This window comes from Esox lucius, chromosome 11 (assembly GCF_011004845.1).
Source record: "Esox lucius isolate fEsoLuc1 chromosome 11, fEsoLuc1.pri, whole genome shotgun sequence".
Classification (NCBI taxonomy): domain Eukaryota; kingdom Metazoa; phylum Chordata; class Actinopteri; order Esociformes; family Esocidae; genus Esox; species Esox lucius.
The window spans coordinates 40675505-40790462 of NC_047579.1; the positions used below are offsets into that span (position 1 = coordinate 40675505).

A 114958-nucleotide genomic window follows, 5' to 3' on the forward strand; every position below is an offset into this window, starting at 1 on the left:
ACAAAATACCCCTATATTGAAAATACATTATATTTGGACTTTGGCCACAGACACAACTGAAAGGTACTCTCAGTTAACACCCCATTTAAAAAAATAAAATAATTAATATGTTAATTGCAATTTAAAATAGGGTTCTCTGGTTGGTTAAGAACGCCTTATTTAGCAGACACCCTTGTTCAGAGCTACTTGCCATAATGGTGCCCCATTGGAATCAAACCCACAACCCTGATATTGCCAGAGCCATGCTCTTCCATTTTAGCCACACTGGCTGTTGGGTGTAATGAACACATCCCAGTTAACCGTTGTTAGCGAACTATCCAACAAGGTGACAATATTTTCTATGAAGCTATCTGATCATTGACATCTCTACCAAAGGAAGGTGACCCCTGACCATGTCTTAAGAAGAGGTCTTCTTCCCCTCATCCCATCCCTCCTCCTCCTCGGTGTCTCCACTAGCTGATCTCACATTGCCTTGAGTGGCCTGATAATCAGCTGAGTGCTGCTGACTGATTCCCCCTCCAACGTCCGCCCCTCCCCATTCGCTGCCTTCTCCTTTCTTTGCCTGAGGCTCCTACTGCCCGCCTCCCCCTTACACACACACACACACACACCAGGGGTGAATCACCAGGACCTGCTTCAGAATGCTACATTCTCCCTCATACCAAACGTCTGCGTTAGAGTGTGTGCCTGTATCTTTACCTCAGCCTGTCTCTCTCTACCCTCTCCCTCTCCTCTCAGCCTGTCTCTCCTACCTCAGCCTGTCTAGCTCCTCTCTCCACCCCGCCTCTTTCCCTCTCCCCTAGCTCGTCCTCAGACACACATTCCCTCTCATTCCCTCCCACTGTTCTCCCTCTGTCACTCTCGCCTCCCTCTCTCAATCTCTCCGCCCTCCTGTCGATCCCCTCTTGGCTGTCCTTGGCTCCGGCTCCGTTCAGTGCAGGAGGAAGCAGCCAGCCAGTGTTTGACGGTGGATACGTACAGTTCTGCCTCTGCTGCAGCCGTTCCCCAGGATACGCAGTCGGCCAGCCGTTCCCCGGGATACGCAGTCGGCCAGCCGTTCCCCGGGATACGCAGTTGGCCAGCCGTGCTCCCGGGGGGGGGGGTGGGTGGGAGACCAGGGGATGGTTGCCAGTGTGCCATGAAGTCTGAGAGCCGACCTGGAGGGACTTCGTTTTAAAGGTGAGCTGCCCTCCCCGCCCGCTGTTTACCGCGCCGTTGTCGTGTCAGTGGGGGTTTTCTCGACTTTTTCCTCTCCTTCGTCCCTCTTTTTGAATCTTCCCCTCGGTCTCTCTGTTTTCTCCTTTCGTGTACACTCTCCATCTGTCTTCCGTCCTCTCTCTGTCTCACTCTATCTCTCTGTCTCTCTCCCCTTTTGCCTCTGTGTCTCTTTCTTATTTCATCTCTCCCCTGTCTCTCCTTACAATGCCTCTTTTGGGAACAATCAGTGCATCAGTGTGTGTTTGTCTGGTCCAGAGGTCTCACTCTGACTGAGGCAATCCCCACCCTGACTGACTCATGAGCTTATTGGATATTCAGCTGCACTGCCCCATGTTGTCCTGTCTAGGTTCAGCTACTATATACACGGTCTTCCTTTTTGATAATGTACCGAACCTCCTGAAGTACGTTGCGGCAATATTCCCAAAGTGCGTTATTTCCCTGTAATGTTTAAGGTTGTATTTCATTGTAATGTGTAGGAACTTCAAACATTCTGCATGTTTGTTAATGTCTTCCTTCTACTGTGTTATTTTCTGTCCTGCCTCTCCCATTCCCTTCTTCTTTCTAGATCTTTCTCATTACCTCTCCCCTACCTCTGCCTGTTCCTAAATTGCGTTTTCTTTCGTCCCGTCTTTATGTCTCGTCCTCCTCTCTCTCTCTCTCTCTCTCTCTCTTTCTCTCTCTCGTTTCCTCGTGAGGCTGTGTCTGTCATCTCTGTGGACTGTTGGTATCACTCCTAACACATTCACACTGATGAGGCATGGCGTCAAACGCCTCTCATCATGAAACACTGCTGCTAATGAGGAAAATTAGAAACCCAAAGACCTCATTGACCTTTGTCATTGTAGTCTGAAACGTGTCTGATTTCCTTTCCCTGTTGAATTATCTGGAACTACGATTCATGTTTAAATGTATTGCCTTTTACAGAGTATTCCACCGATCGGTAAACAGCATTGTAAACATATGGACACAGCTGGGTCATATGGACCTGTAGCTGGGTAGTGGTATTGTGGAGTTTGTCCAATGGTACATGATGTTGTCTGGGACTGAGCTCATGTTATAGGCCATGTCCCTCCAACTGCCTGGCCCTGACTCTGAGCCCCTAGAGCTGTCTCTTTCTATAGGAACTGATCAGTGAGCCCCTCCCTTCATCCATTCGTCCATCATCCCTTCAATGTCTGACCCCCGTTGACCCCCCAACCCCCATCATGGCACTGGTTGAACGGCTACATCACACCTCTGGGATGCTGCCTGTTCTAGTTATCTCTATATCACACTGGGTTAGAGGGAGCTTGCGAGTGTGTGTGTGCGTGGGTGTGTGTGCGTATGCACAGTGTGTGTTGGTGTCTGTTTCTGTCGTATTATTGATCATCTCTATGTTCTACGTGTCTGTCTTGTTAGTTTTTATTGTCATTGTTTAGTATTTGTGTCTGTCTGCCTGTGTCGGTCTGTCTGCCTGTGTCTGTGTGTTTCTGTCTGTCTGTCTGTATGTGTCTATCTACAGTATGTGTGTGTCTCATCCTCGTCCCTGCAGGTTGACACAGCATGCTGCCTCCATACTCATCCTAGTCCCTGCAGGTTGACACTGTAATCTGCCTCCATTCTCATCCTCGTCCCAGCAGGTTGACACAGTATACTGCCTCCATGCTCATCCTCTCCGCTCTCTAGTTTTATGTCCCTGTAACTCATGCTTGACGCGCTTGGTCTTGGAACCAGAGTGTGAACACGTGTCCTGTGTCCTGAGTGTGTGAGGGTATTTATGTATTATGTGACAACCTGTTTCCTGACCACACATCATGTATGTGAGGGTGTTTATGTCGTATCTATGTGACAACCTGTTTCCTGACTACACCTCATACATGTGAGGGTATTTATGTATTATGTGACAACATGTTTCATGTCTACACCTCATATCTGAGGGTACAGTGGGGAGAACAAGTATTTGATACACTGCCAATTTTGCAGGTTTTCCCACATGCAAAGCATGTAGAGGTCTGTAATTTTTATCATAGGTACTCTTCAACTGTGAGTGACGGAATCTATAACAAAAATCCAGAAAATCACATTGATTTTTAAGTAATGAATTCGCAGGATTTTAATTCACGACGGCGTAGTGTGTTACTAATGGTTTTCTTTGAGACTGTGGTCCCAGCTCTCTTCAGGTCATTGACCAGGTCCTGCCGTGTAGTTCTGGGCTGATCCCTCACCTTCCTCATGAAGGCAACAGATCTTGCCTTTAGCAAAATTTGATTTGGGGCCCCCCTCTCCTCTAGTGGTTTGGGGCTCACTAGCAATCTGGGCCCTCCCAGCCGTCTGGGGCCCTAAGTGACCGCCTATGTTGCTTATGCCTAGGGCCGGCCCTGGTTTTCTGAAATGTTCCTGAGCAGTGATTTCCACTACAGAATCATGTCTGGTTTTAATGCAGTGCCGCCTGAGGGCCCAAAGATCACGGCCACCCAATACTGGTTTTCGCTCTTGTCCCTAGCGTATAGAGATTACTCCAGACTCTGAATCTTTTAATGATATTGTGTACCGTCGATTTTGTTTTTTGCAATTCTTTGCAATTTTACATTGCAATTCATTATTCTTGAATTGTGGCACTATTTGACCACACAGTCTTTCACAGAATGATGAAACCTTCCCCAACCTCACTTCTGACAGGCCCGTCCTCTCTGGAATGCTCTTTTAATACCCAATCATGTTACTGACCTGTTGCCAATTGACCTAATTAGTTGTGTGATATTTCGCCAGGTTAAGTTTTTTAGCATTACACATTTCCAGTCTTTTGGTGCCTCTGTCCCAGTTTCTTTTAAATGTGTTGCTGGCGTCAAATTCAAAGTGAGTGTGTTTTCCAAGAAACAATAACATTTCTCAGTTTAAACATTGGATATGTTGACTTTGTACTATTTCCTATTGAATATATGGTTTAAATTATTTGCACATCATTGCATTCTGTTTTTCTTTACATTTTATACAGTGTCCAAAATCTACAGATTTGTAGAATTATATGTATTTATCAATCTGCATGCAATACGCCACAATGACAAAGCAAAAACAAGTCGTTAGAAATTTGTGCCAATTTATTGAAAATGAAAAAAATACATTGTAGGTATTGTTAATGTTGTAAATGACAATTGTAGTTTGAAATGGCTGATTTTCAATGGAATACCTACATAGGTGTACAGAGGCCCATTATTAGGAACCATCACTCCTTTGCTCCAGTGTCACGTTGCGTTTGTACAATACTAGGTATGTCTTAGAGGTGTTCCTCAATAGACACACCTTGATATATTTATCCCATTCTGTATACAGTACATTCCCCTTCCCCCCCACCCCCATATTGATGCTGGTGTTTTCATTCTGCATTTTGTTGGCTTTTACTGGCACACACACACACGCACACACACACACGGATACATCTAACTGCCGTCTGACATTAACCTACCAAACAAGGGAGACATTAATATACACATATCTGTAGTGGCATGTGCAAAAGCACAATCTGTATATGCATGGAAGCGCCTATGCAAAGGCACACACACATACACACACACACTCACACACACACACACACACACACACACACACACACACACACACACACACACACCCTCCTGAGAGGTACCAATGCCGAGGCACCTCCAGGCCTGGTCCATATGGAGGGCAGTTCTGCCGTGCCAGGCTACTGGGTCATGGGCAGAAGACAGCAGATGGGCCCCCTCTCTGGGGCCTTGTGCCGGCTCACCTCCCGTTCCCTCCCTGGGCCCAGGAGCTGGTGCTGTCAGCATGCAGAGAGTGACTCCTCCATCTCCGAAACCCGCCGGAGATTAAGGCTGAGTCCCGTCATTGCTATTAAATGGCCTCCTTTCCCCATCTCATTCTGGTCTGATGATCGTCACTTCAGAATGACTGGCTGTGTTGCGTGGCTATGAAATGGTGTCCTGTCCAAGGCTCTACTACTACATTGGAGGAAGCAAGTGTCTCTGCCTTAACGGCTGTGTGCAGTCCATCCAACGGGAAAGTAACTGACACTCTGAAGAGTTAGGATCTTCCATTCTTGATGACCCTGCACTTTTGGATAATCATTTCATATGAAATTGTGCAGCCTTTGTTATTCATAAAACAAAGTGTCTTGAGTTGGATTTCCCTTGAGGTGAATTCTGGTGAAAGTTTTATTTCTGTTGAAAGAGCCACGGGCTGAATTCAAACCCACGTTGCATTAACACTTAGGCCTAGAAGACAGCAGCGGGTTTGACCACTGGACCTCTCTAGGCCATGTCAATGTGAAAGTCGAGGACAAAACCAATGGCCAGATATTAGTTAACACATACCAAAAAAAGGCCAGTGTTCTCACAGACAGCAGTGAACTACTTTTTAATGCCTGGCACACTTGATGTAGCTATTGTCACTAGTAGGTTCTTCAAACAGAGAGCCACCATACATTACAGTTGCCTGGATACAGATATGATAAGATCTCTAGGCCTAGGGGATACGTCCCAGTGTGTCGATTGAAGTTCACAGATAAGGGACCAGTGGGCATGAGAGGAGATGATTCAACTTTGGAGGCTCTTTACTCATAACAATTTTAAACCAACCTTATTTTCACTCAATTCTGTTTTTGGGGTTGGCTGTATTATATATTTCAAAGCAGGCACGGTTACTTGAATCGACCATGTGTCTGTAAAGGGTGGTATCCTGGGTGTGTGTACAGTGTGGTATATCCTGGAGGTGTGTGTAACATGTGGTATATCCTGGGTGTGTAAAGTGTGGTATATCCTTGGTGTGTGTGTAAAGTGTGGTATATCCTGGGTGTGTAAAGTGTGGTATATCCTGGGTGTGTGTGTAAAGTGTTGTATGTCCTGGGTGTGTGTGTAAAGTGTGGAATATCCTGGGTGTGTGTGTAAAGTGTGGTATATCCTAGGTGTGTGTGTGAATTGTGGTATATCATGTGTGGACGTCAGTCCCTTGGTAAACAGCGGCCAAATAGTTATGGGATATTAGAATCCCTCTAGTCATAACCTTGTATTGTTGAACCTGACCCCTCACCCCTGCATTATCTTCAGCTGTATGATATATTCACTGGCTAGCAGGGAAGTGGGTCAGTGGTGGGATGATCAGCTGAGTGTTCCAGATCAATCACCCAGATGACTACGCTCCTGGGCGGATGTGGCCATTAGAGCATGAATATGTGAGTGCCGATGGTTTCGGGGGAGGTGTGTGTGTGTGTGTGTGTGTGTGGGGGGGGGGGGTTGTGGAAGGCTGGCTGATAACAGAATTCCTCATGTGACTTTGAGGGATGTCCCAAAGAGAAGGAGCCGTGGAGCAAAGCGGTGGGCGAACGAGGCGGTGAGTCCGGTTACATGGTTAGATGAAGGGCTGCAGGCTGGACAAGGGGCTCGCTGAGCTTGTCAATACACATGAATGTCGCTACTCGTTCACGGCCTCTGTGTCTCTTTGTTTATGGTCTCGGTGTGAATCTGTCTTTTTCGATACTACAGGACCTCATCTAAGATTATGTATCCCTTCTCTCTCTGTTTCTCTCTCTCTCTGTTTCTTTCTGTTCCTCTCTCCCTGTCTCCTCTCTTCGCAGGGCCCAATTGCACCATGTCTGCCCCACAGCTGGACGACACAGACAGTGTTTTTGGTGGGTCTTTGTATTTCTCTCAGAGAATGTGTGTCTGTCTTGCCTAAGTGTTTTATGTGTTCCCTGAATGAAAGGTGGACTGTTTATGTCTTGCTATTTGATTGCATTTTAAATGACGTATGTTTCTCATAAAGGGTGTGGTGTTTGAATGACATAAAGGTTCTATGTGTATGTGTCTTTGGTTTACATAGAATGTATGGTGTTTAAATGACAGAATGTGTATATGTGAATGTGTGTAAGTGTGGGTGGTGTATGTTTGACAAAGTGTGGATGTGTATAGTTGTGTGTTTTAACTGTCGTAATGTGTGTGGTGTTTGATGTGGTGTGTGATGTGATTTTTGATGTGGGGTGTGATGTGGCGTGTGATGTGGTGTTTGATGTGGCGTGTGATGTGGTGTTTGATGTGGCGTGTGATGTGGTGTTTGATGGGATGTTTTATGTGGTGTGTGATGTGATGTTTTATGTGGTGTGTGATGTGATGTTTGATGTGGCTTGTGATGCAGTGTGTGATTTGACATTTGATGTGGCTTTGATGTAGCGTGTTATGTGGTGTTTGATATGGCGTGTGATGTTTGATGTGCTGTGTGATGTGCTGTGTAATGTGATGTTTGATGTGGTATGTGATGTTTGATGTGGCATGTGGTGTTTGATGTGGCGTGTAATGTGATGTTTGATATGGTGTGTGATGTGTGATGTGGCGTGTGATGTGATGTTTGATGTGGTGTGTGATGTGATGTGTGTCAGCTGTATTTTGGTCATAAACCCTGTGATAAAATGGGCCGAAGGAAGCTGACATGTTTTGTGGAATACCTTCTGAGGGGAGATCCGGGGGTCTGATGTGGTTTGGAGTGAGGAATCTCATGTGACTTCTCATGACTGCACTTCTCAGCTGAAAGGACGGTTTAGTCAGGCTAGACACACACACGCCATCAACAAGCACTTCATGTTCTATTTTAAGAAAATCAATTTCTTCATGGGCAATGACTCAGACTCCTGCATCACAGAATAAACCGTGAGCCACAGTGACCAAGACACTTCAGTCAGGGCCTATTAATACTCTGTGTTCACCCTCGGAGGACCAGCTCCCAGGTCACCTCTCTCCCTGAATAAGACACCCCAGCTCTAATGTGGAACATCCTTTGTGTGGACTCAGCCATTTGGGTCTGGGTGATGTCAGGTCCAGTTCCCCAGCGTGACCTCCCCCTCTCAACCCATGGAGCTGCGCCATTGGCTCAGATGCACCGAATGTGTTCGACCGCTCTGAAGAACAAACTACTGAGGCATTATGGGTTCACTTGGCTCGCACTGACACGTGCGTCTCCATACCTGTCACTCGCTAGCCTCGGATGGAAGGTTTTCTCTGAGTGTTTGTGTGTGAGGGAGTTTTTGCGTGTGTGTATGTGTCTTCTTTGGGCATCTGAATGAAAAACAAAATAAGAAGTAATTAACGTAAAATAACTTAGGGGAAATTAAACTACCCAAGAGATCCTGGGCGTAACATTCGGTAACACACTCCTACAACCTGATTAACTCACACTGTCTAATGTCCTCAGCCACCGCCCTGGTGTTCCCCTAAATCACACACCACACCGCTTTGGGGGGGGGGGGGGTTGGGGGGTTGGGGGGTTGGGCGTGGAGCGGCTTGGTTTGGTCAATATGTAATGGTGCCTCTTAGCACAGGGACTAGGTCTAATGGGAGCTCGGGGAATAATGTGCCAAGCCGGGGGTAACAGAATGAAACAGAATGGAGGTGGTGATTCTGGTGTACTCGGCTCACCCTAACCCTCCCCCCGCCGTGCGGCTGTCCGGCATGATATTGTCGACACCGCAAGCAGGAGCCAATGTGGGGGAAATATGAGAGAAGCTCCCCGGTGAAATAGCCTGCCTCCCGTCTGCTGAGGTGGTTGTCTGTGGTTTTTTGAGGGTCGCTGTGCTCCGTGTCCCTTGGCTGGCTCGGTGGAGACGAGCGTGGGCGGAGCCGTGCGGAACAGGCTCCCTCTGCGGCAGGCCGGCCTGTCAGCTATCATTACTGGCTGTGTGCATCCTCATACTGAGCCAGACCCCACTCCAGCGCACGCGGAAACTCGGCTGAACCGCAAACACAACGGCGTATTGATCCGCCACTGCTAGCGTAGCATAGGGGACATGACGTAATGCAAACAACCCACCATGACGCCATTAAACCCCGTAGGTTGAGTGTCTCACATCCACCCAGTCCATGCAGCCGTAAAGTGTTTATATGTATATAAATCTTAAGGTAACAATAACAATTTGCTTATGAACTTTGTGGAACATTTTTTATTTCAGCATGTTTGGCTGTGATGACACCTTTGGTCTTCTGCATACAAGTCTCGATTTACTTCAATAGATATAGCTTTTCAATCTTGTATGGTTTGGGCTCCAGACTATCAGCCAATCAGGTCTGTGTATGTAAAATGTGTTTCCTAAAGCCCACACAATTTACATATTACATTTTAGTAATTTAGCCGACACTCAGATGGAAAATTTAAATTCCCTAACAATTTTGAAGTTACATAATAATTAATGATTAATTACACAAAGTAATTATCTAAAAATGAAATGATTAAAATGACTGCATTGCAGCTATAATACTGCTTTCAATATTTCGATAACACAAGCCCCCCAAAAAAGAAGAAAAATATTTTAGAGGTGTAAGAAACAAACAAAATAGAAAAACAGGCTATAGAAGAAGTTCAAGGAAAGCCTCTATGTATGCTGTTTGCCAGATATGATCACAAAGAGCAGTAGCCCTGCAGGCTGGAGCACAGGGCCGAGCGCTTGGGCAGGACAATGACCTCAAATAACATCCAAAGCCCCACTGCTTCACCTCTTTGTCTCTCAATACGTGGCCCATAATGGGACGGAGGGAGTTGGCGAGAAGGACAGGTGGGGTTTCATCCTTCTCTGTCACTAGGCCCATGACAAATCTATATGTTAAATGTCTCACTGTCCCCGTCTGACCACTGCTGGGCCACAAAGGAGCACAAACACCTAAGAAGGCCAAGTGCCACACTGTTCCCTACGTAGTGGACTACTATGGACTTGGGCCAGTAGGGCTCTTGATTAGAAGTAATGCACTGGTCAGGGTTCCATTTGGGACTGGACCTCACAACCTGACGGGATAAATAACAAGGGATCTGAATGTATCCCTGGCGACTACTGGTAACATCATGTATCATCACTCTCAAACTCAGCCTGTTACGCCAAAGACAGTTTGTCGTGAGCTAGGACAGAGACGGGCAAAACAGCCCTACCGCAGGGCAGTGCAGCCAGAGTCTAGGGGTCGTTGTGTATTGGGATCACGTAGATTGGCTAGAAACAGTGATGGAGGAGAATGGATGTCTCTGGTAATTTAATGTGTCATCCGCTCCGCTACACCTTTAACTCTGGCTTCTCAATACGTGTCGTGCCATTGAAGGTCCTTGCCACTGACACTGAATTAAAAAGAACACTACACAATGCACTGCTGGTCTGTATAGAAATAACATGGTCAGCCCATCAACAATGGAGTAAATGATAGTTTTTCTAAACACACACCTGATTGGTTAGAAATTCAGGTGATACTTCACAGCACTGTTGATAAATCAGAGGTCGGGGAAGGGCAGCTAAAGGTAGGGTACCTGAATATCTAGATACATTTGAAAATGGTTGCCCTCACATTCTAACTCAGAATATCGAAGAACCGTTATAAAACAACACGTGAAATGCTGTTCATTCTAGTAACAATGTTTTTGTGTTCACGCAGAAGACTTTCACATTTGTTTCTATGCAGATAAGACAGAAATATCAATTTTCTTTGAGTCCCACAGAGCTCCTAGATCCTTGGCTGGCTGGATGTATCAACATGATTAAAGACCCATTAGATTGGAGTAAGCAGCCTGGGCAGACTGGGAATAGATAATGCATGCCGAGGAAAATGAGTAGACTTTCAGATTTGTCTTTTTACATTATCTCTTGGTAATCTCTTGGTAATTATCTCCAAAACACTTATGTGGCAGGGTGCAAATGGTCTGACCAGTTACTATCAGATGTTCATGGATAGCAGAAGGCATTTGTGACATCATTTTCCATATCTTTGAGTTTTACAGCATGTAAGTTGTGGGACTAAAATACACTTTTATTGACATCCATCACATTGTCAAATACATGTTTACAATATACAAAACTCTTCTCAAGTCTTAGGCACCTGACATTTGTGTGGCCTTTTTCTTCCAATGAAGGCAATAAAACTGGGTAAGGCAACATTTGTGGGTTTGACTCTGGGATGCTGGCCTTCTAAGCATAGTTCTTCCCCTGTCCAGTGTCTGTGTTATTTTGCCCCTCCTGAACTTTTCTTTTTATTGGTCAGTCTGAGATATGGCTTTTTCTTTCCAACTCTGCCTAGGAGGCAGTGGCGTTTCTAGAAAGTTTTGCATGGGGTGGCAGAAGGGTGGCAAGTTGAAATTCAAGGGTGGCATTTAGGCTGTTGCAATTTGTATATATAATTGCCTGATCGTTATTTGAGCAAGAAGACAATTATTAATGATCTTTTTGGACAATATTTTGATTCCAAAATCTGAGTAAGGGATTTTTACGGATTTTTAGGAACATCTCAACAAATACCATGTAGAATATATCTGTGTCCATCAGTCAGGATGTCTAGTGCATGGGAGCAGAAGATCGTTTAACAGCTCTGCGGGAAGTTATAAGTGCAAATCATTAACAGAAACGTATTTGCTTCTTAGTTTCAGTATGTTTAAACCTAGTTTATAATTGTTTTGCACCAATGCACCATTACGTAATTTTACAACATTATTATTTAATATATTTGTGGCATCAACTCTGATTGACAAAAGAAAAATACACTCAAGTGTGTGTAAAATACTTTTTAAGTCAACATTTCCATCCATATTTACAAATTAGAAAATGCGCATTAAAATGCTTGGATAGAATTTTTTTATTTACAGAGCGTTGAAACAGGTTTTGCTATGTGAAGAAGGCTATTTCAAATAACCAGGCTATAATATTTGCAGAGAAGCCAGAGGTGAAATGTCACGATTCGCCGGAAAATGTAATTATCACTGCTTTGTGTTTTGTGAAGAGCAGTCATTAACAACATTGATTTAGGGCTAGTTTGCCGAACTACCACCAAAGCCTTTCACAACTGCACCGCCCTGGGCGCATTTTGGTTTTCAGCTAAATAAAAGAGGTGAGCCCAATAAGTTCAATGAGGCGAATTGTTGAATTTGCACCAGAACGGTGGCGCACAAAAGCGCAAACCCCACAAATCTGAAGAAGCATCTCCGGATCCATCACGTCTAATTTTAGGCTAACAATATTATTTCTCTCACACATTAACAGTGGCAAACCATTAACGCCTAAAATATAAACAATTAAATTGTTAATCGCAATGATATGTACGACAATGAAGCGTCAACTAAAATGTCATAATCGGGACAGCCCTAGGTGTCATATCAATCGATTGTTAGTTATGTCCACTTTATCTATACAAAACCCGGTACTGAAAACGGACAATGTAATGTCTTGCTAAAAAATATAATACGTTTTGGGTGACTAGATTCAATAGGGTAAAATACAGGACAGTCAGGGATCCCCCGCACACACATCCACCACCTACACACAAAGTAGGGCCTACTATTTTACTGTACATCAAATTGTATTATCAAATACACAAATACAGTCTATAGAGTTTGTACTGAATTAACTGGATTGAAGCAACAAAAGAGCGTTTTACTCAGAACAACACATTACGTGTCTCTCTGGCAAAGATGAACAGTTTCAACTGTAAAAACTATACTATAACAAAATATTGCATATGTGACTAATTAATTAATTTGATTGAAACAACAACAAAAGAGTTTGCACTCCAGATAACATGAACACATTATGCTCTGAAAAATTAACACAGCCTACGTTTCAAGTGTACAACAACAACAACAACAGTAATAACGTAACAGAATAATGCCTACTCACTTTTGCCAATTTGATTCGGGGGTTTGGAGTTCAGTGGCCTGTTGTACTTTTCGCATGAGCCAATCTTTCTCAGAGACCGCTTGTCTTAAATTTGTCATAGAAAGCTGTGCACTTTAATGCAAAATAGAAAAACATTTACTCGCCCAAATAACATTGCCTTCATTGATTGTTGTTACAGCAAGGTGGGATTTCGCACGCACAGGTGCTTGGGCTTGGCAGCTCGTGAGTACTAAAATGTGATTGGATCATAGTCTGTAAAAAAAATAAGGAACTTACAGACTGACGGTGGTGGCAAATCATGACAACCTGTCAAATTCGAATGGGCAGTAGGTTGGACCAATAAAAAAAGGACCAAGAGAACTAAAAACGGACTGAAAAACGGGACGTCTGGTCACTATACGTTCTACACTTTGATGTTTATGTGTTCAAAGTTTGGTAAGAGTCTTTCCAGTTTGCAAAATCTCTATGAGTGTTATGAATGTTAAGTATTGTGTATGTAACTTAAGCATTCAGGGAAAATATACAGTATTTTACTTTGTTTATATTATTCTGCCAAGTGCAGGAGCATAAATCAATGCATTCTGAAACTAAATGCCTTATATTGCTTGAAATACACAAACACTGAATTTACTGTGTATATAGAGTAGCAATTCAATACACTAACAACATTTAAATTAAAACTGTTTATCACATATGACAACACATCCCATTTTGTTGATGTTATAGAGAAGTCCAGAGAATTTAGAATCACTGTAGATAAACCTTAACTTTCTCCACAGATGAAATTAACAATTGAATTATCCATAGCAAGCATTGCTATGGATATCAACATATCAACATTGCCCCTTTGCTAGCTAGCTATATTGAAGATTGCCTTACATTAGCTAGTAGATGATCTTAACTATAAAAAGGGCTGCTGCTAATGCAGGTTTATAATCGTATATTTGGTAAACATGGGCAGAAATATCATATTTTATTACTGCTAGGTTAGTTTAGTGCAATCCTAACTGCTCCGTTGCTTACTAAGAGTATTGTGGACTGACGCCCATTGTTTTCACTCAACAATTTTACAGGGATCATCAAAGATATTGGAATGGGTTACCATAGAGATTAACAACTAAAGTAGAAAAAAATACCATTCAATACAATTAAATATGAATATACTATAGCAGACACTCCTGACAACTGGGGTGGCGAGTGGAGTGGCAAGATTTCTTTTAGGGTGGCACCTGCCACCCCTTGCCATCCCAGTAGTTTTGCCTGTGCTAGGAGGCCAGCATCCCAGAGTCGCCTCTTCACTGTTGACGTTGAGACTGGTGTTTTGTGGGTATTATTTAATGAGGCTGCCAGTTGAGGACCTGTGATGTGTCTGTTTCTCAGTCCAGACACAATGTACTTGTTCAGATGTCCATCGAGGCCTCACACTCCTCTTTCTATTGTGGTTAGAGCTAGTTTGGGCTGATCTTTGAAACGAGCAGCACACAATTTTATACGAGATCTTACATTTCTTGGCAAGTTCTGACAGCCTTCATTTCTCAGAACAATAATAGGCCAACGAGTTTCAGAAGAGAAAAAAAAGTCTGGACATTTTGAGCTTGTAATCACACTCACAATTACTGCTGCTGTAGTATTGAACTAGTCTAAAGGCCAGATTTATTGTTTCTTTAATCTGCACAATCAATCAATCAAATGTATTTATAAAGCCTTTTTTACAACAGCAGTTGTCACAATGTGCTTTTAAAAACACCCAGCCTGAAACCCCAAGGAACAAACAACAACAATGTTGAATTTCCCAACAGTTTTAAGCTGTGCTAACATAACTGCAAAAGGGTTTTCTAATGATCACATAGCCTTTACATTTTTTTTAACCTGGATTAGAAATCATAATGTGCCACTGGAAAAAAGGACTGATGGTTGCTGATAATGGGCCTCTGTACTCCAATCTAAATATTCCATTAAAAAACATCTGTTTCCAGCTACAAAAGTCATTTACAACATTAACAATATCTACACTGTACTTCTTATCAATTTGATGTTATTTTAATGGAAAAAGAGGACATTTCTAAGTGATCCCAAAATTTGAATGGTAGTGTATATAATAAACACCTATTACCCAAATAAATGGCTTCAGTTCAAAGTTCAGGTGCTTCACACATTTGAACAGTACTGTATCTGAACAAATTCTCTCAATGTACAGCAAAAACATACAACAAACTAAACACAAAAAAATTACTGGGGCACCTATACAAGTATAGGATGGAACTAAATGTAAAAATAACAACGCTAACCAACTGGAAGAACAGGCAGCCAATAACACCATAGGATCGGCGGCTATGTCCAGAAATCAGACTAAACCAACCAGCTCTCCGATCTTATAGCATTCAAATACACTTAATCATAACCTCTATAGAAAAATGAAAAAATAGTAAATATGATTTCACACCATACTGCTGGCCTGCCAAGTGGGACAGCAGGGCTAACCACACCCCTGTATTACCAGGACAACATAACTGTCTACTGCTGACCTGGCTTGGGAGACACCAGGTCTAACCACACCCCTGTATTACCAGTACAACATAACTGCAATGACTCCGAATTGGGTTTCTTGCTTAGCTATTTAGGCCTAACTTGTTCAGGACCCAAAATGATGTACGTGCTCTAAAGACTAAATGGCCGCAGTGAGCATCAGAGAAGACACAGCCGATGGAAAAAATCTCCACGCTTGAATTGTATACGTTTATTTATTTTTTTATCCCTGTCTTGGCCGAGCTGTGAGGAGATGTGCGTCGCTGTGCCGGCTGAGAGGAGATTTGAGCATAAGCATGCTAACAGAAAAGCATCAGATTAATCCTGTTGGCGGTTTTATTGCAGCCTGGCTGACAAATGAATCATCACTGGCCTCCGCTCTGAAATAACCACAGCAGCAAGAGCAACTTGCCATGTTGACTCGCTGCAGTCCGGGTCCTCCGTTGTCTCCCTGCAACTACTGACATGCCTCTTCCCGAAGACAAAGTGGTTATGCTTAAGAAAAAACACCCATGGTACCTGGCGGTCCTGCAAATCCGGCCGGGCGAATTGGCGTAGCACTGTCTGGGGTGCCTTTGTGGTTGGTCGTGTTGATTTGGCCATGGTAACGTGCTCTCCTCCGATCACATATACCAGACAATACTTGGTTGAGCGAGCAGTGTCATATGATGCAGTATGACTTGTTGAAACGACCCGCTTTGAATGCTACACTGTTTAGAGTTCAGTGTGTTTGACTAGCCTGATTTTAGTCATAGATTCATTTGTATGACTGTTATTAGTCATATGGCTGGCTATTCATACAGAGTAAATTCTTCTTTAATCCAAAAATACCATTGGCGAGCTCCAAAATGAAGAGTCAAACTCATATTTTAGTAGAAATCAATGAGTGATGACCAGGTCACAGGTCAATGTTAATCCTCCAGAAGCCTGTGCTGTCATAGTCTCAGGAGGATGTCCAGTGTGATGACTGTGGATAGATTATTTGTTATTTATTTGTGGGCTGGTGGCTGAATGGAGGGAGAGGAGATCATTTATGGAAAGGCTGAAGGGTCTTCGATTGAAGTCAATAGGTCAATGGCAAAAAGAACATTCCTCTGGGATGTGAAAGCAGACGCCTGGCTTTTTAGTAGGACACACCAACATCCTGGGAGAACAAGATTGTCCTAATCTCATCTGATATGTCCAACAAATTATAATATTGTCTTGTTTACTATTCAGGTCTGTGTTTTCAATCAATCAATCAATCAAAATTTATTTATAAAGCGCTTTTTACAACAGCAGTTGTCACAAAGTGCTTTACAGAGACACCCGGCCTTAAACCGCAAGGAGCAAACAACAGTAGTGTTGAATTTCAGTGGCTTGTTAAAGTTCTGTAAGTACTGTTCAAATCTGTGAACAGTAGTTGGCTATAGAATGAGAATAGAATCGTTTTATGTGTAATCTTTCCTCAGACTTGAACGAGGCCATCCCTGAGACAGAGCTCCTGGACAACAGCATTCAGAAGGGGCGTGCCCAGCTCTCTGTCAAGTCCAGGAGGCACCGCCCCTCTCGGTCTCGCTTCAGAGACAGCGTCAGTTCCACAGAGGGAGATGACAGTCTGGAGAGAAAGGTGAGTGGCAGGTGTGGGAGCCAATCAATCAGCACCCCACAAGCCTTGTCGTTTCACAGATGCTCTGACCCAGTCATCTGGTCATATCAATGTGGCCCACAAAGTCACTAAGGTCTTTACTCCTGCCCATTTCTCCTGCAACCAACACTTTGACAACAAGAACTGTTTGTTCGCTTACCATCTTATCTACCCAGACCTTGACATGTGCCCTTGTTAGTAGATGATCAACATTATTCGCTTCACTGTGACTGGTCATAATGTTTTTGCTTGTCAGTGTATTTTCACCAATAAAGATGTCTATTCAACGTCTTGTACTAGTTGGGCTGTTTCCATGTTGTGAAACAGTTCAGTTTAGAAAAACTGCAGATCACATATGTTACCGGTTCGGTTTGCATTCCCAGAAATTGTGACGCTCTTCTACACCTCAGCACCAAGGGGGTGTTTGAGTCAGTTATAATTACACTACAGCCAACTGAGGAGGTTTCATGAAAGATTGAAAAATGCTATACTTCACTTATGAACATTGTCCCATTAAAGCTTTTTTGTCCAATTATTACTTGCTATACAGGAGGTGGTATAAAATGTACCCCAAATTGTAACTCAATAAATCTGTTCCATTGTGTGTGTGTGTGTGTGTGTGTGTGTATTTGTCATAGTGTCAGGACAGCCCTCTCCACTCTGCCCGCTCCCCTCTCCACTCAGCCGTGCGAGGAGGCTCCTCGCCATCGCCTGACTCGCTCCTCTCCCTGTCCTCGCCTTGTTCCACCTTACGGAGCCCCGCCTTCTCCTTCGACACCTCCTCCTTACGCCGCTCGCCGGAGGAAGGCGGCACTGGGTCTCCAGCCCCTCGGGGACGGTACCGCCTGCTGACCAATGCCACGTCTCAGGAGGCCCTAGTGACCACGCCCGCCAGTTCGCCCTCCAAGTCCTGTCCAAGTTCGGACTGCTCGCCTGTATACATGCGCCGGGAACGACGCCCGGAAAGCGAGGGTAAGAGAGGCAGCCGCCCGGGCAGACCCAATCCCCTCCCTGAGCATTTAAAAGCCCTGTGCTGCTCTTCTGAGGGAAGATTTTACAGACCGCCGATGCAGTTTGCACACATAAACAGCCATAAAGGGAATTATTGGCTGAGCCATGAATGTGTAGATGCACAACCCCCATGGAACAAGGTTATTTTATACTCCCCACTGGAGAACCCCTTTTTGGTTCCAGGTGGACAATTTACGGTGCCAGATAGAACAGGTCGGTAGAAATGGTTTCACCCGAAACCCTAAAAGTTTTTCCTGGAACTAAAAGTAGTAGTTATTATTCTCTGCTGTTTTCAAGCATTTGATGCTGTATTTGGAGAGAGGCAGTGGTGAAAATTGAAGCTGAGCCTTGGTTCGAACCAGTGCTGCAGCAGTACATCTGCACAGGAGGCAGCTGCTTAGAACGCCGGACTGCACCAGGCCACCAAAAAAACCTTACAATTATTTCCTGGTGACAGCCAAAGAACTATGTAGGTTCTAGGTTGAACATTTTAATTAGGGTGACCAGATTCAAGGTTTCCCCCCGCACACGCACACACACACCTACACACAATGCACAACAAAGTAGGGCCTACTATTTTACTGTACATCAAATTGTATTATCAAATATACAAATACTGGCAATTGTGTTTGTACTGAATGAATTGGATTGATGCAACAAAAGAGTATTTCACTCAGAACAGCACATTATGCCTCTCTCTGGCAAAGATGAACACTTTCAACTGTAAAAGCTGTATTATAACAACATACAACAACACGTGACAAATTAATTCGTTGGTTTGAAACAACAACAGAAAAGTGTTTGCCCCCCAGATAACATGAACACATTATGCTCTAAAAAATAAACACAGCCTACATTTCTGGTGAACACAACAACAACAACTGTAATAACGTAACAGTTATACCTACTCACTTTTGCCAATTATTTTGGGGGGTGTAGAGTCCGGTGGCCTGTTGTACTTTTTGCATGAGCCAATCTTTCTCAAAGTCTGCTTGTCTTTAATGAGTTTGTCATAGAAAGCAGTGCATTTCAATGCAGAATTTCCTCGAACAAATAACATTGCCTTCACGGATGGTTGTTACAACGAGGTGAGATTTGGCGAGCTCAGGTGCTTAGGCTTGGCAGCTTTAAAAATAAGGATACTGTAAGACTGACAGTGGTGGGAAATCATGATACATTCGAATGGGCAGTAGGTCGGACCAATCAAAAAACAGGACCAAGTGGAAATATGGGACAAAACATGATTTTTTCTAAATAAGTCGGGTCTACTGAAAACGAACTGGAATACGGGACTGTCTCAGGAAAACCAGGACGTCACCCTAATTTTAATGTAACACTATACCATATACCATTAAAGCCACACCCAACATGATGCTGGGGGTATTGTATCCCTATATGCATTTGCTTGTTTACTCAGTTACACCCCAATGAACATATTCCTTTTTTTCCAGTGTTGGTTTCAGATGGCAGCAGAGACACCAGTCCGGCTGAGTCTGGCAACCCCGGCCTCATCTTCGACAAGAAGACCAAGAGAAGGTTCCTGGACCTGGGGTGGGTGCTCATCATCATCATCCACACATTTAAATTGTCTGCAATGTAATCAAAGTCAAAGTATTGTATTTGTCAAGTGCGCGGAATAACATGTGGCATTCTGAACAATGACACTTTTGTGACATGGCACATAATGTGTGTCGCTCAGTTGTAGAACTGGTGCTCTCTGACAAATTTAACGCACAGTTGTTTTTTCTCCCGTCTGAAGGGTCACACTGCGACGCTCCTACGTGAGAGTCAGGAAGGAGTCAAACAGACTGTCTATGGGAAGCAGGTGAGTCCAGGGGCGGCCATTCTGGCCCCTGTCACTCTCAGATTCTGTGCAGGAAGGACCATTTTGGCTATTTGACACCAAGTCAGCATACGAGAGGCACCATTTTGGCTCAGTGAGCATATTGAACAACCCATCTCTCTGCACAGGGAGCCATCTGAGAGCCCATCTAGGTCCTCTGGCTCATTCGTGCCTTTCTCCTGGTTCACTGATAGCGCCAGGGGCTCTGTGTCATCCGGGGGAACCCCCCCCTGCTCCCCAAAACTTGTCTCACAGGACTGCAGTCCCCGCAAATCCAACTCCCAGGTAAATCGCATACAGAATAATATTTTATTACTGCTAGCATAACCCACTTAGCATCTTTATCATTATCTGTTATTATCAGGCCAGCGTGTGTTTATGTTTGCATTAGCGCTATGTCTGTCATTGAGATTTCGGACACATACACTCTCACAGTTTAATAACTGACAGAATTATGCTGCTGTTTCTCTTGGAGATACGGCAAATCTTATTTTCTTTCTACAAATCCCTTAAAAGGAATTTTAAAAAGGAGAAAACCTTATCCCATTGGGTCTGAGCTTCAAATGCACATCAAATGAAAGTTAAGTTGGCAGATGAGAGGAGCAGACGCCAGAGATGCAACAGAGAAACACTTCAGTCTAGTGTAGACGAGACCAGCATTGTCAAGTTTAGAATCCTTTATGACTCCCTCCCTCACTTCTCTCTTTCTTCTCTATTTCTTCACTCTCCCTTTTTCTTTTCTCCTCTCTCTTTTCTCTCTCCCCCTTTCTACCACTTTTCTCTTTTTTCTCTCTTCTCTTTCCCTCACTCTACCACTTTTCTCTCTCCCCCTCTCTTGTCTCCTTTCTCTCCCTCTCTCTTCTCTCCTCTCTTCACTCTCTCTGTCTCTAACTTTTCTGTCTCTCCCATATTCTCTCCTCTCTCTCCCTCTTTTTTCCCATCACTTCTCCCTCTCTACCTCTCTTCTATTCTTTCTTCTCTCTCCCTCTGTTCTTTTTTCTCTCTGTATCTGTATCTTCACATCTGCTTGTTCTCTCTCTCTCTCTTTCTCTTATAAACACACACGCAAAACACGCATGCACAGAAACAAGCACATACACACAGCCACACACACATCATTTATCTGGAGTCACCCATAGTTTGACTCAGCTCATGTGCAGAGTCTTAAGGGGATTGAAACCCAATTAAGAAGCAAGACGAGTTTTCCTCTGAGTCTGAGACGGTGCTGCTATTGGACGTTTATCGATGCGTTGGGTTACATTTACACACACAGCCAATCGACAGCCCTTTGTGTGGCACAATGTCAACTGTTTCAAGGAAGCTATCGACGGGTGACTTCTGGAGGCAAAACAATCAGCGTCAATGTTAGAAGCTGTTGGGGGTGATAGATCTGATTTTCCTACATAGCTTGATGCATCCACTATGGGAACAAAGGAATAGCTCCATATACTGAAGAAAGATGAACAGGAAGGAGGATCCTTGTAGTGCTGTGTCTGTTCAATACCTTGGCATTTACAGGCGTATATCTTACACTGGCTTTGAAGCAGCTATTGGCCCTGAGGTATTTCTGATGATAATAGACGACACTTCAGATGCTTGGGGCCAGTGGCCGTTTAGCTGAGAGGCATGCTGAAGTTGGAAGTTTACTATGGAGATTTCCCTAGTAGATTTCTATCAAAATGTTATAAGTAGTGAATCACAAATATATACAGGAAGTCACAAATACATAACGCAACTGTCAATTAAAAATCACTGTCAAGAAATATAGGCGTTTCACAAACACGTTAAAATCCAAAAACAAATAATGAATCATTAACAAAAACAAAGGATGATTAGCAAATAAATGTAAGACCATTTTTAATGTTTGGGAATATTTTTTTGAATGTTGCAGTATTTGTCATCTGCTTTTTACAGGTTTGTGAGTTGCATTACATTTCTGAGTGGCCTTACATATTTGTGAGTTGCGCCATATTTTTGTGAGGGCCACTACATATTTGTGAGTTGCATTAAATTTGTGGGTGGCCTTACATATTTGTGAGTTGCGCCATATTTTTGTGAGGGTAGTGTTGGATATTTGTGAGTCACATTTTATGGATTAGTTGCATACAGACTCCAGATAACAACCTCTTTAGTCCTGGCTATGTTAAGGCTCCAGAACCCCTATATGTTTAAAACCTACTTTCAAAATAACACACCAGGTGAATACTTGTATAAATAAAGTGTTGTGTAATAGGTATTATTTATGTTTAAACATTTTACATTTCAGCATAATTTTAGGCTTTGTGTTGTTGATTTCTACAGCTTACCTGCATTGTGTGTAATTTTAAAACAATCAAGACAAACATTGACTTTTAATATAGTGGATTGAAGTTAGTTGCGGGTGACTTTCAGGTTTTCATCACCCAGTTAGCTTATTGAACATTGCCTGTCTTTCTACTTAGGTCACCTAATAGACAGTATGATCTTAGTATAAATCAGTCATTCTGCTATTATTCTGACATTTCGCATTCATAAAATCAAGTGGTGATCCTAACTCACCGAAGACAGGGAATTTTTACTAGGATGAAATATCAGGAATTGAACAACTGAGTTGAAATGTATTGGGCTAAAGTGTAGGCAAACCTCCGACTTCAACTGTACGTGGGATCCCGGGACATTGTTTAGGGATCCAAACCAGGTATTGTACTGTTCTTCAGTATATTTTATATACAGCACCCTGATTAGGAATTGGGACAGTTGAGCATTATTTTCTTCTTTTGACTTGTTATGGAAATTTCTTGAACTGATGTATTCTTATTGATTAAAGTATTGAGTCCCCATGTTAAGATAAGAAAAGGAATGTCGGTTGTGTGGTGGGAAAGGAGGGATGAGGTGGCGAGGTTAACGTAAATCTTCAGCAGGATGGGGGTAGATGCAGACCAAGGGGTTTTAGGAAGATACACAACAGTGAACATTATGGCAGGAAGGGTAAGTTGGGGGGACAGCCCTCCCTTTGGGTAAAACCTATGTGACATAAGACAGATGTGCAGCATCTTACCACACCCCCTTTCACACTATAAGTACTGATGATTGTCCTGTATTAAGTTAGAGACTCCTCAGATGATTATCCTGTAAGCTTTTGACGCGTCACTTTATTTGCAAATGAACTGTTTATTATTCCAAGAGAATTTTGTCTCTGTACTTTCTCCTTTAAGAGTTCCAATCGATGGAATTACCATCACAGACTCTACTCTAAACGTTTGGATTTTATATTCTCAGCTTTTGTTCTTGGAATACCTGGTATATATACTAATATAAAAAATTAAGAGAACACTGCACCTTTTTCTTTCCTTTCCAAAAAAGTAAAAAAGGAAGGTTTTGAGTGAGGAACAGAAGGGTTACATTAAGAGACCACTGCAAATTGAACGCTTCTCTTCCTCACTCAAAACTTTCCTTTTCAACTTTTTTGGAAAGGAAAGAAAAAGGTGCAGTGGTCTCTTAATTTTTTCCAGAGCTGTATTTGTTTCACCATTGAGAAACAACATCACTGCTGTATTCCCCATATTTCAGGGAACCAAAAGTATTGGGACAATTGGTTAGACACGTTTCTTCAGAAAACTGGTTTAATTTGGACATCATATTAATCTGTTCCAAAATGTTTGATTTACAGTAAAGTAGGGACTATTTATAAAAGGTATACATTTTTGTATTTAGTTGCTGTTATTTCAGTTAGAAGTTTTGTGTTCCTGTCTTTTCCGTTAAGGGTTGGACCCCAGGAAGACTAGCTGATCCTATGACATCAGTTAATAGAGATTCAAATAAAAAACATACAAATTAAATAGGCCCCACCCATTTGCAGTCGTAGGCAGAAATCCCATGATGCGATCGATGCTCTTGATTCACTCACCTTGACGATGTGACCGCGTAGATGCTTTTAGCTAACCGCAACATCAGAGTCACGACAACTAGATTAACGTCTGACATGATCATGGAGAGAGGCACAGCAGAACATATTTCCACTTAGCGGTTAAAAGGTTTCAGCTTCTAATAACGCAAAACCCTCCAACATCCCAGCCTCAACCCTCTGTCTCACAAATATAACCCGGAACACGCATTCTCGCTACCATGTCTCCACTGTTTAACTGACAAACCCGAAAGGTAGACTACGTTTTGTGAGTTTATGATGATGACTCCAGTTATATAAAAGAACCCGCACCAATTTTGGGAGTGTGGAGGCCTTCCGAAAACAGAAGCTCTTCTCCTTACACACTGCTCCACGTTTGGCCATGGGCTACAGGGGACCCCGGTTCTCCTCATAGGGGATGTGGTGCTGTTCAGTCCTCAGTCCTGTAGGCTTCAGGGGAACCCGGTTCTCCTCATAGGGGATGTGGTGCCGTTCTGTCTTCAGTCCTGTAGGCTTCAGGGGAACCCGGTTCTCCTCATAGGGGATGTGATGCCGTTCAGTCCTCAGTCCCGTGGGCTTTAACAGTGATGAGCAGCTGGGCTCCTAATGCACAGCATCCAGGGATGCACTTAGCCATCAGCAGGGAGGCCAGGGCCCTTTGGCCTGCCGAGAGGCCTTAAATCCCTCTCACTACCGTGTGTACGTCCAGCCGGGTTAATGGCTCTGCAGCTCGTCCCAAATGGCGCCCTACACCCTAGCACTGCTTCCGGTCGTAGTGACTGTGCTACATGGACAACAGAGTGCGGTTTGGGAGGCAGCCCTGATTAGCTTGATGTCTGGGTGGAGGGCAGCCTACCATGACTCTGCCTTCCTCCACCCGCTGTGTGGTCGTCATGTGGAGCGTCTTGGGCTTTTCGAAGGGTGTGTGTGTGTGTGTGTGTGTGCGATTGCTTCTGTGTTTGTGTGAATGTGTGTGTGTGTGTGTGAATGTGTCTGTGTGTGTGTTTATAGGGGAATAGTTTGAGAGGGCAATGATGGCATAAAGTTTACTATCTGCATTCTTGTTCTCTTTTTCTTGACACCAAGCCTTTGGTTAATCATATTACTAAATAACAAATTCCCCAGTGGTCATGCTTTATGAAAATATCTCATGTCTGCATATGTGTCCTTGTACTCAAAGCCAAAGTGACGAGGAACAATGCAGTGAAAACACTGCTCATTTATCACAGTTCAATAACGTCTCTCTGTCTCCCTTCCTCCCTCCCTACCTCCCACCCTCCCTACCTCCTCTCCAGGAGTCTGCCCTGAGTGATGAGTTCTCCCCACTCCCCTGCAGCCCCCCCCACTCCTCCAGCGCGACCACGGCCGACTCCTCCTCCCGGGCGTCGCACCCATACCAGACCTTATCCCAGTCATCAGATGAGGTGAGGGGCTTCTAAATGCAGTGGAGGGGTGGTGGTGGGGTGTTGATGGGGCAGGGTGGCGGTTGGGTGGTGATGGGGTAGGGAGGCGGTGGGGTCTTGATGGGGAAGGGTGGTGGTGGTGGGGTGATGATGGGGTAGAGTGGAGGTTGGGTGGTCATGGGGTAGGGTGGTGGCGGGGTGGTGGTGGTGGGGTCTTGATGGAGTAGGGTGGAGGTTGGGTGGTCATGGGGTAGGGTGGAGGTTGGGTGGTCATGGGGTAGGGTGGAGGTTGGGTGGTCATGGGGTAGGCTGGAGGTTGGGTGGTCATGGGGTAGGGTGGAGGTTGGGTGGTGATGGGGTAGGGTGGAGTTTGGGTGGTCATGGGGTGATGATGGGGTAGGGTGGAGGTTGGGTGGTCATGGGGTAGGGTGGAGTTTGGGTGGTCATGGGGTGATGATGGGGTAGGGTGGAGTTTGGGTGGTCATGAGGTAGGGTGGAGGTTGGGTGTTGATGGGGTGATGATGGGGTAGGGTGGAGGTTGGGTGGTCATGGGGTAGGCTGGAGGTTGGGTGGTCATGGGGTAGGGTGGAGTTTGGGTGGTCATGGGGTAGGGTGGAGTTTGGGTGGTGATGGGGTAGGGTGGAGTTTGGGTGGTCATGGGGTGATGATGGGGTAGGGTGGAGGTTGGGTGGTCATGGGGTAGGGTGGAGGTTGGGTGTTGATGGGGTGATGATGGGGTAGGGTGGAGGTTGGGTGGTCATGGGGTAGGCTGGAGGTTGGGTGGTCATGGGGTAGGGTGGAGGTTGGGTGGTCATGGGGTAGGGTGGAGTTTGGGTGGTCATGGGGTAGGGTGGAGGTTGGGTGGTGATGGGGTAGGGTGGAATTTGGGTGGTCATGGGGTGATGATGGGGTAGGGTGGAGGTTGGGTGGTCATGGGGTAGGGTGGAGGTTGGGTGGTGATGGGGTAGGGTGGTGGTGGGGTGTTGATGGGGCAGGGTGGTGGGAATGGTGTATTGATGAGGTAGGAAAACAAGTTTAACAAAGAAAATGAGTAAAATGAAAAGCAGCTAAAGAAAAACATTTCAATAAAAAACTATACAACTCAGAAAGAATGACATGCACAGTGTTAGTTTGTGTGTTAGGGTGTGTGTGTGTGTGTGTCTGTCACCTTGTGTGTACTTAATTTTCCGGACATGAAACAAGTCCTGACTATTCAATGTGTTTTCGTAGTCTTATAGGTTCGGTGTATGGTATGAGGTCATGTGCCCCCCTCTCTGGCCAGATGCTTTGGATCAGAAGTTAACCTCTAAGGACTAGAGGTCCTTAGAGAATAAAAGTTATGTTATTGGGGTTAGGGTTATGTTTAGACGCTCTGAAAAATTTGTTTTTGAATTGAATTGTTCCTGAAAACATGGTGTGTTTGTGTGTGTCCCTGCTTTACTGTTAGATGTTGTTTTATCAGTTTTTTGACAGTTACTTGAAGTGGAGGAGTATTTGTTATTGTCATGGCTTTATGTTGTACTGTGCTTGTCCTGGTTTCTATTCTGGGCTTGTGGACTGTGAACTGCCTTGGTTGCCTGTGTTGTTGGATAATTACAGTGGATATAAAAAGTCTACACACCCCTGTTAAAATGCCAGATTTCTGTGATGTAAAAGAATGAGACATAGATAAATCATGTCAGAACGTTTTCCACTTTTAATGTGACCTATAATGTGAACAATTCAATTGAAAAGCAAACTGAAATCTTTGAGGGAGAAAAATGAAAAACCTTACAATAACCTGGTTGCATAAGTTTGCACACCCTCTTATAATTGGGCTGTGTTCAGAATTAACCAATCACATTCAAAATCATGTTAAATAGAAGTCATTACACACCTGCCATCATTTAAAGTAACTTTGATTAATCACAAATAAAGTTCAGCTGTTCTAGTAGGATTTTCCTGACATTTTCTTAGTTGCATCTCAGAGCAAAAGCCATGGTCCACAGAGAGCTTCCAAAGCATCAGAGGGATCTCATTGTTGAAAGATATCAGTCAGGAGAAGGGTACAAAATAATTTCCAAAGCATTAGATATACCATGGAACACAGTGAAGACAGTCATCATCAAGTGGAGAAAATATTGCACAATAGAGACATTACCAAGAACTGGACATCCCTCCAAAATGTATGAAAAGACGAGAAGAAAACTGGTCAGGGAGGCTTCCAAGAGACCTACAGCAACATTAAAGGAACTGCAGGAATTTCTGGCAAGTACTGGCTGTGTGCTACATGTGGGCTATGGGGTAGGGTGGCAAGACGGAAGCCTTTTCTAACAAAGAAATCATCCAAGCCCGGCTGAAGTTTGCAAAAACAAACATGGGAAAATGTGTTATGGTCTGATGAAACCAAGGTTGTACTTTTTGGCCATAATTCCAAAAGGTATGTTTGGCGCAAAAACAACACTGCACATCACCCAAAGAACACCATACACACAGTGAAGCATGGTGGTGGCAGCATCATGCTTTGGGGCTGTTTTTCTTCAGCTGGAACCAGGGCCTTTGTCAGGGTGGAGGGAGTTATGAACAGTTCCAAATACCAGGCAATTTTGGCACAAAATCTTCATGCGTCCGTTAGAAAGCTGGAGAGGAAGTTCACCTTTCAGCATGACAACGACCCAAAGCACACATCCATATCCACAAAAGCATGGCTTCACCAGAAGAAGATCAATGTTTTGGAATGGCCCAGCCAGAGCCCAGACCTGAATCCAATTGAACATCAGTGGGATGATCTGAAGAGGGCTGTGCACAGGCAATCTGACAGATTTGGAGCGCTTTTGCAAAGAAGAGTGGGCAAATATTGCCACTTCAAGATGTGCGATGCTAATAGACTCCTACCAAAAAGTGTGTTGAGTGATGTAATAAAAGCAAAAGGTACTTCAACAAAGCATTAGTTTAAGGCTGTGCAACCAGGTTATTGTGATTTTTTTTTTCCCTCAAAGATTTCAGTTCGTTTTTCAATTGAATTGTTCACATTATAGGTCAATTAAAGGTGGAAAAAGTTCTCACATGATGTATCTTTGTCTCATTCTTTTACATTGTAAGAACCTGGCATTTTAACAGGGGTGTGTAGACATTTTATATCCACTGTATGTATGTCTTGGCTTTGCTTTGACATTTGGAGTCTGCTATTGTATGAACATGAATGGTTGCAGACTTCAGTGTAAATTTGAACATTATTCTGTCCCAATACTTCTGCTGCTACTGTTATTTCTAATTGGTGAAACCAATATGTATACACATTTTGAATTAATATTTGATTTCAAATCCTAACTTTTGGTATTCAAATCCAAAAAAGGAAAAAATACTTTACTGAGGGCACTGTAACTTATAAAGCCGAGAGTCAGTATGCAGCCGGCTCCTGAAGGGGTGTGTGACGTGTTATCTGATGTCTTCTGCGGTGCAACCTGAAATAACCTGACCTGTTGTAATTGGTCTCGGGTACCCATGGTAACCACTTTTCAAAGAGCTCAGCAAGCAACAATACGTTTGGCTGGGTGTTCCACAACAGATCAAGGACCAAAGACTGTGTGGTTCTGCCATTCCTAATGGCGAGTGGTCTGCTCTGCCAAAGCGCACCCCTCCCTGGCCAGATGCAGTTGGACCTGGCTGCCCAGAGATTAGGGAATCCATTACTTCCGTTGAAGCAGCTTTCTCCGCTGCCACATCTGATTTGGCTACATCTGTGGGAGCCGGACACTGGGGGCCTAAGACAAGCTCACGACATTCTCTCCTCTTTCTGCCTGAAGCCGCCATTACTGAGGCCCGGGGTCGAATCGCTTTCTTTAAAATAATGAGCTACGCTCGACTGATCTCATGTGGTGGAGCCAATGTGATGGTCCTGAAAGTGCAAAAACTGTCCATCTGGCAGCCAAGCCTGGATTTAACCTAGCTGAGTGAGAGGGTGAAAGTCTGTTTTTATGGCCCAGTTGTTGTTAGTGAGATAGGAAGCCTCATTGGGGTCTGGGGTGTTCAGTATTTAGCCGAAATTGCTCGTTTGTAATAATGAAGCTATGTTTGTATATGGTAGGGAACATAGTCCACTTTCTACCATCGTTTTTTCTAAATAATGCAGATTTTAGGTGTTCTCAAAGCAACCGATTCCAATGGGGCATTCCTGCCTGTATGCTAATGTGTTAATTAAATTATAGTTAGTAAAGTGAGACAAAAAGGGGATGATGCAGAAAACAAGGAGCCGAGGAGCGTAACAATGTTCACAGCATTTCAGTCGAAGGACAGACTAAGACACGGAGTGAGATGAAAGAAATGGATGCTGATTTCTCAGCTGGCTGCCCCTCCATCACCCTGAGTTAATTTTAGCAGCGCTTCATTTGTTCTAGTGATTCACCGCCAGCAGAGGACCAACCCTGGAGAGCCCCCCCCCCCCCCCCCCCACTGAGGAGAACCCCTCAGTGCGTGGCAGACAGAGATAGCTAACCTGACAAAACCTGGTTAGCCACCCAGACATCGACCACAGGCGAGGGCTTAGAGCCGTAGTAACGCTGTTTCCGGTTGTTGGTACAGGTGTGAGTGTGTTTGTGTGTTTTCACCGCTAGTGTGTGTTCATGCGTGTGTTCTTTTGTGCTTTACTCCAGGGGGTGTACACTGTACAGAAATAGTGTTGTGATTGAGTCACCACAGCCTGAAGAGCCTTATCAGTGGGTTTAATGAGGCAGAACTTTAGCCTGGGTTTTGCTACACTGAGGCATGGGACTGAGATAAATCGTTGTGTGCTGTGCTAATCATGGCCACCAGGGGACAGATTTATATGCTGAGTCTTGAAAATACTAAATTTGTCCAAACCCTCCATTTCATTTTCCTTCCTTCCCTCCCTCCCCTATTCTTTCCATCCTTCCTTCCTTCCTTCCTTCATTCCTTTCTTTCTTTCTTCCTTCCTTCTTTACTTTCCTTCTTCCTTCCCTCCCTTCCTTTCTTCCTTCCTTCCCACATTCCCTCTCTCCATCCCTCTTTCTTTCCTTCCTTTCTTCTTTACTTTCCTCCTTCCTTCTTTTCCTCCCTCCCTGCCTCCGTCCCTCCCTCCTTCCTTCCTTCCTTCCTTCCTTCCTTCCTTCCTTCCAGCCCACTGATGATCCTCTGTGTCTGGTGTCCTCGTGGAGCAGCCAGCAGGTGTGCCAGTGGCTGAAGGGTCTGAACATGGAGCAGTATATCCCAGAGTTCTCTGCTAGGGAAGTTGACGGGGAACAGCTGCTCCAGATGGATGGGACCAAACTAAAGGTGAGGGGAGGGTTCAGAGGGGAGTGACAAGGGGAGGAGTCAAGAGGAGAGGGGTAAAGTGGAGAGAAGAGGAGTGGAGTAAAGAGAGAATATGCAGAAGAGAGGAAAGGAGAGGAGAGAAGTCAAGAAGAGATGTCTAGCTGACAAGAACAAATGTTTAAAGAGGAAGGAGCAGCCCTGAAAGTGGACGGGAGGAGAACAGATTTGAGGAGAGGGTGGTGAGGATATTTGAAGACAGGGAGCAGACCTGAAAAAAATGAGGGGAGATTTGAGGAGAGGGAGGTGAGTTGGACAAATCCTGAATCAGCCAGAATCACATAATTAGATTTCTCCCCACCATCCAATATATTTTAATTTAATAGTTCAGTCTAATGAACTGAGGGATAATTTAAAACAACACATTTGTAGGTTTCCTTTCTTTCTTCCGCTCCCTTGGGTGGTAGTTATTGTTTAGTCTAAATTACACTATACAGCCTTGGAAATACGACTACACTGCTAAAGTAGGCTAATATTTAGTAGGACACAACATTGCCCTCAAAAAGCTTCAACCGATAGACTTCCTCATGGAATGTACACATGAGCTAGCTCACACTAAACCGCTAAACTCTGTTGTGTTCTGTTTTGGAAAAATAGTAGAATATACCACTAAATTAAATTAATGTACCAACTTCCTAAATACCTACAAATTCAAACCTGCTGTATAAACTTATAGTTAATTCCAGCAGTAGTAAATGTAGGGTATAATGTGTCAGAATGGCGATGGAGGGCGGGACTTCCATATTGATGTGACAGGTGGGCGGGACTTCCATATTGATGTGACAGGTGGGCGGTACATGCAGTTTGTAGGGTGGGACTTCCGTTGTGACATGTGTTAGGGTGGGACTTCCTGTATGACGTGTGTTCAGGCGGGACTTCAGGAGTGACATATGCATGTCCGGTGACTTTGTAATTTATGATTACATTGATGTGTTCGTGTTTGAGGTTTTACAACGCCTGATGAGCAAAACAGACTAGTGTTATAACAGGTGGGTTATGTTTGATGATTAACAAATGGGCCTTAGTGTTCTGGAATGTTAAATTCCCAGGTAGTAAATAAGTAAATAATAAACACGGACACATCAATGTAATCATAAATTACAAAGTCACCGGACATGCATACGTCACTCCTGAAGTCCCGCCAGTGCACACGTCATACAGGAAGTCCCACCCTAACATACGTCATGCAGGAAGTCCCACCTTACAAACTGCATGTCCCGCCCACCTGTCACATCAATATGGAAGTCCCGCCCTCCAGGGTCATAAATCGCCATTCTGACACATTATACCCCACATTTACTACTACCAACTACTCTAGTTACCGTAAGTTAAAGCTACACAAGCCAAAATATTCCTACATACTTGAGGTGTAGTATTTTGGAACCACTTAAGTAATACTTTAATATACTTTAGTACTTTTTGAATAGTATTTAAGTACCATTGAAATAGTAATAAGTAAGTAAATTTAAGGATTTTCAGATGGACCCATTTATTTCATACATCAGTATAACTATAATACAGAATTGGAAACTGTAAACTGCTGGGGGAGGTTTGTGTGTCTGGTTTCTGTTGGGCTTGTGTATATTCCTTGGAAGTTGAAGCCTTGGGCAAATGACCAAACAACAGTGGTATTTTATTCTCAGGGTTTGGGAGTAAACAGCTCTACGGACCGCAGTGCGCTGAAGAGGCGGATCAAAGACATTCACGTAGCAGCGGAGAAGGAACGCAAGGCTCTGGAAAAACTGGAACGGCAGAAAGAAAAGCAGCGCAAGAAGGAGGAAGAGCTGCGGAAGCTAAACGCGAGCTAAACACAATGACGAGACTCAGCTACATTACCAACTCCTGACTAAAACCTGGTGCCTGTACACAATCGCCAATTTTCATAATGTCATTGTAGCATCGATAATAAATAAAAAATTTTGGACTTGCACATGGCCTGTACATCCAGGTCGGATTGCAGGTTTTGGACCCAGTGATAGGTGGGACTGTGTGTCGTCAATCACTGACCCGTGATAAATAACAGAATGAAAGCTCCATGCTCTTCATGTCTAAGGGCTTTCTTTTAGACCAATCAGTGTTTGACGCTACATGATAGTCCCGCCCACAATGGGGTTCAGATGTCCCATTATTCCCGGCTATGAAAAATGTATTCTTCTTGGTCAGTTAGCTTATCTGTAAGGTGGTCCATCCTTGTGAAAGATTCTGGTAATATTTTGTTAACCAATGTATACTGCATTGTTAAGTCCCTCTACACACATTCAACGCATTGACTAAGACATTATACTTTTCCCATAACGGTTGTCTGTTCAAAGATTCATTACGAATCACACACAATCCCAGTGTCCACAGCCAAATCCCCGCTCATGTTAGTATCCAAGAATACTCAGAAATTCGCTATGAGCTTTTATTATTTCACATAGGCACAAGCCAGTACCATTCGGCAACATTCACATGGAGGCATCAACACTCATTGATACTGGACAGGGGTTGGTGTTTAACCTCAAGTAAGATTTACCCAGGTTTGTTCAAATCATTGAATAGAAAAATAGCTGACAGAATATTTCAGAAGATATCTGTATATACTGTATGTTCGTGGTTTACGTGCATGTTTGTAACGTGTGATATACTGTTGGTTTATGTACTTAGTGTGTGTGTGCGTGCGTGTGTGCGTGCGCACGTTGTTTGAGGTAAATGTACGGTGACAGGGCTGGCTGTCCTGAAGGAATTCTTCCAAGGTGGTTCGAGTTAGGACACTTTAAAATGCTGCCAATCTTCTGTTGCCACTCCCAGGTTGCAGCCCTTATCATTATATGCCTTGGGCTTGCTGCTGGACTCCAGCTCGTCAAAACGGGCACATCAATTATTTCGGAAGAACAATGGCCCTGGCGGAGGACTAATGCTCTTCGGAACATAGGCCCAGTTCGTCCAGCTGACTCATGGCGAAGTCTTGGACTGACCCATGGTCAGAGGAACCGGTGGCATGGACTGTAGCCCCGTTCCAATAAGTTTACGCAGCACGTGGCTGTTAGAGCTAATTTCCTGATTTCTGTCCTCCCATGATGCTTGTTCTCTCATGATGCTGTTTCATTTTTTTTCATCTCCTGTGTCAAAATGAAAGTATGTAATAAATATGTTTTAAAATGCAGAATGCATGTTGGCACTTCCAAACTTCTGCTTTGGCTTGTTTCTGGTTCCTTTTGTCTGATATCAGCCTGAGGGTTTAATTGATCAGTTAGTACAACTCATCTGACACATCCAAGTGTGGACATGAAGTTGAACAAACGTGTTGATATTGCCTGAAGATAAAACCCAGTTGATACAGCCTGAAGATAAAACCCAGTTGATACAGCCTGAAGATAAAACCCAGTTGGTACAGCCTAAAGATACAACCCAGTTGATACAGCCTGAAGATACAACCCCACTGATACAGCCTGAAGATACAACCCAGTTGATACAGCCTGAAGATACAACCCCACTGATACAACCTGAAGATACAACCCAGTTGATACAGCCTGAGATACAACCCCACTGATACAACCTGAAGATACAACCCTGTTGATACCGCCTGAAGATACAACCCTGTTAATACAGCCTGAAGATACAACCAAACATTTCCAAAAATGTTGCGACACTGCGTAAAATGCGAATAATAACAATGCAATGATGTGCAAAACATTTATCCATACACTTAATTGAAAATAGTACAAAGATACCATATCAAATGTTGAAACTGAGAAATGTTATTGTTTTTGGATAAATACATGCCTGTTTTGAATTTGATACCAGCAACACATTTCAAAAAGGTTGAGGCAGGGGCATGCTTACCACTGTGTTGCATCAACTCTTCTTTTAACAATACTCTGTAAGTGTTTGGGAACTGAGGAGACCAACTGCTGTAGTTTTGAAAGTGAAATGTTTTCCCATTCTTGCTTGATGTAAGATTGCAGCTGCTCATCAGTTTCTTCTTTGCTGTATTTTTCATTTCATGATGCGCCAAATGTTTTCAATAGGGGACAGGACTGGACTGCAGGCTAGTTTAGCACTCAGACTCTTTTCTTATCAGCCATGCTGTTGTGATACATGCAGAATGTGGTTTGGCTTTGTCCTGCTTAAATGAGCAAGGCCTTCCCTGAAAAAGACATAATCTGGATGGCAGCATATGTTGCTCCAAAACCTGTTATATTGTTCAGCATTAATAGTGCCTTCACACAAGTGCAAGTTACCCATGCCATGTGCACTAATTCACCCCCATACCATCACAGATGCCACCACAGAAGGCTTTTGCACTGTGCACTAATAACAAGCTGCATGGTCCCTCTCCTCTTTAGTCTGGGGGATGCAGCATCCATGATTCCCAAAAATAATTTAAAATGTTGATTTGTCAGACCACAGGACAGTTTTCCACTTCACCTCAGTCCATCTAAAATGGGCTTGGGCCCATAGAAGGGGGCAGCGGTTCTGGATCTTTTTTATGTATGGTTTGTTTGCATAGTAGTGTTTTAACTTGCATTTGTGGATGCAGGGACGTACTGTGTTCACCGTCAAAAGTGTTCCATGCAGTCTTTTCCACTAAAGAATCATGTCTGTTTTTATTGCAGTGATGACTGAGGGCCCGAAGATCATGGCCATCTGATTTCTCAGAAATCTCAGAATCTTTTAATGATATTATGTACCATAGATTATGAGATCCCAAAACTCTTTGCAATTTTACGTTGAGAAACGTTACTCTTAAATTGTTACACTATTTGCCTTCGCAGTCTTTCACAGAGTGGTGAACGTTCCCCATCCTCACTTCTGACAGGCTCATTCTCTCTGGAATGATATTTTAATACCCAATCATGTTACTGACCTGTTGCCAATTGACCTAATTAGTTGTGTGATATTTCACCAGGTTTAGTTTTTCAACATTACACAATTTTCCATCGGTATGTTGCCCCTGTCTCAACTTTTTTTAAATGTGTTGCTGGCACCCAATTCAAAGTGGGCATATATTTTTCAAGAAATAATAAAATGTCTCCGTTTCAACATTTGATATGTCGTCTTTGCTCTATGTTCTATTAAGTATAGGGTTTAAATGATTTGCACGTCATTGCATTCTGTTTTTAATTTACATTTTACACAGAGACTCAACTTTTTTGGAAACAGGGTTATATATAGATATGATTGGGTTTGACTCTTTGGTATTGAGTTAGGTGGTGGATGTGAAGATTGGTTTGAGTCTATAATGTTACGTTAGGTAATGGACGTGAAGCTAGAATTGGGTTTGTAGTTAATGTTGAGTTTTGTGATTATAGTGAAACTATGGTTGAGTTTCTGTCTTCAGATAGTGTTGATTTGGTGGACAAACAACATGAAAGCATGGATCCATCCTGCCTTGTATCAACGTTTCCGGCTGGTGGTGGCGGTGTAATGGTGTGGCACAATTCGGACCCCTTAGTACCAATTCAGCATTGTTTAAACACCACAGCCTATCTGAGTATTGTTGCTGACCGAGTCCATCCCTTTATGACCACAGTGTACCCATCTGCTAATAGCTATTTCCAGCAGGATAACACGCCATGCCACAAAGCTCACATCATCTCAAACAGCTTTCTTGAACATGACAGTGAGTTCACTCTACTCAAATGGCCTCCACAGTCACCAGATCTCAATCCAAAAGAGCATCTTTGTGATGTAGTGGAACAGGAGATTGGCATCATGGATGTGCAGCCGACAAATCTGCAGCAACTGGTGATGCTATAATGTCTTTATGTACCAGAATTTCTGAGGAATGTTTCCAGCACCTTGTTAAATCTATGCCACAAAGAATTAAGGCAGGTCTGAAGACAAAGTGGGTCCCATCCAGTACTAGTAAGGTGTACCTAAATAAGTGGCTGGTGAGTGTAGATGGTAGGCCGGAGTTGAAGCCACACTGTAGCGGAAACAGCAGCTCATATTCCACCACCGTCACCTTATTCTTTCATCCAACTCTTCACAAACAAACTCACAGAAAGTAATGCGTGGTTCATCTGGATTTACTATGGCACTTTATACATATTACGTTACAACGTCAACATTCTGGGTATCTTGGTTTACATAGCATGGAAGAAGGACATTGGGGAATGTTGCATGTTAAAAAGAGGAAGGCTGAAAGGAGGATTCGGAAGCTCCTGTCAATAGTTCATTAAGTCTCACAACCGATAAAGACTCTCACACATTCATATACACACACACACACACACACACACACACAGAACAAGACTAATAGGTCAGAGAGACAATATGTAGACTGAGAGCAGGTAGAATTTGACCAACATTTCTGATCACCACACTGATTTCTTCTCTGTAACCAGCGTGACAGTGGATTTTCCAGTACATTGCCATGTAAACATGAAAGGGATTTTAACATTATCTCTGTAAACACAGAGATGACGTCTAACCAACACATCATGTATCGTGCATATTCACAATGATGAATTGAACCCCCACATTCAAAAGGAGTCCATGTACCACTGATCGCACCTGCTGAAAACCGCACGGAAGAATAATGCATACAGAAGGATTTAACAAGGACCCTGATTATCAAGATCCTCAGAACCAACACCGCACTTGCATCTGAAACATCTGATGTCGGCTGTACAAAGGTCATTCATATATACACAAACTGAAAGGTTCCCCATGTGTCAGTACCAGACCTCACACCCAGAGGCTCTGGAACTGAAGTGGTTCACAACTGGAATTGTTAGAACACTTAGAGTTCACAAGACTATTTGTCAGGGGTCAAAAGTCAACGTGTTGCATTGAAGTGCTACGAGATGTGTTCGTTGGCACAGTAGGGTTAGCATTTACACTATTAACATCTGAGATTAAATATAGTGTCGTGCACTTCCTAAACCCAAATCTTAATCTTAAAATAATTGATCAGATAATGCTTAACAAAATAATATATTCACATTCAGTATTTCTATTGGTTAATAATAATAATATCATGTTCGCGTTTCTACTCATTTTCCGGATGTAATGGACGCAGGTGGACTGGCTTTTGAATGACATTTCAATAACATTTTTTAATTGATGATCCTCACTCAGCTATGAGCAGAAGACACAAGTTAGGAAGCACTGGTATCCTTACCAAAAAACGTTTTATATTTTGAAGGAATTGGGTTGATGATATACTGTATAGGATTCCTTTTAGAATTCCTATACATCATTCCTTTTGAAATAAATGGACTCTAACACAGCCAGTGAAACCTAGAGATGACAAATGTGGAGCCACTGACCGACTGGCCTGCTGGCTGACAGAAATAAATAACAAAACAACAACTTGAATAAATACGATATGAAAAACAATCATTTGATGAACAGATCAACAGGTACTGTACACTTTTTGCGAGGTTGTCAGCCAGGCTTTAACCAGTAGGACAGTCTTTCCCATGAACATCCCAAACAAAGGAATGTTTCAAAGGGTTTTCCTTGTCTCTCCTTCTCCCCCCATCCCTGTCTCAGGCGTCAGGCCAGGCTTAGGACCCCACAGGCCGCACCATGGAGGAAGGGTTCCCGGAGACCAGGGGAGGGCTGAAACGGAGAAGGTCAGGGGTCCTGTGGGAGGATTGGCTGTGGGAGGGAGGAGGGTGGTGTTTGGTGGAGAGGGGTTAGGTCCGCACCCAGCTGAGCGGCACCCAGAAGGTCTCCCGTTCCAGCCGCTCCAGGATGCCCCGTAGTTCTGCGCAGGCACTGGCTGAGTCCTCCTTGATCAGGACCCGGTCAACCATGTGGCCGTACTGCTGGTCCATCTGCTGGGCCGACTGGCGCATCTCCTGCAGGTCCTCATCCTGACAGGGGCACACAGACAGGAGTGAGAATAACAGACAGACAGAGGAGAGTCATTCATTCAGACAAAAAGCTGGGAGTGAGACATTCAGACAGACTAACACAGACGGACAAAGGCAAGCATAAATTCAGTAAGACAAACAGACTGTCATAAATACATACATGAGCGAGACATTCAGACAGACAAACATAAATACATGAAGGAGAGAGAGACCTTCAGAGAGACAGAAAAATATTTTCAGGAGAGGTACATTCAGACAGAGACATAAATACATACAGGACATTCAGACAGACAAACATAAATACCTGAAGGAGAGAGAGACATTCAGACCGACAGACAAATACATTCAGGAGAGGTACATTTAGACAGACAGATATAAATACATACAGGAGAGACATTCAGACAGAGCCATACAGACAAATACACGGATAGACAGGAGAAATTCCTTCATTTAGACAGGCAGAAGGACAGATGAAATACAAAAATGTTAAGAAGGCCACACAAAACACAAGGATGAATAACTGATAAGGGCATATGAGTGGTGGGACAGTACAAAATAGGCGCAGCTCTTCTCCACACAGGCAAGTCTCACCGTCACGCGCCCATGTTCTCCCCCTGCTGGCGAGGTGGCTGCACTACGACGGCGTCTGCTCTCAGGGATGCGCGGCTTGACGAAAATGACATATGGCTTGAACTCAGATGTTCGCAGTGTCTTCAGAGCCTGAAGTGCCCGGAAACAGTCAGACAGAGCAGGACAGAGTCAGACACAATCAGACACAATAAGAAAGTTAGAAACAACAGAACACAGTCAGACACAACAGGACACAATCAGACACAACAGGACACAGACAGACACAACAGAACACAGTCTGACCCAACAGGACACAGTCAGACACAACAGGACACAGGCAGACACAACAGAACACAGACACACACAACAGAACACAGACAGACACAACAGAACAGTCAGACACAACAGAACACAGTCAGACACAACATAACAGTCTGCTCTGGCTGTTACCCAGAACAAACAGGGCTTAGAGAACAGTCAGATAATTGGAGTCAAGTAATCAGAGTAATCTCAACTGTCAAACAATAAATGTAATGTCAACACTCAATAGTCAGATAATCAAAGTAATGTCAATAATCAGTGCTCAGAGCAATAACAATGCTTAATGTTGTGCTCATAAGTTTGCATACCCTGGCAGAAATGGCATTGATTTTGAAAATATGACTGATCATGCAAAGAAAATGTATTTTATTTAAGGATAGCGATCATATGAAGCTATTCATTATCACATAGTTGTTGGGCTCCTTTTAAAATCATAATGATAACAGAAATCACCCAAATGGCCCTTCAATGTTTGGCTATGTTACAGACACACAAGGTGACACACAAAGGTGAAAATGGAAATTAAAGGAGAATTTCCTACACCTGTGGTTATTTAAATTGCAATTAGTTTTTGTATATACATAATCAATGAGTTTATTAGCTCTCACATAGATGCACTGAGCAGGCTAGATACTGAAACATGGGGAGCAGAAAATAACTGTTAAAAGACCTGTGTAACAAGGTAATGGAACTTTATAAAGATGGAAAAGGATATAAAAATATATTCAAACAAAGCCTTGCAAATGCCAGTCAGTACTGTACAATCACTTGATACCAAGCCAAGCTCAGGTAGACCAAGAAAGTTTTCAGCCAAAACTGACAGAAGAATTGTTTGGGATACAAAGAAAAACTCAGGTAACCTCAGGAGAAATACAGGCTGCTCTGGAACAAGACGGTGTGGTTGTTTCAAGGAGCACAATACGACGATACTGGAACAAAAAGCTGCATGGTCGAGTTGCCAAAAATAAGACATTTTGCACCAATGCCACAAAATAGCCTGGTTACAATATGCCCAACAACACCTTGACATGCCTCACAGCTTCTGACACACTATAATTTGTGACGAGTGACACGTCCAAAATAGAGCTTTATGGTCACAACCATAAGCACTATGTTTGGAGTTTGGTCAACAAGGCCTATAGTGAACAGAATACCATCCCCACTGTGAAGCATGGTGGTGGCTCACTGATCTTTTTGGGGGGGGTGTGAGCTCTAAAGGCATGGGGAATCTTGTGAAAATGTATGGCAAGAGGAATGCAGCATGTTATCAGTCAATACTGGCAGACAATTTGCATTCTTCTGCACGCAATCTGCGCATGGGACACTCTTGGACAATCCAGCACGACACTGACCCTAAGCACAAGGCCAAGTTGACCTTCCAGTGGTTACAGCCAAAAAAGGTAAAGGTTCTGGAGTGGCCATCAGTCTCCTGACCTTAATATCATAGAGGTCTCCTGACCTTAATACCCCACTCTGGGGAGATCTCAAACGTGCGGTTCATGCAAGACTACCAAAGACTTTGTATGACCTCGAGGCATTTTTTCCTTTCCTTCTGTAATTAAGTGAATTACAGAAGGATTCAAATTAAGAGGCCACTGCAAATCGAAAGCTTCTGTTCCTCACTCAAAACAGTGAAGACACTGTAAACAATCATAGCAATATGTCATCCTGAGATGTCGGCGAGGCCAAAGGCAACCCGCTCCATTCTAATGTGGCTGCCTACCCAGGGATGACTGGAGGAACGTCAGTGGACCCTCCTCGAAAAGGTTGGGATACTGATTGTGAGTGATGGCTCAGACAATGTTGCTCAATACATTGTGACAGAATGGGATGTTCTAGAAAGGGGGGCAGGATGTGTCCTAGACCGACCTCTGGCTGCACGTCCACTATGCACATCTTGTTCTTGGCCTGTACAGAGCGGATGGCCTCTATGCTGGTACCGTACTGGTTCTCCTTGTACTCCCCGTGCTCTATGAACCTGGAGACACAGGGCATAACTATCAGAACCACACAGGGAATATCTATCAGAACCACACAGGAAACAGCTATCAGAACTACACAGGAAATAGCTATCAGAACCACATAGGACACAGCTGTCAGAAACCCCCCCCAAAAAAATTGCTATCAGAACAGTCCTGTAGACCAGAGTCATGCTGACCAGCCATTACAGTTTAAAAGAGAACTCACTTATTGCTCAGGGTGTCTGTGTCAAATGCCTGTTTGGTGACAAAGTGGTACTCCACCCCCTCTTTCTCATGAGGCTTCTTGGGCCTGGTGGTATCTGCAGACACAGTGATGCGTGTGAGTGTTTGAGGGGCGTGGCAGGTCTTAACTGAGGCGTGATGGGTTGTGAAGGAAGGTGTGACTCACGTGGTACTGCCACCGCATAGCGATGTGGGTTCTCCGCTATCACCTTCTGTTTCAGCTCGTTGATACGAGCCCCGAGGGAACCTTAGTATAAGACCAGAGAAAAGGTCGGTCCGACAGAACAGTCACAGGCGAAAACAATCAACACCAGTACAAAAATCTACCCAGTCAGTGTTATAAAACATATCTGCGTCACCTTCAGTTTATGCCTGCTGAATGGTTACTAATTCAATCTGAGTTCTTGGTGTAATGGAGGCACCGTTTGTCGTGCACTTCAATTAATCAACTGACAGCAATTCACTGCTCTGGGAAGAGTTCACAGGCCTACACAAGGGAAGAACTTCTCTGTTCGCAATATTGGCCACTAGGGGGTCCGTGTCATCACAGGGAATGGCTCAACACTTGCATAGCGTTTCTAAACCTGTCTTACCGATCAGGACCACCAGACGGGGTCTCTCGTTGGGCCGGTGCTGGTAACGGGTCACCTCTTCATAGGTGGCGAAGTCTGGGTCAGTGGGGTCGGGGGTCGCCTCCCCCCCAGGGGATCCTGACCGGTCCTTTCGGCTCAGACGGAAACTCCTCCTCAGACCGGCTTTGGCATGACAGGACGGAGAGGAACCGGGTCAAACTGCCATTTATGAGTCATGATTGATTTGACACACAGTCCTACACATGCTGGTACAAAGACAATAAGAAACGTGTTCTCAAAGGCATTTTAGATTAGTTCCTGTAGCCGTTCTCACTCGGCTCAATAGTAGATCTGACGAACACTTTCAAGGCACACCATGAGTTTCAAGTTTCATACCGGGACACAACTTCAGGCTCTCATGCAAAATCACTGCTGTTAAACCCCATCAGTGTGTGTTAGTTCACTGGCTGTAGTTGATTACCATGAGTGCAACCTCTGATGGCCATGCATTGAAACATTGTGTTCATGACCTGCGGCAGGACCGGAGCTGTCATTAGCCAGTGACGGTTTGGAAAGCCTGACCCGTGCTTATCTCTAAGGCAAAACAGGCTGCTAGTAGCATTGTGACACATGGTCTAGGTCTGCCCTTTTAAAAGCGTCTGGGAGACAAATGTCTGGCACACGCACTTGATATCTGATAAAGGGCTTGGTGGCTCTGCTATACCACAGTGAGAAACACTCTGGGATGTGGGAGACAAGCAGACACACGGATGCCATCACGCCTCTCTGAGCTTAAAGTAGACTTGGCTTCACTCGGTGAACAATGGATAGGAACACAGCAACAGCAAAGGGGGGTGTTTCTTGCCATGTCAAGGTAAATTATCGTTCACAGAATTATAAAAATCATATTTTGATGACTATAGCATTCCTCCCAGTTGGTCCCTCAGGCACATAGAGACTTTTTTTTTATTACAAATAATCCAATATTCAGCTCTGTCTCAGTCAGTAATTAGTGTTATCAGCGTCATACAAATTCATGAATGGAAACATTTCGTACCACCATCGCAAAGCTGCATTGCAAGCGGAAAAACTTCTCCATAAACAGTGACAAGTGGTGTTGTTTACCTCAAAGAACATAACGGTGTTGTATTCCTCAAAATAAAGTTAGAATTTCCGCGATACAATTTTCATTTCAAATAAACGGGTACTTCCTGTGTTTACATGTGAATTTTGTTCACAATTGTATCAATCCACGCGTTCGTTCATAAAGAGTAAGTGTATACACAGTACACACTAGGGGAGGGCTGACAATTGACCAGGGGAGGGCTGACAATTGACCAGGGGAGGACTGACTATTGACCAGGGGAGGGCTGACGATTGACAAGGGGAGGACTGACTATTGACAAGGGGAGGACTGACGATTGACAAGGGGAGGACTGACTATTGACAAGGGGAGGACTGACTATTGACTAGGGGAGGGCTGACGATTGACCAGGGGAGGGCTGACAATTGACCAGGGGAGGGCTGAAGCTTAAACAGGTGATGTTTGACAAGGGGAGAGCGGATACTTGACCAGGGGAGGGGTGACGTTTGACCGGGGGAGGGCTGAAGCTTAAACAGGTGATGTTTGACAAGGGGAGAGCGGATACTTGACCAGGGGAGGGGTGACGTTTGACCGGGGGAGGGCTGAAGCTTAAACAGGTGATGTTTGACAAGGGGAGAGCGGATACTTGACCAGGGGAGGGGTGACGTTTGACCGGGGGAGGGATGAAGCTTAAACAGGTGATGTTTGACAAGGGGAGAGCGGATACTTGACCAGGGGAGGGGTGACGTTTGACCGGGGGAGGGCTGAAGCTTAAACAGGTGATGTTTGACAAGGGGAGAGCGAATACTTGACCAGGGGAGGGGTGACGTTTGACCGGGGGAGGGATGAAGCTTAAACAGGTGATGTTTGACAAGGGGAGAGCGGATACTTGACCAGGGGAGGGGTGACGTTTGACCGGGGGAGGGATGAAGCTTAAACAGGTGATGTTTGACAAGGGGAGAGCGGATACTTGACCAGGGGAGGGGTGACGTTTGACCGGGGGAGGGATGAAGCTTAAACAGGTGATGTTTGACAAGGGGAGAGCGGATACTTGACCAGGGGAGGGGTGACGTTTGACCGGGGGAGGGATGAAGCTTAAACAGGTGATGTTTGACAAGGGGAGAGCGGATACTTGACCAGGGGAGGGGTGACGTTTGACTGGGGGAGGGCTGACGACTGAGGAGGAGGAAGAACAGAGTTTCTGGGGAGGAATGATAATGTTCCTAATATGGATGCTGTACTCATCCCTCGCCCAGAATATCGGAGGCAATGCGTACTTATTACACAGCAACCAGAAGTATTCCTTACAATCTGTCTTGTCTCCACAGGTGAACTGGGTAACTTGATGGAATTGTATTCACCTTTAGTTCTCTTCTAAGTGAACGGGGTCCACGATCGTCTGTATGAAAATGTTTCTCACAAAAAATCTAATGTTTTTCCCACAATATGACTCGAGGAAGGCAGAGGTATTGTCCCAATGATCCACGAGCAGGCAGAACAAAGGATGTCCAAAAGTTCTACGTTTATTTAACAAACGCACCAAATAACACAGCATCATCCTGCACAATAACATTCTTGTTGAGCAGGAAAACGAAATGTTTCCATTCATGAATTTGGACGATGCTAATAACTCTAATTACAAACGGGCACAGAGCTGAACAATGGATTGTTTAAAAAATGACTCTATGCCCCTTCAGGAACATCTGTTGGTAAGTGAAATATCATAGAAATATGAATTTTGGATGAACTATCCCTTTCAATTAACCTTCACAGAATTGGAAGAGTCAAACGAACCTTCACAGAATTGGAAGAGAAATTCACCTTATCAGAACTGGAAGGACAATGGTTTTGTTAATAACATGAGTGTAAAATACAAAGGGGGGGCATGCTGCTTTGACACTGGACTACAGGAGTCAGGAAGGACAGAGCAGCCGGACTCTGGAGATCTGAGTGTCCTGGGACAGGTACACACACACACACACACACATACAAGTTTGTCTTTTTATCACTGTGCTGATCTGAGACCTAACATTAACCCAGAACTCCATGTTTCTTCTCCCATAGCCTTAAACCTAACCTGAACCACAATAACATAACTTTTATATGATTCTGATTATGCTTAACCCTAACTGGTAATACCCAAATTCTAACCCAATTGTAAGCCAGAAATCGTATTTTCCTCCGCGGCAACCGATTTGTCAGGTTTTGCTGTTTTCTATGGGCTTCCCGTCCAGACCTATACACATGGATGTGGATCACACAGCACAAACACTGGCACACCGTCAATCTCCAGGTCCATGACTGCCCGTCCCCCTGCCCGCGGACAACGGGGATACCTGAGGGAACAAGCCGGGAACAGTACCTGAATAAAATTCCCAGGAAAACACCTGGCCACAGGATGGCGCCACTGCTTTACACTTAGGAGAGACTGTAACTGGGCGTTAGAGCTGCACAGTCTCCACACCGGGGTGAGACGAACGGATGAACGTGCCCGGTCGGTTCAGTGTGCAATGCTTCAAACGCTGCGCAGCCCACGTGAGGTTTGGGGGTGTGAGGGTTCGGGGGGTGGGGGGGGGGGGTGAGTGGGGGGTGACCCAGCCGCAGCAACGGGCCGCAGGCAAAGCAGGGAGGAGCTTCCAAGCAAGGCTTACTCATAGGAGCAGAACAGAGCTTACTCATAGGAGCAGAGCAGGGCTTACTCATAGGAGCAGAGCAGGGCTTACTCATAGGAGCAGAGCAGGGATTACTCATAGGAGCAGAGCAGGGCTGCTGGCTGGGTTTGAACTCTGCAGAAGTAACGTGAATTGTTGACTTCAGTGTTCAGACCATATAATATGTTATATATATACACTGTATGTATATATATATATATATATATATATATATATATATGTACGTATAGGGTAACACAGGGGAAGCCCCCCCCGTAAAATAAATGTATAATTGTTGACACAGAAACAGAGTTTGGAAAAAATAGTGTATGTGTTATGGCCACACTTAGGGGTAACAAGCTGTACAGGATAATAGCTGACTACAGTTGACAGGTCATTTGATATTTATTAAAATGTGATTTTTTTTGTGCATTCTTATTTTGCTTAGTTAGTGTGGTAAGACGCCCCCTCCCCTAGGTTAAGACGCACCCTCCCCTGTGTTAAGACGCACCCTCCCCTGGGGTAAGACACCCCCTCCCCTGGGGTAAGATGCCCCCTCCCCTGGCCCCCTACTGTTCCCAACTGAAAATTATGACATACAGTTTTAGAGAATTCAGTTTTGTATTTTACTTTTTCCTTACACTCCTTTATGAACAGTTAAATAAGGTCAGGATTTTACATTGTAAAACTACTCTACAACTCTTTTTAGGTAGGCTTACCACAAAATCAATTTGAAAGAATTAGTTAAAATATGTTGATGATACTGCTGATATTTTTTACTTTCTCAAGTTGAGTGGCAGCCAAAAATTATTTTTGAAAAGAAAAGAAGAAACACATTTTATGTGTTTTTAAAAAAAGTATTAGGGTGGGAGCCCAGAGGATATCCCAATGGGTGACTTACCCCATGTTACCCTATAGAGAAAGTATATATAAGGGATAAACAGAGGTTCATTACATTACCTTACAGCAGAGTAACATAGGGAACGGAGCTGTTTATCCAGCTTATACCACAAAATACAAACAACAACACAAACAAATATTTACCTGTAGAAATTATGTGTATATTTATATTTAAAAGTATATTATATGAACAAATGTTCACATCCTTGATAGCTACTACATTATAAAAATAGAAATGTGTGGTTGTTTAACATAGCTTTATTGAGGTGAATGGACTGTTAAGATGTTCTGGGTAAGAGCTTTCTGCTAAATGAATAAAATGTCAGACTAAAGGAAAATACGAAATGCTGATTGATTTGCTGCCACCCAAGTTCTGTCTAGTGTGGAAAGTTTGCTTTGTTTCTTTTGTCTACCACTCGAGGGCAATGCTTGACTGTCAGTCGTGTCAGGTCACTGTTCTGCTGATCATCATAGCAATTTCTGGGATTTGGGTGAGGGATGCTCAAGGTTATATAGGGGTGAAAGAGGTGAGGGAAGAATCGGGTGGGGAGGAGAGGCCAGTGGGAGGGGAGCAGGCTGCTGAGGAGTAAGGGAAAAGCCTGGATGCAAACTGGATTTACCACAATCGGTAGCTTAAGAGTTAAATAAAATGTATAGTGCTCATTAGCAAGCATTATGGGTAGGATGTCCCAGTGTGACTGTTACCCCAGGGAACTGATCATCCCAAGTTGAGGAAATACTCTGAGGGAGAGACTTAGCAGCCGTGTCTAAATATATACTGTTTTAAGCCTTCGTATTTCGCCCCTCTTCAGCTCTTTCGTGATTACACTAATTAGAAAGATTTGTTATCGACACCTGTAGGAGTGAGAAACTAAGCAATTTCCATCTCCTTCATTAATATTCTTCCATGTCTTTCAACACTAATCATTCATCTCCTTCATTAACAGTATTTCAACTCCTTTAGTACTAGTCTCAACTCTCAAATGATATAGGGGCAGCTCAGTGTCCTGTGAGTAACTAACTTCCCTTCAGAATGTCCTCTACCTCCAACCCTACACCCCGGTAACCTCAGCCAGTTCCCCGCTCAAGACAGCCATTCCATCCCCAAAGCAGCCAGCAGGGGGCAACGTCGCGGCAGAGTGCAGACGTGGCAGGCGACAGGAAGTGGAGGGCATGCAGGCGTCTCTCACCTATGTACTGTCCATTGAAGTAGCCTTCACAGTCACAGTCCTCTGTAGGGGGGCAAGCGAGGGAAAAGAGGGGGTGAGCGGAGGGTAAGACACCTGGAGGAAGGATCGATGGTTTGGGGCTGCGGGCTCTGGAGCTTGGCAGGCCAGGATGGTCAGGCAGCAGGCGGGGTGCAGGTGGAGGGCAGGGCACAGAGGGGGTCAGGCAGCCGGCAGGTCAGGAGAGGGTGGTGTCAGCTGGAGCCCACAGCCACCATGGGGGGTGGGGGCATGACAGACGGACACCTCACGGACACAGCAGGCTCTGGGAGAACAGGGCCACTTCTGGAGGCCGTTGGCTGGAACAGGGAGCCGGGCCTCCCCGGCCCATTCACTCAGGGCTGTCTGACAACGAGTAGCTGACAGCTGTGGTGGCTGTCATACAACAACCGGTGCAATTCACAACTGCAGAACCGCTGATTTCAAAATGAAATTAACAAAATGAATACTCTTCGATAGCGACTCACAAACTCCAGATATGCCACAAAAGTGCTGATGATTATATTCTCAAAGCAGGGATAGAGATTAGAACTATGAAGAGCATAAAAAGATGAGATGAGAGGATGAAATGAGAGGAGGAAAGGCGTGGCTGCCGTTTACAATCTGCAAAGCCGCTCATCTGTCTATCTGTCTTTCTGTCTGTCTGCCTTAGCATTACACACCCTTAAATACTACATGACACTGAATACGATCTCATTATAAAATGCTATGTAATGGCTTCTTATATACATTACACTGACAGCAGGGCAAGAGGATTTAAGCCGGGAGCCGAGCAGCACAGGACCCATGAGGGCTCACCCACCCCCACAGAGCACAGACAAACACACACACACACATAAATGCAAGGTCTGAGCGCTTAGATGGCCTCTACTAGAGTAGGATCCATCCTCCTGTCATATTCTTACTAAGCAGTTTCCAAACACACAAATCAAATGGAAGTCATGAGAAATGACTGTAAGTAATACAATAGTACAGAATATAACGTGTCACCAGATCTCCAAATATCAGACTGTGGCTGACGTTGTGAAGTTGATGGTTGTGAGGAGTTATTTCTTAACATTAGAAACCGTAGAGACAGTAGAAACATTACAACTACTGTTACAATACCCTCATTTCCTGATGATGGGGATGTGGACAGAAAGATACAGAGTGACGGAGAAGAAGACACCGAAACAGAGAGACAGAGCGATGAAGAGGTGAGAGACACATTAAGAGACAGAGGAAAAGATAACGAGAAATTAAGATTGAGAAGAGAGAGACAAAGAGAGAGACAGAGAGACAAAGAGAGAGACAGAGAGAGAGAGACAGGCAGAGGGACAAAGAAAGAGAGACAGAGAGAAATGGAGAGAGAGAAGAAGAGAGAGAGTGAGACAGAGGATATCTTCACTGGTTCACCCACCTTTATCACATCCCTGGTCATCTGATGTAAGCAGTGAAAGAAAGTGAGGGAGGAAGAGGAGAAATCTTCGACAGTTACATTTAACACCAGAGGGACAAGTGACAGTGAAACCGTTTAACCATCGTCTCGCCTCTCAACTCTTGCTCTGACATCCACACACTCTAAAATAGAATTAGTCTAGTGGCCAAATCGATGGAGAAAGAACAAGTCTGCCACTTCAGGCTGGACACGGAGAGAGACAGGAACTGTGGATTTCAAAACTATCTTCGTTCTATGATGTCATCAAAGGGTCGCATCTGTGACCCACATTTAAAATGAGAACCTCTAGAGCTTTACTCAGGGCTGGATAATTAATTAGAGAGGGAAAGAGGGGGGTAGAGGGGGAGGGAAAGACACCCCACAGACGTGGCTCTCCCTGGCCAGGTTGGGCTAGCTGTCATGTTGCTAAGCTCTTGTTGTCTCCCGGGGGCTCAGACCTAATCGGATCTCCTGTGGATTATGGACCACAAAGAGCCACCGCTCGCATAAAACACTCACCTGGCCACTTGTACCCACGCAGACTCGACACGCTTACAGCGCGGAGAACAGAGGCGGCGTGAAGGACAGTGCTACCTACACACCCATTTACTTGACTGGAGCGGCTGTCTGTCTGTCACTACAGATACGCCGTGAGCTCACCGGCCAGATGGAGCAGACATGAAAGAGATTAATTCATGTCTCTGTGATCCCTCACTCCCTCCTACCATCCTTCCACAGTCTCTAAACCCCGTCATGCTATTTTTTCTATTTTTCTTTTCTCCTACCTCGGTCTCCCTACTTCTCCCTCCCGGTCACATTGTCTCTTCCCTCTCTTTCACCCTCTCTCTCTCTCTATTTCCATCCTCTCTCTTTGTCCCTCTCCTTCTCTCTTTATCCCTCCTCACTAATGGCTATTTATAAAAGATGCTCGTGACAGCATTGAATAAACCGTGAACAATACTATTTCTGAGGTAGACAATTACCAGTAAAAAGGTCAGTAAATGGCAACAAAAACCCAGCCATCTGTTAAATGGAAAACCATAATAGGGAAGCACTACTTCAAAGAGGATTCAATTTGATATTGGCTAAAAGAGCCAAAGTGTAGGTATATGTAAAGACACGAGTCAGAAGATCGAGAGGAATATCATGAAACCGAAAGAAAAGCGGTGAAACTTACAGGTAGCCGTTTTAGGGGATCTAGGGTTCGGGAGTGAGCCCACTTTTATCCGGTAGGCCAGCCGCCTGAGAAAATAGAGGGTAGGGAAAAAATATAAAAATGGAGAGATACAGAGAGTAAGGAAAATTAGAGCATGAGGGGCCGACAGGGTGAGCGAGACACAGAAACAGAGAGGGACAGACAGCCAGAAATAGAGAGAAACAGACAGAGAGAGACAGAAAGAGAAACAGATAGACAGAGACAGCACCCATATCATACAAACTGGGTGCTTTGAATCCTGAATCCTGATTGGCTTATGGTATACTGTATAAGACCGTAGACCATGGGAATGACATCACATCTCTTATTACTGCTCTGACTACCTTGGCAACGGGGTTTATAAGAGCATTAATGCATCTCGGCAGTTTGTAATATTTTGCCAGTATCCCACGGCTAAGTACTGTGTCCAGGCACTCCGCACTATATGGGCCATAGACCACACCCCCTTGAGTCTTATTGCCTAAATAACTAGCGCCTCCTACTGGTTGTCAGTTACAGGAGCAGAGTCAGTGAAAAAGATGTGTTTCTTTGTTCAGGCTCCCTCCCCATGTTTGGCCCACCATGATTGTGTGTGTGTGTGTGTGTGTGAGTGTGTGTGGGTGTGTTTCAGTCTCTGCATGTGTGTGTGAGAGTGAGTGTGAGTGTGTGTGTGTGAGTGTATGCGTGAGTGTGTTTCAGTCTCTGCGTGTGTGAGTATGTGGGTGTTTGTGTGTGTGTGAGTGTATGTGTGTGAATGTGTGTGTGTGTGAGTGTGTTTCAGACTTCATGTGTATATGTGAGTGTGTGTTCCGCTCAGCTGGGATGACTGCAGTGGTGGGGGGGCTGTGTCCTGGGGTTGGGGTGTGGTGGTACCCACATGTCTACAAATTCATGATGATAACAACGCACACGTTTCCGTATAGATATCTGCATACAGATCGATAACGCTCTTAAAGCGACTTCATTTAAAACCTGGTCTGAACCCTCAGAGGGAGAATAGGAATATGAAACAGCCCCAGGACAGCTCCTGCAGGGCTGCTACATAGCTGGCTAATGTCCAGTTTCTGACATTCAACTTCACAGTCTGGGACTTCTCCAAATAACAAAGGTTTCAGTCTGGTACCAACAGATTTAACCTAACATTCTGGGCTGGATGTGTAATATGTTTTTATGTGCATAATCTATAAGGAGAATCACTATCAAACCTCAGGTAACCAGGAATGTCTGAATTTGAAAATGATTGTGATGACATGAGACACATAGCAGCCAAAAATCCAAGAATGTATCTTTAGTTCTAATTTCTGTATACTCAACAGAAAGACTTTTGGTTTAACACAACACAGCAGCAACCAGGGACAGAACAGATTCTTCACATTATTGGCTCAGGGATTTGAACTAGCAACATTTTGGTTACTGATCAGATGTTCCAACCACTAGGCTAACATGCTCGCACAGCGTATATGTTTAAACAAGAAACCAGGCAAGCCTAGTTCAGCCGGCCCGCAATAAAAATGTCCCTCCCTGGATTAGAAAAACTGTGTTTTTAACCACGACACCATGGAGCTATACATCATTAGATCATGGTATAGCATTTCAGCATTAGATCATTAACATCACACAGAGTTTAAACATGTCGCTAGACACCATTTAGCATTGTGTTAAACTGACAAATGTTTACCTCCACCACATATAGCATACAGTGAGTATTTGATCCCCTGCTGATGTTTGGCAACTAGTACCTTCAACTCCCTCCACAGAATTTCTATGGGATTAAGGTCTGGAGACTGGCTAGGCCACACCAGGACCTTAATGTGCTTCTTCTTGAGCCACTTCTTTGTTGCCTTGGCTGTGTGTTTTGGGTCATTGTCATGCTGGAATACCCATCCACAACCCATTTTCAATGCCCTGGCTGAGGGAAGGAGGTTCTCATCCGAGATTTGACGGTACATGGCCCCGTCCATCGTCCCTTTGATGCGGGGAAGTTGCCCTGTCCCCTTAGCAGAAAAACACCCCCAAAGCATAATGTTTCCACCTCCATGTTTGACGGTGGGGATGGTGTTCTTGGGGTCTTAGGCAACATTCCTCCTCCTCAAAACACGGCGAGTTGAGCTGATGCCAAAGAGATCGATTTTGGTCTCATCTGACCACAACACTTTCACCCAGTTCTCCTCTGAATCATTCAGATGTTCAATGGCAAACTTCAGACAGGCCTATACATGTGGTTTCTTGAGCAGGGGGACCTTGCGGGCGCTGCAGGATTTCAGTCTTTCACGGCGTAGTGTGTTACCAATTGTTTTCTTGGTGACTCTGGTCCCAACTGCCTTGAGAAAATTGACAAGATCCTCCTGTGTAGTTCTGGGCTGATTGCTCACCATTGTCATGATCATTGCAACACCACGAGGTGAGATCTTGCATGGAGCCCCAGACCAAGGGAGATTGACAGTTCTTTTGTGTTTCTTCCATTTGCGAATAATCGCACCAACTGTTGTCACCTTCACCAAGCTGCTTGGCAATGGTCCTCTAGCCCATTCCAGCCTTGTGTAGGTCTACAATCTTGTACCTGACATCCTTGGACAGCTCTTTGGTCTTGGCCATGGTGGAGAGTTTGGAATCTGATTGATTGATTGCTTCTGTGGACAGGTGTCTTTTATACAGGTAACAAGCTGAGATTAGGAGCACTCCCTTTAAGATCAGCAGGGGCATAACAAATTTTTTCCCCTCACTGTATACAAACTGTGTGGCTTTTTCCACTGGTTGTTTTAACAGCTTATTAGCCATTCATGAATGACATTACTACAATAACTATCAATATAGGTGACAATAACTGACTTTTACATCAAGTGAAAAGACAAGAGTATTGTGTAGCCAGCAAGGTTTTTGTCTTTCCTGAACAAATCCTAATACATAATTCGAAAATCCACCAGAAATAATAAGAGTAAACTGTTTTATTTTAGGCTTCCTATAACGTAGCTACTGAAGGCTGTAGCCAGCAAAGTGTTTGTCTATCCTGAACAATTCTAAGGAATAATGTGTTTTGATTGGGAAAGGAGTCAAACACAGGACCTGTTGTTTTGTAGTCCGCGTCTCCAACCACTACGCTACTTAACAAAGGTCGGTCTGTTGGTCGGTCGGTCAGTCAGTCAGTGACATTTGCTCTTCTAGGCCGGCACCGCTTACGCAGTCCAGCAAAAAACACCATCATAAAAGGTATAGAAAACTCTTCTTGAGCTAAGAGAAAATACATGCCCTTTGACCCCTGAGACTGTAGCCTCACCTCTCCTGGAAGAGTTTGGAGGGGATGAGTCCAGCGCGGAGGTTGCTGTCACCCACCCGTTTTGCCTGCCACCAGGTGGGGTCGTCCTGGGTTACCACCTGCAAGATGTCACCTCGTTTGAAAGGAAGACCCGCCTCCTGGCAGGGCGTGGCCTTGTCCTCTGCTGGGATGTAGTCAAACATGGCCCTCATGTAGACCTGTGAAACCACACACACACACACACAAAACCAAATGACAGAATTAGAAAACGTCGCATAGAATTCAGAATCAGAATTCTCCATGGGTATTGACAATATGTGTCATGTGAACATACCAACTCTGCCCATCTTGGCACACTTTGACTTAATCTGCCATTGACTGTCCAGAAACCATGTGGTCGTAACCCAGGGTCTGTTCTGAGCGTGGCCAGTCTGTCGTGTCTGTACTGAGCGTGGCCAATCTGTGGTGTCTGTACTGAGCGTGGCCAGACTGTGGTGTCTGTACTGAGCGTGGCCAGACTGTGGTGTCTGTACTGAGCGTGGCCAGACTGTGGTGTCTGTACTGAGCGTGGCCAGACTATCTTGTGTCTGTACTCAAGGATGGGCAGTATTTATGGTACATATAATAGTGTGCTACTTTCAGCCTATGTTACGTTTTCATCGGTTGTGCACGAAAATATAATAATACAGTGTTTCAGTGTTGTACAACATTGCATTAGAATGCCACAATATGGTGTAACTTATGAAATGCACACACGTGTGCCTTATTGTCATTAACAACGTTGTGCCGCAGCAGGTTGTCAACCCATCCACAACGGTTTGTGTGTTGTAGCTCACATCACGCTGACCCTGAACATTAAATTGTTGTTACTTTAAAACAAACCTTTGTCTGGGTGATCACAGGGATGTGTGAATATTTGATCTGTTAAATGGTTGCACATGTCAGATTTATCGCATGACTCATTAGGCAGGGATAGATCAAATAGGACAATAGATGGAAGGATTGCAAAGTGATTTCATGCTCCCTTGTAAAATGTTTTTAGAAAACAAAAATACAGTATTTTATTTCAATAGTTTTATTGTGATACTTAAAATTAAGGACACCACAGCGTGCCCAGGCTGGGGTGTCTGTTCTGAGCGTGACCAGACTGTGGTTTCTGTACTGAGCGTGCCCAGACTGCTATCTGTATTGAGCATGCCCAGACTGTGGTGTCTGTGCTGAGTGTTCCCAGACTGTGGTGTCTGTACTGAGCGTGCTCAGACTGTGGTGTCTGTACTGAGCATGCTCAGACTGCTGTCTGTATTGAGCGTGACCAGACTGTGGTGTCCCTCACCTTGCTCTCCTTCAGATGGTCCTCCTCTTTTATAGCTGGGATTATCTTCAGGGTGATGGAGCCTTGAGACTGGGACTGAATCACACACAGACAAACGTGTTGACCACAGCAAACCAACAGTGCTTGTGGAGCCATCAGCATAATGCAATTCACAATTATGGATATGAGGTAGTGTGGTGTATGGCCAGTATACCATGGCTGGACATAGCTCTTAGCTGTGGTATAATGTGAACACATCACAAATGCCTGAGATGCCTGAAATGCTATTATAAACCGGTTATCCAGACAATTAGAACGGTAAGATGTGATGTCATGTCCATGGGATGGATCTCATATATGCTGGCTTTCAGTCAGTAAGCTTGTTTGGGTGTTCGTACCACCCCGCTAAAAGTTTCCCACGGCCTTACCAGAAGCTGACTGATCTCATCAGGTCTCTTGTGGATGATGGAGATGCCGTTGACTTCCCGCAGCTCATCCCCCACATGGACCAGCCCTTCACAGAGAGGGAATGGTGTGAGAAGAAATGACCGGACCCGGAGCGGAGTCCCACATAGCAGGCTATTCACTAAGTGCACTACATCTGACCACTCATCTGAAGAAAGGGTTTGTCAGGGAAATTTCTTACACTGATGGGTTCTTTCTGATTAAAGGACTGAGTCCCCATGTTTAGATAAGTAAAGGAATGTAGGTAGAGTGGGGTCTGGTGTTTGTCTCAGGGAGACATCCTTGAACAGCATCCTTGACCGGCACTAGTGGATTAGTTACTCGTAAATGAATTAATCTGTATAACACTTTTAGGGTCTATCCTTGGGTGTCCAGACATTGTGACTCCTAAAAGGTTGAAAAGGATTACCATGTGAATGTGTTTTATTGACATACATATTACCACTCCCCTTTTTACTCTTCTTTAAATGCTGATGCTTGTCCTGTTTTACTTTAGAGATTATTCATTGTTACTTTGTAACCTGTGTATTCTCTCCTTGCAAGAATAAACTGATTATTGTGCAAATTGAGTTTTCCTCTGTCTTACCTACCATTTTCGTAAATAGTTTGGACTTTAGAAATTGCCTTCACAGGTTCCTAACAGGTTATTTGGCTATTCCTGTGCGCTAACCCTCTGAACAAAAACCTTAATGAAACCTTTCTGTTAAGAGCCTGTAAAGCTGCCTAAATACTGGACTACATAGGGAAAAGGAAGTAGAAAAATAGGATTTAGGAAATAGGAAATCATTCTACTTCACACCCTGCACAGCAACATATAAGTTGAAGGGGTTCTTTGCAGTTATATGAGTTATATCAGTTTAATGGGGTACTATGTCAGTTATATCAGTACTGTTTCAGATATATCAGTACTATATTAGTTATTATCAGTACTATGTCAGTTATATCAGTACTGTATTAGTTATTATTAATACTGTGTCAGTTATATCAGTACTGTATTAGTTATTATTAATACTGTGTCAGTTATATCAGTACTGTATTAGTTATTATTAATACTGTGTCAGTTATATCAGTACTGTATTAGTTATTATTAATACTGTGTCAGTTATATCAGTACTATCTAGACAACAGGGCTTGTGTCAGTATTGCATAAGTTATATCTATACTGTATTAGTTATTATCAGTGTCAGTTATATCAGTACTGTATTAGTTATTATTAATACTGTGTCAGTTATATCAGTACTATCTAGACAACAGGGCTTGTGTCAGTATTGCATAAGTTATATCTATACTGTATTAGTTATTATCAGTGTCAGTTATATCTATACTGTATTAGTTATTATCAGTACTGTGTCAGTTAAACCAGAACTATGTTAGTTATTATCAGAACTGTGTCAGTTATATCAGTACTATTTGATTATATCTTTTCATGTGACAACACTGAAGAAATGACACTTTGCTACAATGTAAAGTAATGAGTGTACAGTTTGTATAACAGTGTAAATTAGCTGTCCCCTCAAAATAACACAACACACAGCTATTAATGTCTAAACCGCTGGCAACATAAGTGAGTACACCCCTAAGTGAAAATGTCCAAATTAGGCCCAAAGTGTCAATATTTTATGTGGCCACCATTAGAAGAGTACTCCAGTGGCAACCTGTGAAGCTTATGGTGAACTCCATGCCCAAGAAGTTTAAGGCAGTGCTGGAAAATAATGGTGGCCACATAAAATATTGACACTTTGGGCCCAATTTGGACATTTTCACCTCAGGGTGTACTTACTTTTGTTGCCAGCGGTTTAGACATTAATAGCTGTGTGTTGTGTTATTTTGAGGGGACTGCAAATTTACACTGTTATACAAGCTGTACACTCACTACTTTACATTGTAGCAAAGTGTCATTTCTTCAGTGATGTCACATGAAAAGATATAATCAAATATTTGCAAAAATGTGAGGGGTGTACTCACTTTTGTGAGACACTGTCTATCTATACTGTATCATTTATTATCAATACTGTGTCAGTAATATCTATACTGTATCAGTTATTATCAGTACTGTGTCAGTAATATCTATACTGTATCAGTTATTATCAGTACTGTGTCAGTAATATCTATACTGTATTAGTTATTATCAGTACTGTGTCAGATATATAAGTACTATATTAGTTATTATCAGTACCATGTCAGTTATATCAGTACTGTATTAGTTATTATCAGTACTGTCCGTTATATCAGTACTGTATTACTTATTATCAGTACTGTCAGTTATATCAGTACTGTATTAGTTATTATCAGTACTGTGTCAGCTATATCTATACTGTATCAGTTATTTGGGGTTTAAGGCCGGATGTCTCTGTAAAGCACTTTGTGACAACTGCTGTTGTAAAAAGGGCTTTATAAAATACATTTGATTAATTGATTGATGGTTATTATCAGTACTGTGTCAGTTATATCCATACTGTATTAGTTATTATCAGTGTCAGTTATATCTATACTGTATTAGTTATTATCAGTACTGTGACAGTTATATCTATGCTGTATTAGTTATTATCAGTACTGTGTCAGTTATATCTATACTGTATTAGTTATTATCAGTACTGTGTCAGTTATATCAGTACTGGATGCTATGTGAGCAGACAGGAACACATCATATAAAAACCCAGACAGAATTCCTCCCCTTTTCTATGATTTGAAGAGCGTTCACATACCCTCGACCAAGCCCACAAGGAAGCCTTGGAAGTTATTCATTCTTATGATACACACCCATTGTATCCAAATATCCCTCATCAGCCACATAATCACACACCAGATGCCCTCGTCAGCCTATGCAGTATTATAAACCAGGTGGTTCGAATCCTGATTGCTGATTTTCTGATAGCTGTGCGTATATGACTTTACATCATGTTTTATGTTCTAACTCATAAGAGTAATAAAGCATATCTGTGATATATTGCCACTGTTCCACTGCTTAGCTCTCTGCACCAGGCACTCCGTGATCTTACCACACCCATTTTACTGTATAAGTACTGATGATTGTTCTGTGTTACTTTAGAGATGCCTCACAGTTTATTTTGTAATACGTGACTCCTCTCTCCTTGCAAGTACATAAAAACTGCTAATTGTGCCAATAGAATTTTGTCTCTATACTTCCTAAAAGAGTTCTACTCGATGGAATTGCCATCACATTTTCAGTGAGTGTGTGTCTGTGTGGTTGACTCACCACATTATGTAAATCCTAATTTGTATCTCTGTCTGCCTGCCTGTCTATCTGCCTGTCTCTCTGTCTGTCTGTCTATTTGTCAGTCTGTCTATTTGTCTGTCTCTCTGTTCGTCAAACTTGTTCTCATCTCTGAGCCATCTCAGTATCATTATAGGAGAAGATTCCCTGCTGTGATTTTCCACATTCACTGACATCCTCCACTATACTTAAGCAATAAGGGGTTGTGGTATATTGCCAGTACCTCACAGCTAAGGGCTGTTCTCTTAGGCAGGATGCATCACGGAGTGCCTGGTGCAGAGAGCTTAGCAGTGGAACAGTGGCAATATATCACAGAGATGCTTTATTACTCTTATGAGTTAGAACATAAAACATGATGTAAAGTCATACCCACAGCTATCAGAAAATCAGCAATCAGGATTCGAACCACCTGGTTTATAATACTGCATAGGCTGACATTTATAATCAGACATCAACTTATGTATGTATAGGTACATCTGGCTGTATTATTGATCAATTCCCAGACACAAGGAGGCAGGATGAATCAGAGTGGGTTTGGATCAGACACAAGGAGGCAGGATGAATCAGAGTGGGTTTGGATCAGACACAAGGAGGCAGGATGAATCAGAGTGGGTTTGGATCAGACACAAGGAGGCAGGATGAATCAGAGTGGGTTTGGATCAGACACAAGGAGGCAGGATGAATCAGAGTGGGTTTGGATCAGACACAAGGAGGCAGGATGAATCAGAGTGGGTTTTGAATCAGATACACGGAAGCAGGATGAATCAGGGTGGGTATGAATTAGACACAAGGAGACAGGATGAATCAGAATGGGTTTGAATCAGACACAAAGAGACATGACAGGAATCACTCACCACTTCGGTCTGCAGCCCCGCCCCTCATGATGCGAGCCACGATCACCGACCCTGTGGACTCATCCCGTCTGATAGTGGCCCCCTGGAATACAACAAGTTCAGAGACTTTCTACATCCATAAACTTTTCATCCTTTATTGCCGTTTCATGTCATCAGTCCACCGAAGCTTCAAGATCAATGTAAATTCACTGATAGTAACAGGTGGTGACTATTTCATGTAAACAAATGTTTGCCACCTCCAATCAAAACCACAAGTACAAAACCTGGTTGCTGCAAGATTATTTGAGTCCGCCAACACTCCGTGTTGTCACTGGGACTCACCAGTGGCTCCTTGTTCTTCACCAATCTGACAATCTTCACGGACTCCTCATCCAGCTCATCCTCGAAGTCGTCAGGCAGTGGGGGAAGCACAGGGTCAAAGTTTTTCTGGGCCACCGTGTCATGAACTGACAGAACTGCCTGATAGGATATGGAGGAGGAAGATTTGTGTCTTTGTTCAACAAGTGCTTCCAGTCATGGGGTTAACTCACAGATATCCAATAAAACAGAGTCACTTGGAACACTCTCTGTGTCTTTGCCTTTATGAGTCCAGTAGAGGACTGACCGCTCCTCAGAGCCAAGTTCCTGTCTAGGTTTCATTCAAGGTTCCTTCCCTTGATGTGTTCTTTAGCTTGGATATCTGTATAATAGTTTGGTGACAGCTGCTGTTTTAAAGAGGGCTTCATTAAAACCACTTTGATTGATTGATTTGTTTACCTTTAGATGGGGTGACGTCAACAGCTGTAGGAGCTCCTTCTCCTCAACACTCATTGGTCCACTCTGCAGCTCCTCTGCGACCTGCCAAACCAAACGCAGTGGCTGGTCACACCATGACCTCTGAACCTGTGTATCCAGCAGTGTCAGCTTGGGACATTTATCACGCAATGTTATCCAGAGCAACAAGTCAGTGAACCACCATGCTCCATCGAGCAACATGGGACTTAAGCAATGGTATAGCATATTGTAATGTAGAAATCAGAGAAACATCGAAATTTAACAGTGTAGAATTTCACAGGTGTCGCCTGAAGCAGCAATCAACAAAATCTACACACACACATTACTACACACAAACACACACACACATGAATACACACACACATACACACAGAAGAGAATACATAGCCAGGAGCCATGGAGTCAGCATTTTTCCTCTTACTAACTGGCATGAGGAGAGTGAGGTGAGGCAGGATGTGGAGTCTCATTAGTGTTTGGATGAGTCAGCACTTTCAGCCACGACTCATTTCCATACTGTCACTCCACGGCTCCTCTCGGCTTGCTCCTCCTTCCGTCCTAACTAACACACCTGGACCGACTTCCCTGGAAGGGGACTTTGGACCCTGGCCGGGTGCATGCTTGTGTGTGCCTGTGGCGGCGCTGCTGAACTTACATCCTCGGCCAGTGAAGCTGCACTGTGAAGGACAGGGGTGGGACTCTGGCGCTCGTACTGCCTCAGCTTCTCGTGGATCTGCAACAGCCAATCGGAAGAGAGGGCAGAGACCTCACACACCAAGATATTGGTGATGAAACATACATACACACACACACACATACAATAATCCTAAGAACAGATCGTAGCCGTGGTATATCGGCCATATACCTCACACACTTACAGTATACTGCATTGCTAAGGGTTCTTACTAAAGTGAGACACACATGAACCCCTATCCTCAACTTGGTCTCATCTGCACCTTCATGAGGTAGCCGAGGCTCTTCTCACTGAAGATGTCTTTGAGAAAGACCATGTCCTCCTTGTGATTGGCATCTGGCCGCAGCTGGGATGTCAGCAGAGCCAGAGTCTCGTGCAGGCCTGCATAGAGGAGGGGGGAGGGAGAACCGGGTCCTCAGAAGGGACAGAGAAAACCTGAGATTCTGCAGAATCTTAATTTGAAACAGTTGTCTACAGCAGGAAGGTAATAGCAACAGGAAACGGGAATTACTATGTTGACTAGAATAACTGGATTTGTTTTTTTTACGAGTTAAAACATCCTGCAGATTCATTTTCTGTAAGATAAAGTAGAAAATGTCTTACTGAAAATCACAAACTTAAAAACATAAACTGGTCACTATAATACACAGCAGATTTGAAATATGCTTTGAAGGAAAGTTCTCCTTGGATTGGTTGATCACATTAAGAGACTGTATGTTTGATGCAGAAAGGCAGCAGCAGCTGAGGATTTTCCTCTCACCTGTGCCTGCGGAGAGGACCGGCATGGCTTCTTTCATGGGTCAGCAAGAAGGCCTGGCCAAAACAAAAGAAAATGGACTATTATGGACTATTATTCACATAGTTCCTTTACGTGTCCTCTTCTTTCACACTTTGTTGTTCATAACGAAGATGTCAGTGGGCTAGGGGTGATTCAGGGGCATAGCAGACAGTTTTAGGTTAGCCTGAAAGTATTGCATGGTGTGTGTGTGTGTGTGTAGCAGATGTGCTTTGATCTGGAGTGTGGTTAATGAGGCCAGTATATCATTCCATCCACACACAGCTTTGCGCATCCTTTGCATTAACTAGCCAAGGCCTCACCTTGATCTGTGTGCGTGTGTTTCTGTGTGTTAACGAGATACTGTAGAGATGTAAGTTACTGTAATGTGATCCACTCTCAATCTGGACACTACTCATGCTGTAAGCACCATGCCCATTGTCTATCTGTCTGTCCACAACCAGCAACACAATCACATCCATAAAACTCCTGTTTCCTGTTAGGCGTGGGAGTATAGCAGCATACTCTTTAAAATGGCCGTTTCAACCAACAATCAGTCCCCATAGAGCTGGCCAGTCTGTTGGCAGGGAGACTTACAATGTGTGTCCTGGATGAAGAAAAATATATTTTCAAAACCAAAAAGTGTCCTTCTAAAAAATATAAAATGCTCAACAGTGATAAAGGCACTGTCCTCCATCCGAAAAATATATTAAAACCTATTGTGGCCTTTCTTCTCAGAATTCTGAGTAGTCACAAAAAATCTAGTCCAAATCTGTTTCCTTCTTCTCCTTAAGCGGTAACCCAGGGATATGGTGTGGTAACCCAGGGATATGGTGTGGTAACCCACAGATATGGTGTGGTAACCCAGGGATATGTTGAGGTAACCCAGGGATATGTTAAGGTAACCCAGGGATAGGTTGAGGTAACCCAGGGATAGGTTGAGGTAACCCAGGGATATGTTGAGGTAACCCAGGAATAGGTTGAGGTAACCCCTGGAAATGGTGAGGAAACCCAGGGACATGATGTGGTAACCCAGGGATATGGTGTGGTAACCCACAGATATGGTGTGGTAACCCAGGGATATGTTGAGGTAACCCAGGGATATGTTAAGGTAACCCAGGGATAGGTTGAGGTAACCCAGGGATAGGTTGAGGTAACCCAGGGATATGTTGAGGTAACCCAGGAATAGGTTGAGGTAACCCCTGGAAATGGTGAGGAAACCCAGGGACATGATGTGGTAACCCAGGGATATGTTGAGGTAACCCAGGGATATGTTGAGGTAACCCAGGGATATGTTAAGGTAACCCAGGGATAGGTTGAGGTAACCCAGGGATAGGTTGAGGTAACCCAGGGATATGGTGTGGTAAACCAGGGATATGGTGTGGTAACCCAGGGATATGTTGAGGTAACCCAGGGATATGTTGAGGTAACCCAGGGATAGGTTGAGGTAAGTGTTAGTTGTGGGAGAGATGGCTGCTCAGCCTGGCTCAGGTGAGGTGCTGGAAATAGAAATGTGTTTTATTTCTGAAACAGGGCTGTCGCTGTTGACCAGCAGAAAACAGTAGATGTTGCCTGCAGGATGATATGTCATGGCACAGTCTACAACAAGAGGACCATCTTGCTGGTGAATTCAGTGTACTCAGCTGGGACCGCAGCGCTTTTCCCCCGACTGTCTGAAAAGGTCTTAACGTAATGGACAGAGAGCAACCTCACACCAGGTCTGGGGATCAATACCCCTGTCACTCCTCTTTATACTCCCCATCCCTCATCAGCCTGCAGGGGCAGGACCTGTGGCGTTTAAACCCCAGACAGTCACTCCGCACCCTGCAGCCTCATAATCTACTGCATGTCCCAAATGGCACTCTGGCAGTGACATATTGTAGACTGTGGGAGTCATAGTGTCAGTATATTGTAGACTATGGGAGTCATAGTGCCAGTAAATTATTGACTGTGGGAGTCATAGTTTCAGTATATTATAGACTGTGGGAGTCATAGTGTCAGTATATTATTGACTGTGGGAGTCATAGTTTCAGTATATTATAAACCACGGGAGTCATAGTGTCAGCATATTGTAGACTATGGGAGTCATAAAGTCAGTGTATTGTAGATGTTGGGAGTCATAGTGTCAATATATTGTAGACTATGGGAGTCATAAAGTCAGTATATTGTAGACTGTGGGAGTCATAATGTCAGTATATTGTAGACTGTGGGAGTCATAATGTCAGTATATTGTAGACTGTGGGAGTCATAGTGTCAGTATATTATTGACTGTGGGAGTCATAATGTCAGTATATTATTGACTGTGGGAGTCATAATGTCAGTATATTGTAGACTGTGGGAGTCATAGTGTCAGTATATTATTGACTGTGGGAGTCATAGTGTCAGTATATTGTAGACTATGGGAGTCATAGTGTCAGTTTATTATTGACTGTGGGAGTCATAGTGTCAGTTTATTATAGACTGCGGGAGTCATAGTGTCAGTGCATTTCCCTCAGCTCTTGGATCTTCCTAATATTTGCAACCAAGGTCTGATCAATCCAATACACAGTAACTGAGACAAACATCTACAGAACTGCTAAAACCATATCCTGAGTAAATGTCATGTTGGCTTCTTAAAGAACGACAGACCATGGATTCACCCTGTTCAGCCTAATTGAAGAACAAACACAGCAAACATCTTGTGGTGATATATATAAAAAATAAAATTACATACTAATTAAAAGCCATGTTTGGGGGAAAATCCCAAATTACTAAGTCAACAATTAATATTGGCAATGAATCGAGATTTCATTCCTCAGGGCAGGAGGTTTAGAACGGGAAAACACATCACTAATCTGTCCCAATTATTATGGTGCTCGGAAATATAAGGACTATGTATAAAAAGTGTTGTCATTCATAAACGGTGACACCACTTTGTACACAAAACCCCTTTAATAAAAGTTCAGAGTCAGTATCTTAAGTTAATAGCAATTGTCTGATTACAAATCCAACATGTCCTAATATAGAAGCAAAATAAGTAAAAATTCTTCACTGTCCCAATAATTCTGGAGGGGCCTGTGTTACCCACTGATCACACTGATCCTCAAAGAATTTGGAAACACAACAAACATGAACAAACTGTTATGTTTGGCAAAATGATGCAATGTTCAATTACAACTGTAACATTTCTGACCTGTTGAAATGGGCAAACAGTGGAGCATAAACAACATGGTTGACATCTATAATGTATCTTTTTACATTCCCTTGAAATGTATACGTTCATTGTTTGAACATTGTGACAACACTGTGACCTAGCTAATGATGTAACATTTAAAATGTCTTTATCTATTTGAAACTTTTGTGTGTACTTAAGAAAAAGGAAGAAAGGAAAGAGAGAGGAAAGGAAAGAGGAGAAGGAAAAGAGGGATAGAGGGAAAGGCAGGAGGTTATGAAGAGAGTGAGATAGGAGAGGAGAGAGTGAGATATGAGAGGAGAGAGTGAGATAGGAGAGGAGAGAGTGAGATAGGAGAGGAGAGAGTGAGATATGAGAGGAGAGATTGAAATATGAGAGGTGAGAGTGAGATAGGAGAGGAGAGAGTGAGATAGGGGAGGAGATAGTGAGATATGAGAGGAGAGAGTGAGATAGGAGAGGAGAGAGTGAGATAGGAGAGGAGAGAGTGAGATAGGAGAGGAGAGAGTGAGATAGGAGAGGAGAGGAGAGAGTGAGACATGAGAGGAGAGAGTGAGATAGGAGAGGAGAGAGTGAAATAGGAGAGGACACGGTTAAAAGAGCAAGAGTTGGAACGCGTCACACTGCCCTCTGGACGCTCCTGAAACAGCCTAATGTGTCCATGTGCTACTGGCCAACTTCAACATCTTTTCAGGCTGAAGTGGAGCTTCCTCTTTTCCTATAGACACTTATATAGTCATCTGGTTGATGTGTTTACTGCTTCATATGGAAGAGCTGCATTAAGCTCTGCATGCACAACAACTAGTGAGGGGGAGAAGACTTCCTGCTGAATACTGGCACAACAACTAGTGAGGGGAGAGGACTTCCTGCTGAATACTGGCACAACAACTAGTGAGGGGGAGAAGACTTCCTGCTGAATACTGGCACAACAACTAGTGAGGGGAGAGGACTTCCTGCTGAATACTGGCACAATAACTAGTGAGGGGAGAGGACTTCCTGTTGAACACTGGCACAATAACTAGTGAGGGGACAGGACTTCCTGTTGAACACTGGCACAATAACTAGTGAGGGGACAGGACTTCCTGTTGAACACTGGCACAATAACTAGTGAAAGGGAGAGGACTTCCTGTTGAACACTGACACAATTACTAGTGAGGGGGAGAGGACTTCCTGCTGAATACTGGCACAATAACTAGTGAGGGGGAGAGGACTTCCTGCTGAACACTGGCATAATAACTAGTGAGGGGGAGAGGACTTCCTGTTGAACAGTGGCATAATAACTAATGAGGGGGAGAGGACTTCCTGTTGAACACTGGCACAATCACTAGTGAGGGGGAGAGGACTTCCTGTTGAACACTGGCACAATAACTAGTGAGGGGGAGAGGACTTCCTGCTGAACGCTGGCATAATAGCTAGTGAGGGGGAGAGGACTTCCTGCTGAACACTGGCACAATAACTAGTGAAAGGGAGAGGACTTCCTGCTTAACACTGGTACAATAACTAGTGAGGGGAAGAGGACTTCCTGTTGAACACTAGCACAATTACTAGTGAGGGGGGTATGACTTCCTGTTGAACACTGGCACGATAACTAGTGAGGGGGAGATTACTTCCTGCTGAACACTGGCACAATAACTAATGAGGGGGAGAGGACTTCCTGTTGAACACTGGCACAATAACTAGTGAGGGGGAGAGGACTTCCTGCTGAACGCAGATACAGCAACACTGTACAATGGTGGTTTAGTAAGACTGTATTCTACTATCAGGTAAGGTGTGTTTCAGATCCTACCCCCCCCCCGACATGCAGCGGAGGTAATTACAGCAGAGGGGAGAATGAGGAGCGGAGGAAAGGACGGGGGAGGGGATTCTTGTTCTGTAGATCTTGTGATAATGTGTCCCTCTATTCCTGGATCGCAACACATAGGGTAGAACGCTTTCACTAACAAGCTGAAGGCAAAACAAAAAGTATGAACGCATGATTTCTTCAAATACACCAGAATGAAAGGAGGAAACAAACTAATTGAAGCCACATGTACTGTCTTGAAAAAGCATAGGAGGATGACTTTCTTGGAAACACAACAAAATGTAGTATGTATACTAAAGGCCACCTTGTGACCAAACCCAGCATTAAACTACACAGCATGGTCATTCTTTAACATGTATTCTGTTGTCTGTGTCTATATTCTATGTCTACATCCTATGTCTACATCCCATATCTGTGTCTATATCCTGTCTATGTCTATATCTATATCCTAAGTATATATCTTATGTCTATGTTTATATCCTATGTATATATCTTATGTCTGTGTCTATATCCTATGTCTGTCTATATCTATATCCCATGTCTGTGTCTAAATTCTGTCTATGTCTATATCTATATCTTATGTATGTGTCTATATCTTGTCTATATCATATGTCTATGTCTTTGTCCTATTGTCTATTGCGGAAATAGGTCAAATTCATTCAAGTTTCTAATTTTGCGATGTACAGATACAGTTGTGCTCAAAAGTTTGCATAACCTTGGAGAATTGGTAATATATGTACTATTTGTAAAGAAAACAATAGTGAGCAGGCAAAACACATGTTTTTTATTTCTTATGGGATTCACATTCAACTGTAGGTCATAAAATAATGGCACAAACAGAAAACAAAACATGGCAACAAAGAAAAGAATGAAATAATACTTTGTATTGCCCCCTTTAGCATCAATGACAGCATGCAGTCTTTTGTAATAGGTGTCTATGAGGCCCTGAATTCCTGCAGGTGGTATAGCTGCCCATTTGTCTTAGCAAAATGCCTCCTGGTCATGCAAAGTCTTTGGTCGTCTTTCATGAACCGCACGTTTGAGATCTCCCCAGAGTGGCTTGATGATATTAAGGTCAGGAGACTGTGATGGCCACTCCAGAACCTTCACCTTTTTCTGCTGTAACCACTGGAAAGTCAACTTGGCCTTGTGCTTAGGGTCATTGTCATGCTGGAAAGGCCAAGAGCGTCCCATGCGCAGCTTACGTACAGAAGAATGCAAATTGTCTGCCAGTATTTTTTGATAACATGCTGCATTCATTTTGCCATACATTTTCACAAGTTTCCCTGTGCCTTTAGAGCTCACACACCTCCAAAACATCAGTGAGCCACTACCATGCTTCACAGTGGGGATGGTGTTCTGTTCTCTATAGGCCTTGTTGACCCCTCTCCAAACATAGCACTTATGGTTGTGACCATAAAGCTCTATTTTGTACTCATGCACACAAATTAAAGTGTGCCAGAAGCTGTAAGGCATGTCAAGGTGTTGTTGGACAAATTGTAACCAGGCTTTTTTGTGGCACTGGCGCAGTGAAGGCTTCTTTCTGGCGACTAATTTTTATTCAAGTATCGTTGTATTGTGCTCCTTGAAACAACCACACCGTCTTGTTCCAGAGCAGCCTGTATTTCTCCTGAGGTTACCTGTGGGTTTCTTTGAATACCGAACTATTCTTTTGGCAGTTTTGGCTGAAATCTTTCTGGTCTACCTGACCTTGGCTTGGTATCGAGATATCCCTAAATTTACCACTTCTTCATAAGTGATTGAACAGTACTGACTGACTTTTGCAAGGCTTTGGATATCTTTTTATATCCTTTTCCATCTTTATAATGTTCCATTACCTTGTTACGCAGGTCTTTTAACAGTTCTTTTCTGCTCCCCATGGCTCAGTATCTAGCCTGCTCAGTGCATCCACGTGAGAGCTAACAAACTCATTGACTATATATACACAGACACTAATTACCATTTAATAAGACACAGGTGTGGGAAATTCTCCTTTAATTACCATTTTCACCTGTGGGTGTCACCTTGTGTGTCTGTAACAAGGCCAAACATTCAAGGGTATGTACCTTTTGAGCAGGGCCATTTAGGTGATTTCTGTTTTCATAATGATTTAAAAAGGAGCCAAACAACTACATGATAATAAATGACTTCATATGATCACTCTCCTTAAATAAAATAGTTTTTTTGCATGATCAGTCATATTTTCAAAATCAATGCGTAAATTTCACAATATCCAGGGTATTATTATAATAAAGTAAGTTCTAAATGTTGTCAAAATGATACAGAAATATGCTGTGTACACATAGTAATACAAATTTATGAATTGTGAAGACACCTGAGGTTAGAACAGGGAAACAAAGACAGCCATGCACACTCACTGAGTCACACACACCAAGTCACACACATTGAGTCACAGTGGCTCTGGCAGGATTCTAATTCATGGCACGCACAAGAACTGCCCACTTGTAGGCTACCTTTAACATCAAGGTTCCCACGCGCGCACAAATGCAGTTAACTCCGTGACTGAGCAAGCAAAAGAGAGATTGATCCATGCTGTTATTGTTTTTTATAGTGCAGAGAAACGTTCAATAAAAGTAGATATTAATCGCCAAAGCAACGGTTAGCAGCATCATGATAAGAACAGTTAAAAAGCTAGTTTAACTGAAGCTAGTAACAACACCTTGCAACAGCAAGACAAAACCAAGCTTCCACAACAAACAATCCGAAAAGCCAGATGAGAAAATGAAATAGCATTCCTACCTATTTGAAGTTCATTCTGCGTATCCCCATTGCATCAAACTATTGCAGAATAGGATAGTTCTCTTTTATTTTCAAAAGCCAGAATTCATATTTTTAGTTTGTTAATTTCTATTCTAATACTGGTCTTGCAATGATCTATAGCCACAAGCTGGTGACTTTAACACCAATCATCGGCCTTTAAATGTCAAACAGCTTGAGTGTTTGTGACAGTTCGTTGGCTTAGGGTAACGTGATTGAGTCTCAAGCACATTATTCAATAAAAACATTAGCCAAAAACAGAATTAGCTGTTTATTTTCAAGATATATATGTAAAAAAATAAATATATTTTTTTAAAAATTATGTACCCACTGTGTACAGGAGTTCAGCTGCCAGCGCCACTGCTGAATCAAACACACTGAGTCACACACACACTGAGTCACACAGGACACAGTGCCAGATAACAGGCAGGCAGAGGATTAGGACCTCCACGTCGTGACCAAGGGATGATAAGGTCATTGATTACTAGTCCTGGGGAAGCCTGAGAGTGGGGGTCTAACCTTCACCTGGTTCAACCTGCCTTCCCCTCTCTGGACACAGTGGGGGTCTAACCTTGGCCTGGTTCGACCTGCCTCCCCCTCTCTGGTAACCGTGGGTGTCTAACCTTGGCCTGGTTCTACCTGCCTCCCCCTCACTCTGGGAACAGCGGGGGTCTTCTAGTCCTTCAGGTGCCACACTGCTCCAGAACAACCCCATTGCCCCCGGCAACAACACACATGCCAGACGACAGTGTAGACTAGAAATTGAGCGGCAACATTCTCATCATTAAATTTGAAACCACATCAAAAAACACTGTCTGTGTATTGTGTATGGTATGGATGAAAGAAGCTGTACCATAGGTGTTTCATCAAATATGGAAACTTTCTAGCGTTGAAACAGAACACAGTGAGGTCTCTCTGGGGGGGGGATTACATGATCACCAGGACAGGTTGCACACAGCCTCACGATGAGATCATCAGAGAAGGAGAGAGAGTGGGAAAGAGAGAGAAGAGAGAGAGAAAGAGAGAGAATATAGAGTGAAAGAGAGAGAAGAGAGAGGGAAAGAGAGAGGGAGCAGGGGAAGGGAAAGAGTTGCTTTAATGAGGTTCTGTTGTGAATTCATTAACTAATGTTCTTTTCCTGAGAGTGCCAAAAAAGTAATTTGAATTGAAATTAAAATACAGACTGAGGGGGAGAAAAAGACTAAAAGAAAGAGTTATCGAGAGAGAGGCAAAGGCAGTGCGGAAGACCCAGAGGAGTGTTACAGTGGGGGCCAGGGCGACGGTGGAGGGACACTGGGGGGAGGGAGAAGTGGGAGGGATATGGGAGAACCAGGAAGTACTCTCAGTTGTAATGGAGTTCAGTGATCTATAGTCACAGGGTGTGTCCTAAATGACACCCTAGTTTTCATACCCAGGCGCCCACAAGTTCCGGACCACCAATGGTTCTCTGTGTGGGGAACAGGGCGCCAGTGTGGATGAACACATTCACTTTTATTGTGTAGGGAGGGACAAGCTAAAGCTCCTGTCAAATATTCATACCAATAAATAAACGGCAAACAGCAATGCACACAAGCTGCAGCTTTATGTATTTCTTAACGCACACGTAGATGTCGAATAAAATAATTTTATTGTTTTCCGAATGACGCTATGTTATTCGGTGCATTTGATAAAGAAAATACTTTAACTTGACTTTATCAAACACCCACATTCAGTACATTTGCATGTAATAACTTGGTTTTAGGCTGGGAGTCTATAGAAGCAGAAGAGACAACTGCAGATGTAGGACGATTTGATTGGTTGGTGGGTTTATCAAATACCCAGATACGTGTATTCATTAAGCATATTCTAATTCTAGCAATAGAATTGGACAAATCCTGCAAAAGGATTCCAAGTCATGAACAACACCAAATGTTATCTAACTCCAACAAACACAAACATGTAAACACTGGCGTCATATTTCCAGTTCCTCTGAGCAATCCTCTTGGTTGATTTCGACATTTCCCCATGCGTCATTTGCATGAGCCTTTGGCTTGCGGCCATTCAGCTTGTCATTTCCACAGGTCAAACTTACAAGGACACACACAGCGAATAACAGACACACTCAGTCCAACTCAGTCCATAAGACTTACAGCCTGACTCAGTCAAAATCAGTCCATAAGACTTACAGCCTAACTCAGTCCAACTCAGTCCATAAGACTTACAGCCTAACTCAGTCCAATTCAGTCCATAAGTCTTACAGCCTAACTCAGTCCAAATCAGTCCATAAGACTTACAGCATAACTCAGTCCAAATCAGTCCATAAGACTTACAGCCCGACTCAGTCCAACTCAGTCCATAAGACTTATAGCCTGACTCAGTCCAAATCAGTCCATAAGACTTATAGCTTGACTCAGTCCAACTCAGTCCATAAGACTTATAGCTTGACTCAGTCCAACTCAGTCCATAAGACTTATAGCTTGACTCAGTCCAACTCAGTCCATAAGACTTATAGCCTGACTCAGTCCAACTCTGTCCATAAGACTTATAGCCTAACTCAGTCCAACTCAGTCCAACTCAGTTCATAAGACTTATAGCCTGACTCAGTCCAACTCTCTCTGAAGCCAGCCGCCGGTTAGGATTTTGGTCCTGTACTTCCTCTTCAGCATCCACTGTTGTCGTGGCATATCAAATAAACGTAAGTAATGGATAGGCAAGTGCTGGCTCAGAGTAAACTTATTAGGACTTTCCTGTAGATTTCATACCTGTCCAGATGATGCTGGCTCAGAATGCAGTTGTGATGATTTTCCTGTTGATTTCCTACCTAAGTACCACTTATCAGAGTACAGTTATCAAACTGAGTCAGAGAGAACCCAGACTGTAATAAGGTACTGTAGAGAAAAGCAGATTTTTGATTTGCTCAGCACGCTCATCTTCATCAAGTGACTACTGTTCTTATGAACTTTCAAAATAATTAATATCTGTCTAGATAATGTGTTGTTAAAATCTGATAATGTATGATTCATGTCTGGTTGGTGAGTGATGAGTGTCTTGTTGGTAGTTGGTTGGTGTCTGGTTAATGGGTGGATAGTGTTCAGTTGATGGGTGATTACTGTTTGGTTAATGTATGCCCAGTGTCAGCATGGTTGGTGATTAGTATCTGGTTGATTGGTTGGTGGGTGGTTAATGTCTGGTTTGTTGGTGATTAGTGTTTGGTTTGTGGGTGGGTGGATAATGTCTGGTTGGTTGGTGCTTAATGTCTGGTTGTTGGGTTTGTGGGTGGTTAATGTCTGGTTGGTTGGTTGGTTGGTGGGTGGTTAATGTCTGGTTGGTTGGTGGTTAGTGTTTGGTTGGTGGGTTGGTGGGTGGTTAATGTCTGGTTGGTTGGTTGTCAGTCTCTGGTTGGTTTGTGGCTGGTTATGTCTGGTTGGTGGGTTATTAGTGTCTGGTTGGTTGGTTGGTGGGTAGTTAATGTCTGGTTGGTTGGTGGTCAGTGTCTGGTTGGTTTGTGACTGGTTGATGTCTGGTTTGTGGGCAGTTAGTGTCTGCGTAATGTATCGCTAATGTCGGTTTGATGGGTGGTTAGTGTCTGATGGTTGGTTGATTAGTGTCTGAGTCAGATGGGTGGGTGATTAGTGTCTGATTAGTGTCTGATGGGTGGATAATTAGTGGCTGATGGCTGAGTGATTAGTGTCTGAGTCAGATGGGTGGGTGATTTGTGTCTGATGGGTGGATGATTAGTGTCTGATGGGTTGGTGATTTGTTTCTGATTGGTGGATGATTAGTGTCTGATGAGTGGGTGATTAGTGTCTGACGGGTGAATGATTAGTGTTTGATAAGTGGGTGATTAATATCTGATGGATGAGTAATTCCCATAATCATGTTATTCACATGAAATACAACTGTAATTTCATTAAAACATTGGCTTATCTGTTTTGTAAAAAAAAAAGCATAACAGTTCTGTCATGGTCGCTTAGATAAGAATGAAATATAAAAATTGAATATAAAAAACAATTAATCTAACTGAAATAATATTTTTGGAATAACCAGAAGCCTAAAAGTCTTACCGTTTTCCCGGTCTCCTGAATGCTGACAACTGTACCCTGTTCTGGTTTGTTATATACCAACAAGTTATCATGTCAGCCCAAGGAAGTGCAGGTTGAAATGTCTAATTCATTATTAAACAGAAGCCTGAACCACATTCTGTTGATGTCACTGGGTTCAAATGACAAGAGAAATATTTAATGTTTAGTTTTGTAGTAATGCAAATAGATTTTTTGACAAAAGGCCAGCTAACACAAAGCAGCATGTGTCTAAAATCGGTTTAAATAGATTTGGAGGATGAAGTGTTCACGGTTCTGGTTGACACTGTCTGTCCCACTTTTCTGGATCAAATGCGTTCTGAGCCTGGATGGGATTTTACGTAATACTATACTATAAATAACATGCTAGCGAGTGAAATTACGGAGCAACTGTCAAGTCTCATGCACCGAATACTCTGTGGCACAATGCCAGTAACAAATGGACCAGAACCCAGAGTCTCAGCCCCACCCCCCCGCCACACAGCAGTCAGAGGCCGGGCGGTGACATGCAGGGCTCTGAAACCCCTCCCCCGAACCCACACACACCTGCCACACTAATCTGCAAACAGCAGACACTGTTCTTATCTGTTATTCTCAGCAGGTAAGTTGACTGGCAACCAATTCTTATTTACCGCAACACCCGGGCACCAATTAGAGTTAACTGCCTGGCAAATAATGGCATCATTGGCTCAGGGATTCGAGCTAACAACCTTTTGGTGACTGATCAGACGCTCTAGCGACTAGGCTACCACGCTAACCTCCAAAATCCGGCCACGCCATCCCCAACCGCCCCAACACCTAGTAACCCCAGGGTGATGAACAGGTTCTCTGTGACAAGCCTGATCGATGGCGATGCCGACGGACTGGGTCTTGTTTAACACCTGGCCTCAGTTTAACACACAGTCACCTCACACCCAGCCCATTAGCTCTGGACAGCACTGTGCCCGAGGGACCAAATGGGTCCTTCATTTCAGACATGGGTCTTAAGGCGGACTCCCCAATCTTCCTCTAATCTTTGTGCGTTCTACAACAGCTGGGACACGGAACTTGGCACAAAGCCTGACTCAAGCGACTTTTATACAGTCACGAACAACGTGTAGACACACGCACGCATGCACACGCACACGCACACACACACAGTGAGATCGTGCTGAGACCATGCATCAGTGGAAGGAATGAGGTCATTGTCATTCGTCATAGGAAGTATGACATCACATCATCACATGTGGAGGAAAACATTCAGTGTTTGACAGCTGACCTGCCAGCATGGTGTCAATAATGGACAGACCACCTCCTCCACTACCCACCAGAACATCCACCCTGTCCTCTCCTCCACCACTCACCAGAACATCCACCCTGTCTTCTCTTCCTCCACCACTCACCAGAACATCCACCCTGTCTTCTCTTCCTCCACCACTCACCAGAACATCCACCCTGTCCTCTCCTCCACCACTCACCAGAACATCCACCCTGTCTTCTCTTCCTCCACCACTCACCAGAACATCCACCCTGTCCTCTCCTCCACCGTGCATAACAAATCGACAGTCCCCTCCTCCACCACTCACCAGAACATCCACCCTGTCCCCTCCTCCACCACTCACCAGAACATCCACCCTGTCCCCTCCTCCACCACGCACCAAAACATCCATCCTGTCAGACAGGCTCACAGGCAGGGAGCTCCCTCACCCTGTCATTTCCTATCTTTCTCTCCATCTGTCCGTTCCTACTTCCTCTGGCTCTGTAGCCTCCTCTGCCAGATGAGATCTCTGTCCCTTTATCTCAGTCACTCTCACCCTCTCTCCCGCCCTCCCCTCATACTTCTCTCTCTGCAGTGCTACGGTGCTCTGTTTTCCCCCTCACATATGTCGCCGGCTGTCCGACACACAGAATACAACCCATCTTCCTTCAGCCGATCGCAGAAACACTGGAGACAGATAATCAGGAGCGGACATGACGGTAGCATCAACACAGACATTTTCCTACCGTTCTCTCTGCAATGGTCTGTCCTCCTCAGTGTGTCTCCCTCCTCAGTGCAGCCACACGGTTTCTTTCACTGCGATTCCTCCTCCGGCGTCGGCACACAGACTCGCCTCTCAAATCTCCCCTCCCCTCATGGTCCTCCCTCCCTTTCTACCCTCCTGCACCTTCCACCCACCACTCTCTCTCTCTCTCTCTCTCTCTCTCCACCTCTCTCTCTCATTATTTCTGTCCATAGCATCAGTGTGCTGGGGCTGTATTCTGCATTGGCTCCGAATACTAGGATCTCTGTTATCTCATAAACTGGGTATACTGTAGGCAGGGCCAGGGAGCCTCAGAGCATCTGCTCTATTCCATTAAACACAAGTGACTTAAGTTTTTCTTCCATCTGTCAGTCTTATTCTCTAGCCGTTCCCTCTCTTTCATTCACAACCAGCCCAGAAGGATGAAAACAGGGAAGAAGCAGAGACGGAGCGAGAGGGAGTGAATGTCTGCTGTCCCCTCCCCCTCTTTCTCGGAGTGCATCTGTGCTGCGGCTGGCTAAGGGGATGGAAGCTACCTAGCCAGCTAGCGGCTGCTGCTCCTTTGTGTGCTAGTGTTTAACTCACTCAGACAGAGACACAGCAGCTGAATGAGGGGCTTCCCCCTTGTATTCACATGGTAATATGAGAGGCCAGGTGTTGTCCCTGTCCCTATATCCATGTGAAGATTTCCCCTGGGTTCTTCTGGGAAACACGTGAACCAACCACACAGAGAAACACACCCGCACGTATAAAGACACCCACAGGTCTCCAAGAAACAAGTGAACTCATATGCACAGCTACGTGTGGACAAAGGATAAAGGTGTGACAGAATGTTGTTTTTCGGTCTTTGCGAAGTACATCTAGTCTGTGTTTATATCAGGAATGACGCAGCTCTTTCAATGTTTCCATACTAACTTTGTTTTGGTTGTTTTTATTATTGAAGGTACATTACCTGGACTTGTTTTACAGTCTGGAACAGTTCAACACACACACGATGCCGCTGTCATGATGTTACGGTAGGATGCATGCGTGGGGAGAACGGTGGATGTTTAATAAAATAACTAGAATGTGACAAATCTAAACCACAAGACAGAACAGGACAACATTACACCGGACGGGACCAAAAAAAGGCAGACCGTATACACTGGGAAAAGAGGAACAGAAGTAGGGGACAGTGATCAGGAACACAGGTGATGGCAATAACAAGAAACAAATGTGCCTGCTCCAAATGAGTGGGGAGAGGGGGTTGGATCTCACACAACCTGGAACAAGTTGTGAGACCTGCTGGTCTCTTAGAGGTCACATGGTTAAATGGACGTCCCCCTTCGTGTCAAGAGGCCTGGTAAATTACAACAGGGGTTGTTGTGGGTCGACGTGGGCAGCCAATCTTTTCACATATAGACCAAATCTTATCCCTGCATTTAAGTCATTTACCAGACTGGAAAAAGGCAACACATACATGAGGATGCTGTTCATGGACTACAGCACAGCATTCAACACTATTGTGCCTGCCAAGCTAGTTCCTAAGATCAGAACCCTGGGACTCAACACCTCCCTCTGCAATTGGGTCCTGGACATCCTTACAGGCAGACCCCAGGAGGTGAGAACAGGCAACCTCACGTCCTCTGCACTGACCCCGAGCATCGGAGTGCCACAGTTCTGTCTAATTAGTCCCCTCCTGTATTCCCTGTTCATGCATGACTGCCTGGCCACACAGCTCTAACACATCCTAAAATGTGTGGATGACACAACCTTCCTGGGTCTCATCTCCAACAATAATTACAGAGAGGAGGTAAAGAACCTGGCTACATGGTGCCAGGACAAAAACCTCTCTTTCAATGCCTGCAAGACTAAGATGATTGTGGACTTCAGGAAGTTGCGGGGGGAGGGGGGGCGCATGTCTGTCAATACTCTCACCAACTTTTATAGGCGCACCATTGAAAGCATCCTATCAGGCTGCATTACTGCCTGGTACGGCAGCTGATCTGCTGCAGACCACAAGACTCACAGTTTTTTCCCTCACGCCATAAGGCTCCTCAACCAGTAACACTGATCCATGATCATACTGATCACACACAAACATTCCAGTTGCTCTGATGTCCTTTCAGGTACTTTTAATGGGCAATATAATATTCCTTTGCATGATGTACCATCCGTAAGCATATTACACTCATATGCTAGTTTTAATTGTTATGTATATTATTACTTTCCATATCTATAATATTCAATACTATTAGAACTGCTGCTAGTGTACAGGGTTATGTATATTGTTGCTTTATTTTTTGTTTGGCTATATTTTTGTTTATATATTTTTCTTCATTATTCTCGCTGTGTTGTTGTCGGGTGTCATAAGAATTTCATTGTACAGGATGACGCCGTGTTGTTCGATGCATTAGACAAATAAACCACGAAACTGAAACAGACGGTCTGATCCAGAGTGACTGACAATAGTGAGCACAGACATTTTAATCCAATTTTGCCCTGGCTTGCCATGGGAATTGAACCCGCAGACCCTGGTGTTGCAAGCACCACGCTCTACTGACTAATCCTCACGGGACCCAGATCACATAGACTGTGTACTCACAGCAACACTCTGTCTTCTCTACACAAACTGCATGGCAGCTGAATTCTCCTGAATCCTGTATGCCTTGCTATATCTATGATTCCCATCAAACAGGTTGGAACCAGTAGGAAGGATGCTGTTCATGTTATGTCGCTTATGGACCGGACCTGTCATGACAGGCTGCCTATAGCTGATAGGAGTGTTATACAATGTCCACAGTCAATCCATTAACAATCTGATTATATCCACTATTCAGATGATGCACTACAAAAACAACAAACACGTGATCAGGCATTACATGCAGACCTGCTACAGTGGGGAGAACAAGTATTTGATACACTGCCGATTTTGCAGGTTTTCCTACTCACAAAGCATGTATAGGTCTGTAATTTCTATCATAGGTACACTTTAACTGTGAGAGACGGAATCTAAAACAAAAATCCAGAAAATAACATAGAATGATTTTTAAATAATTAATTTGCATTTTATTGCATGACAAGTATATTTTATTGCAAGTATTTGATCACATACCAACCAGTATGAATTCCGGCTCTCACAGACCTGTTAGTTTTTCATTACCTGTATTAACTGCACCTGTTTGAACTCATACACCTGTCCACACACTCAATCAAACAGACTCCAACCTCTCCACAATGGCCAAGACCAGAGCGCTGTGTAAGGACATCAGGGATAAAATTGCACAAGGCTGGGATGGGCTACAGGACAATAAGCAAGCAGCTTGGTGAGAAGGTAACAACTGTTGGTGCAATTATTAGAAAATGGAAGAAGTTCAAGATGACGATCAATCTCCCTCGGTCTGGGGCTCCATGCAAGATCTCACCTAGTGGGGCATCAATGATCATGAGGAAGGTGAGGGATTAGCCCAGAACTACACGGCAGGACCTGGTCAATGACTTGAAGAGGGCTGGGTCTTCCAGCATGACAACAACCTGAAACACACAGCCAGGGCAACTAAGGAGTGGCTCCCTTTGGAGGAAGCTGAAAGTTCGTATTGCCCAGCGACAGCCCGAAACCTGAAGGATCTGGAGAAGGTCTGTATGGAGGAGTGGGTCAAAATCCCTGCTGCAGTGTGTGCAAACCTGGTCAAGAACTACAGGAAACATATGATCTCTGTAATTGCAAATAAATGTTTCTGTACCAATTATTAAGTTCTGCTTTTATGATGTATCAAATACTTATGTCATACAATAAAATGCAAATTAATTACTTAAAAATCATACAATGTGATTTTCTGGATTTTTGTTTTAGATTCCGTCACTCACAGTTGAAGAGTACCTATGATAAAAATGACAGACTTCTACACGCTTCTACTGGGCTTGAGTGCCCCCCCACCCTTTCCAAGGACTGGACGACCTACAGGCTCAGATCAAAACAAACAGCAGAACTGAAAAGGCAGAATGTAGACAGAGTACGTCACTGGCAGGCTGAGTAGGGATGCGGGGAAAAAACTTCCTCTGGCATGGAAGTCTGTCCTCCAACAGGCGCTGAATGGCCATTTACAACTGTTTTGCTAAAGAAAATCAAGATGAAACATAATCTAATATGACCGAGGATATTACTGATAATAATTATTTGTTTTCCAGTGATTGTAAAGGGCCTGGGCTTATATTATTTGATATCTGAATGGGAAAGGATTCATAGAGAACATAATGCCCAATCATTCAGTGTATCTCTCTCTGCCTCTCTCTCGCTCTTTCTGTAGTATTCATCAGATTGCTCTCGTTCAGTTGGACAGGAGTCTTAATGCTCTGTTAGCCTAATGCCACTTGGCGCCAGGTTCTCTATTAAGGCAGCCCCCAGTCAACCCCCCCCCCCCCCCCACTGCTCTCTGCTGTAGCTCCTGGCGGACAATTATTTATTTGATCCATACTTTTTTCTCCTATAAAATACAACAATGGAATGAATGGGGTGAATGGAGGATTGACTGATTGAGTGAATGGAAGGTTGAATGATTGGTTGACCACATGGTTGGATGAACAGATGGTAGAATGGTTGGATGAATGGATGAATGGATGAACAGATGGTTGAATGGATGGATGAATGGATGGATGAATGGATGGTTGAATGGATGGATGAATGGTTAGGTAAATGGGTGCTTGAAATGGTTGGGTGAATGGATAGATGGATGAACATATGGTTGAATGCTAGGCTGAATAGATGATTGCCTACCCGGTCGTGGGGGGGCGGGGGGGTAATTAAATTAGTAATTGCAGCATTCGATAGTCTATTGTTACTCGGTCTTACAAACAACTCAATCTCAAAGAATCGTCCGGTCGTCCTCAACTTTATGGACATTGCAGGACAGAATATACAACCCATTGGCTAATTACTGTCGCACTTTGACTGAATGTGACTTCCTGTGTATGGACAAACAGATATTCTGTTGTAAATTAAATATAACAAGCATACACTCACTTTCTACACATGGAGGGACATGGGAAGGGGCGGGCTGAGTTAGGGTTAGGGCACTCAGGATGAAGTGAAGGGAGCTTGGACCAATGAATGCAGTCATCCACAAGTAATAATCATCAACAATCGGTTGGATGAACGGATTTGTCACATGGTTGATCGAAAGGTTTGAGGGACAAACGACTGAATGAGTGACACAAGGGCACACATCCATCGGCTGAATGAGTGACATGAGGACACACATCCATCGGCTGAATGAGTGACACGAGGACACACATCCATCGGCTGAATGAGTGACACGAGGACACACATCCATCGACTGAATGAGTGACACGAGGGCACACATCCATCGGCTGAATGAGTGACACGAGGGCACACATCCATCGGCTGAATGAGTGACACGAGGGCACACATCCATCGGCTGAATGAGTGACACGAGGGCACACATCCATCGGCTGAATGAGTGACACGAGGGCACACATCCATCGACTGAATGAGTGACACGAGGGCACACATCCATCGGCTGAATGAGTGACACGAGGGCACACATCCATCGGCTGAATGAGTGACACGAGGGCACACATCCATCGGCTGAATGAGTGACACGAGGGCACACATCCATCGGCTGAATGAGTGACACGAGGGCACACATCCATCGGCTTGGTGTCTGGGTGTCTGGCTGAGGAGGCCGTTGGAGGATTAGCCAGCTGCCAGCCAAGATCCAAGATTACCGGGAAATGTTTAATGTGTTTAGAGCTGCGGTTGTGCAGGGCTAGGATACATTCATCTAAATGAATTACAGCCAGCCTGCAGCCTGTGTGCACTACACAGAGAAGAGGAGGGAGCGAGAGAGGGAGGGAAAAAGGAGGTAGAGATGTAGAAGAATGAGACAGAAGGAGAGATCCTAACCTTGAAAAGCAATAAAGCAGTTGCGTGCAACCACGGTATAAGAGGGGGAGTGACAGTGGCAGACTGGATAAAATCGTGTAATATAATGTTTAGCCATGCCTGGCTGATGGTGATTAAGAGGAGATGTATTTTTTGCATTTTACATTCTCTACAGCCATCATCATATACAGCAAAAGTCCACGTCTTCCTCCTGTACATTAGAACTCAATCTCACCTCTCCCATGCAGCTGTTAGTGGTGTCTCTGTGCCACCACTGCTATAAACAACAATTGCATGCTGGGATAAAGCTTGCAGTGATTAATCGATCGAACAGCAACTGTTATTTTCTTTATTTGAAATCCTACTGTCTATGTTAGTCAGCACCTTGACCAATCTGGGCTCTGGCTGATGCCTTTTACTAGCCTCCACTACCACTAACAATACAGAAAAGCATTCTGATATCTCAACATAATAAAACACAAATCTCTTCCAATAGTCATCACAACTTAAATTACTTTGCTAATCCTTGTAAGTAATATTGCTTCTAAACCTTTGCAAGAGCCTAGTAAAGCAATGAGGCAAGAGTGGGCATAGTAAAGTAATTATGTGAATACCCAAGCATCACACCTATGTGAACTTGTTGGATATCCCATTCCAAAACCATGGCCTTTAATATGGAGTTGGCTCTTACGCGCTTGGCGGCCTGGCTCTGTGAATTTGCCTGGTCTACCACTTAGTGGCTGGGCTGTTGTTACTCTTAGACGCTCCAGTCGACTGGGGCAGAACAAGTAGGGCAGAAATTTCACAAAATAGTGGCAAAGGTGGCATCCTATGACAATACCATGTTCAAAGTCACTGAGCTCTTATGTATGGCCCATTGTACTGCCTAAGTTTGTCTACAGAGATTTCATTGCTATGTGCTGGATTTTATGCAGCTTTGAGCAATGGGAGTGGCTGAAACACCTGAACTCACTCATTAGTAGTGAATTTGGCCATCTAGTGTACCACAGCTAAGAGCTGTTCATAGACAATACGCATCGTTGGGTGTCTCGAGAACAACAGACACACATTCAACAGATAGGAACTATTTCAAGGAATGAATAACGCAGGATTTGAAGCACCAGGACGCGAGCGGGTGGTTGCTAGGGTACCATGGGACTGATTCAGCTGTGGTCACTAACGGAAAAATCTCCCGGTGATTTTTTAAGGAAGTCTCCGTCCAAGGAAAAACATGGTGTGAAAAACTGAAAGACCACAGTGTGATGTCACTCTGTGGGCGTGATTTCACTCCGTAGGCATGATTAAACGACATTGTTCCACGGCAAACAGGAGGGAGCTACAGTTTGCCTTTCAGAGGAGAGGGGATTTCCTAAGGACAACCGGCGTGCTTGGATGGCTCTTAGCTCAGTGGTTATTGGATTGAGTCACCTTTCGCCATGTTCCAGAAGGTCAGGTTATCTGAATGAGGCAGGCGCAATCCATCGATCTGCTGAATGAGTCTGTAAACTGGGATTGGTCTGTCTGGGCTACGGTGGACCAGGTCTGGCGTCTTGTTTCATGTACAGCTCCAAGTACACACACAAACAACCAACTACACACAGGTCGAGAGTAATAGCCCAGTCTCCTGATCTTGGCCCCTCAGCGTCTCAGTGTCCCCTGGTTCCACTGCCTCAGATGGACACCTCCAGGAGATAGGTTTATTAACAGTAGTCTCAATCTGCCCTTAACAGCATATTTCTACATACATTCCCACAAGTACATTCCCTCAGCAGGCCAGACCTTCCTAGCGTCCCTCCCTCAGCAGGCACAGTTTGGTGATGAGGGCTGTGTCCTAAGTGGCACTTCGTATCCAATGGGGGTCAGGCAGAAGTAGAGCATAATGTAGGACACAGGGTGCTAATTGGGACCGGCCCAAGATGCAGCAGCCGGTGTGATGGAGGACTGCCGCCTGAAAAACGTAAACAATAATTTGACTGTGATGGTAGGGATCACATTAACACTGGGAATACTGTGGCGACCCAATCAGGTTTAAGTGGGGAATGTGTTTTGTTTAGTAACATACATATTGTTAGGTAGCATCTGTAAGTATGAGTCTAATCCCAAACAATATAATGAACAAACAACAACTGTTTGTAGACAACCAAAAACTGAGAATATCCACACAACCTGTTGCACTGCTTGGGTTTCTGGGAAGCACTTGATCCTTGAAAAACAATTGTAGTCCCTTTGTAGGTCTCTAGATCTCCCTTCTCTACATATCCCCTAGTCATTATCTACATATCCCTTCTCTACATATCCCCTAGTCATTATCTACATATCCCTTCTCTACATATCCCCTAGTCATTATCTACATATCCCTTCTCTACATATCCCCTAGTCATTATCTACATATCCCTTCTCTACATATCCCCTAGTCATTATCTACATATCCCTTCTCTACATATCCCCTAGTCATTATCTACATATCCCTTCTCTACATATCCCCTAGTCATTATCTACATATCCCTTCTCTACATATCCCCTAGTTGTTGTCTACATATCCCTTCTCTACATATCTCCTAGTTGTTGTCTACATATCACTTCTCTACATATCTCCTAGTTGTTGTCTACATATCACTTCTCTACATATCTCCTAGTCATTATCTACATATCCCTTCTCTACATATCCCCTAGTTGTTGTCTACATATCACTTCTCTACATATCTCCTAGTCGTTGTCTACATATCACTTCTCTACATATCTCCTAGTCATTATCTACATATCCCTTCTCTACATATCCCCTAGTCGTTGTCTACATATCACTTCTCTACATATCCCCTAGTCATTATCTACATATCCCTTCTCTACATATCCCCTAGTCATTATCTACATATCCCTTCTCTACATATCCCCTAGTTGTTGTCTACATATCCCTTCTCTACATATCCCCTAGTCGTTGTCTACATATCCCTTCTCTACATATCTCCTAGTCATTATCTACATATCCCCTAGTTGTTGTCTACATATCCCTTCTCTACATATCCCCTAGTTGTTGTCTACATATCACTTCTCTACATATCCCCTAGTTGTTGTCTACATATCCCTTCTCTACATATCCCCTAGTTGTTGTCTACATATCCCTTCTCTACATATCTCCTAGTTGTTGTCTACATATCCCTTCTCTACGTATCTCCTAGTTGTTGTCTACATATCCCTTCTCTACATATCTCCTAGTTGTTGTCTACATATCACTTCTCTACATATCCCCTAGTTGTTGTCTACATATCACTTCTCTACATATCTCCTAGTCGTTGTCTACATATCACTTCTCTACATATCTCCTAGTCATTATCTACATATCCCTTTTCTACATATCCCCTAGTCGTTGTCTATATATCCCTTCTCTACATATCCCCTAGTCATTATCTACATATCCCTTCTGTACATATCCCCTAGTCATTGTCTACATATCCCTTCTGTACCTATCCCTTAGTCGTTGTCTACATATCCCTTCTCTACATATCCCCTAGTCATTGTCTACATATCCCCTAGTGATTATCTACATATCCCCTAGTCATTATCTACATATCCCTTCTGTACATATCCCCTAGTCATTGTCTACATATCCCTTCTGTACCTATCCCCTAGTCATTATCTACATATCCCTTCTCTACATATCCCCTAGTCATTATCTACACATCCCCTAGTCATTGTCTACATATCCCCTAGTCATTATCTACATATCCCTTCTGTACATATCCCCTAGTCATTGTCTGCATATCCCTTCTGTACCTATCCCCTAGTCATTGTCTACATATCCCTTCGATACATATCCCCTAGTCGTTGTCTGCATATCCCTTAGTTGCTGTCTACATACTCTGAATTTAGATCTAGGGGAATTGTCTCACTCCAAATGTGTTTACTCAATACAAGCACATCTGTTGTTTTCTTCTGCAAATGTAAAGTGACTTTAGATTAATTGAAATTGCCATATAAATTATCTTTATTATAACTCTTTCCGAAGCGGGTCAGGTGTACCTCGGATGATTTTAGTGGAGATGTATTTCAACCATCAAGTTTGCCTATTCCAACTGCACCTATATTGTATAAAGCCTGTTGGTAAACATTGCTTTACTGTGGATTATCAGCACTAAAAAAGAACGGCCTCTACATGTAAAGTCAGACATTGTAGGGTTTCGTAACATCCTCAGACTTGATTTTCTGTTAGCATAGTAGGTATGTTGCTCTATTAACTCTGCGTGGTTACAGACCCTGTGTTCCTCTCCATAACATCTCCATAATGTCTCCATAACATCTCCATAATGTCTCCATAACCTTTCCATAATGTCTCCGTAACCTCGCCATAATCTTTCCATAATGTCCCCCTAACCTCACCATGTCTCCATAACCTCACCATAATGTCTCCATAACCTCACCATAATGTCTCCATAACCTCACCATAATGTCCCCCTAACCTCACCATAATGTCTCCATAACCTCACCATAATGTCCCCCTAACCTCACCATAATGTCTCCATAACCTCTCCATAATGTCTCCATAACCTCACCATAATGTCTCCAGAACCTCACCATAATGTCTCCATAACCTCACCATAATGTCTCCATAACCTCACCATAATGTCTCCATAACCTCACCATAATGTATTCATGTTCGGTGGATGTGTATTTTTTTGTAGCATTTGCACATAACACTAGGAGTCATGTTGTGTGGTTAAAATAACGTTTTTATTTTCATCAACCTTCCTTCTCTGCAGAAAGACAGTTAATTTACAAAACAATTATATGTACACATTTAGAAAAAAGTGCACCGTTTCACACGCTCACACTAACACACAGAAGACTCGTACAGACACTGGAAATTGGCACATCCAAGACTAAAGCCTGGTAATGAGCGTTTTTGCATAATGTTTTCTGTTTTTTCCGAGGGGTTGAACTGAAACAGGCACGGTTGCAGACACAGACAACTCCAATGGGGGATCTACTTCTACTACACAGTCAGGCGAAGGCCCGTTCCTCGGCTCAGAAGCAGCTACAACACACACCGCATGTCATATTGTAGCTATCCGTCAGCCAATTACGCGGTCGATGACAGGACACGTAGCTACTAGTTGATGTGTGTGACTTCTGAGCAGAGGAATGTGACCGTAGATTCTGGCAATGCTAGAGAAGGTTACAGGTCTCGGTGCCAAAAACTGTTTAAGCGTGGACAATGCCTGTTGTAGGCATCTGCCATTCTGATGCAGTCTACCCGGTAGGACATCATTGGCTGGAATTGTGTCAAACAGGGTAATCGGGAATGATTAGGTTCAATGTCCCACCCACTTGACTACATTAAATGGCAATGTCCCACCCAGCTCCAGACCAGACTAAAAGACGGCAGAGTTACACAATATTTCCCTTTATAAACCCCTGAGTCAGGGAGCCAGCCCCTTGAACCATTCACACAGTTCCCTTCATGACATAATCAATCCTATAGGAACAATCCAGAAAAAAACATTGAATCTCAGTCAAAAAGTGTCCAGGATTCCCCCTCACTCATAAAAATCACATGATAAAAAAATGTAATTTAGTGCAATCAAAAAGGGATGAATCAGAACAAAAGGAGAGTGATGATTGTAAGAGCAGACACAACACAGTGGATAACGTAAAATTGATCTTCAAGTTAACATATAAGTAATCTCTTTGACAACACATACTGAAGCAAAACTACCTACAGGATGGATCACCAAGATCAGGGATGGGCAGACCTGCTGTAGCAAATGGAACAGGGAAAGCTTGAACCTGAACAATGGCGACACCTTCTGGTTATGATAAGCTTGTCTTAGCTCTGCATTCAATAACAGACATAAATAAAACATAGCATGAAATATATTAAAAAAAGACATTGTTCATAATTACTTTCTATGTTGCAGATTAGGATTAAGGTTATAACCAGGAAGGAAACACAATCCTCTTTGGTGAGGTCAGTAAATTAATTGGAATCTAATAAAGTCATTGAAGGTTTGAACTCAGATTTTTCTGAATCCTATAGCTAATTTGAAGACTTGATTTCAGTCAGATATATTTAAAAATAGTAAAGTCATTGCACCATGATGCACTGAAGTTATGGAATATATAAAATAAACATCTACATTATAGGGCATGTTTCACTCTGACTTCATGATTAAAGGTACAGTTTAGCGCAGATTTCAGTCACCAGACTTTCAGAACACTCAACGATCATGGTAGCGATCGTAAATGACACCATCTACGTTTGGCGAAACCTTCCGAGCTCAGCAAATACCACTCCAGAAAAAAACCTAAGAGCTGGGCAAAGAAACGTCTGGGACGAAAGCCCTGAAGGCCCGATTCTGCTGTCGTTGCTGGCATGTAGTCATGACTAAAAGAAACACACATAAGGTGAACACAGTTAAGAACAGAGACGGTGACAGAATTTATGTATACCCAGAGATTCTCAGTGTGACTTCTCAATTTGAGAATTTGCCGGTTGCCTTCTTTCTGTCAACTCAAATACCTTAATTACTGGCAAATCCTCTCAGAGGATGAGTAATGATCTGGGATCAAGTCTGCCCTTCACTCATTATGATTGAAAAAGGCTAAGCAGATCCTAGATCAGTACTTCCACGCTGAGACACTCCATGAATACAGCCCCGATGTGTCTCCTATTCACAGAGGATGTCACAAGGTTCTCTTCTCATCTCCAGGTACAAAGTAGGGGTTCTCATGGCCTTGAACCAAGTAGGAATAGCGAGATGGGTTCTTTCCCGTGAACGTGTTCAGGCTTTCTGAGGTTATGTCATATGAACCCGTCTGTAACATAGAAACAAAACGTCATTCAGCGATCGCACACGCGCAAAACTACATGCAGACACACATAGCCCCAGGTAAAAAAAAACATGACACATTAAATTAAGATGACAACACTGATTGGTGAATGCCTCTTTGGCTGGTACATCATAACATATTAAAACCCAATGGGAGATCTTTATCCCTTAACCAGATATTAGCGAGGCACTGGCGAATGCTCCACGGAGCAATTACACAACGTGCATGTGTCTTTCCCTTCACCATGTCAGGTCAAATCATCAGCTGAGGTCAGTGTTTGCAGAGATTAGGTGTGATTAGTAAAAAGAGTTTAGGCCAAGCGTAGCTGGACATAGAAACTTACCCTTTTCTCCCATTTAGGCAAGTGGCAGATCCCCTAAAGCAACAGACTGGTCAGGCAGGGAAGGGAGGCAGCACACAGTTATCTAACTAACTAATAGAAACACTAAACCTTCCGGTAGGACCACTACAGCCCCGGTGGTGGGGGGGTTAGTTACACAGACATGTGTTGGAGGCAGATTTGGCCTGAAGTCAGAACATGTATGTGATTGGTTGACTCTGAATTTATGGTTAAGGGTATGGTTTAGAATACAGACAGGCACGAGCTCAGGTGAAATGTCCTCTCAGAGCATTCAGCCTGTTTTAAATAAGTTCCACCCACAACATTGGTCAATCAATCACCTACATTACAGGGCATATTTGCCTCCAAGTCACGTTTGAAAAAGTTCTATGGCACATCAAGTAACAGATATGGTGCATAACATCTGGGCGCCTAATAGTTACACAACAAACATAAAAAGAATCTGATGTCTTCTATGTACAAGACAGAGAAGATCTTAGAGCTAGCATTTGAAGGTTACTGCAGGGAGAGGGAAAGCAGGCAGGACAATTTCAAGTTGGGACAATGTCCAAGCTAGATGTTTAGGTAGTGGTGAGTGGGATATATCGGGGAAGAGGAATGCATGAGTGGGATATATCGGGGCTGACTCACCGCTCCGTTGGTGTGGGGCTTCTTGTCAACCAGGGTGTGCATGCTACCACCCTCGGTCATCTCAATGGGGGCCGGGTCCCAGTTGGTGCTGGCCCGGGGGATCGGGGTGATGCCCTGTACGTTGGACCAGGAGCCGCGGAAGTCCTCGGCCAGGTACGGGCTGTTGAAGTCCGCCGAAGACTTTTTCTCCAACGGCGACCCGCACCTCCTGCTAGACACGTAGTTAGGCGGAGGTTGACATGTCTTAAGACACGGCCATGTGGCGCTGCTTATTTTACAAACGGCAACACTTTGGGAAGACATTTTGTAAATATATATTTTTAGCTAAATCTGTGATTTTTGTTGTGCTTCACAGCGAAACATTTTGCGGGCCTAAAAAAGTCAGTAGATGGACAGGCTACTTGTTGACACCCTGCATTAAATGGTCAATATCCGCTACTCCTAAGTGAACATATGTATTATTTGGTGTGAAAACTGATAAGACATTGGAGGGCTGGGACTAAAAGAACTAGGAAACGCCTAGTTCTCAGACCAGTGGTTCGACGAAGGGTGGCCTCTCCTGACGGTTCAGGTCAAGAGACGGAAGGAGGGGGGAAGTGGAGAGGCACAGGAGAGAAAAGGGGAGGGGCAGAGTAGACAAGGTCTCTGTATTCTTACCAGCAGTAGTATACAAGCAGGGCTACCAGGAGGAGGAGGAGGACCCCGCCCAACACACAGGCGACCACCACCACTGCTAGCAGAGCCGCTACAAAGAGGAAGAAAACACACTGGCTCACTGGGAAATAAAAACACCACCGACAACAAGTGTCAGGACCCGTTTACAGCCACTTACAGTCAGTGCAGTTGAATCCAGCGTAGCCAAAGGAGCACCTGGAATGGAATGACAACAGCGAACTCAATATACGCAGTGTATTAGCCAGCCACAGTAACTGCACAGTGCTGTTGCTGTTACACTGTGAGGCCACAAGGGGGCAATAGTAACTCGGCAGAGGCCATAAACTGTGATTCAGAGGTGATATTGACAAGGGGAAGTCTGCATGGCTCAACCAAACAACATGAGATACTCACGGCACACACATGTCTCCATCTGCCCTTTGACCACTGGGACAGGCTGTGGAGAACAAGGAAACGCAGTGAAGGATGGCCATAAAAGTAGATAGCTATATGTATAAATATATATATATATATATATATATATATATGTGTGTATATATATACACACACACACAGAACAATGAGTTTTATCTGGTCTTCGTGGAGACAGCAGTGGAACTGTTTTAAAGAGAGGAACTGGCTTGGGTTCTCTGTGCTGTCACCGCCAATTCTGTGTCCTGCGGCAACATGATCACAGACGGGAATGGGTGAGGCTTTGTTTAATGAGTCTCACAATGAGCACAACGCTGTGGAACGGGAAGGTGCTCTAACGCTGAGGAAAGAAGTCAGTACGTGTGGACTGACAGGTAGCAGCAAGGAGAGCCGACAAACTCACTAGTCTAGGGGTTCTGCCCCTTCCAAAAAAGGCCAGAGTGGACAACACAGATCCAGGCCCTGCCTCGGCTGATAGCTAACGTGATTTTCTAACTGGTTTCCAGGGGTAACAACCCTATGGCCGACAAATACAGAGTTATATGTAATCCGCAACACTTGACCTCCTTTCTGCCTCATCCTGTTCTTTCTCTCTATCAGGGACACAGACGTTTTTTAATGAACACCAATGCATTATTTTAATGGTGACTCTGCCATTTGGTTCATGTTGAAGCTCAGCCAAGTGTACTTGACCTTGCACTGAATCTACCCCAGTCTCTCTGTTTGTATCTACTTACGCTCCATCAAATGGAATGTATTTACTGCTACAGCATAAGCTTTTATCTTGTATCTCGTGTATCATTTGCGTATATACATAGACTGACTATTGATAAATTTAAGCAGTAAGACACGAGGGGGTGTGGTATATGACTAATGCACCACAGTTGTTGCTGTTCTTAGGCATGATGAAGTGTGGAGTGCCTGGACACAGAGTATAGCTGTTGTATATTGGCAGCACACCAGAAACTCCCAAAATACCTAATTGTGCTTACAAACCAGTAACCAAGGCAATTAGAGCAGTAAAAGGTGATGTGTGTCATACCCGTGGTATACAGTCTCATAAACCAAAGCTATCAACCTATCAGCAATCAGGACTCCAAGCACACATCCAGACAATCACAGACTTTTATCAGAGACTCCTGTTGCTGAACAACCTTTCAGCGCTCTCGGCATAACGCTGAAACCCCCCAGCTCTTACCTGTACAGCTTTTGTTTGAGTAGAGGCTGTTGATGTAGCCCGGCTTACAGAAGCAGGTCGAAAAGCCGTCCTTGAAGGAACACGCGGTGGTATAGATGTCGCAGGGCAGGGGGACCTGTTCACACAGGTCAGTGTCTGGGGAACAGACAGAGACACACTCCGGTCAAGGGGACATGTGTGGCGGGTTCTATGACCGTCCCAGTGTCATACATTAAGTGGGTCTGCATTATCTACTCCACGTCACACTTCCTTCTGGGGTTAACAAAAGCACCCATCTGTCCATCATTGTGACGGTCACATGGTCACGGTCTGAGTTTGTTGGCGCTACAAAGTGCCCTGCTGGCGTCTGCTTCTACACAGGATGAAGCAGTTTTACACACGGGTGAATGTGGCGCTCTCCAGCACGGTCCCACAGGTAGTCCCACACTCCTTGATGGCTTTCACTATGGCGGCGTCCGTCATATTCTGGGTGGCGTTGGAGCCCTGCTCAAACATGTTGTTCACCATCGCTATCACGCTGCCTTGTCTGTAGAAACACAAACGTTGTGCAAACCAGCCAACAAGAGAAGGGAACAGAAGTTTCCTGGTTATTACTACAACTTTGACCTGGTATTTGGGGTCCCAGATAAGAAAATCTTACCTAAGCTGCACAACATCAGTTTGGATGTATCCAGGCTGCTCTTTCAAGGCTCCTCTCAGCTACAAATCAGATAAGAGAGGATTATTTTCCCTCATCGTCACTCTGGGAGGAAGATACACTCTAACGACTGGGCTTGGTGACTCAAGGACCTACCGCTTCTGAAATCCTGGCTGCTGTCTGCATAAATATCTCAGAAGACCGGTTGCTCATTTCAGCCTTAAATGTCTGGTTGAGATGCAGCTGTCCAGGGAACACACGTGCTAAAAAGAAAAATACTTTAAATTAAGATAGATTTAATTCCAGCCTCCCAGTCTTCATTATAACACTAACAAAATCACTGACCTGATAAACAGCGACCCTGTGACAGATAGGTCCCGGACAGACACTGGCAGGTTCCGTTGAGACAGAGGCTATCAAACGGACAGGGAGTGGATGGACAGGCTATGGACACTGGTGGAGGCAGGGACGTGGTGATGGCTGACTCTGGATGGGTAGTGGTTCCACCTGTAGGGGAGGTGTGAAAAGGTGGAAGTGGGGTCTCACTAGTTCCGCTGGTGGATATTCCACTGGTTCCTGTTAAAACAAAAACAAAGGTGACATTGCAAAGCATCATCCGTCATTGTAGTCAGTTTTCAAAATACAGACACAACTACATTTATAACAAATTGCATAAAATGTTGGAGCATACCTGCTGTGGCAGGTGATGGGGTAGACTCTATGCCAGGGGTGGTGATGTTAGGCTCAGTGGTCCCTGAAGTGGTAGTCTGTGTTTGGTCTGTGTCAGTATTTGGAGTCTGAGGGGTCATTGTATTTGAAGTCTGAGGGGTCATTGTATTTGGGGTCTGAGGGGTCCCAGTATTTGGAGTCTGAGGTGTCCCTGTATTTGAAGTCTGAGGGGTCATTGTATTTGAAGTCTGAGGGGTCATTGTATTTGAAGTCTGAGGGGTCATTGTATTTGGGGTCTGAGGGGTCCCAGTATTTGGAGTCTGAGGTGTCCCTGTATTTGAAGTCTGAGGAGTCCCAGTATTTGGAGTCTGAGATGTACCAGTATTTGGAGTCTGTTGGGTGCCGGTAATTGGAGTCTGAGGAGTCCCAGTATTTGGAGTCTGAGGTGTACCAGTATTTGGAGTCTGTTGGGTCCCGGTATTTGGAGTCTGAGGGTTCTCAGTATTGGGAGACTGAGGGGCCCCAGTATTTGGTGTCTGAGGGGTCATAGTATTTGGAGTCTGAGGAGTCCCAGTATTTGGTGTCTGAGGGGTCATAGTATTTGGAGTCTGAGGAGTCCCAGTATTTAGAGTCTGAAGAGTCCCGGGATTTGGAGTCTGAGGGGTACCAGTATTTAGAGTCTGAAGAGTCCCGGTATTTGGAGTCTGAGGGGTACCAGTATTTAGAGTCTGAAGAGTCCCGGTATTTGGAGTCTGAGTGGTACTGGTATTTGGAGTATGTTGGGTCCCGGTATTTGGAGTCTGAGGAGTCCCAGTATTTGGAGTCTGAGGGGTCCCACTATTAGATGTCTGAGGGGTCCTGGTATTTGGAGTCTGAGGGTTCTCGGTATTGGGAGACTGAGGGGCCCCAGTATTTGGTGTCTGAGGGGTCATAGTATTTGGAGTCTGAGGAGTCCTCGTATTTAGAGTCTGAGGAGTCCCCGTATTTGGAGTCTGAGGTGTACCAGTATTTGGAGTCTGAGGGTTCTCTGTATTGGGAGACTGAGGGGCCCCTGTATTTGGAGTCTGAGGTGTCATAGTATTTGGAGTCTGAGGAGTCCTCGTATTTAGAGTCTGAGGAGTCCCCGTATTTGGAGTCTGAGGTGTACCAGTATTTGGAGTCTGAGGGTTCTCTGTATTGGGAGACTGAGGGGCCCCTGTATTTGGAGTCTGAGGTGTCATAGTATTTGGAGTCTGAGGAGTCCCTGTATTTGGAGTCTGTTGGGTCCCTACATTTGGAGTCTGAGGTGTACCAGTACTTGGAGTCTGTTGGGTCCCTACATTTGGAGTCTGAGGTGTACCAGTATTTGAAGTCTGTAGGGTCCCGGTATTTGGAGTCTGAGTGGTACTGGTATTTGGAGTCTGTTGGGTCCCTACATTTGGAGTCTGAGGTGTACCAGTATTTGAAGTCTGTAGGGTCCCGGTATTTGGAGTCTGAGTGGTACTGGTATTTGGAGTCTGTTGGGTCCCGGTATTTGGAGTCTGAGGAGTCCCTGTATTTGGAGTCTGAGGGGTCACTGTGTTTGGAGTCTGTTGGGTCCCTACATTTGGAGTCTGAGGTGTACCAGTATTTGAAGTCTGTAGGGTCCCGGTATTTGGAGTCTGAGGTGTACCAGTATTTGAAGTCTGTAGGGTCCCGGTATTTGGAGTCTGAGTGGTACTGGTATTTGGAGTCTGTTGGGTCCCGGTATTTGGAGTTTGAGGAGTCCCTGTATTTGGAGTCTGAGGGGTCACTGTGTTTGGAGTCAGAGAGGTCCCAGTATTTGGAGTCTGAGGGGTCCCTGTATTTGGAGTCTGAGGGGTCCCAGTATTTGTAGTCTGAGGGGTCCCAGTATTTGGAGTTTGATGGGTGCCTGTATTTGGAGTCTGAGGAGTCTCTGTATTTGGAGTCTGAGGGTTCCCTGTATTTGGAGTCTGAGGAGTCTCTGTATTTGGAGTCTGAGGGGTCCCGGTATTTGGAGTCTGAAAGGTGCCTGTATTTGGAGTCTGAGAGGTCCTGGTATTTGGAGTCTGAAAGGTGCCAGTATTTGGAGTCTGAGGGGTCCCAGTATTTGGAGTCTGAGGGGTCACAGTGTTTGGAGTCTGAGGGGTCACAGTATTAGGTGTCTGAGGGGTCCCTGTATTGGGAGACTGTGGGGTCCCAGTATTGGGAGACAGAGGGGTCCCAGTATTAGGTGTCTGAGGGGTCCCGGTATTTGGAGTCTGAGGGGTCCATGTATATGGAGTTTGAGGGGTCACAGTACTACCATCTGTCAACGGACTGAGGCTGATACTACCAGTTGGTAGGTTGGCGGTCTCTGTTCCGGAATGTGTGGTGGCTGTGTCTGAAGATGTTATGGCGAGGGTGGATGTGTCTGGCTGATTGGTGCTGCTAATTGCACTTGTGGACTCCACATCTGTAGACACAAAAAACAAGATATGTATCTAATAAGACCCATGAATGCAATCTCGAAAATGCAGTACTTCAACACCTCTGTTATGCTAAGGTTAAACGTTTTTCAAACCTGCATTTTCAACCAGAAATATTTAAGTTATGGTTCTCAAGGTCAGGTACATTTCTGATGTTTTTATAGAGGACTGATTTAGACCAGAGACTGACCTTAGCTTTAGTTTCCTTTAGCTGAGTTGACTGACTTTAACCTTGATTTGCTTTAGCTGAGTTGACTCACAGGGAAACGCAAAGCCGCACTGTGTTAAAAGTGTCAGCATTTCCCCAAAACTACAAAAAGGGAAAGGCACACAATCAAGCCTTCACTGACGTACCCCAAAAGCCACTGTCCCCATCAAGTGAGTAAATACTGGGTCTAGCCAAGTTCATTGCCAGTCTCTTCAAAGAGGACTCTGTGTTAGCGTGTCTTGATGATGCCCATCCTGTTGCTGTTGAACCCACCCTGATCTGCTGCTTTGTGTTTAGGAGACCAGAGGAAGCACCTCCACAGCAATTTGAGGAGCAGCACAATCAGATGGAGGCCTTTGACGAAACACTGTCCGATTTACACCATGCCAGAGACCAGACCAACCCAACCATGCATCGTCTTGTCTGGTTTAGGTCAAGCCAGAGACCAGACCAACACAACCATGCAGCGTCTTGTCCAGTTTGTACCATGCCAGGGACCAGACCACCCCAACCCTGCATCGTCAAGTCCAGTTTATACCATGCCAGGGACCAGACCAATCCAACCCTGCATTTGTCCCCTTCACCCAGGTTAGGTCTTGTTTTCATCATGAGAGAGAGGAAAAAAATGCTAGGTACATAGTTAACTTCATAGGTTAGCAAAATAATTACCCTAGCGAATTTACACCGCCATGTTCGAGATGTACCACGCAAGATTGTGGCTGTCAATCACGGGGAAAATCGAGTGGCATGCGTGATCACTGCACATAAACTTGACACAATTACGACACAATTGTTTTAACGATTGCAAAACTCTGAAAGGTTCTGTCGAAATGTGACGCAAGCTACCTCGGAAGCTGGCGGCTCAAGTTATCGGTATCTGCATGTTTGCGCCACAAAATAACCTAGCGTCTCGAGTCCTCTTCTACTTTGACGCAGAAAGTGTTGCGCAATGTAAACAAGCCAAGAAACCTCATCTCCTCTGCCTCTCCTACCTTATCCTACCCTTTTGTAATATTAAGGACCCAAGGGGAATTGAGTGCACTTGGCAGGAAGCAATGGATTCCAGATGCCTTTAACACATACTGGGTTTCTTCTATGGTACCTGGCAGACAACAAAGAGGCAGGAAGTGGTAAGCATTATCTTTGATCCAATTCTGTTCATGGTGGCCCTCCATACACACCGGAGGGTATGTTAGCTTGTGTGAGCTATTGCTTAGTGACAAAAATAATTCACAGAAATTGCAAGCCACACACACACCCGCCTGTCACAGCGGGACTTGACGGCCATCCTTCTTTGAGGCTACAGACTCATAATGTACACACACTCTTTCATTACAAAGACACATGGATGTAGCAAAAAATTCTGGGCCCTGTACATGGGCGGTCTCTGAGGGCCCCTCCCCACTTTATTCAAGATTCAAACATTTTCGAGGGCCCCTCTACACATTAGGGCCCTATATACTTAGTACCCCTTTTCCCCCCAGTCCAACGCCCCTGCAAAGACACATACATCCCTTTCTACAGAAATGTGTGCACGCCCACACACGCAGTCGTTCTTTATATTCCATAAACATATTTACACACACGCATATATGGGCATACAGACATGCACAGTGCAAAGGAGTGGATGAATAAACAGAGTTATCAGATATGATAGACTGCGGGAAAGGCGTTTTATGATCACAGCTAACATTTCTTTTCATTGGTTATGATGATGTTGCGAAAGCAACCGAAACCATTCCAACCCACAGCGGAAAATATTTTTGGTTTCTCTGATTGTTCTTGCGATAGTGTGATTGGTCAATGACAGACAGTATAGTGTCAATCTATGTATAAAATATGGAGAATCTTCAGAAGTGCCTGCTCTTAAAATGTGTTGTGTCTGCTGAGAATTATTGTTCCGAGCTGTTTTTGTAAGTTACTAAATCTTATATCATATATTTTTATATATAGTCCTTGTCTTAACGCACCACTGAAGTTTGTATCACATTCAGTTTCCTATATCATATAGTCAAAAAAATCATCAGATAGTAACTTGGGAGAGTCCAGACTTCCATAAAGATTTGAAACGTGGTTTGGTCTTTACCATATGGGTGGGTGGTAACACATACCACAATCAAAAGACCAATCCGAGGCCCTCATAGAAAATATATTGATTTTTCTCGAATTTAGGAGGGGCGTAAAAGCAATTCAAAGCAATTTCAACCATTTCAAAGCAAATCAGTCCACCGTTCCGACAGATCATCTACAAATGGAGAAATGTTCCGACTATTGGCAATCTACATAAACAGGTCATCCAAATCAAATTCAGAACAAGAGTTCACTGAAAGATATTGACAGAAGTCATTATGAACCCCAGGATAACATCAAGGGATTTACAGTCTTCTCGAGGAGGGTGACCAGATGTCCCCTTTTTGCGCGACAGTCCTGTATTTCAGTTGTCCCCGACTTAAAATATTTAGTTTTGTCCCGTATTTTCACTTAGTCCTGTTTTTTGATTGGTCTGACCTACTGCCCATTCGAATGTGACAGGTTGTCATGATTTGCCACCACTTTCAGTCTTAAAGTTCTTTTTTTTTTTTACAGGCTAACTATGATCCTATCCGGAGTACAAAGGCTTTTTTGTAGTTCTTTCAATCCAATTCATACATTTGTCATGTATGCAATATTTTGTTATAGTATAGCTGTAACGATTGTGGTGGTGGAGAGGAACCAGGCGCAGGCAGAATGCAGTCGATGTTGACTTTTAATCGAAACAACACCGAATACAAACAAAGAAAGTAAAAAGGCTGAATTTAAACAGCAAGCCGAAAGCACTCACTCGTTACGTGTGTCAGACAACAACAATGATGGACAAGTGAGGGGAGCAGAGGAGAAACATTAAAACACATACTGATAGACTGATTGGGACCTGGTGTGAGTGATTGAAGACATGTGACACAAAACATGTCCGGGATTTGTTAGTGGAGTGACGGGAACTGGGGGTGCACGGGACGGTGGCGCTGATCCTCACCGTACCGTGACAATAGTTTTACAGTTGAAACTGTTCATCTTTGCCAGGGATATGCATAATGTGTTGTTCTGAGTGAAATGCTCTTTTGTTGCTTCAATCTAATTAATTCAGTAAAAACACAATATTTTTTTATTTGATAATACAATTTGTTTCTGTGAAATAGTAGGCCCTACTTTGTTGTGCATTGTGGGCAGGTGGTGGGTGGGTGTGTGTATGTCGGGGGGATCATAGTCTGACTGTCCCGTATTTCACCCTATTTATTGTGGTCACCCTATTCTTGAGTCAACTGACAGAAAAGAGACTACACAAACTTGGCCTACATAGGAGGTCAGCAAGGATGCAAAGTGAGTAAATATTATTGGAATAGTGTGCTTTGCACAGATGAGTCAAAGATAGAGTATTTGACCAGAATACCAAATGCCATGTTTGGTGAAAATTAAACACTGCCTTTGTACAGAAGAACCTCATTCCAATTGTAAAGCATGGAGGCGGTGGCATTATGGTTTGGGGCTGCTTTGCTGCCTCAGGGCCCAGAAACCTGCCATCACCGAGTTAACCATATTGTACCTGTCATGTCAGGCTTTCTGTCCCAGTGAGATCCAACTTCTCTCCCTCATTTGGATCATGGGCACCTGTTACTTGTTATTGCCATCACCTGTGTTCCTGATCACTGTCTGTATCTTGTTGGTCTTTGTTTGGTTATGTGCATGTACTATTGTTCTGTCTTGTGATCTGGTTTCTGTTTTGTTTAATCTTAGTTATTTTATTAAATGTCCTCCGTTCTCCCAGTGCACGTGTCCTGCCTCCATATCTACAGCATTACAGTACCAGAGAATTCTTGAGGAGAATGTGAGGCCATCTGTCACAGGGTTGAAGCTGAACCCAACATGGATTTTGCAGCAGGACAATAATCTAAAACACAACACAATGCTACAGCAGATAGGCTCAAAAAGATGAAATACAGAGTTATGGAATGGCAAAGCCCAGATCTCAATCCTATCAAAATGCTGTGGGGGGACTAGAAGCACTATTGTAAAGAACAGAGGGTCCAAAATGTCCTCTCAGTTGACATAAAAGACGGGTAGACAGTAACAAGAAATGGCTAAATTAAGTTATTTCAAACAAAGGGGGAAACAACAGCAATTGAAGCTGTGTTAATTTTTGATGAATAAATGATTTATAAGTACAATCTTTCATTGTAATTTGTTAAATTAGGATATCTTTATCTGTCAATAGTGTTGGAGGGAAGATTACATATCCTTTTATATATGTTCAAATATGTAAAAAAGGACTACTTTCCAGGGGTTGTACCAAGGCCGTAATAATAATACTCATCGGGGGAGACACCCCACCCCCAATATTCAAATATGCTCAAAATGTCCCCCCCGCCCCATATATTGATATACATAATATTAATAAAATAAAAATATGCTATGCTACAACAGGAAACCACGCACCGCAAAATAATTATTAGCAAATGTAATCATAATAATAACTAAACTCAACAAATTGCCAATATTACTACAAGTATTATGGTGTACTGCAGTTTTGCGTGTGGTTTGTAGCTGCTGAGTTCTGTGAGTAGGTGAAATCAATAAATTTTAAATACTGTACTGTCTCAATTTCATTATTTTCAATTGTATAAAAAGTAGTAATATGTCATTTGTGTTACGTAGGCTATATCACTGTCGATTGTGATCGTTTTAACGACAATGTCCATACGTCATTTTGCGCTGGAACTGTAGAGTAATCGTGAAAATAATGTTTTGCTAAAAAGTGTCAGTAATTGTATGTGGAAACAAATGCTTTTGGTGAAAACGGGCCAATTTGCGTGCGCTATCATAGCTAAGTTAATTAAACACATATTCACCCAGTGACCAACAATGGTGCTGACGGGTGTATTCAGCTATCGTTAATGTCTTTATTACGTTATATTTGTCAGAAAACCCACGTTAAGTCTGAGTATAGTTTCAGTAATTTATGTTGCGCTGCATATATAATTCGTGTAGACAGTAGTAGCTTTCATTTATTGCGTACTCGTATAGTATACTTTATAGCTGTACTTGCTTATGATAAATATCATTATTAATGTTTGTTTGATTAAAGTCCAAGCAGATTGATTACAATCAGCTTTCATTCACAGTGTCATTATGAGCAAGGTTGGCAGTGACATTGGTCAGTTTTATGGGCAGCCTCAGAAAAGTTGTGTGCCAGTCAGATGACAGAACTATACAGTAGTACAAGAGATGATTCTGTATTTCTTGATATAATAATCATTGCCATTCAGATCAGAAATGGTTAGTAATCCATTCCTGAACTTATTTGTCTTTGGACTGAGGTATCCAACTAACTACAGGTCAGTTGCAATGATGGTCCTGGAGCAACATTAAATATGGCGTATTGGGAACAACATCAACATGGCACTATCAGATTGTGCAGATATTGATGGTTAAGAGTCCTTTTTTTTGGGGGGGGGGGCATAGCCCCCCTGGCATATTTCAGACCCCAATGTTACTCCATGGCTACGGCCTTGGGTTGTACTTACTTTTTACATTACTGTATACTCTAGGTCAAAAATTGGCCACTTTCCTAATGATGAAAATTCTAAAAGGATTTGTGATGCAAATATCAACATAATTTCACACATGTGAAATTTCTTTGTGTGATCATTGCCAGAACAATCTGAAGCAAGAAGATCTATTTAATTTCTTTGCAAGAAGCTTATATGCTTCAATGCTGTTAGTTGCTCACATAGATTAATAAAAATCGATAGGCCCTAGGATCTTGGTGGATTAAAAGAGATTAAACGCAACAAAGACTAATGAAACAGAAGACTACATTTAATTATCCAGGGCAAAACGCAAATTAATTCAATATATACAAATCATAATTATTGGCTCCCCTATTTGGAAATTGTGCAGCCTCCCCTTGCCAAGATAACAGCTCATCAGCTATAACATCTGATGAGTTGGTAGACAACAAGAGATCATTCATCAATACACATCCTTAGAATCCTTGGTCCTCCTCTTGGACTGTGCCTGCAGGATTCCTACTGGGTTAATGTTAGGCCACTGTGATTCCTATTGGGTTTATGTTAGGCCACTGTGATTCCTACTGGGTTAATGTTAGGCCACTGTGATTCCTATTGGGTTTATGTTAGGCCACTGTGATGACCACTGTCTAACTATGTAGTCAGGGAACAGTTTGGGTCTGGGGCTGTGGTATTCCATTGGACAACAAATCTTCACCGATCAGCTATTACACTGTGACCACTGACAGGTGTTGTGAATAACACTGATACACCGATCAGCCATAACATTATGACCACTGACTGGTGTTGTGAATAACACTGATAATCTCGTTATCATGGCACCTGTCAGTGGGTGGGCTATATTAGGGAGCTAGTGAACATTCTGTCCTCAAAGTTGATGTGTAAAAAGCAGGAAAAATGGCAAGCCTAAAGATCTGAGACAAATTGAGATGGCTAGAAAATTGAGTCAGAGCATCTCCAAAACTGCAGCCCTTGTGGGGTGTTCCCAGTCTGCAGTGGTCAGTACCTCTCAAAAGTGGTCCAAGGAAGGAAAAGCCATGAACCAGCATCAGGATCATGGGTGGCCAAGGCTCATTGATGCATGTGGGCAGCGAAGGCTGGCCCGTGTGGTCCAATCCAACAGACGAGCTACTGTAGCTCAAATTGTTGAAAAAGTTAATGCTGGTACTGATAGAAAGGTGTCAGAACACACAGTTTGTTGCGTATGGGTCTGTGTAGCCACAGCTCATGCTGACCCCTGTCTACTGCCGAAAGCACCTACAATAGGCATGTGAGCATCAGAACTGGACCACAGAGCAGTGGAAGGTGGCCTGGTCTGATGGACAAGAATGTTTTCTTTTACATCACATGGATGGCTGGGTGCGTATGCGTCGCTTACCTGGAGAACACATGGCACCAGGATGCACTATGGGAAGGAGGCAAGCCGGCGGAGGCAGTGTAATGCTTTGGGCAATGTTCTGCTGGGAAACCTTGGGTCCTGCTAGATGTTACTTTGACACATACCACCTACATGAGCATTGTTGCAGACCATGTGCACCATTTAATGGCAACGGTATTCCCTGATGGCTTTGGCCTCTTTCAGAAGGATAATGCGCCCTGCCACAAAGCAAAAATGGTTCAGGAATGGTTTGAGGGACACAATAATGAGTTCAAGGTGTTGACTTGACCAATAAATTCCCCAGATCTGAATCCAATCGAGCATCTGTGGGATGTGCTGGACAAACAAGTCAGATCCATGGAGGCCCCACCTAGCAACTTACAGGACTTAAAAGACCTGCTGCTAAAATCTTGGTGCCAGATATCACAGCACACCTTCAGAGGTCTAGTGGAGTCCATGCCTCGATGGGTCAGGGCTGTTTTGGCGGCAAAAGGGGGACCTACACAATATTAGGCTGGTGGTCATAATGCTGATTGGTGTATATCCGCCACCATACCTCTTTTCTGTTGCATCCCTCTTTGTAAGCAAATACCTTCCTCTGATGTTTATGGTCATAAAGCTCAGTTTTTGTCTCATGTCACCATGGAGCGCGGTTCCAATGAACATTTCCAACGTCTCTGTTTCCTTGAGGGTTGAGACTTTTTTTTGGCAAGAAATCCAAATAGCTTGTCGGCATAGAGGTGATTTTGTTGTTTTGTTGATTCCACCCCAAGATGTCATTCTCAAGGTCACCACATCTAATTACCTATGCACAGATTTCTCAGTGATGAACCTGACGATATGATGTCAGACACTAAATTCTGTATGCATTAAGAAAATGTGCCACATTCCACCTCTATCTCTCAGCAAAAATTCCCCCCATTGTTCAGATTACTCAGTACAGATTGCCCAGTGAGCCTTGGCGTTCCTGGAAGCGTGTGTTCGGACTAGGTTATTTGGCCAAAGAGTAAGCAGAAACCTGATAGTTAAGACAATCAAAGTGGTTGTTACTGAAACCTATGAACGTGATTTGTGGTCACCATGTTTTACTGGAAAACATTCATTCAGGTTCAAACAAAAGAGGTTTGCCTGGCAACCTGAACATGGAACTGTGTGACAGGGTAGGCTAAATAAAGGACAAACTACAGTACATCTGAGACAAAGAGGATGTGCCAAGAGGAGCCATTTACAGTACTTTGTTGTTTAGATCTGTGGTAAAGATCTGGTGGGGACAGAAAACAAGCCCTGCCCAACAACACAACAACTGGGAAGTCAGATCCTAAATACGCCTCATACACACTGAGTAGGCCACACACGATCAGTTACACACTAGTATCAATGCTGATACTATGCCCTTCACAGTACTTCCTGTTGACACGGTCAGTAAGCATAGCCATGTCCCCAATATGCCATGATTACCACAAAAACAGAGCTGATGAAAACCGAGTAACAGTCAATGGGGCTACAACGCTAGAGCAATCACATTATTTATCTTATTTCTCTCTCTGTTTCATTTTGTATTTATTTTCTGGTTTACGGGTTAGGTTTACAGTAAAATCTACAATTGGCCATGGTGTGACAATTGGATTCATTATTGGTTAATTAATATGGGCTCGGTTTAAGGTTAGGCATTAGGGCTAGGTTAAGGTTAAGTGTAAAGGTTGGGTTTGTAATGTTGCTTGTAATAGTCAGGACAACGGCGAAGAAGGAATGGAGAACTTTTAATAAAAATAACTAAGACATAACAAAACTAAAACAAGACATGAAAAGAACAAAGTTACAGAAAGGATCATAATCCAAAACAATGATGGACAAGACACACTAAGGAAGGAGGAACTTAAACAGGGACAGTGACCAGGAACACAGGTCAGGATAATAATAACAAACAGGTGTCCATGCTCAAAATGAAGGAGAGAGGACATTGGATCTCACTGGCAAGGCAGGATGTGACAGGTTTATTGAGGTTAAGTTTAAGATAACATTAGGGTTAGGTTTAGGGCTAGAGGATAGGGAACATGGATTTCTGGGTTTCCCCACTAAGATAGGAAAACAAATGTGTGTGTCTGTGTTTGTTTATGGTGACCTTTCTATAGTTTCCACTTCTCATTCAAATGCTTATGTTTTGGAAAAGTCAAAACCACATCATCCAGATGTTGTTTGTTCACAGAATTCCATTAGAATATGGAACATTCCAACACACTTTTTCCTTTAAAACCCAATATGTCCTTTGATAAAAATATTTTATCAATGAGAAGGTAAACTTGAAATTTGTCACAATGTCAGCAACATAGTTCATACACATACTGGTCTCATTACTCAGGAACCTAGAATGTATCATAAAATAACCCCTGTCTGTTTGTCTGTCCATCCGCCTATCTGCTGTCTGTCTGCCCATTTGCCAGTCTGTTGACCTGTTTGCCTTTCTGTCTGTTTGTCAGCCTGTCTGTCTCGATCTGCCTGTCCATCCACCTGTCTGCCTGTCCATCCACCTGTCTGCCTCTCTGTCTGTCCAGCTGCCTATCTGTCAGCCTGTTTGCCTGTCTGTCTGTTTGTCTGTCCGCCTGTCTGTCGGCCTGTCTGTCACTGGACTCGGGAGGAAGCTCTGGACATCAGGGCCAATTCCCCAGACAAGAATGTCATGCCTGACGCACTGTGAAACATGCGCACACACACACACACACGCATATTTACACACACACGTTTCTTTAATCAAGAGCACACTGATACTGTGGAAAGTAACACAGAGAAGATACGTCATGTATACTGTAGCTCCTCCTGAGACTGATCACCCAATCATAACAATACTTCCTATCAAGCCTGTTGCTTCTCCATTTATTATTATTGTTGGTCTATGAAAGTCATTAAAGTGGATAAGGTTTCATAAACAACATGAAACCAACTGACAGGGGAAGTTGAGCGTTTGTTTTGGTTTTTGAGGCCTCGCTGCAGTATAGTTGTATGTTTCCACACTCTCTATGGCGTAACCTAACAACCGGCCATCGAATGGTTCTGCAGGACATGTAAAACATACCAAGAGATAGCGAGACAGTGTGTACAGAGCGGGTCGTGTTGGGTAGTGTAGGGCTGTCGTATAGGATTTAACCCAGTGATCAGGCGGCTAATCCACGCAGACAAAAGAGGTGACGCGGTTAAGACAGCTCTCCCAGGCCACGGGTCAAAGGTGTGTCCAGGAGGAGCCCACACTCGGGAGGAGTTCCACGTGACGTTGGTCGATCGCTCCGCTCTGGGTCGGACCGGACACACGTTTGGCGGAGGAGTGTGTAATTAGTGTGCCTGTCATCCCTGACAGTCTACTAAACAGAGTCAGTCAGACACTCCCAACTTACCATCACCACCACATCTCACAGGCAGACAGCAGAAGCAGCAGGGGCAGGGCTGAGACTGAGGGAGGCGGAGGCTGGGCTGAGGCTGATGGAGCTGGGGGCGGGGCTGAGACTGATGGAGGCAGGGGCTGGGCTGAGGCGGAGGGAGCTGGGGGCGAGACTGAGGCTGGGGCTGAGGGAGGCGGAGGCTGAGGGAGAAGGGGATGGGCTGCGGCTGAGGGAGCTGGGGGCGGGGCTGAGGCTGGGGGTGAGGAAGGCGGGGGCTGATGGAAGTGGGGCTGGGCTGAGGCTGATGGAGGCAAGGGCTGGGCTGAGGTTGAGGGAGCTGGGGGCGGGGCTGAGTCTGGGGCTGAGGGAGGCAGGGGCTGATGGAGGTGGTGGCTGAGCAGAGGCTGGAGGAACCGAGGGCTGGTGAGGTGGGGGCTGAGGCTGGAGGAGACGGGGTCTGATGGAGTCAGGGACTGAAGGAGGTGGGGGCTGACCTGATGCTGGGGTAAGCACGGGCTGGGTTGAGGCTGGGAGAGGCGGGGGCTGCAGGAGTCAGAAGCTGGGCTGAGGCTGGGGCTGAATTGAGACAGGGGCTGGGCTGAGGCTGAGGGAGCTGAGGGATGGGACTGAGGCTGAGGGAGGCGGGGGCTGAGGGAGGTGGGTCTGGGCTGAGGCTAAAAGGGTTAGAGAGGTTCAGTTGTTAAACAGAGAGGAGAGAGAGAGGAGAAAAGAGAGTCCAGGCTAAAGACGCTTCTCTGTCATCTGCAGCGTCACAGGTCACAGGCTTTCCTATGGCACAACAAAACTCACATAAAGGTCTCCTTCCTGAGCTAAGTGACTCACAATGACCTCACTACCTGTCAACCCCAACCCTCACATTCTCAATTATCACGAGGCCCTGGTCAGAAAGTAGTGCATCATATGGGGAATACAGCTGTCATCCAGGACAAATCCTAGGTCTGTCTCCGGGAGAGAGGAAAAGGTATTTAATACGCAGGAGTCAGGACTGTTCCGGAAAGCTGCCTTCAGCAGACAGTTTTAGTGACTTGGAGTTGCCACGGAAACATGCCCAGCTTACGGCTGGGGATTAGGGCAGAGCGTTCCTGAAATAGTTTTTGCCACATCCAACAGCACTGGGAGAAACACGGATCTGATTAAGGAATGTTCACGGGAAGACGGACAAAGACAAAATAGGTAGAGAAACAAAAAGAGGAAGAGAGAGTATGAGACATGGTAAAAGATGGGCTGCCGGGTTCTCTGAAGCCCCAGAGTCTGACGAGAAAGGCTTTTCTATTTGTGTCATTACAGTCATGTGACGTCCATTCAGAGTAGATTACTGAAGTCTTGTTCCTCTTTCCATACGGTTCAGGGATTAGAAATGAGTTAATGGTGCCCCCAAAACACATCAAACAGTATGAAACTCATCTAGGTGCTGTGGCACGTATTAAAATAACATTTAAAGTTGTGCTCAAAAGTTTGCATACCCTTGGAGAATTGGTAATATTGTGCGGAGAACAGGTATTTGATACACTGCCGATTTTGCAAGTTTTCCTACTTAAAAAGCATGTAGAGGTCTGTACTTTTTATAATTTTTATCAAAAATCCAGAAAATCACATTGTATGATTTTTAAATAATTAATTTGCATTTTATTGCATGACATAAGTATTTGATCACCTACCAAGCAGTAAGAATTCCGGCTCTCACAGACCTGTTAGTTTTTCTTTAAGAAGCCCTCCTGTTCTCCACTCATTACCTGTATTAACTGCACCTGTTTGAACTTGTTACCTGTATAAAAGACACCTGTCCACACACTCAATCAAAGACTCCAACCTCTCCACAATGGCCAAGACCAGAGAGCTGTGTAAGGACATCAGGGATAAAATTGTAGACCTGCACAAGGCTGGGATGGGCTACAGGACAATAGGCATGCAACTTGGTGAGAAGGCAACAACTGTTGGCGCAATTATTAGAAAATGGAAGAAGTCCAAGATGACGGTCAATCTCCCTCGGTCTGGGGACCAATGCAAGATCTTGTGGGAAAACCTGCAAAATTGGCAGTGTATCAAATACTTGTTCTCCCCTCTGTATATGTACCATTTGTAAAGAAATCATAAGTGAGCAGGCAAAAAACTAAATTCACATTCAACTGTAGGTTATAACAGAATGGCACAATCATAAAAGAAAACATGACAACAACCAAAAATAATGAACTGACCTCTGTTCAAAAGTCTGCATACCCTTAGTTCTTAATACTGTGTATTTCCCCCTTTAGCATCAATGACAGCGTGCAGTCTTTTGTAAAAGTTTGTCTATGAGGCCCTGAATTCTTTCAGGTGGTATAGCTGCCCATTCGTCTTGGGACAATGCCTCCAGGTCATGCAAAGTCTTTTGTCGTCTTGCATGAACCGCATGTTTTAGATCTCCCCAGAGTAGCTCGATGATATTAAGATCACGAGACTGTGATTGCCACTCCAGAACCTTCACCTTTTTCTGCTGTAACCACTGGAGTGTCAATTTGGCCTTTTGCTTAGAGTCATTGTCATGCTGGAAAGTCCAAGAGCGTCCCATGCGCAGCTTTCGTGCATAAGAATGCAAAATGTCTGCCAGTATTTTATGAAAACATGCTGCATTCAGATTCCCCATGGCTTTAGAGCTCACACACGCCAAAACATCAGTGAGCCACCACCATGCTTCACAGTGGGGATGGTATTTTGTTCACTATAGGCCTTGTTGACCCCTCTACAAACATAGTGTTTATGGTTGTGACCATAAAGCTCTATTTTGGTCTCGTCACTCCAAATTACAGTGTGCCAGAAGCTGTGAGGCGTGTCAAGGTGTTGTTGGGCATATTGTAACCAGGCTTTTTTGTAGCATTGGTGCAGTGAAGGCTTCTTTCTGGCAACTCAACCATGCAGCTCATTTGTGTTCAAGTATCGTCGTATTGTGCTCCTTGAAACAACCACACCGTCTTTTTCCAGAGCAGCCTGTATTTCTCCTGAGGTTACCTGTGGGTTTTTCTTTGTATCCCGAACAATTCTTCTGGCAGTTTTGGCTGAAATCTTTCTGGTCTACCTGACCTCAGCTTGGTAGTGATCCCCGAATTTCCCACTTGTTCATATGTGATCGAATATTACTGACTGACTTTTGCAAGGCTTTGGATATCTTTTTATATCCTTTTCCATCTTTATAAAGTTCCATTACCTTGTTGCGCAGGTCTTTTGACAGTTCCTTTCTGCACCCCATGGCTCAGTATCTAGCCTGTTCAGTGCATCCATATGAGAGCTAACAAACTCACTGACTATTTATACACAGACCCTAATTGCAATGTAATAAGGCACAGGTGTGACCTGGTGGAGGAATGTATGGATGGGAAGGATCGTCCCGCTTTAACATAACAAACACCAATGCACGCACTCAAACACATCAATAGCCTAACTTTTATGCCTAAATTTTACCCTAAACCTATTTGTAAGTCAAATTCTAACTCAATCCCTAATTCCAACCCTAAACCTAAGCCCAAGATAAATAAAGCTACTTGTCTAAAAACTGAGGACTGACCTAATGTCCTCACTTCACATGATTATTCTTGTTTTACTACCGAGATAGTAAAACAGGAACGTTTGACCTGTGCATGTACACACACACACGCACGCATACACACACGCACACATACACACACACACACACACAAAAACAGAAGCAGCAGGTCGGTTCCTCCAACTCCTGGCAGTATAGTGAGAGTCTATCTACCCTGAGGCCCCTCCCAGTCCTCTGTTGCCATGGCCGCAACATCAAAGAAGGGAGGCTGACGCCAGTCCACCAGGGGTGACCCTATCTCATGGAAATGAGGGGGAGCTTTAACCTCCTACGAATCAGCCACTGACATATCCCTCTGTCTGTCTGTCTGTCTGTCTTCCTCCCTCTTCCCTCTTTCATCTAGGTGAGAATCCTCCCTGAAACTCTTCTTTTGGGTACAGCCGTTCTATTGAAGGCTGCCGATCCCACTGGGCTTGTCGGCTCGGTGACAGATTACTGACATATTGTATGACAATGTCTGTTTCGGGGGATTGATTTAAATAGTCCAAACAAGATGCACTTGTTTGTTGTCAAGGCAAGGGACAATCTTTCAGCATTCATTCAACCAAATTACAATGAATTCAACAGTGCATAGCTGCTCTCGGGGACAGTTACTTTGTACCAGTCTCTAGTAGAACCAGTCCAGTTCCTCCTGGCTCTGAGCGTACAGCTCTCATACCAGGACAACAGATGTCAGGTCAATACATAACACAGTATGTAGATTACAGATATAGGTGAAGCTAATGGGTTTGCCAATACCCTAAAGACAACTTCAAAGTCCTCTATAAATACAGTGACAACATTCACATTGTCCATGCTCATTAAACATTTGAATACGTAAATGGATGTTAACCACTGGTTACTGAGTGGTATACGTACTGACATCAAAGTTTCCCATTCCCCCAAGGCTGAGTCTGGTTCACGTACAGAGTCGAAAAATCATCTGGTCTCCGTCTCCCACTCTTCCTGTGTCTCGCCCGCCTGGGGTAGGCGCTGCCTAACACACACACTCACACAAACACACACACACACACACGCACACAATCACACACGCACACACACAGCAAAACTGCTCAAGGGTCTTGTAAAGTCCTGTCAACACAGCAGGTCTTATCGCTACGGTGACACAGAAGGACAGCCCCTCTCACTAGAGTCTGATTTGTTTGTTTACATCTTTCTTTCCTGTCAAGTTGCGTTTTGTCAGTTTTAATCTGTGTGACTGTATTGATCCAACTGCATCAGTTTTTCTATCTCTTATCTCATAGAGTTAGAGTAACTGACCCCTGCCCTGGCCAACCAGTGGAGTTAGGGTAGTTGACCCCTGCCCTGACCAGCCAGTGGAGTAAGGGTAGTTGACCCCTGCCCTGACCAGCCAGTGGAGTAAGGGTAGTTGACCCCTGCCTTGACCAGCCAGTGGAGTTAGGGTAGTTGACCCCTGCCCTGACCAACCAGTGGAGTTAGGGTAGTTGACCCCTGCCCTGACCAGCCAGTGGAGTAAGGGTAGTTGACCCCTGCCCTGACCAGCCAGTGGAGTAAGGGTAGTTGACCCCTGCCTTGACCAGCCAGTGGAGTTAGGGTAGTTGACCCCTGCCCTGACCAACCAGTGGAGTTAGGGTAGTTGACCCCTGCCCTGACCAAATTTTTCTCAGCATAGTTAAGAGGGTCTTCCTCTCTGCCCATAAACAGACAGGTGACGTCTTTACTATGTTCTACTGTCTCTATTGTGTCTACTGTCTCTAATGTTTCTACATTGTCAACTCTCTCCTATTTGCTGTCTCTACTTTCTACTGTGCCTACTGTTTCTGGTGTCTCTATTGTGTCTACTGTCCCTAATGTTTCTACTGCATCAACTCCTATGTTTGCTGTCTCTACTGTGCCTACTGTTTCCGATGTCTTTATTTTGTCTACTGTTTCTACTGTGCCTATTATCTTTAATGGCTATAGTCTCAATTGCATCAACTATCCACTGTCTTCTGTCTCTACACAGTTATTGAGCATATTGACATCAAAGTGAGTCCCCCAAGGCTGAGTCTGGTTCACAAACAGCAGAAGTAATCTGGTTTCCAGCTCGGACTCTTCCTGTGTCTACTGTCTTAACGGTCTCTTCCTGTATCTACTGTCTTTACTATGTCTACTGTCACTAATATCTCTATTGTCTGTACGTCCTCTATGCAACAGATGGCCCTCTTCTCTGAGCACATATCATATCCTATTAAAGCTTCTCTAGGACATGCGTTCCGGTTACACAGTGAGATTTACAGCTCTGGAGAGCAGCCCTGATCCAACTGGATACAACCGAAAGAGAGAGAGGGGGAGGGAGGTGACAAGCGAAACGACGCTTAGAAGGAAAAAAGATGAAGCAGCAACAGTGTCTTTGAAAAGGAGGAGTACAGAGTGAGAGAGAGAAAAACAAAGATGAAAGAGAGGTGTTAGATACTCCACTGTCACAGCTATAGAAATCAACGACATTGCTACAGTGGTAGGAGGGGGCATTGTCAGACAATAATGTTGTCAGGTGCTTTAGATGAGGATTTACCACCTTGAGGGTAAATAGATTAGCAGGAACTGGTCTAGGATCAGTTTGCACTTTGACACACCAGGAAGATACTACTAGGCCCCAACGCACTAATCTGAAACTGAGTCAGCACGCTCCCTTCTCTGTTATATCATTTAAGGAACCGGTTTCAGAGTGTGTGTGTGTGCATCTGTCTGTCTGTCTGTGTGTTCGAGCCATCCAGGCAGCAGTAAAGAGATACAGATGAAAGAACTTCTGGAGAGTTGTCCCTCTTCTGCCACTGGATCTGGCGCCATGGACACCAACATTGAGTGTGTGTGTGTATCCAGTAATGAAGCTGTCAAAGGGGGTAAAACAAGCATCTTTAGTGCTCTCCTTGACCTGAGCTGGTCCTCTGTATCCACACGCATTTTATGTCAGTGGAGTCATAGTTTGTTGGTTAGTCTGCAAAATATACAGCAGGTTATGCTGAGCATGCATGCACAGCCGGTACTGGAGGTAATTGAGGGGTGCAAGTGTAGAAACACAAACATTGAACCTAGCTATAGAAATGAACACAACAAAATATATTACCCTAAAAATCTGACTTAACATTAAACCTAACTCATAACCCTAAACCTAACCACTACCCCAAACATAACTCCTAACCCTAAACCTAACCACTACCCTAAACTTAACCACTACCCTAAAACTAAGCACTACCCTAAACATAACTCCTAACCTTAAACCGATATTCTGACCTTAAGCCTAAAAATATAGCTTTCTCCAAAATTAACAATTCCTCAAATTTCCCTGGCTTAACCAAACACACACACACACACACTTGGGCAAGGTCCATGTACAAGTCTTCTTCAGCTGCTCTCCACCCATGTCTGAGTCCTTTACACACATGACTAGTGGACACATTTTAAAAACAGGCCCCCCCAGGCTAAAAGACCAAGGGACCAGGCAGGAGTGGGTCACAGGGTTATGGCTGCACCCAGCACTGTTGACCCTTCAACCCTATGCCGAAATCCCCACGGGGACATCGTGAGTTAGCCACCCAAGAGCACCCTGATTAAGAGGCTGTGACCAATAGAATCAGCTACGGTCAGGGAAGCCGTGTAGGCTGAGGCTACAGGCTCATTAAGTTTGCACAGTCCACGTCACCACACTTTTAAAAAAATCCTGAATATATTTTGCGTTTCATCAGTTGATAATCATCAGTTTGTGTTTAATTAACTGCTTTTTAAACAACATTTTTTTTTTCGTAACTCCTTTTATCTATTGAAATGCTCAGTGTGATTGTATGGATGTTAGGAAAGAAATATAAAGACTTTTGCGTATAGCGAGCTGATTAGTTAACATGATCGTCTAGAGCCCATCCTATCACTTAAATGAACAGTGACTGGTTTATTATCATCAATTCAACTGCGTGACATGGAGTTGACCAAAAGTACAAACCTACCCAAACAGGCAGATATTTCAGGTATTTTTTTCAAACTGTACTTGAAAAAAAGGTGCATTTACAGTTTTATTTTGACTTTATATTGCGGACATTTCTTTAGAAAGGAAATCGCTTTATTTTGTACTGCGCCTTTGAAGAGGAACAGTTCAAAAGATAAAACGTTATCCGCACTTCTGTCAAAAGCTGGAGGAATGTCTGATGGAGTATAACAATGTATCTAAACCCATGAGGCTTTTATAAGGCATATTTTTCAAGAATCAATGGATAGCCCTACATACAACACATGTATAAGTGTAAAGCTCTTTCAACACTCCGTATTCAATATGGATAGAAAATAATTAGGGTTTACTGTGTGGATATTAATTTAAAAAATAATATCTAATCATTACAATAATTGTTTAAACTAAAACTGTATAGAAGAGAGGACATAGAAAGAGCTTAGTATCTCTGAATGAGGATGCACGTCGCTGGATGTTGGACTGGTGTCTGGTACCAGAAGTGTCCCCTATCCCTGACTCACACCGAGCAACAGGGCCAGTGACTCAGCCTTAAGAAGTCTTTACTTCTATTTTAAGAGTTTTGGGGAACTCTTAATCCTCTAGGAAATATCCACTCCAGGTTTAAATAGTTAGTCTATATATGACGCTCTCGAAGTGACGTGCCTTATATCTAAAATTTGGAAAATGTTTGCTATCTTTTAAGAGAACATAGGATATGCGAGATATGTGAATAGTCAATAGGCTCATTCGTTGCCCTCCACGTTAAGCTACAGTTACCTGTAATGACACTGCAGTGTTCTGGAAATACAATATTAACACAAGCTAAAGAAACGGATATACAAACATTTCATTCGCACCATGCTGAAATAAGTAACGTATTAGGCGCAATATTCCACCAAATGATCCATTAAAAAATAAAGCTTACCTGCGCTAAAAATCCACAAAAGGATGAGAAGGCGAAGAGAAAATAACATGTTAACTCTGCAATACGTTTTTTCTCCGACACAACTAAAAGGATCAACAATTCGATGAACTGCCTGTTAACGGTCAAACTGGAGACACCGTTATACTCCTGTCAGTAGGCCACAGGTGGGTCTTTTTCTGAGCGCGCAGAGGTCTCAGTCCTATTAATGTTGATCCCTCCTCCTGGGGCGGGCCCGGCTGCCTCTCTATCACAAGAACTGGTCACTATCGCTTTCTCGTCGCAAGCGGTTACGTACCGGGGCATGAGGTTTTTTGGGGGTTGACAAACTTATGTCGTTTTCGAATGAGGGTATATTAACAATAATAAAAAAAAATAAACATTGTTTAGAGGCTATTCAGTAAGCAGAGAGTAAATTAATTCAAATAATAAATTGCAATACATTCTTTTTTTAACAACTGCAAATAGGCCAATGTCAAAAGATGAACATTTCGATAAGCTGAACCTTGTTCATTGTTCATACTGAATATGTTAATACAAAAGGGCAATGCGCTGTACTAAAGACGAAACTGCGCTCCAGGGACTTCTCTGATACTACCTGGAAGGTTTTTATGGCCGTTATTCATATATACCAAACGGACAACACGGATGGCATTTGTTTGCAAACCGCAATA

The 114958-nt window shown here is 44.0% G+C and overlaps 3 protein-coding genes across 9 annotated transcripts; 1 reads left to right on the forward strand and 2 right to left on the reverse strand.

Annotated features, from left to right (window-relative positions):
* Positions 1-1091: 1091 nt before the first annotated feature.
* On the forward strand, positions 1092-33621 carry samd14 (sterile alpha motif domain containing 14). The gene is made up of 10 exons (XM_010874723.4): positions 1092-1179; positions 6806-6859; positions 16831-16988; positions 17645-17978; positions 19469-19568; positions 19777-19842; positions 19989-20145; positions 25039-25167; positions 30262-30417; positions 32097-33621. The coding sequence occupies exons 2-10, from the start codon at positions 6820-6822 to the stop codon at positions 32259-32261; spliced, it is 1305 nt and encodes a 434-aa protein (XP_010873025.1). The 5' UTR covers positions 1092-1179; positions 6806-6819; the 3' UTR covers positions 32262-33621.
* Positions 33622-36451: 2830 nt separating this feature from the next.
* On the reverse strand, positions 36452-75662 carry mpp3a (membrane protein, palmitoylated 3a (MAGUK p55 subfamily member 3)). 4 transcript variants are annotated; one of them, XM_010874724.3, is made up of 20 exons: positions 75553-75662; positions 61749-61801; positions 61251-61369; positions 60950-61027; positions 60280-60360; positions 59845-59982; positions 59524-59605; positions 55398-55483; positions 54991-55065; positions 53679-53875; positions 50387-50451; positions 49192-49212; positions 47757-47798; positions 45378-45443; positions 41953-42114; positions 41526-41606; positions 41343-41436; positions 41025-41133; positions 38856-38984; positions 36452-38264 (listed from the first exon to the last, which is right to left on the reverse strand). In XM_010874724.3, exons 2-20 carry the CDS (start codon positions 61783-61785, stop codon positions 38085-38087), a joined length of 1842 nt encoding a protein of 613 aa, XP_010873026.1. In that variant the 5' UTR covers positions 61786-61801; positions 75553-75662; the 3' UTR covers positions 36452-38084. The 4 variants fall into 4 exon arrangements, with proteins under 4 accessions (XP_010873026.1, XP_019906551.1, XP_010873027.1 ...); XM_020050992.2 differs by having other exon boundaries at positions 61201-61369; XM_010874725.3 differs by lacking the exon at positions 45378-45443.
* A 10494-nt stretch (positions 75663-86156) lies between these two features.
* si:ch211-198m17.1 (protein HEG homolog 1) lies at positions 86157-93470 on the reverse strand. Of its 4 annotated transcripts, XM_034295403.1 has the most exons (13): positions 93112-93470; positions 92879-92991; positions 92533-92763; positions 92344-92450; positions 92191-92249; positions 91931-92076; positions 91551-91685; positions 90335-90377; positions 90099-90136; positions 89924-90011; positions 89267-89477; positions 88619-88651; positions 86157-88260 (listed from the first exon to the last, which is right to left on the reverse strand). In XM_034295403.1, exons 1-13 carry the CDS (start codon positions 93450-93452, stop codon positions 88129-88131), a joined length of 1677 nt encoding a protein of 558 aa, XP_034151294.1. In that variant the 5' UTR covers positions 93453-93470; the 3' UTR covers positions 86157-88128. The 4 variants fall into 4 exon arrangements, with proteins under 4 accessions (XP_034151294.1, XP_034151292.1, XP_034151291.1 ...); XM_034295401.1 differs by having other exon boundaries at positions 89267-89474; positions 92879-93470; XM_034295400.1 differs by having other exon boundaries at positions 92879-93470.
* Positions 93471-114958: the final 21488 nt, after the last annotated feature.

Coding starts and splice junctions, on each gene's coding strand:
- samd14 (XM_010874723.4), top strand. CDS start 6,820: ATGTCTGCCCCACAGCTGGACGACACAGACAGTGTTTTTG. Junction 17,979..19,468: donor ACGACGCCCGGAAAGCGAGG/GTAAGAGAGGCA, acceptor CTTTTTTTCCAG/TGTTGGTTTCAGATGGCAGC. Junction 19,569..19,776: donor AGAAGGTTCCTGGACCTGGG/GTGGGTGCTCAT, acceptor TCCCGTCTGAAG/GGTCACACTGCGACGCTCCT.
- mpp3a (XM_010874724.3), bottom strand. CDS start 61,785: ATGAAAGAAGCCATGCCGGTCCTCTCCGCAGGCACAG. Junction 49,213..50,386: donor ATCCCCTAAAACGGCTACCT/GTAAGTTTCACC, acceptor TGCTTACATCAG/ATGACCAGGGATGTGATAAA. Junction 41,134..41,342: donor ACAGACACCCTGAGCAATAA/GTGAGTTCTCTT, acceptor CTGTGTCTCCAG/GTTCATAGAGCACGGGGAGT.
- si:ch211-198m17.1 (XM_034295400.1), bottom strand. CDS start 93,452: ATGACCCCTCAGACACCAAATACTGGGACTCCTCAGACTCCAAATACT. Junction 92,451..92,532: donor ACAGGGTCGCTGTTTATCAG/GTCAGTGATTTT, acceptor TTTTCTTTTTAG/CACGTGTGTTCCCTGGACAG. Junction 92,077..92,190: donor ACTGATGTTGTGCAGCTTAG/GTAAGATTTTCT, acceptor GTGTTTCTACAG/ACAAGGCAGCGTGATAGCGA.